This window comes from Polypterus senegalus, chromosome 8 (genome assembly GCF_016835505.1).
Source record: "Polypterus senegalus isolate Bchr_013 chromosome 8, ASM1683550v1, whole genome shotgun sequence".
NCBI classification, from domain to species: Eukaryota; Metazoa; Chordata; class Cladistia; order Polypteriformes; family Polypteridae; genus Polypterus; species Polypterus senegalus.
The window spans coordinates 169,093,906-169,226,419 of NC_053161.1; the positions used below are offsets into that span (position 1 = coordinate 169,093,906).

At 40.0% G+C, this 132,514-nt stretch overlaps 1 protein-coding gene and 1 pseudogene across 2 annotated transcripts; both read right to left on the minus strand.

The window, feature by feature from the left end:
* Positions 1–20,606: 20,606 nt before the first annotated feature.
* Positions 20,607–64,922, minus strand: LOC120534492 (NACHT, LRR and PYD domains-containing protein 3-like). 2 transcript variants are annotated; one of them, XM_039762094.1, is made up of 12 exons: positions 64,714–64,916; positions 59,498–59,680; positions 54,832–54,998; positions 53,822–53,996; positions 44,314–44,379; positions 42,508–44,233; positions 40,728–40,901; positions 40,480–40,653; positions 38,219–38,392; positions 37,951–38,124; positions 30,235–30,408; positions 20,607–21,506 (listed from the first exon to the last, which is right to left on the minus strand). In XM_039762094.1, the coding sequence occupies exons 2-12, from the start codon at positions 59,586–59,588 to the stop codon at positions 21,386–21,388; spliced, it is 3,216 nt and encodes a 1,071-aa protein (XP_039618028.1). In that variant the 5' UTR covers positions 59,589–59,680; positions 64,714–64,916; the 3' UTR covers positions 20,607–21,385. The 2 variants fall into 2 exon arrangements, with proteins under 2 accessions (XP_039618028.1, XP_039618029.1); XM_039762095.1 differs by lacking the exons at positions 20,607–21,506; positions 30,235–30,408; positions 37,951–38,124 and having other exon boundaries at positions 38,238–38,354; positions 64,714–64,922.
* Positions 64,923–96,452: 31,530 nt separating this feature from the next.
* On the minus strand, positions 96,453–119,130 carry LOC120534697 (annotated as a pseudogene).
* Between the last annotated feature and the right edge of the window lie 13,384 nt (positions 119,131–132,514).

The following is a 132,514-nucleotide window of genomic DNA, read 5'->3' on the forward strand; positions in this document are numbered from 1 at the left end:
AGTGACATGTGACTCAGCTCTGATGGTGTTGCAGTGTTAAGTGAAGCAGCTCCTCCAGTTTAGTGAGTATTTACTCGAGCCAGTTAAACTGTTAAGATGCTGGTTTTGATCATTTCACACCTTTCGAGTATCTTACTGTGGTTATTCGAGGAGAGTGCAGTCTCTTGTATTGACCATTTATAGACTTCCAAAATATAATGCATCTCTTATTGACAAAATCTCAGGCTTGGCATCAAAAACAATAACTATGACACATTCACAATTGTAGGCAATTTCACTTTTCATGTGAATATTCAGGGTGACCTGAAAGCAATTCATGAACTTACTGCACTCTTAATCTTAGTCAGGGGATCAGCCAGCCTACACATAAGAGAGGACACATGCTGGATTCAGAAGAGTTCAAAGTTGATATGAAGAAGGTCGTGGATGTCGGAATATCTGACCATTTCTGCATTTTATTTGATATAGAAATACTAGTAACTACAACTAATTAGAAGCATGCTGTTTAAAAGTATTATTTCGATTCATCTGCAACATCAAGGTTTGCTAATATTCTAAACAATCAGTAGCCCTAATACAGCCAGCAATGTAACCAATAAGGTGAAAAATGTGAATGCTAAGGTGAGAGCTGTACAGTGGTCCCTGAAAAAATTGTTAAGAAATCCTCCAGCACTTTTAAACCTTGGAAGACCCAAAGAGTGTCTGATCTGAAAAGAAAACGTTGGAGAGCTGAGCGTAAATGGAAAACTAAACTAATAGTCTACTACAAAACACTGAAGGAACAAATAACTGAACATAACGCAGTTTGCCTTGAGAGACAGTCCAATTTCTCTTAAATTAACAATGATAATTCTGGCAATCCATGAGTTTTATTCTTAACTATTGATTATTTTCTAAACTCAGCTCACTTAACAGAATGCCTCCTGAAAATACAGTTTAACAAATGATATTAGAAATAATATAATACATCCCCCATAGTTAATCCTGTTGAACCTCAGCATATACTTTCAAACAAGTTAAATTTTCTCACTGAAAAAGATCTACCTGAACTACGTAAAATAATTTCTCAGCTGAAACCCTCCACCTGTGTCCTTAACCCTGCAGTATCAAATGGCCTTTTTTAAAGAAGTCTCTGATGTACTAATTGATTTACTTGAGATTGTGATCTCATCATTAGGTATAGGGGTTGTAATAAATAACGAGTCCTCTCAAATAGAAAAAGTTTTGGGGTTTTATCCCCGTATATTGTCGTCCAGACAAAATGAAAAGAATGATCCAAATATGACTTTTTTCCAGTACACAAATGAATGAAATGCTGTACCAAAATGGCGTTTATATAGAGAATGGGATGATGGGAGGAAGTGGTTGGCAGGAAGTGACGATTGGAGGCGGGACCACGGAACCAACGTCACCAGGAGCAGACTGAATGTCGAGTGGGAACCGGAAGTGACGTCATCAGATGGAAGCCGGAAGTGACGTCATCGCGGCCATTTTGGATTTGTGATTTTGAGACTGTTTTACTTGTCTTCCGGTTTTCTGTAGATAGAAAGAGAGTCAGGTAAGCACCACGTGATAAACCCTTGTCTCGCGAGATTTCACTCACCTTTAGGCTCTTTGACTGCCTCCAACTCGCATGCGTGTGTGACAGGGTCTTTCCTGACTGTCTTAAGAGTGCAGTTGTTAAAACCTTGTTTAAAGAAAAATAATCTTGACATGTCTCTCTTTGACAACTTTAGACCAATTTCTTAAGTGAAATATTTTTCTTAAGTAAAATTCTTCAAAATGAAGTTTTTAAGCAGTGAAATAATTACTTGAAAAAAGATTCTATTTTTGATAGGTTTTTGTCAGTGTCACGCACGCGCGCATGGGAGGCAGCTACAGGGCTCGAGTGAAGGCAGTTCTGAAGCATGCTGGGATGTGGCAGAGTGCACTGACTCTTTTTCTCACTTCCCTGTAGACCAAACCCGGGAGGCTCCACCTGGCTCTCTTGACATCACTTCTGGGACCGAACCAATGGAAACAGACCTTACCAGCTCCGGCCCCCCTGATGTCACATCCGGGCCTGATCCGAGGAATAATGAATACATGCCCGATCCTTATGACCTCACTTCCTGTCTTCCCCTTTAAAAGCCTACCCTTTTCCCTTCTCCCGCTGTCTGGTTTTAGACTCTGTTGTATGCACTTCAGTGCCAGTGCTTTGAAAATGACTTTTGCAGCCAGGATACCAAATTATATGGGTGGCTGCCCCAAACCTTTATCTGTCTTTGTCTCATTTTGTGACATCAGGTTTTAGAGCAAATCATCGTACAGAAAATGCACTGCTTAAATAAGTAAATAAATTCCGGGTTAATGTGGACAGAGGCTGTAGATTTGTTATTCTCTTTGATTCAAGTGCAGCATTTGACACCATAGACGACAGTATTCCTATAAATTGCCTTAGACAATGGCAATGTCCTTAATTGCTTTTCAGTTCTGTTTAACAAGTGGAAAATTCTTCTTTGGAGGTACATGAAATTGAATATCATGTACCACAAGAATCTGCTCTGGGTCTGCTTAATCTTCATGCTCCCATTAGGTCAGATTATCTTCAAATACAAGGTGAGCTACCACAGCTATGCAGGGGGCACACAGCTGTATTTATTAATAGACCCTGATGATCCTGATCTTCTTGGCTCTCTGATCCAATGTCTTCCATCCATCCATTTTCTAACCCGCTGAATCCGAATACAGGGTCACGGGGGTCTGCTGGAGCCAATCCCAGCCAACACAGGGCACAAGGCAGGAACCAATCCTGGGCAGGGTGCCAACCAATGTCTTAGTGGTATTTCCAAATGGATGAGTAGAAATTTTTTCAAGCTAAAGAAGGAGAAAACAGAAATCTTAGTGGTTGGCAAAAACAGAAATAGTGAGGGTATCAGAAATAAACTTGATCCCTTAGGTTTAAATGTCAAGGCAGAGGTAAAGAATTTAGGGTTAATCATTGACTCTAAATCACCTTTTAACAAATTACTAGAACTGATTATTTTTTTTTCACTTATGGAATATAGCAAATGTTAGACTTCTCACATTATAAGATGGTGTAAAATTAGTTCAAGCTTTTTTTGAGTCGACTAGATTACTGTAATGAACTCCTAACAGGACTACCTAAGAAAGACATCAACTGGTTGCAATTAGTGAAAAAAAAAATTGAGCACATCACATCAGTTTTAACACCATTACACTGGTTACCCATGTCTTTAAAATACACAAACAGTGTAAAGCCTTAAACAGTCTGCTCCTTTATAAATCTTGGAATGTCTGTCTACCTGTACTCCAAGTCATAATCTTAGATCTTCTAATGGTAGTCTGCTTACAGTTCCAAGAGCCAAGCATAAAAGAAGTGACGAGATGGCCTTTTGCTGTTCTGCACCAAAAATCTAAAATATTTTACAATGGATTTTGTGCACCAATTCTTTTGGATAAAGATTTGGCCATCATAGGTAAGTCGTACAGTGGAGGCATCTGCATTTATACAAATACATAAGGGTTTAAACTAGTGATGGCTAGAGAAAAAGAAGTCCATGAAGGATATGAAACTTGTGTCTGTCTCGCTGCATGTCCATCTATTTGCCCAGAGAGTTTTTACAAATTTTAATTATAATTGTACATATTAACTTGAGGTGGCACGGTGGCGCAGTGCTGCTGTGCTGCCTGTCCTTGCAGTTAGGAGACCCAGGTTCGCTTCCTGGGTCCTCCTTGTGTGGAGTTTGCATGTTCTTCCCTTGTCTGCGTGGGTTTCCTCCAGGTGCTCCGGTTTCCACCCACAGTCCAAAGACATGCAGGTTAGGTGCATTGGTGATCCTAAATTGTCCCTAGTGTGTGCTTGGTGTGTGGGTGTGTGTGCCCTGTGGTGGGCTGGCACCCTGCCTGGGGTTTGTTTTCTACCTTGCACCCCGTGTTGGCTGGGATTGGCTCCAGCAGACCCCCGTGACCCTGTAGTTAGGATATAGCAGGTTGGATGGATGGATATTAACTTGAGGGCAAAGCTACTAATATAATTTCCAGATACAGATGCTTGAATTTCTTACTCCCAAGTACCCAAATGTTATTTTGTGTAAATTTAACCAGTATTTATTGAATAAAATAGTGAATCATTTTTACTAGGATGTCACTTGCCCAAATCATCACAACAGAGTTCTTGATTAGTGCTTTGGGACCATTAGAGGTGCTTATGAATCTAGCCAAACTCCCATTGGGTTCATCTGATCAAAACTGTCATACAACAATCCATTCTATAAAACAGTCTTTACAAGAAAGTAAAAAAGAGGTTAAAGAGATATATGTCTAGAACTAGCATTCCATTGAACTCCTGCATGGCTATTCTAAATGCACTGACAGGTTTTGTGTTTAAAGACATTGATAAACTAATGGACACTGTAAGCAGTGTGGTGTATGGCCGGCCGTTCATCCCACCCAATACCCCCAAGCCGCCAGGTGGAGCCCTCCCTGCAGTATGGAGGTGCCCTGAAGACCAGCATGGACATTGGAGTCTTTATGCACAGCCCTGCTGGATACCATGGGGGCCACTAGGGGATGCTGGAGGGAGGAACGATGTTTATTTGCCATACGCCCTGGAAGTACTTCCGAGTCACATGGACAAGGGGAATCACGTGCTTCTGGGGTGAAGAAAAGGACTTTTGATCTGACTTGGAAGTGATAGGAGATCACATGGACTGGGGATTGGAACACTTGCGGGTCAGGGATAATTAAAGGATTGTGGGAGCTCCCAGACGGCGAGCTCAGCTGGGTGGAAGGGTGGCAACGCATCTGGGAGTGGTGGAGAGTTTATTACAACAACAACAACAACATTTATTTATATAGCACATTTTTATACAAAAAAATGTAGCTCAAAGTGCTTTACAAAATGAAGAATAAAAAATAAAAGACGCAGTAAAAAATAAAATAAGTCAACATTAATTAACATAGAATAAGTACGGTCCGATGGCCAGGGTGGACAGAAAAAACAAAAAAAACTCCAGACGGCTGGAGAAAAAAAATAAAATCTGCAGGGATTCCAGACCATGAGACCACCCAGTCCCCTCTGGGCATTCTACCTAACATATGTCAAACAGTCCTCTTTGTATTTAGGGTTCTCATGGAAGGACTTGATGATGATGGTCACATAGACTTCTGGCTTTCACTCCATCATTGTTGGAGCATCATGATGCTTTGAGTAGGTGGTGGTGGCGCCACGAAGAAACTGGAAAAAGAAACAGAAGAGAGAGTTGGGGTCAGTACGGTTTTTAGAGCCACCATGAATAGTTATTATGATGAATTGAACATACAGAGTATCAGTATTAAGTTAAAGTGAAGTTATGAGAAGGCCATGTTAAAGTAATGTGTTTTCAGCAGTGTTTTAAAGTGCTCTACTGTATTTGCCTGGTGAATTCCTATTGGCAGGCTATTCCAGATTTTAGGTGCATAGCAGCAGAAGGCCGCCTAACCACTTCTTTTAAGTTTAGCTTTTGGAATTCTAAGGAAACACTCATTTGAAGATCTAAGGTTACGATTTGGAATATAAGGTGTCAGACATTCCGATATATAAGATGGGGCGAGATTATTTAAGGCTTTATAAACCATAAGCAGAATTTTAAAGTCAATCCTGAATGACACAGGTAACCAGTGTAGTGACATTAAAACTGGAGAAATGTGTTCGGATTTTCTTTTCCTAGTTAGGATTCTAGCAGCTGCATTCTGCACTCGTTGCAAATGATTTATGTCTTTTTTGGGTAGTCCTGAGAGGAGTGCGTTACAGTAATCTAGTCGACTGAAAACAAAACCGTGAATTAATTTCTCAGCATCTTTCAATGATATAAGAGGTCTAACTTTTGCTATGTTTCTTAAGTGAAAAAATGCTGTCCTAGTGGTCTGATGAATATGCGATTTAAAACTCAGGTTACAGTCAACAGTTACCCCTAAGTTTTTTACTTCCGTCTTAACTTTTAATCCTAATGCATCAAGTTTATTACTGATAACCTCATTGAATCCATTCTTACCAATCACTAAAATTTCACGTTTCTCTTTATTTAGTTTGAGAAAATTACTATTCATCCATTCAAATACCAGTAAGACATTGTGTTAGTGTATCGAAAGAGTCGGAGTCATCAGGTGCTATTGATAAGTACAGCTGTGTGTCATCAACATAGCTGTGGTAACTCTCGTTGTAACCTGAGATAATCTGACCTAACGGAAACATATACAGTGGTGTGAAAAACTATTTGCCCCCTTCCTGATTTCTTATTCTTTTGCATGTTTGTCACACAAAATGTTTCTGATCATCAAACACATTTAACCATTAGTCAAATATAACACAAGTAAGCACAAAATGCAGTTTTAAATGATGGTTTTATTATTTAGGGAGAAAAAATCCAAACCTACATGGCCCTGTGTGAAAAAGTAATTGCCCCCTGAACCTAATAACTTTTTCATCTTTGCAGAATTGTTGTAATTCAGCTTTATTTGAGGGTTTTCTAGCATGAACCGCCTTTTTAAGGTCATGCCATAGCATCTCAATTGGATTCAGGTCAGGACTTTGACTAGGCCACTCCAAAGTCTTCATTTTGTTTTTCTTCAGCCATTCAGAGGTGGATTTGCTGGTGTGTTTTGGGTCATTGTCCTGTTGCAGCACCCAAGATCGCTTCAGCTTGAGTTGACGAACAGATGGCCGGACATTCTCCTTCAGGATTTTTGGTAGACAGTAGAATTCATGGTTCCATCTATCACAGCAAGCCTTCCAGGTCCTGAAGCAGCAAAACAACCCCAGACCATCACACTACCACCACCATATTTTACTGTTGGTATGATGTTCTTTTTCTGAAATGCTGTGTTCCTTTTACGCCAGATGTAACGGGACATGTAGGTTTGGATTTTTTTTCTCCCTAAATAATAAAAACCATCATTTAAAACTGCATTTTGTGTTTACTTGTGTTATATTTGACTAATGGTTAAATGTGTTTGATGATCAGAAACATTTTGTGTGACAAACATGCAAAAGAATAAGAAATCAGGAAGGGGGCAAATAGTTTTTCACACCACTGTAGATTGACAAGAGCAGCGGACCCAGGATAGAGCCTTGTGGAACACCATATCGGATATCATGTGTCTTTGAGATTTGATTACCACAACTCACAAAGAATTTTCTCCCTGCCAGGTAGGATTCAAACCAATTTAAGACACTGCCAGAGAGGCCCACCCATTGACTAAGGCAATTTCTAAGAATATTATGATCAATGGTATCAAATGCGGCACTCAGATCTAAGAGGATGATAACAGATAAATGGCTTCTGTCTGCGTTCACTCGCAAGTCATTTACTACTTTAACGAGTGCAGTTTCTGTGCTGTGATTTGTTCTGAAGCCTGACTGAAATTTATGAAGAATTATTATAGAATCAGTATTAGTGATTACTGTGTATTGTTTGATGAGTATTGTGGAGAGGAAGGTGCTTTGTTCACTGTGGATTATTAATAAAGTCAACTTTTGGACTTTTATCTGGTGTCTGGCGTCTTGGACAAGGGTTCAAGGGAACGATAGCACCCCCTATCTGTCACAGCAGTTATACTGTAAAAAGCTATACTCTGCTGGGCCCTTGAGCAAGGCCCTTAACCTTCAATTGCTCCAGGGGTGCTGTACAATGGCTGACCCTGCGCTCTGACCCCAAGGGGTATTCGAAAATGAACAAATTCCTAATATGAGAAATTGTATAAGGTGAAATAAAGAACAAAAAAAAAAGTTGTCCTGATCCCCATCAATCAGTCAGAATATAACCTAACAACAAGCCAAGGCTTACCAGAGATCTAAAAAACTGATAACTAAAAGAAAACAGGGCATTTCAACATGGAACATTAACTGAACAGACAGAACTACAGGAGGTGAAACATGAAAAAAGAGGACAAAACTGAAGTATAAGGACAGAATAGAGAATGAACTACAGTATGGAAAGATAACTTGGGTTCATTGTGCAACGGCATGAAGATGATGGCTGGCATTCACACTAAATTAAATAAATATGTTGAATTGGCAGGGGTTAAAACTGACTTTCAGGTAACACAAAATTTCTTGAACTCTATTTAAGGTTTGAGATATAGGATTTTCCTTCAGAAATTATTCACCACCAGAACAGACTCAGGAGTGGGACCAGGGGCCTCATGTATAAACGGTGCGTACGCACAAAAATGTTGCGTACGCCCGTTTCCACGCTCACATCGCAATGTATAAAAACTAAACTGGGTGTAAAGCCATGCACATTTTCACACCAACTCAGTCCATGGTGTACACAAGTTTTCGGCTTGATTTTGCACCCAGCATTAAAGAAACGAAGTCGATTTTGATTTCCAGGCGCTATCTTCTTGGAGCTCTTGATATAATTTTAAGATGAAATGCAGTAAAGTATATATATTATATTATTCAGATACATTTTTAACTTCATTTAAATAATGTATGGTGTTGTTAATTAAACGTGTAGACACAGTGGACAGAGGTAGCAATGAGCTGGCGTGGTGTTCAGGGATTGTTTCTTCCTCGCACTGTATGCTTGCTGGGACTGGCCCAGGACAGGAAAGAGACAGTACTGCTGCAATAAATTATTTTATTGAGAGTCAAGCACAGCGCAGAAAGCATCTTGTGGGAGGCACGAACAATCTCCGGACACTGCACCAGCTCATTGCTATCACTGCACCACTGTGCCCCCCCTTGTATAATACATGCTTTAATTAATTTCATCACGAAAATGATATCAGGTATACATCTCAGTATTCATATTGTTCCGAGAACTGTAATATCATGTTGTGACGATGTGAGTTCTGGCTCCACGCTCCCATCTGATTTTGGGAACCTTTGAACCCAACACCGTCGATAATGAAACTGAGTGAGCTAGTCAGTGAAGGCAACAATTAAGCAAGGGGAAGGTTGAAAATGTGCAACAGTGCTTTTATTTAAAATCCAACAACATAAACAATGTTCATAAATAAAGTGCAGTGATTCCAAAGTTCTTCAATAAAAAAATATTACAAAAAAAGAAAACATGGAGGTTAAAATCAACAAATAGAAAAAACCAATCCGTTAAAATTCAGAGGTTAAAACATTTTTCAGGAGCAGTCATTAAAAATCCACAACAACAAGTTCGGTGCTTCTTTTCTGTTAGCGTCTCACCTGCTTATCCCGTTTGGGCTTAGCAGCAGGCAAGACACTCTCTGCAGCTGCCCTCTTCTCTCACACACACGAGACTGGAGACCTCCTGATCCCTGGCTCCGGTCTGGCTCTCATCCCAGTCCCCGAGACTTGGTTTCCACCAACGGCCAGGCGCACATTGGGGACTCCAACCACCAAGCCCCCTGACTTCCGCTGCCTTTCCGCGCCTTCTGTGGCTCGTCGCTTTCCCCTAGTCACTCCCGCTACCTGGTCGCTCAGCGGGAGCAACATCAACTCAAACGCCTGGGTGTCGGCCTAACACCCAGCTTCCCTGCAGCTGCCCACGAGCGCTCGATCGCGCGCTTAACACATGTTTCTCCTGCACCGCCTGCTTCCTCACTGCTTCCTCACTCGCTCCCTACAACCTCCGTCTTTTTTCTCTTCCTTTCTTTTTTCCTCATCTCGTTCTTTTTTCATCGTCCCCCAAAACCGACTCGCGCTTCTTTTTTTATAACGCGAGGGACCATCACAGCTGTAGCATTAGCCACGGGAGCAATCACGGACGTAGGCAGTTCCTCACCTGTGCACTCGGTGAGAAACGCCCACATCGCTGACTGCCCCGTGGCCCTCTACAACAACGCCCCCCTCACGAAGCCGCCTCGGGTGCGGTGATTACTTATTTAAAATGGCCTTTGCTCAATGGGTCAACGAGCTGTGGACCCATAACACCACACATGTATGTAATGGATTCTGTGTCCTTTTGGCGTAAGAGAAAGCCCATTTAAGAAGAACGTAGTAATTTACACACATAGAAGAACACATAGAATACGAAGCATTTAACATGCTACTTTAGTTATGATGGTATTTGAGAAACTAGTAAATTAAAAGATTTTAAGATGAAGTTTATGATGATCTACTTTAATGACAAAATAAACTACGTGATTAAAGTTGAAATTTCAAGATTAAAGTTGACATTTCGTGCTTTTTCCCCACCGTGTGCCTTTTTTCTCTGTACCCTAATAAGCTTTCATATGACACTCAGACAGTGGGCTTACAACTCGGCTTTTCACGGTGACTTTGATCTCTGACAACTTCTTTTTTATTTGGTCCAGAAAAAATAAGTGATTTACTCCCATGTGCGCAGCTCTCTACAATATTACAGTCCAGGTAGAAGATGTCTCTGGATTTTCAGCAGGTGCCGAGACTGGGAGCTAGCAAAAGTTATATTCCATTACAACAAAACTACACACCACAAAGCATTAAGGGACTTCATACCAGGGACATTAAATTTCCATTATCTTGAAATCCTTTGAGAAGTCAATTAAGGAACAACTGCCTAACAAAACCGAGGCCCATCAGGACTCACTTCAGTTAGCCTCCAATAGAGCAAAGAGGAGGGTGGAGGATACCAACTTCTTAATGTATGAAAACTTAGAAGTACCAAAAAATCATACAGTGTTAATGTTTATTGAGTCCCCATCTTCTTTAAATGCATTCCAACCTCACACATTTTAGTTGACAAACTAACTTGTAAATTATACAGTATCTGAACCGTAACTAGGTGGGGTGATTTCTACACTTCTTAACTAACAGGACAATGACAAGTCAAGCAAAATAACACCTTTTATTGGATATCTAGAAAGACTACAATATTAAAGTTTTCGGGGTAACTCATGCCCCCTCTTCAGGCAGATGTAATACAGAAAGTGGAGTTCTCTGTGTTTACATAGACACTAAGACAGATACAACATTGGAAAATCTTTAAGTGTATCTGTCCTGGTGTGAATATGAGCACAGGGAACTCCAGTTGCCGAAGAAGGGGCCTGAGTTGCCTTGAAAGCTTGAATATTGTAATCGTTCTAGTTAGCCAATAAAAGGTGTCATTTTACTTGACTTCTCAATACATCCATAATGGCTAACATGGTACAGCACCCTACTACAACTAACAGGACACAAACAGTAAGTGTTAATGGCCGTTTTCTGTTAGCTTCAATAAAAACCAATCAGCTACAACAGGGGTCTCCAAACTACGTCCAGCGGGCCAAATCCGGCCCGCCTGTGTCATTAATCCGGTCCGCGATAACTAATGGCTTATTGTTGTTATTGTTGCTGTGATAAGTTGGATAAAAAAACACAGAATGATAATAGCTCGGTTTTATTTACTTGCTAGGTAAAGCTTAATGACAAGTATAATACGCAGAAAATTTAACTTAAGCATAATAACTAACAAATAATTGAAATGAATCCCACTAACATTATAAACTAGTGAACATCCCACGGTTTCACCCTCGGTAGTTATGTTAGGGTAAAGAGTATCGTATATGTATGTATATCGATGTTTGGAATGTATATAACCTGAATCACACATATGATTTTTATCCTGAAAATCCTTTAGGAACAGAAAAGCTAAATTAACATGAATTAAACCACCGGGTGTCCACTTGTAAAAAATACTAATGAGATTTATGTAATTGTGATTTTCCACTGACAATAGTTTGTAGATGTGGACCAATTTTATTTGTACCAGTTATTAAAAGAGATTTAAGATGCTCATTGGTTAACTTAGATCTTTAAACATTCTTTGTGTACTTCATTTTGGAGAATATTTTCTCATACAAGTATGTAGTACCAAAAACAGAAAATTATCAAATTGTACCAGTGGAAGACTCTTATAAAATTCCAACAAAGATGAGTTTTGATATTTGTTCTTAATTATATCACTGCACTGTAAATCAATAATTTCCATTTGAAGTTCCGGGGCTAGGGTTTCAATGTCAGTATCAAAGGGATTTTGAAAAATCTTAATTACATTCGCAATGACATCAAAGTCTGAGAAACGAGTATCAAAATTTATCTTCAAAGCACTCAAAGCTTCGATTGCAAAATTGACGGGAAACTCAGTCTCAGTAGTGTTTTAAAATGTGTGAAACATTTTTTACATAATTGTGATTGAAACAGTAATATTTTTCTGCCGGAACGATTTGATATTAGTGTATAAATCAGGGAGAAGCTGGTTTTCTCCTTGCAATCTCAAATTCAGTTTGTTCATATGTTTTGTCAAATCGACATAGAATACTAACTTCCACAGCCATTCGCTATTTTGTAATTCGGTAAGAGGGCGATGCTTTTCATTCAAAAAAAATTTCGATCTCTGCTCGAAGTTCAAAAAAGCGCTGAAGGACTTTTCCGCAACTAAGCCAGCGTACGGCAGTATGATATGGTAAGTCATTTTCTCCAATCTCTTCAATAAACTCACGGAATTGTCGGTGATTCAGCCCAGTGGATCTGATGAAATTAACAACTGATATGACTGGTTTTAGAACTTCAGACATATCCAAACATTTTCCGCACAAGGACTGTTGATGAATAATACAATGTAAGACTAATGGTTTTGAACCACCATCATATTCTACAGCCTTTGACACAAGTGCAACCACTCCTTTATTTTTACCACACATGTTTTTGCCTCCATCAGTTGTAATAGATTTCAAGTTTTTTCATCGAAGGTTCTTTTTATTAATGGCATTTTCAACTCCCTTAAAAATATCTTCCCCAGTAATCGTGCCGTGAATACTATCAATATCAAGAAGTTCCTCATACACTTCATAGCTTTAATCTACTCTTCGAATAAAAATCAACACCTGAGCGGTATCTGACACATCCGTTGACTCATCCAAGGCCAGAGGAAACCACTCAAGATGTCCATTTTTGTCAGATAGTTGAGATGATATATTTTCTGCGATGTCTTGTACCCTCCGAGCCACGGTGTTTGCTGACAAACTGACAGTGTGAAATAAATTTACCTTTTCGGGGCACATTTCTTTGGCTACTGCAATTACGCATTCTTTGATAATTTCTCCATCGGTGAATGGCTTTCCACGTTTTGCGATTTCAAAAGCCACACGAAAGCTGGCACGAGTTGCAGCCTCTTGTTCATTATTGACTTTTGTAAACAAAAATTGCTGTGATTTCAATCCGCGCTTCAAAGCTTCAAATTTTTCTGTCCGCAAACTTCCTGTATATTTTGAGTAATTTTGAAAATGTTTCGTTTCATAATGATGTTTAATGTTATATTCTTTGAGAACGGCTATGGTTTCATTGTAAATCAAACCTAACACCTTATTACTGGACTCAATCACGAAATATTGAAAGTTCCATTAATCTTTGAATGTTCTGCATTCACTGTCTATTTTTCGCTTCTTTTCCATACTAGTAAATCACACCCAAAAATAACAAGTCAAATCAAAATACTGTTACGTATGGTCGTTGGTCGGTTCGAAGATGTCTTTTAAATGGGGTTACGCCCTACTTTATTTCACAACAGACAGTTTCGCTTCCTTCGCCTTCCCTAGGCAGACTGACTCGCGGTCGCGGTCGCGCCGCTAGCCTTTTTATACTCCAATTACTGCCATCTCGAAGTGAAAGGAATACACCAGACCTTTCTCGAACCAACGAGGTTATTCACGAATGTTTAATTGTTACTGCGCTTTTGAAAGTACTACTAGCACCATCTGTTAGCGATAGAGGGTACTACCACTATCCATTTCCACTTTTGACCACCAGATTTCGTCAAGTGTCACGGTCGTAACAATACACAATAGTAATTGAACTAGCGAATTTAGCAAGCGTATGCTCGCTCAGGGCACGTACTCGGCGACTAGTCTAGAAAATGTAGATAATGGCAGGAAAATTTAAACGGTTTTGGCCCTTGGAACTTATTGGAGTAAACAGTATGGCCCTAAGGCTGGAAAGTTTGGAGACCCCTGAGCTACAACAATAAAACCACCAACATAATATTGTTTAGGTTCCCCTCATGCTGGCTTAAACAGCTCTGACCCTTTGAAACATGGACTCCATAAGACCTCTGAAAGTGTCCTGTGGTCCCTGGCACCAAGACGTTAGCAGGAGATCCTTTAAGTCCTGTAAGTTACAAGGTGGAGCCTCAATCTGGGGAAGTTGAAGGCCAAGGCAATACCTTGAACTCTTGTCATGCCAGAGTGCAATTATCCCGCTGAAAGAGGCCACTGCTGTCATGGAACACTGTTGTCATGAAGGAGTGTACATGGTGTGCAGCAATCTTTAGGTAGGTGGTATGTATCATAACATCCTCATGAATACCAGGACTGTAGGACTCATTTTCATTTATGTTTACATTTATATGCTTAGCAAACTCATTTATCCAAATCGACTTCCAGCAGAACATTGCCCAGAGCATTACACCGATTCTGCTGGCTTACTTTGTTCCCATAGTGCATCCTGTTGGCATCTCTACTCCATGTAAATGATGCACACATACCATCCATAAGATCTAAAAGAAAATTTGGTTCATCAGATCATACTACCTTTTTTCATTGCTCCATGGTCCAGTTCTGATGCTCATGCGTCCATTGTAGGTGCCTGTAGTGGTCAGCATGTGCACTCTAATTAAGCTCCAGCTACACAGCCTCATACACAATAAGCTGAGATGTTCTTTGTTCTCTGATACTTTTCTCTAATGATTAACAACAACATTTATTTATATAGCACATTTTCATACAAAAAGTAGCTCAAAGTGCTTTACATAATGAAGAAAAGAAAAATAAAAGACACAGTAAGAAAAATAAAAATAAGTCAACATTAATTAACATAGAATAAGATTAAGGTCCGATGGCCAGGGGGGACAGAAAAAACAAAAAAAAAAACTCCAGACGGCTGAAGAAAAAATAAAATCTGTAGGGATTCCAGACCATGAGACCACCCAGTCCCCTCTGGGCATTCTACCTAACATAAATGAAACAGTCCTCTTTGGATTTAGGGTTCTCATGGAAGGACTTGATGATGATGGTCACGTAGACTTCTGGCTTTTAATCCATCCATCATTGTTGGAGCATCATGATGCTTTGAGTAGGTGGAGGTGGTGCAGGCCACCACCACAAAGAAACTGGAAAAGAAACAGAAAGAGAGTAGGGGTCAGTATGGATTTTAGAGCCACCATGAATAGTTATTATGATGAATTGAACATACAGAGTATCAGGATTAAGTTAAAGTGAAGTTATAAAAAGGCCATGTTAAAGTAATGTGTTTTCAGCAGTGTTTTAAAGTGCTCTACTGTATCAGCCTGGCGAATTCCTATTGGCAGGCTATTCCAGATTTTAGGTGCATAACAGCAGAAGGCCGCCTCACCACTTCTTTTAAGTTTTGTTCTTGGAATTCTAAGGAGACACTCATTTGAGGATCTAAGGTTACGATTTGGAATATAAGGTGTCAGACATTCCGATATATAAGATGGGGTGAGATTATTTAAGGCTTTATAAACCATAAGCAGAATTTTAAAGTCAATCCTGAATGACACAGGTAACCAGTGTAGTGACATCAAAACTGGAGAAATGTGTTCGGATTTTTTTTCCTAGTTAGGATTCTAGCAGCTGCATTCTGCACTAGTTGCAAACGATTTATGTCTTTTTTGGGTAGTCCTGAGAGGAGTGCATTACAGTAATCTAGTCGACTGAAAACAAACGCGTGAACTAATTTCTCAGCATCTTTCAGTGATATAAGAGGTCTAACTTTACTTATGTTTCTTAAGTGAAAAAATGCTGTCCTAGTGATCTGATTAATATGTGATTTAAAATTCAGATTACAGTCAACAATTACCCCTAAGCTTTTTACCTCCGTCTTGACTTTTAATCCTAATGTATCCAGTTTATTTCTGATAGCCTCATTGTATCCATTATTGCTAATCACTAAGATTTTAGTTTTCTCTTTATTTAGCTTGAGAAAGTTACTATTCATCCATTCTGAGATACAAGTCAGACATTGTGTTAGTGAATCAAGAGAATCAGGGTCATCAGGTGCTATTGATAAGTACAGCTGTGTGTCATCAGCATAGCTGTGGTAGCTCACGTTGTGCCCTGAGATAATCTGACCTAACGGAAGCATGTAGATTGAGAATAACAGCGGACCCAGGATAGAGCCTTGTGGAACACCATATCGGATATCATGTGTCTTCGAGTTGTAATTACCACAACTAACAAAGAATTTTCTCCCTGTCAGGTAGGATTCAAACCAATTTAAGACACTGCCAGAGAGGCCCACCCATTGACTAAGGCGATTTCTTAGAATATTGTGATCAATGGTGTCAAATGCAGCACTCAGATCTAAGAGGATGAGAACAGATAAATGGCCTCTGTCTGCATTCACCCGCAAATCATTTACTACTTTAACGAGTGCAGTTTCTGTGCTGTGATTTGTTCTAAAACCCGAGTGAAATTTATCAAGAAGATCAGTAACACATTCTTCAAATTTGCGCTACAGTAGCCCTTCTGTAGGTTTGGACCAGGCAGGGTGGCGTTCACTCCCCATACACATCAATAAGCCTTGGGTGCCCATAACCCTGTCACCAGCTCACTGGTTGTTCTTCCTTAGATTACATACTAAGGAACAACCCACAAGACCTCTCATTTTGGAGATGCTCTGACCCTGTTTGTCTAGCCATCATAATCTGGCCCTTGTCAAAGTCACTCAGATCCTTATGCTTGGCCTTTTTCCTGCTTCCAACATGTCACCTTCTAGAACTGACTGTTTACTTGCTGCCTATGATATCCTGCTCCTTGACAAGTCCCATTGCAACAAAATAAGCAATTCCATTCACTTTAACTATTAGTGGTGAGGAAACAGATGGGATGACGCATACTATTTTCTTTTTATAGAATGACATTTAAAAGCTTGTAATGGTCGCACCATCTGCAGTCCACCCGCTTTCTGTCCTGTTGCCTATCCTGACTATTAATAAATAAAACATCAGAGAGAAAGACTATAATCACAGAAAACTCAGACATGAATAAATGAGCTACGGGTATGAGAAATTCAAACTATGAGGACATAAAGATAACAGTCATGTGACCTTGTAACGTCCTACCATTCAGTCGATGAAGTGCTGTGCATTTCCAGTGCTTCCCAGAAGATAGCGATGTCAGCACCTCACCCATTAATTATTTGAACTAAATGAAAATTTCAAGAAGTCTGACAGGAGCTTGGAATGGACAGCAGTGGTAAGCAGTCATGGAGTCAGTCTACTCAGACAAAAAGATACTAAGACAACCTCTGTGCCCAATGGACAGGACTTTGGGATTCTGACCATTCATTTTAAACTCATCCCCATGCTTTATTACAAATAAGTAAAATGAATAGGAAGACTAAGCTCAAGGCCACTATGACCTTTAGTGGATGAGCTCAGGTGGTCAATGGCAACACTCAGGATGTAAGGTATGAATGGCTGAGAGCAAAAGTGTCACATGTCAGTCTTGACCTCCATGTCCTTTATGTCATTGATCTTGAAGTCAGGTCCAATTCTTTGTCTTTAGAGGTGTCGCAGTAAATACAAGGAGTGTCATCTTTGTCTAATTAGTCTGACATAAGGCAAGTCCATCATAATAGATAGCAGAGTATTAAGCTCTCTGATGACCAGCAGTGGCCATTATGTTTGAGGAGATTCTTGGGATAGCATCCTGCAAATCAAACATGCCTGAGACATCTGGAGTCCTGAATGACAGACAGAAATCACTTGATGGACAAGTCCATCTGGTCAGTCAAGTGGAGGGCGATGGTAACTTTTTCTAATCAGTCAGTTTTACATGAAAGACAGAAGGCACTGCCAGTTATATATAGTTTCGGGTTAAAACTGCAATTCATTTCAAATGCTAGTAGTCTGCTGGTCAGTGACACACCTGAGTGTCCAGCTCTTCTCATTCTCATCATGTCACTTATTATGAACCCAAGCTGTGTGTCTGTCTGTCCTTCCTCATGTCCTCACTTCCGTCTGTTAATCTCATTAGCCCATCTCATTGTCGTCTCACCCTTGCATGCTGCTTGGCTCTTTCCTCAGTTTTTAATTCTCCACACTCACAACTGATTTAACTGGACCTGAGCAGAAACAAAATATGAAGGACCCAGCTATGTGAGGGGCTGAGGAGTGAAAACTGTAAAGTATAGAAACTGAGGAAAGTGAACAACAAGCATGTGGGTGTGTTCAGTCTGCAATGGGCTGGCGTCCATTCCAGGTGTGGTTTCTGATTTGCGCCTAGTGCTTACTGGGCCAGGTTTCAGCTATCCCACAATGATACCCTGGATAAGCAGGCTAGGAAGATGAATGAATGGATGGATGGATAATATTTATGTGTTAATGTCACAAGTACATATCTGTAATCTAATATGTTCAGAATACATGAAGAAAATTAATTTAGAAAAAAGGATAACAACTGATACATTATATTGTTTTCTTTTAATTAGATATCCATTAGAAACAGACAATGGAAGTACTGGAGAAACTCATCTGATAACGCAAAACCTAAAGGCTTACAAATTGTTGAATAAATAAATATTTTTCATTTTGTTTTTGTGTAGATATGTTAATTAAAATTGTATTTCATTGAAACTAATGTTAATTGTATAATCATTTCAAAAGAAAAAAACATCACATGTACTTTACAAACAACAGTATCTATACTAATAAAAGGCAAAGCCCTCACTGACTCACTCACTCATCACTAATTCTCTAACTTCCCGTGTAGGTAGAAGACTGAAATTTGGCAGGCTTATTCCTTACAGCTTACTTACAAAAGTTAAGCAGGTTTCATTTCGAAATTCTACACGTAACGGTCATAACGGTCGACAACATTCGCCATGTTGAACTTTCTTATTTATGGCCCCATCATTACGAAATTTGGTAAGGCGGCTTCCATGCGCTAACCAAAACCGATGTACGTACTTATTTCGATGGTATGACGCCACTGTCGGCCGCCATATTGAACTTTCCAACGTCACTAATTCTCCAACTTCCCGTGTAGGTAGAAGGCTGAAATTTGGCAGGCTCATTCCTTACAGCTTACTTACAAAAGTTAAGCAGGTTTCATTTCGAAATTCTATGCGTAAGGGTCATAACGGTCAACAACGTCCGCCATGTTGAACTTTCTTATTCATGTCCCCATCTTCACGAAATTTGGTAGGCGGCTTCCCTGCGCTAACCGAAACCAATGTAAGTACTTATTTTGGTGGTATTACGCCACTGTCGGCCGCCATATTGAACTTTTCAATGGTCTTTGTTACTTATGGGTCCATCTTCAAGAAATTTTCGTACATGGGTTCCCAATGCTAACTGAATCCTACTTACATACATATATACGTCCATAGCCTGCAGCTCGGTCACCGTGTGAGGCAGCGTTGGGTCCCCCATCCCAACGCCTCCCACGTTGTTGGCTGCCTGCCTATATAAGGCCGTCCGTCGCTCTGGTCTCTACATTCCCTTCCTTGCTTCGCCACGGGATTCACGTCTCCCTGCTGATAACTACAGCCTTTTTATTTAATCCACGGCTTCTCTGCTGTTTAATTGTTCGTTTATTATGATTATAGTTATTGTGTAGGTATTTTACACTTACTTTACATTGTTCAGGTACCCATTTCCTTTATCATTCCAACCGTACCCCCATTAACATGTCTATCGAGGTGATCACCATCGATCAAAGAACTGTCACTTACCGAGTGGTTTCCATGCCCGGAGATGGCACCTGCCTTTTCCATTCTCTTTGTTACATATTGCACGGCCATATCAGGCTCACTCTTGATATCCGGAGGAACATTGTGTCTTATGTATTGAATGACTGGGACAGGTTCAAGGTGTGGACTGATGAAGGTACAGGAGATAATTATACTACACAGGAGCACTAGAAGAGTGAAATGCTTAAGTCCTTCACCTATGGTTCTGCATGTGAGTTGATGGCTGCCGCTGAATTGTTCAGTTGTCACTTTCAAGTGTACCGAAATGGCCAAATATTTTACACCTTTCGAAACTGCCAAGGCCTCTTAAACATCTTAGATTCACAGGTGACGATTTCAGTAGTGGACACTTTGATGTTTATGAATGTTTAAACTCTCAAAAGCTGGATGTAAAGTTATCGATGAAACTGATTGTATACTTACAGCACTTGACAGATGGCGAATGTCTCTTCAACACAAGTCCTACAAATACTGTCGTAATTGAAACAAACTATGAACCTCAAATCGATTATGACAGCAGCAATCCAAGCTGTGAGATTTGAAACAAGATTACTGTTCACATGGCCATCTGTACGTTGCATGCTCAAGAGTAAGCTCAGCGCACAGCTTGGTCATATTACAACCGGAGGGCCGAACTAACAATGTGGTATACAAAGAGATCCTTAACAAATAATTATTGGTGTATTTTCCCCTCAGTGTAAAAAGGTTTAATTTTCTTCTTAATAAAAATTTTAAGGCAGTACTTTGCCGCTGCGAAGCGCGGGTATTTTGCTAGTTATTACAATAAAGTGAAGAATTCAAAATAGAAAACCCATGCTTCTTTGTTTCTCTTGTACTTACAGTTCCTTTCCTGTATTTCAGGATTCTTCACCAGTTACATTGGTTCTGTCAAGGAAAGAATATGGATACTGAATCTGTTAAGTACTTTAATAAGCCCTGGTAAAACAAAGTATGCTGTGTGTCAATAACATGATCAGACTGACAAATGCTGATGTTCAAACAGATGTTCTATCACAATAAGAACTCTGATTCATGAACATGTACTGTATGAACATCAGACAGTCTCAAACAAAAATATTGTGTGGTGTTACTTACCGAAAAAAAAGTTTACCCTTAACTCTCAAAAGTATGAACTCTGAAAGTATAAATGCACAAATAAATACCACAGAAGATGGTTTAATTATTTAAGGTGGAAGTTTGACAGAATAATAATTAGGAAACATGCACAGAGTCCAGAAATACACCTGGCCCAGTGAACAAAGACACTATATAATGATGTTAGACTTGACAGGTAATACAATTTTTGTGCTTCTGTGTTCATAAGACAAAGGCAGGTACTTCCCTGTTAAGCCCCACCAATCACTAAGAGTGCATCTTATTCTCTTGTGCTGTTTCCACTCCATATTGCAACATTTGATTGTTCTTAGTTCATATCAATACTCTTCACACTTTGTTGAATATTGTAAAACTTCTGCCAGGAACCTAGTGGCATTGTGGGTTGCATTTTTTTTTATTGACCACCCCATCTTATCACCAAACTCTGAACCTTTAAGATGGAGGAAGGTGCGATGATTTGAGTGAAGATTTGACTTTGGTTGCAAGTCATTAAATGAAAATAAAGAGAAGAGGGCTATTTAATTGATTTTGTAAGGATGTGAGCTGAGAAGAGGCGCCGTAACTGGGAGGCCGATTTCATCGCCAAAGCCGGTCTTCTTCTGTAGTGATTTCCAGCTGCCGTCCAGATCTGTTCAACATTTCCTGTAATGATTTCATATTTCTCTCCTGATTCACACTGAAGTCATTACCATCCACTCTGCAAAGAAACCAAAAGAACAAGTTACAATCTCACTAACTGTCATTTCACTCTCAGTCAACACACTTTGTGACATCACATTCATCAACTTCAGAAAATGACAACATTTTTCATGAGACCAGGGGCCTCATGTATAACGCTTTGCGTAGAACTCGCACTATAACATGGTGTAAGCACAAAAGAGGAAATGTGCTTACGCACAGAAAAATCCAGATGCAGGAATCTGTGCGTACTCCAACTTCCACGTTCTTCCGCTACATAAATCCCGATCAGCGTGAAAACTAGCGCCGTGCACGCTTTATGTAACGCCCCAACTCCTCCCAGAATTACGCCTCTTTGAATATGCAAATCAATATAAATCGCCCTTAAGTGCAGCCTTCTGTGAAAAGACAATGGGAAAAGCACGGGGGAAAATATAAGAATTTCAGCGAATACCAAGTGGAGGCAAAGGAAAAACATACTATTTGTTCAAATAAACCGTGGTATAATCAACAAAAGGAAGTTGATCGAGTGAAACTTGAAAGCTCACATTCACAAAATCGCACAGTGCCGGAAATAAAAAAGAAGTCACATATCAAAGTCACCGTGAAAAGCCGAGTTGTAAGCCCACTGTCTGAGTGTCATATGAAAGCTTATTAGGGTACAGAGAAAAAAGGCACACGGTGGGGAAAAAGCACGAAATGTCAACTTCAATCTCGACATTTCCACTTTAATCACGTAGTTTATTTTGTCATTAAAGTAGAACATCATAAACTTCATCTTAAAATCGTTTAATTAACCAGTTTCTCAAATCACATCGTAATTAAAGTAGCACGTTAAATGCTTTGTTTTGTATTTGATCTTCTATGTGCTCTGTGTGTGTGAATCACTACTTGCTTCTTAAACCGGCTCTCTTCCTCCAACTGGACACAGAGTCCATTACACTTGTGATATTACAGCTCCCTGAATAACTAAAATACTGAGATGTATACGTGATATCATTTTCATGATGATAGGAGTTAAAGCACGTTATTAAACATGGTTTCACTTGATGAAATAATTTATTGCAGCAGTACTCAGGGGCGGCTCTAGGCTTGTGGTGGCACTGGGCAGAGGAAGAATCGGTGGCTCCTTAGCCGCCAATGTCATGCACGGTGGATGGCCACGTCCGTTGCAGACACTGCATAGCCGCCTCGTGCTCATGACACAAGCATTTAACTTTTGCGAAATTTGTTGCTGCGTTTTTAGCTGTGTTGTTATTTTCTCTTTCTGTTTTATATTCAATATATATTGGCGTAGCCGTCACTGCAGTCAGTGCTTTTCTTTCCCCAAGTAACCGATCGCCACACAATCAGCTCTGTAATAGAAGTTAAGCCATCTGTAAGCTTAGCGCCGATTCTTCAAAATGTTTAAGGAACACTGAAATATCTTCGTAGTACATGTTTAATTATTCTATCCTTAACGACACTCCCAGTGAAGAATATAGATTATTTAAATGAAGTTAAAGTTTTATCTGTATAATTTAACAAACATATTTTGCTGCATTTCACCTTAAAATGATATCGTCATCATATGTAAATAAGCGCTTTATAAAATGGCTCAGGTTGTGCGATATTATAACTATAGTGCAAGTTTACAGTGGGGTGATTGTACTTATAAGTACAAACAGTTCTACAAGGAGCAATTGATTGAGTGCATTTAAAGTTCTTGGGATTAAACTGTTTCTGAACCGCGAGGTCCGTACAGGAAAGGCTTTAAACATTTTGCAGTGGCTGAGACAGCGTGTCCTTGAAGCTGGATACCGATAATTTTCTTTCCGATCAGCTGCTGCTGTGATTCACACTCAGATACAGTGATATAAATACTCCGAGTGGTGCAGTGAGAGTAATATGGAAAAAGATGATCCGCTGTGGCAACTCCTAACGGGAGGAGCTGAAAGAAGAAGAAGAAGAAGAAGAAGAAGAAGAGGAAGGTGCAGTGAGAGCAACAACGCTAAAGCAGTTATGGTATTTGGAATACTATGGCTATTCCCTGGACCATTATATTGTTACAAGTTAATTACAATCAGATGCATTACACTAATAAACAATATGCAGTTAGTTTCGGTGTGTTTATAAAGCCGCGTCATGAAAATAAAGAGTAACCACACAGGAACAGTAGCACTGCTTTGACGCTGGGTGCCGCCAATCTGCAAAACCGAGCGGAGAACTTGCGTATGACAAGGCATGAGGTACCGTGGAAAAGTGCGTGGCTTTACGCCAAGTGTAGGTTTTATACATCGCGATTTGAACGTGGAAAAGTTCATACGCAACATTTCTGTGCGTACGCACCGTTTATACATGAGGCCCCAGGTGATTTACCCCAATGGCTCATTAATTCTATCCACCTAGTTCATACCAAAATTCTGCGTTAAGATGGGTAGGTCCCTAGTATCTTACTTTATACCATCTTCTTGTGGTGTTTTCTTTCTTTTTTTGTCAAGAAAATGTACTAATTTTCTTCATAATTTTTAAAGACATCAATCATGTCTCCTCTTAATCATCTTTTGATTAAATTGAAATGGTTTAACTCTTTTAATCTTTCTTCTTAATTCATCCCCTGTAGCCCTGGAATCAGTTGTCTTCTCTGGATATTTTCTAGCGCTGCTATGTCCTTGTAGCCTGGAGACCCAAACTACACACAGGACTCCAGATGAGGCCTCACCAGTGTGTTATAATGGTTGAGCAGAACCTCCTGTTTCTTGTACTTCACACCTCAAGGCGCTATATAACCTGACATTCTGTTAGCCTACTTAATGGTTTTAGTTCCCTGGGTTGGTGTAGATAGTGGTCAGTCTACTATGACTCCAAGGTTCTTTTCATGAGGTGTACTTTCAAGTTTCAGATCTCAAATTATGTATTCAAGCCTAACATTTCTACTTCCTACATGTAAGACACCCTTACAGTTTAAGTGGGTGAACAAAAATCTTAAAAACATTACCTTCTGCATTTCACTTATATGCAACATGGTTGTGTTTCATTTTTCATAGATTTGGAAATTGTATCTTGTTTAACATTTTTTCTATGACACAGTAAACAAAAACTCCTTTTACTTTATTTGACTCCTTTAGACAATGAAAACTTATTGCACCCTCTGCTCATCCATTTGCATGCTCAGCATTTGTCTAAATGTTAATTTAGCTGATAATGCAATGCTTGTTTCTATTTTTTTTTGTCTTCTACTTCTCCCTCTGTCACCCTTATATCTCCACTAGCTTCTTCATTTTTCTGTGGCTCCAGCTCAGTTTTGTGTGCCTTGTTTTCATCATCTTTCAGCCAGGTTCCCCTTACATCACTTTAATTTGTGAACTCCACTACTTACAGAGATTTCATTTAATGTTTTTCTCTGTCACTGCTCACCTCAGTTACACTTTACTTACTCATTTTGGAGACTATGCACCCTGACATGTCCCCTATTTCTGTTCATTTGTAAAATCCTACTTCTTTCTCTCTTAACTGACTCAGTGGCAGATCCTCATTTATGACCTCAGCTAAACTGTTTATTCCACCCCGGGCATCCTTTAACATTTATCTATTGTCACTCATTGGTTCTTCTCCTTGTCATTTGATGCTATTAATACTGTTGGAGAAAAAATAAGGTGACAAGGTGTCTGGAGAGTGTGAGGTAGGGAAGTCTAACTAGGAGGATAGACATATTGTTTTCTTTATTATAGAGGTTGTTATATGTGACTACAGTTTAGACTTTAGATAGATAGATAGACAGACAGACAGACAGACAGACACTTTATTAATCCCCAAGGGGAAATTGACATACTCCAGCAGCAGCATACTGATGAAAAACAATATTAATTAAAGAGAAATAAAAGCGCAGTGCAAGATAAAAAATGTAAGGTGGAGAGTGTGTGGCAGGTATAACAGTCTATAATCTTGTATAATGTTACTGTTTACCCCCTGGGTGAAACTGAAGATTTGCACAGTGTGGGGGAGGAACGATCTCCTCAGTCTGTCAATGGAGCAGGACAGAGACAGCAGTCTGTTGCTGAAGCTGCTTCTCTGTCTGGAGATGATCCTATTCAGTGGATGCAGTGGATTCTCCATGATTGACAGGAGCCTGCTCAGCACCCGTTGCTCTGCCACAGATGTCAAACTGTCCAGCACCGTGCCTACAATAGAGCCTGCCTTCCTCACCAGTTTGTCCAGGCATGAGGCATCCCTCTTCTTTATGCTACCTCCACAGCACACCACCACGTAGAAGAGGATGCTCACCACAACCGTCTGATAAAACATCTGCAGCATCTTATTGCAGAAGATGAAAGACACCAGCCTTCTAAGGAAGTATAGTTGGCTCTGTCCTCTCTTGCACAGAGCATCAGTATTGGCAGTCCAATCCAATTTATCATCCAGCTGCACTCCCAGGTATTTATAGGTCTGCACCCTCTGCACACAGTCACCTTTGATGATCACAGGGTCTATGAGGGGCCTGGGCCTCCTAAAATCAACCACCAGCTCCTTGGTTTTGCTAGTGTTCAGGTGTAAGTGGTTTGAGTCACACCATTTAACAAAGTCCTTGATTAGGTTCCTATACTCCCCCTCCTGCCCACTCCAGATGCAGCCCACGATAGCAGCGTCATCAGTGAACTTTTGCACGTGTCAGGACTCCGAGTTGTATTGGAAGTCCGATGTATATAGATTGAACAGGACCGGAGAAAGTACAGTTCCCTGCGGCGCTCCTGTGCTGCTGACCACAATGTCAGACCTGCAGTTTGCTTGACACACATACTGAGGTCTGTCTGTAAGACAGTCCACGATCCATGCCAACAGGTATATATCTACTCCCATCTCTATCAGCTTGTTACTAAGGAGCCGAGGTTGAATGGTGTTGAAGGCGCTGGAAAAGTCCAAAAACATAATTCTTACAGCACCACTGCCTCTGTCCAAGTGGAAGAGGGATTGATGTAGCATATACATTGCATCCCGAAAGTATTCACAGCGCATCACTTTTTCCACATTTTGTTATGTTACAGCCTTATTCCAAAATGGATTAAATTCATTTTTTTTCCTCAAAATTCTACACACAACACTCCATAATGACAACGTGAAAAAAGTTTACTTGAGATTTTTTCAAATTTATTAAAAATAAAAAAAATGAGAAAGCACATGTACATAAGTATTAACAGCCTTTGCCATGAAGCTCAAAATTGAGCTTAGGTGCATCCTGTTTCCTCTGAAAATCCTTGAGATGTTTCTGCAGCTTAATTGGAGTCCACCTGTGGTAAATTCAGTTGATTGGACATGATTTGGAAAGGCACAGTTTCAAGCACAAACCAAGCATGAAGTCAAAGGAATTGTCTGTAGACCTCCGAGACAGGATTGTCTCGAGGCACAAATCTGGGGAAGGTTACAGAAATATTTCTGCTGCTTTAAAGGTCCCAATGAGCAAAGTGGCCTCCATCATCCGTAAGTGGAAGAAGTTCAAAACCACCAGGACTCTTCCTAGAGCTGGCCGGCCATCTAAACTGAGTGATCGGGGGAGAAGGGCCTTAGTCAGGAAGGTGATCAAGAACCCGATGATCACTCTGTCAGAGCTCCAGAGGTCCTCTGTGGAGAGAGGAGAACCTTCCACAAGGACAACCATCTCTGCAGCAATCCACCAATCAGGCCTGTATAGTAGAGTGGCCAGACAGAAGCCACTCTTTAGTAAAAGGCACTTGGCAGCCCTGCCTGGAGTTTGCCAAAAGGCACGTGAAGGACTCTCAGACCATGAGAAACAAAATTCTCTGGTCTGATGAGACAAAGATTGAACTCTTTGGTGTGAATGCCAGGCGTCACGTTTGGAGGAAACCAGGCACCGCTCATCACCAGGCCAATACCATCATGTTGTGGGGATGTTTTTCAACAGCAGGAACTGGGAGACTAGTCAGGATAAAGGGAAAGATGACTGCAGCAATGTACAGACACATCCTGGATGAAAACCTGCTCCAGAGCGACGGTTCATCTTTCAGCAGGACAACGACCCTAAGGATATCAAAGGAGTGGCTTCAGGACAACTCTGTGAATGTCCTTGAGTGGCCCAGCCAGAGCCCAGACTTAAATCCAATTGAACATCTATGGAGAGATCTTAAAATGGCTGTGCACCGACGCTTCCCATCCAACCTGATGGAGCTTGAGAGGTGCTGCAAAGAGGAATGGATGAAACTGGCCAAGGATAGGTGTGCCAAGTTTGTGGCATCATATTCAAAAAGACTTGAGGCTGTAATTGCTGCCAAAGGTGCATCGACAAAGTATTGAGTAAAGGCTGTGAATACTTATGTACATGTGATTTCTCAGTTTTTTTATTTTTAATAAATTTGCAAAAACCTCAAGTAAACTTTTTTCACGTTGTCATTATGGGGTGTTGTGTGTAGAATTCTGAGGAAAAAAATGAATTTAATCCATTTTGGAATAAGGCTGTAACATAACAAAATGTGGAAAAAGTGATGCGCTGTGAATACTTTCTGGATGCACTGTAGATCCTCTGCTCCCACCTTTTCCTGGTATGCGAACTGCAGAGGGTCGAGGGCTTGGCAGACCTATGGTCTCAGGCGGTGAAGCAGCAGCCGCTCCATGGTCTTCATCACATGTGACATCAGAGCGACAGGCCGGAAGTCATTCAGCTCACCAGGACGTGATACCTTTGGCACTGGGGTGATGCAAGATGTTTCCCAAAGCCTTGAGACTCTCCCCTGTTCCAGGCTCAGGTTGAAGATATGCTGCAGAGGACTCCCCAGCTCCATCGCACAGGCCTTCAGCAGTCATGGCGATACTCAATCTGGACCCACTGTTTTGCTGGCACGAAGTCTCCTCAGCTCTCTGCTTACCTGGGCTTCTGTAATTGAGGGTGGGGGGAAACTCTCTCCTATGCTGGTATCAACAGAAGGATGGGTGGAGGATGCAGTACTCTGAGGTGAGAGTGGGTGAGGGTGGTCAGACCTGTTAAGGAAGTTGTTCATCAGGTTTACTCTCTCCATGTTTCTCTCGATGGTGGCACCCCACTTCGAGCTGGAGCCAGTGATGATCTTCATCCCATCCCACACTTCCTTCATGTTGTTATTCTGCAACTTCTGCTCCAGCTTTCTCCTGTACTGCTCCTTTGCCTCCCTGAGCTGGACTTGGAGTTCCTTCTGCACGCGCTTGAGCTCATGCCGATAACCGCCTTTAAAAGCCCTTTTCTTCTGGTTCAAAAGACCCTCGATGTCACTTGTAATTCATGGCTTGTTATTAGCATAGCAGCGTACTGTTCTTGCTGGAACTACAATGTCCATACAGAAGTTGATGTAGTCAGTAGTGCAGTCAACAACCTCCTTAATGTTCTCACTATGTGACCCCTGCAGGATTTCCCAGTCTGTATTTCCAAAGCAGTCTCTCAGAGCCTGCTCTGCCTCAGGGGACCACTCCCTGAATGAGCTTGTGGTTTTAGGTAGCTTCCTCACTCTTGGTTTGTATTGAGGCTGAAGGAGAAACAGGTTATGATCTGCTTTCCCAAGTGCAGGCAGCAGGGTGGCACTGTATGCGTCTTTAACGTTTACATACAGTAGGTCAATAGTCAAATTTCCCCAGGTGTTACAATCCTTACACTGGGAGAAGGCAGGTAATGTTTTGTCCAGTGTCACATGGTTAAAGTCTCCAGAGATTAGCACAAGCACCTCGGGGTGATGTGTTTGTAGTTTTGCAACAGTGGCATGGATGACATCACAGGCTATCTCCACATCCGCGCAAGGAGGGATGTAAACAATAACAACAATGATGTGTCCAAACTCTCTGGGCAAGTAATAGAGATGCAGACTTACGGCCAAAAGTACGATGTCCCTGCAGCAAGTGGAGATTTTGACATTTACATGTCCAGGGTTGCACCACCTTGTGTTCACATAGAGAGCGAGTCCTCCTCTTTTCCCCTTCCTGCAGGTATTTGCGTCTCTGTCCGCTCTAACTGTGCTAAACCCGGGTAGCTCCACGTTAGCATCTGGGATGTTAGTTATTAGCCACATTTCACAAAAACACGACAAAGTGCATTCTCTGTAGGTCCTGAAATTTTTCACCAGCGCAGCCAGTTCGATGATCTTATTTGGTAGTGAGTTCCCAGGATCACAGAAAGCACCGAAGGCTTGTATCACCACTTCCTCGCTAGCCACTTAGCCTTTAGCTTATATATATAAAAACATAGAAATGACACTTATGACAAGAGGGTGAGAATAATGTGTTTACAATCTACAAAATCTGACCCTGGTCTAGGATGGATCATAGTGTAAACACTGGTGGAGGTTGTCCTTTTCTAATGGTTTTATTTGACACATGCTGTATTTACATCATATTCCATGTCTTTTACATTAGGAAATTCTATGATATCAGTTAGGTGTAAAATATTTAATCTGGTCTGGGCTCAGCTTTAAAAATAAAGTGTTTTAGTGAACGTACAGTTGTGCACAGTAAAAATCATCAAGATTTACTTTTAAGAATTTATAAGATTAAAAGGTAAAACATCGCCGAGCAAGAAAGGAATGAATCTTATTCTATGTCATGCTTAATTAAAATTAAAATTAACTAGTCACATCTCCTTGTGTTAATCTGTTTTACTCTAATTTCGCTGATGATATTGTCTACACTGGACTTGCGTATAATTTTCACAGAGTGACTTACTGTGGTGTTTTACACAATAATGTCTATAAAAAACATCTGGAATAAACTCTTAAAACACACACACACAGTTTACTCACCCTAGTTTCTCTAATTTACAGTTTGTGCTCCTCAGCCCGTCACACAGCTCAGACACTCCTAAATCATCCAGCTGATTATCTCTCAGCTCCAACTCAGTCAGTCGTGAGTGTTCAGCAGAGAGAACCAAGGAGAGAGCTGAGCAGCATCCAGAAGTGAGACCACATTGAGATAACCTGTACAGATGAGGAGAGACGAGACAGACACTGTCATCTAATAGGAACAATCGTTGTCAGCATTTCAGATATCCATGTGGAAAATGGGAAATAAAAGTTCAGTTCAATATGTTAATTCTAAACAAATTACATGATGATGCATACAAAGATAGTCTCTTGGCTCCAATGCACTTTGCTCTCTGTTTGTCATTTCTGCCCCTCTGTTACTAAGCTCACTGTCATCCACCACTGTGGGCAAATCCAACATTGCTACTTCCAATACAAGTCCAACACCACAACTATTTGAGATCAAGTCAAGGTATTGTGTTCCCTTGAAGGCCAAGCCTTACCTAGAAATTAGCTGGTTTCAACCTAAGTTTGATAATACTCTGGTGGAGTCATTGAGACACAAAGTGGGATGCTAAGTGATCACAACAGATCACAAAATGTGGTAGTGGAAATTTATCTCTAATCCCAAACAGAGAAAAAAACTGATCAAACTTCAGTTTACAGAAACTAACAAATGCAAACTTTAACAGTTAATAATTTGCAATTGTTTTTGTAGAGCGATGTGTGAAACTAAAAATAGTTTTGTTCTTTTTACTTTCTCGTATATGCATTATCTGCATTCTTTTAATGATCAACATAGTTTATGACCAAAATGTCCTACAGCATAAGTAAGTATAATATTTAAATGCAGAGAAAAAAATGTGTATTCAAGTAAACAAAGCTGAATTTGCAGTCGCCATGGTCATTTGAAGCAAATGAAGCCAAAGCTGTTGTTTTGACAGAAGTGCAGATCAAGTTGTTGTTCTTTTAAGAAAAGATCAAGAAAGGGATGTCTTCTAATAAACAGGGTTCAGTATAGTTGAATTTGAGGACCAAGACAGTAACGGAGCTTATTTGATCAAAAGCATCTATTAAATATTACAGTAATTGTCACTGAAATTCTCATGAATACTCTTTTCTAAAACAAATCCAAGTGTTTCTTTTCTTTTCATAAAGATCAGGGACAAATTTCTGAGTGCATTCATATAGTCAAGTTCTTCTGGCTAACAATGGTGACCATGAAAGAAAAAGACAAGAAACAATTACTAACAGCTGAATAAATTAACTGAAATGAAAGTGCACAACGAAATTTGAATCCTGACGCTAAGACATTTAAACAGACAAAAGACTATACTTGGCAGGACCAGTGAGCAAACTAAAACATGTCAATATTGTGACTGGTTGTGCTAATCTTTTGCTGTCTAAGGCTGGTGTAGCCACAGAGAAAACACACTTTCAAACAGCAGAAAAAGGCAGAAAACAATACACACTTTCAAATAGCTTACTATTTACCCATGCAGGATCAACTGCAGATGGCAGCACATAACTTCTATATCTCACCTTGTTTTGAAGGTTTAAACTGCACTTATGCAGTCTTTTGTTCTGTTTCCTGTCCAGACTGTCTGTGGCTCAGCTCAGTGGCTTATAGAGATGTAATGTTTGGTGTTAAATGAGTTGTGTGTGTATTAATCTTTTGTACAAAACATGCTGAACTGATTATAACAGTCAAGCACAAGCTGCAAATGAATTACTGATTTGACTGTTTTCACTTATGCTCCGGCACCATTTCAGAACTGGTCACATTAAGTGACTATTTGATTTCACTGATTGCAATATTGTTTATCAATTCAACTTTCAATTGCTCTCCGTCTATTCCCATTGATCGAAGCCCTCAGCATTCATAAACCAGACACTCTAAAATAACCTTAGCCTACAATGTAGCATTCAGATCATTAATCCATTATCACAAATCTATTAGACACAAGCCACACTCTAGAATTTGTTATAATTCCCTGATTCAACAGCTGAAACTCTGACTTATGCAATTAAGTGCCCTTCTCCCCTCAAATGTCCACAAATACTAACAAACTGTGAGAAAAAGGAGACACTGAGAACTACAGAAAGACAAAAGATAGCTGAAATGTTAGGTTCAATTTCATGTTTTAAGTTTTATTTCATTTTGTCATATACCATTTTACTCTGAAAATTAATGAAGCACTGAATTGTTTTATTAATTTCTTATGACATGTATCTGAGGCCAGAATAATAAGGCTATAGAACTAGAAGTACAGTTAACATCACTTGAAAAAGTACATCTTCACTTTGTCAACTGGAGGTTTAAAGCTCAAACAGCTGCTTTGACAAGCGAACATTCAGGGCAGATTGACACCTAAGCATTTTTTTTTTTGCCATTTTAGCTCTGCTGTGAAGCATTGCACACATTATGAAGGGGCTGGGGGAATAACCTCAGGAGCCTCATCCACAGAAGAATCGAACCCATCAGAGAACCAGTGATGTCAGGACTGTTGCGGATCAGAACTGGTGTGGTGCCGAAACATCATCCCCCACATGGAAGCACTCTGGTCCCAATTTAAGGCAGCCCATCCAGGTAGACACATGGAACGTTTTGTCTCTCCAGCATGATGATCATCTTCATCTGCTGTCGAGGAGCTGCCTAAACTCCGCATTTCAGTGGCTGCTCTCTCAGAGGTGCGCAACCTGGGACTGGCCAGATCTCTGTAGGTGGATACACCTTTTATTAGTCTGGTCGCTATGATGGCTGTCATGCTCAGGGAGTAGCTGTTGCTATGGTGGATTGGCTCCTTCCCATGGTGTCCAATGTTACTCCTTTCAATGAGCATATTATGAGACTCAGATTACAGCACTCTCTGGGTGCATTATTTGTTGTCTCGGTGTATGCTCCAACTGTGGTGAGTGATGTCTCAGTGAGGGAGGCATTATTCACAACTTCGCTCGGTGGTTGATGGGTGCCCATGAGGTGACACTCCTTTGGTCATGAGTGACTTCAATTCAACCACCGGCACTGACAAGGCTGGCTATGGGACTTGTGTCGGTCCACATGGGCCTGGCGACCATGGAGAAAGTGGCTCCATGTTCCTTGACTTTGCAAAAGGTCAAGGGCTGCGGATCACTAGATCCTGGTTCCAGCACCCTGAGCCACATCATTGGACTTGGTACTCCAATACTGGTGGTGCGGTGAAGGAGATTGATCACATTCTCGTGTGCAGACGCTGGAGTGTTCAGTTTATGAATTCTGACCACAGACTTGTTGTTGCTACTCTGAAGATCCAGTAGGCTACTACCTACTAGGAAAATGAGGTTGGACCTGCACAGACTCCAAGATCAGGCTGTTTCTAATGAGTTTTCATGCAGTTTGTGTAGGAATTTTCAGACTTGGTTGCAACTATCGATGCTAATGTGATGTGAGATACCTTGCATGAATTGACCCTGAAGATTGCTGATGGTTGTGTTGGTGTTGCTGGTGTTCCCAGAAGTAGGCGTCTCATCTTGCTGGGTAACCTGGAGATTATCGAGAGGACTTGAAGTGCATGGCTTGATGGCAAATCCGGTCCATACTGGGAAACTGTGAAGGACAGCTGCGAGGGATTTGAGGGAAACATAAGGAGGTGGTCTAGTGATGTCCTGCTTACAGAGGAACTGATAATATTTACTCTTGAGTTCTTATGGAGGCTAGCAAGTGCATATTTAAACCTATGACTTATATTTTTAGTAAATCATTGTGCATTGGGGAAATTCTGAAGGACCGGAAAATGGAAATATTATCCCTTATATAAACAGCTTGATCGGGCAGATTCCAAGCAATTATAGGTCAGTAAATGTAATGTGCATCATAGGTTAATTAATGCTAAGAATTACTAAGGGTTAGATTGAGCAACACATGGCAAGTACAGGAGTTTTAATTTACAGTCAGCATGGATTCAGAAGAGGGAGGTCATATTTTACCAACATGCTGGAATTCTATGTGGAAGCAACAAAAAGGATATGATCAAAGAAGAGCATATGATATCATTTATCTTGATTTTCAGAAAGCATTTGATAAGGTGCCACATGACATGCTGGGCATTGGTCTAAAGAAGTGGGAATTCAGGGTGATTTTTTAGGTGGGTGCCAAATTGGTTCAGAAACAAGAAGCAGTGGGAAATAATGTGAGGAACTTTATCAGAATTGGGGGATTTAAGAGTGGTGTCCCACAGGGGTGTGTGCTAGGGCCGCTGCTATTTTTAATAAAAATGAATGATTTGGATAGGAATTTAAATAACAAGTTGGTTAAGTTCTGCGGTGGGCTGGCACCCTGCCCAGGGTTTGTTTCCTGTCTTGCACCCTGTGTTGGCTGGGATTGGCTCCCGCAGACCCCGTGACCTTGTAGTTAGGATGTAGCAGGTTGGATAATGGATGGATGGATGGAAGTTGGTTAAGTTTGCAGATGATACCAAGCTAGGTAGATTTCAGCTTTTGGCCTAACAGATTAAGAGAACACTTGACAATACCATTAGCGTCAGGAGAAAAGAGGAGATGAGGTTAAATGTGGAATTTTCAACAAATGTATAGGACAGTGTAGAGGAATGGTAATAGAGAGACCAATTTCACCTTTGTTAAATTTGAGCTGATCATGTTTACCTTACTACGCTCATGTTCTTTCCTTGGAGTTTATCCCAAACTCATTAAATGGATAATAACCCTTATGACAATCAGGACAAGGTGTATGGAACTGTGAGAGGAGGTTTGAGTGCCAGACTGTTCTACATTTTTTTCTTACAGTACCAGATATAATTTAACAATGTTAGTCTGGATGGGAGGAGGTGCACATTATAGGGTTAAAAACATTTTTTATCTTCTGTTTTGTGTAGTGTTATTTAATATATTTCAACAAAGACATTGATCACAAAAATCATAATTTTGTACAGACTTGACATGTGCAAATTAAGCACAGCCTTTCATTCTTTGTGTCTTTAGCACACTGTTATGGTGTATAAAATCTGTACATTTTGGTTTCCATTATATTTTGTTTGAGACAAGACAACAGATGAACTAAGACAAATTAAAGCAGGTTTTCTTCCCTTACACCTTACTTTTATAACACTTGTTCATAGCTTAATATTACTTTATGGATGGACATCTGGAACAACAGTTTGGTTTACAGCCTGGGAAAGAATGCTGAGCTGATACCTCAGGCTATTGATTACTTTTTGGATGGACATCTGGAATGACAGTTTGGTTTACAGCCTGGGACAGAAAGAACTACTGACACCTCAGAGTACATCAAAGGTTTTGTTGTTGGGAAAACGAACAGTGAATTAATTCATCAATCATTTTGACAGCCAGCCAATCAGGTGCATGTGTTGTGAAACCAAGGCATGAAATTTCATAATAAATATGCCTTGGTTTGAGAGAGAAGAGAGAGAGGAAAGAGAAGAAGCAAAAAAGAAGAAGGAGAAGAAGAAGCGGAATGGACGAAAACGGCCCTGGTCATCAGAAAGGCATCATGAACATCGATTGCTAAATCAAACGCCTCCCTGGGACATTCATCCTTGTCATCTGTAACTTTTTCGTAAGCTTTTTCTAAAGACTATATATTCAGACTTTCCTATCAGTACCTATTTTCTAGTATTCTTTGTTCCTGTGGTATTATTATTACTCTTGTAATAAATACCATGCTGCTTTTAACTTTCAATGCTTTGTCTTAATGTCTAGAGTGATTGAAGTAATAAGTTAGATTTCTTTGAGCACCTGGTGACAGCCGGAATTTTGTCATTATTTCCGTGCTGCAAGGTTTATAAGGCTGAGAGTGAGGGTGCTACTCAAAAGTTAGGGACAATACGATAAAGAAGGTCTTCTTGGCTGATAAATGGCCTATAGTCAAGAGTGCTGAGTCTTTGTATGTTTAAATGTATTCTTGTAGACCAAAAGTAATATTTAGGTCTGAGATATCACTAAAACATCGTATGTTGTTTGTGCCGAAAATAAGTAAGTCTCTTGAAGTGCTGAATGACAGGCTGTTATTCCTATAGCACTTGTGTGGTTTAAAGTGCTAAGGGTTAATCAGCGTGTGTGTGTCATTCATGGGGCACTATTGTGGTTAGGGTCTGTGTGTGTTTATCTATGTGTGTGTGTGTTCATCTTAAAGTGCAACAGTAGACCAACCTGATTACAAACTTGACAAGAACACTTACCCTTGAGGAAACAGGTAAAGGGTAAGTAGAGGGAAACACTACGATAATACACACACTCACAGAGTTCAAAATCCATAACACCTCCACACCCTCACGTCCTAATAATATAGGTTGGAGGCTCCAGAACAAGTGTATCGATTGGTTATAGCTAATTGTAGAGAAAGAGATCCTAGGACAGTGCAAGAGCAGCTGTGTTAAGCATGTCTTTGTTGTTTTTTTTTGGTATTTCTTGTTTAAAAAAATTGCAGGATAGTGCAAACCATGAAGTTAAGCTTCACAAGGTACAGAGAGACTGTTAGTCATTGCTGCATAAGTATGCTGCAAAGTGTGCCGCTGTTGGACTTAAATGCTATTTGTTGTGTGCCTCAGTCTTTCCATCTTCATTGCAGTCATTACAAATAATATTTTTAAGATTCCACTGTTATTTGCTTATTTTTGTTCAAATATTACATACTATTATACCTACCTGAATCTTTGGTTAGCAGTCACTCAGCACATTTTTATTAACAGACTAGTTATCTGCAATGGAAGACATGGACAAGAAGCTTGACACTCATTTCACTCGATGTGATCTGTCCGGTTTTGACACTGATAGCATTTCATCAGCTCTTTCTTCAACTGATGGCTTTAACAGAAGTGTTATTGTTCATAGAGTGGCAATAGCTTGTTGTGCAATTGCATGCTGATGTGCTTTTGACCACTGCTTAGATGTTTTCTTTTGCTTATTATGATATAACTTTTCTTGACTACTGGCTAACTTAGGCAGATTTCAAGAATTATCACATCATTCATCTGTTGCCTGTGACATCACGCAACACTACACACCAATTTATAATTTTTTTATTTAATTCTGTTTGCAAAAATTAAACATTGCTTAAGACTGACTTTGTTAAGGTCTGATCAGAAGGATCTTTGATATATCTTTTAATACTGTCATTTGGTGATTGTACTGTATGAAAAATTATATGTTAGTGATTTTCATTTGGCCTGATTTTTTTATGGCATTATTGATCTGACATTTTATCATTAATGGTGCTGATTGCCTAATACATTTCCAGATGCAGTGTCTCTCCTTTGCTCCCTCACTTCATCAATGTCCCACACCTAAAATGCTCTTTCTTCTGCCATAACCACTATCTGTACATTCACATTGCCAGCTTTGCTTCATAACTCTCTTGGAGTCTCAGACAACACCATCTGTGTTTACTTTTCCCCAACTCTATGAGGTGAGCCAATCCAGGCCAGGATACTTCCTAAGATTCCCACTGGGCATGATCCCTAACCAATAGATTTAGTAGAAGAGCTGTTTTTTCAGTGTTTGATTGTCTCCTTGCCCCTGTCTCTCAGACAGACACACACACTCACACACAAATACACACACACATATGCACACATGCACACTGCATGTTTTCTAGGGTTGGCTCTGCCCCTTCTGATAATATCTCTCTTACACGTCCATTTGGCCCTACCAGATGTTTCATATCAAAAACACCAATGCTGCAAACAGAAAGTGTTAGCTTACCTCAGTTTTTCCAATTTGCAGTTATCACTCTTAAGCCCCTCACTCAGCAAACCTACTCCTGAATCTCCCAGGTCATTGGAGCTTAGTAACAGATCAATTATTTGTGAGTGATCAGAAGAGAGAGCCAAGGAGATAGCTTCACAGCATTCAGAGGTGAGGCCACATGAACACAGACTGTAATGATGAGGAGAAAGAAAGAAAGAAAGTGAAGGCATGAAATAACCAATGGCACACACTTATTCACAAACTCTCTCACTTGTTTACTTACCTTAGTGTCACTAATTTACAGTTTTTGTTCTTCAGCCCCTCACAAAGTAGACACACTCCTGAATCCTTCAGTTTATTACCATCCAGATCCAGCTCAGTCAGTGGGGAGTGTTCAGAAGAGAGAGCTGAGGAGAGAGCTGAGCAACATCCAGAAGTGAGACCACAGGAGAATATACTGTGAAAATGAAGATGAAGTATAAGAAGACACAGAGAGTGAGAAGTTAATGAAATAAAAACCTGAACTTTACCATGAGTGACTCATTGCAAATGTGTTCCAGTGTTTGTACTACATCCCAGATTTGACACAATCGTATTCAGTATGTAGATTTGCTTCGTCAGAACCAAAATGTCTGTATTATGTTGGATAATAAAGTATTAAGGAAAATGTCACTATAGGAAATATAAATAGATTTTATCTTTTTGTCCTACTACCTTGATGACCTTGCTTAACCTGACCACAGCCTTGAAAACCTGAGTTAGAGGTTCTCACTAAGAATTTAGTTGACATATACACATTCCATCAGTTGACAAACCCTAAGTGAAATACAAAGTATTACATCCCGTAATTTTCTACACCTTGGGATAAAAAGAAAAAAATAGGAAAGATAACACAGGTGCTAACAGAGTCCCATCTCAGACATACATCTTCTATAACAGATGAGACCAAATTTCCATTTTTTTAATATATACACTATTAAAACAGTCCAATCACTATATTGTCTGGATTTTAACATGCACTGCAGTGTCAGTGTCTTTAATTCATCCTCAACTCTTGTTAGTGAGCATATGCAACTACTCAGGGCAGGATGAACTTATTTTTGTTTTCAAGCTTCACAAATACACTTGCCTAAATTTAGTTCATCACCCCAAGACCATTAAAAAAGAGAAAAACGTTTTAGCTGACCTACTTTATATTTTCCGCTTTAACTTTATTTTAATCTATTGCTGTTGCGGTAAGTTACACTTTTGTATATACAATGGGAAAACAGTAGTTTGCTCAATGATCCTCACTTGTACGTTAAAAACCCCATGTAAGCACAGAGCTTTCCTCGTGAATGTTCAGTAAATAATGTCTGTTGGATGCAGATGTGAGTGGTTTAGTATGGGCCCATATCTATCTGTTCTCCTGTAACATGTTATATAATGTGAGCTCAATAAATGAGTCTTCACTGATCATTTGACCTTTGTCCATATAATGTACATGTCTGTTGCGACTGGTGTATTTTATTCATTTATGTGGCTTTTCTGGTGAGTTCCTGGTCCTTCTTACTAGCTACTATAGGGTTTCTGAAGTCAAGGAGTCTGATTACATTTGTTTTGGGGTATCTTACATCCTGAAGAAGTTGTCATTTTTACCATCTTTTTCGCAATACCTTTTTGAATATTGCTGGGCATTGCAATATTGAGATATTTGCATTACCCATGCCAGAATTCAAATTCAAACAAAGCAGTATCCCAAAGTGCAGAACAAAGCTCTTCCATAAATAATAATTAAAGTAAAATAGTGTGCAAGTGGAGATTAAAATCCTTAAAAAATGAAGTCCATAAATATGTTATAATCAAAGATGGAACAGTCAGGATCAGTTCTCTCCAAAACATGAGCCCCAGTACATCCTTCCACTTTCCTGTTCCTGCTGCTCACCAACAAGGTCTACTCAGCTGCAGGGGACACCCTACGGCAAGCATGGTCAACCCTTTACTGGCTCATGGCCCCACCACCATACCTTGGCATCTATGGGGGACCCTCAAACCCTGCTCTGAGGAGTGCCACTGCTCCACTTGGGGCTTCTTCCCTGGCAACCATACCTCCTCTCTGCTCCACTGGTTCTGCCTTGGTTATGACTTTCACTTTCTTTTCTCTATTCTTTGATTTTACCTCCGGTGATCTTTTCTGCCTACTTGTTCACTTACCATTTTCAATATCTTTTCTTCTTCTTGATCTCTCTCTCTCTTCAACCCTACCCAGGCTCATTTTATATTATTTGAATATGCTTTTAGCCAATTTCCCCATTAAAAACTTCAGGGGTGCATGGCTACTCTACCATATGCTCCCACACCCACCGAGCCTAAGTGCAGTTTTCTTTTTAAAAACTTTCACTGCCAAGGACCCCTAATGAATCTCACCACAACATACAATCTCAAATAATTCTTAATTCTTCAATAAGTTTAAAAAATACATATTTAGTGAGTGACAGTTCATGTTCCCATGGATAAATCCTAACTTGATTCTGTGAATTGTAAGAAATGATGGTGTTTCCTTACCCTAGCTTCTTTAATTTGCATTTTGTGTTCTTCAGCCCCTCACACAGCAGTTGAACTCCTGAATCTTTCAGCTTATTGTTTCCAAGTTGAAGATCAGTCAGGCATGAGTGACCAGAATTAACAGCTGAGGAGAGTGTCTTACAACTTACAATGGTAAGACCACATGACGCCAAGCTATATAAGCAAGGAGAAAAGAAATTAACACACTCTGACTTGTGAAGACACAGACATACTTGGTGGATACTTACCGAAGTGTTTCTAATTTACAGTTTGAATTTTTCAGGCCCTCAGATAACATGCACACTCCAGAATCCCCCAGTTTAGTGCTTGACATATCCAGCTCAGTCAGGCAGGAGTGTTCAGTTGTAAGAACCGAGGAGATGGCCTCACATAAGTCAGAGTTGAGATCACATAATACAAGCCTGCGGAAATGAGGAGAAAAGACGTGAAAGCACCGTGAGTGACTGGAATACAAGCATATAGATAGATAGAGTAAAAAAAACTGTCTTCAGACAGTCTGGTGCGGGTTAAATTCTATGAGTAAATGTGAACTGAAAGGCATAAATCTGTAAGTCGGTCTCTTTGCCTGTCCTTAAAACATTTGACTGACACTCAATATATTCTGAAATGTTAAACCACATAAAGGCAGAATTAATGAACTCATTTTTGAATGAATTGTGTTTGTTCTCATTTCGTAATATTTTACTTTCTTCTACAGAGTTTTTTCTTTTCTTTGCATTTAGTTTTCTTTATTCTTATATAGGTAATTTTGCATTTATTTTTACATTTGTTTTTCTTAAGCCATCAATATGAATACCAATCCATTGGACACCCTTGAGTTTGTGATTCTCATGACTGATTCTAGTGGAAAGTTAATTAAAGATTTTTGGAGAGATACACATATTGGAGAGCAAGGTTAGAATATTGATGAATTAAGAGAAAACTAAAAATTAGACTGAATTATTTTGTTTAGATAATTCATACATTTCTAACTCAAACAAAGACCCTTCTAGCCATCCTTGTAACCAGTGACTGCCTCCCATAACATTAACATGAATTCAACTAAACTGTGAAGAAGTAATAAAATTACTTGATTGAATTATGAACAGTTATTCAGCATTCAAAACCATTTCTGTGAGTGCTGTAAAGTGTTCTTACATAGTAACTCTACAGTTCAGTGTTAACTATGAAAACCTAACAGTTCAAGTGAAATGCCAAGGTTTCTGACACTGAAAAAATAAACTTGCTAATGATAAAGTTGCAACCTTGCTTTTAGAGATCAGAATTAAAAAGGAGACGCTAGATCCATGTGCATCTAAAAGGATAGCCAACATACAGTAAATACTATAAATGAAAAATCTTTGGGGAAGATTTGGACTTTTTATCAAAAACTGTCTCCTACCTAACTGAAGAGGATACTTTCAATATCCCAAAATATAACAACAAATCTACTGAGACTATTATTCAGATCATCATTCAAATCCTAGCTCTGTAACTGTAAATTGTAAGATTTATTATTCTATATTCAGTTTTCTCTGAATTATACCCCTAGTCACCAGGAAAAGGCATCTCAGAAAATGCTTTCAAGTATATTTACAAAATCAATTACAAACAAAAAAGCATGACCACCTTTAACAAACCATAGCTCAATCTTGAATTAAGGTCTTTGAGTGTACATTATATATGTAAATAATGTGTCACATGTAAAGAATCCTTCACATCAAAGTATTTTACAATGCTGTAAGTAAAGCAGTTTTAGATAATGAAATTATTTTGAGCACAAGATCTGTATTATCATTTGTCTACAGCACAAAAGTGTCAGGAGGCAGAGAAGAACAAAAAAACAAGACCAAGAGATGGACAGTAATTAAATGGAACACAATGAGACATGTTCAGGTAAAAGGAAACTATGGGGGTAGGACAGATGTAAAAAGTCTAACATTTACAGATTACAGTGAATCTTTATAATTTATTGAATCTAATTCAACTTCTTTATTATGTTAACAGACAGATGGTTTGATTACTCACGAGACACGTCTACAACAGATGAGACCTGGTGTCAGTCTCCTGATGCCCTCTGACATAAGCCTTGACCTTATCAATGTCAGCTCCTGAAGTTCTCCACAGCAGCTGATGACATAGCCCAGCACAGCACAGTTCAGAGGAGATAAAGTCATCTCACTAAAGTCCATCTTTAAATCCTTCCCAATGGCATCTCTGATTAATTTTTCATTCTGAGTCTCATAGAGCCACTGACACACTTGCAGCGCTTCCCTTTTATCTTGTCCCCTTAGTGCCTGTTCAGCTTTCTTCTTGACCCAATCCAGTATCTGCTTTGCTGTCTTCCTTTCTAACTCCCCAAGGACTCTCCCTATCATTTTAAACACAGAAGGATTGGCCAGTCCCGCCATGAACTGTGTGAGAATCTCAAACCGTCCATCTTCATGGGAGTCCAGATTCACAAGCAGGTTCTCAATGCTCCTTGATGGATCGAGGTAGAAGGAACAGGCAGCTATGAACTCCTGCAGGGTGAGGTGGAAGAATGTGTATGTCATACAATTGCATGTATTTTCTCTCTGTAGGATTTCTTTTAGGAACCCAGAGAGGAAAGCAGAAGATAGGACTGGCCGAAGGCCAAAGGTGAACATCTCAAATTTGTCATAAAACACAAGAATCCTTTTGTCTACCCCATGATATGCCATTTTTCCCAGTTTGACCAAAATCCCTCGCTGGTCCTCAGCTTCTCGTCTGTGATTGGTGAGGATGTTGTGAAGAAACCTCGCAAAGAGCTCAGTGACAGTCCTGGGGGTGGTTTGTCGCTCTTCTTCAGGAGTCATGAAGTGGCTCTTTAGCACATCGCACATAATCCAGCAGTATGAGGGATTGAAGCACATGGTGTACAGGATGGCATTCTCCTCAACATACTGAAAAGCCTCAGTGCCCAGCTCAGCATCACCAAAGAACTTCTTAAAGTACATTAGCCTTTGTTCAGGGAAGAACCCCAGGATCTCCGCAAATCTATCAACTCTCTCCATGTCCAGGTCCTCCAGGGCTGTTGGTCTGCTTGTGATCAAAACTGTACAGCCCTTCAGTAATGTCCTTCTGACTAAGCTGGTGACCAGGATGTGGACAGAAAAGTAGTCATCTGGGTTTGAGCAGAGCCGCCCCTGTGTGAAATCCAGTTTGTGTTTGTACTCATCCAGCCCATCAAGTATAAAAAGGAGAGATTCAGGTTTCTTCAAGATGTCTTTCAGTTTGTCATCATAGAGGTATTTATAATGCCTTGCAATCAGCCTGGTCAGAGGCTGCTGTGGCTCTGTGTCTGTGTCAAGTAGGTTGAGCTCTCTGAATTTAAACAGGAATACAAAAGTAAACCTCTGGTACTGATAACCTCTGGCCCAGTCAAACATGATCTTCTGGACCATGGTGCTCTTTCCAATTCCAGCCACTCCACTGACCACTATTATTTGTGGGGGAGTCTCACTTCCAGGACTCTTCCTGAAAAGCTGCTCAGTCCAGATTCGCTCACATTTTACTTTTGTCCGCTCCTCCACCAGCTCTGCATGAGTTTTTCCAGTCTTCAGAAGCTCATGTTGAGTCTCAATATGATCTCTTCTGTACTGCTTAATGACCATCAGCTCTGTGTATCGAGTCTCAAAGCCCACAGCTCTTGTGTGCGGATCTCCAGAAGAAGGCTGATCTTCCAATGTTTTTGTGGATTCTGACACAGTTAGACAATGTGTCTTATGGAGGCCTGAAAGTCACAAAAAGAAAAGTGACAAAACAGAGGAGTGCAGGATCAGGGTCATGAGAGAAGAGGAAAATGTAGATTACCTTTAATATGAGCCTCAATAGGAGGAGATTGGAGAATAAACTGAATTTCTTCCAAAATGTCCAGTCCTAGAGAGATAAAAACATATAACAGATGGGTTTGTAATTTTAGAAGAAAGGTTACTGCCCCCCTTCCCAAAAACACACAAACAAACAAAAAGCACTTTCAAATATAAATATGCTTATTATATATGTAACCATAGACAAAAAAGGTTTGAAATATATTTCCCACATAAACATTGGGATTTATAAAAGAAAACTTGAAGAAGAAAGCTGTGTTTACATTTACAGCACCTCTGATCCATGTGTACACAACATTTTGGAAAAACCGGGAAATGACGACACCCTTGATCAAGCAGTGGAATGCAGGAAAATAGCTAAATTCACATTCGAAGTAAATCATACCACTAAGTCATCATTATAATGTGTGTTGACGTGACGAACATATTACACCTCAAAAGTGATAAATGTGAAGAACTGACTTGTTTACATTGCTAATGTAACAAAATTCATTTCTCATTTCACAATTAACAATATGACACATGTAAATCACAAAATTAATAGTCTGTTTAAAGTTAGGGCAGGCTGTATAATTTGTAAATACCCAACCTTCAAATATTGCAGGGCTTCCTAGGAAAAGACTTAAAAGTTGAGGTTGCAAATGTTATTACATTGTACCCATGGAAAATAGGTGGTTGGATTCCAACGACAACAAAAACTGCAATCTTTTGCTAGAGATTGCTCAAAATACACTTTTCTTCATTAATGTGTTTATAACAAAACTATTTTTGATAATTTGCACTTTTCATAACACAGTGACCATGAACTAACCCATAAAAGGCAATGCAAAGAAATACAATTGGTAACATACAAACATTTTTTCTAACTAGTCAGTCCCTAGAATTCTATGAACTTTTGTGCTAACATCTCAATTAAAAATTTTTTTTTTAAAAATACAAGAACATAGTCACTGCTGTCGTAAGACCTTGATACTTACAAGGTCTCAACATCATCTGTTCTGCACAGCTGGAGGATGGTGGTGGATCATGAAGAACACACCAGTTTGAAATAACCTGTCAGCAACAACTGCTTAATATTCTTCTTTAGGGATCAATGCAAGGTCCAAATGCCATTCTCTTAAAAACAAGTTATTAATATTCGTGAAGATCGCAAATATACAAGGTACCCAACGTGAAAGTAAAAAAAAAAAGGTTACAAAAACAAAAAGTCTGGTGTCACAAGAACGACAAAGAGTTGTGGAAGGTAGCCTCAAACACAAGCAGGCAGACACAGGAAGTCTCAAAACACACATGTTTATTAATAATAAAAGACCGCACATAACACAGTGCCTTGCACCAGACACCCTTGTGTCAGTCCCTTTCTCCTCCAGTCTCCGGACTGCTTTGGCCACCTTTCCACCTCTCCTCTCAAGCATTGCCTTTCTTCCTCCCAACTCCGGCTCCCTGAGTAGAGGCTGCAGGCTCCCTTTATACTCCACCCGGAAGTGCTTCAGGTGGTAATTAACCTCAATTAGACTGCACTTCCGGGTGTGGCTGCGTTACTGCCCACATGGGCTCAGGAAGCCTTGTAGCTGCCACAGAGCCCAACCAGGATGAGCTCCAGTGTTCCATGCTATGGGCCCCGATGCAACCCAGGGGAGCTGCCACCAAGTATTCCAGGGGACGTAGAGTGCATCCCATGGCTGCTCCCCTGGATCCAGTGTTGACCCGGCCGGGCATGGGTCCTGGCCATCCGCCACAGAGTCATTGGAAAGGTTTGGGGCAGCCAGCCATATAATATTTCCTGGCTGCAAAATTTATTAAATAGAACAGAAATGTTCACACGACTGAGTCCAAAACAGAACTGACTGCTGCCTTAAGATGGCAGCTTTTAAATGAAAGTTGAGGAAGTGATGTAATCAGGGCTGGAACCGGAAGTGACGTCCTTGGTTGCCCCAGAACCGGGTGGGACTTCCCGAGAATAGTCTAAAAGGAATTGAGAGAGAGAATCAGTGCACTTTGCCATCCCCCGGTCAGGCATGGAATTACGTTTATTCAAGCCCTTCAGTTTTCCCTAATCATGCGCATGTGACACTGGCAAATACTTAAAAACTTAATAAGGCACTAATGTTGAGGATTGACTGTATTATACATTACACCTATCTTCCAACTGCATGTGTCACGTGACTATTTGGTCCAATCATAATCAAGTGATCACACCTGCGGTAAAAGTTAGTCGTGACCATTTGTTAGAAATACTACAGGAAGCTATAGCAGAGCAAAACATTGACTGACCAAACACCACTATTCCCGTTGTCAAAAATTGGGAAAAAAGAGGCAAAAAAGGTTTGGGGTAGCCTCTCATATAATTGATCCTGGCTGCAAAATGATTGAGTTTATGTACAATTGTGTAAAGATTGGAGTCCAAAACAGAACTGACAGGTGACATTGAGATGATTGGTTTTAAAAGTGCAGCAAAGGAAGTGAGGTAATTATGACCAGAACTGGAAGTGATGTCAGCAGGCTCGTGACTAGAGGTGGCATTCTCTGTACCGTAAGTGACTTCATGGGGCTTGTGACCGGACATGGCATAGTCTGGACTGGAAGTGATGTAATCGGGCTCATGATCGGAAGGGACGTCAAGGAGAACAGGCGGAATTTTCTGTAATGGGTCTGCAGTGGAAAGACTGAAAGGATTAGTGCACCTCTCCACCCCTTGGTCTGGCGTGGAATTACCTTCCTTTGAGCCCTTTAGTTGCCTCCCATGTGCACGTGTGTGACACAGTGTTCAATGAGATCAAGACAGATAATAACCCAGATAACCCACCCAAAGGCACATTCAAGTCAGAATCATGGGAATATTTTATTTATCCAGTGGAGTATAGGGATGGCAGTCGTGTCATAGACAAAACACAACCATTTATTGTAATTTTGTCATAAAACTATCTCTAGCTGCAGGCAACACTTCAAATATGCAAGCACAGATCAGAAGACATCATCCCTACATTGATCTCAGTGGTGCACGAGGTAACTCTTCCCAGTGTTTTTAAAATGAAGATACAAGCTAAATCAGACTGTGCTCAAACAATTACCAAGAGAACTGGGGTTTTCATGGCACTGGATATGCACTGATAGAACTCAGATATGAAGTGCAGAGCCGACCATATTTCAGTCAAAATGCGTTGCTTAAACCTAATGCAGTAAAGGTTAAACTGCTGGAGGATTTGAGCAATGCAAAATTCATTGCTTTAACTACAGATGGGTGGACCTCCTGTGCAACAGAAAACTTCATTACAATCAAAGTGCCTGACCAACACCTGAGTAATTGCAAACCCCTTTCTCCAGGGACTTTCTATGAAAGTCACACAAGTGACCACTTCCCTGAAATACTATGGGAAACTGTAGTAAAGCAGAAAATCAACAGACCAAACGCCACCATTCCCATGAAAAGGGACAATGCCAAGAACATTGTGAAAGTAGTTGATTTTCATATTTGATGTTTTGCACATACAGTTAACCTCTCATCACAGAAAGAAATGGACATTAGCCAGGTATCCTGGCTTTTAGGCAGAGTGAGAAAAATGGTAATGGTTTTCCGTCCTAGCACTACTGCTGCAGCATTGCTAAAGGAATAAATCAAGAGATGCTTTAGCTTCCATCATGCAAGCTTATTAAGGATTTTCTCACTAGGTTGACCGCAATCTATGACATGCTTGAGTGCTACCTTAAAGAGTAGGTTGCTGCTTTCTTTGCACTTACAGACAGGAGTATTAAGAGGAACATTAAGGACATATGACTCTCTCTGATGAAGATGTAAAAATAGCCGAAGACATGGTTCAGGCTCTCAAACCACTGACAACAGTAACTACAGTTGTGCTTGAAAGTTTGTGAACCCTTTAGAATTTTCTATATTTCTGCATAAATATGACCTAAAATGTCATCAGATTTTCACTCAAGTCCTAAAAGTAGATAAAGAAAAACCAATTAAACAAATAAGACAAAAATATTATACTTGGACATTTATTTATTAAGGAAAATGATCAAATATTACAGATTTGTGAGTGGCAAAAGTATGTGAACCTTTGCTTTCAGTATCTGGTGTGACCCCCCCTTTGCAGCAATAATTGCAACTAAACGTTTCCAGTAACTTTTGATCATTCCTGCACACCGGCTTGGAGGAATTTTAGCCCATTCCTCCGTACAGAACAGCTTCAACTCTGGGATGTTGGTGGGTTTTCTCACATTAACTGCTCGCTTCAGGTCCTTCCACAACATTTCGATTGGATTAAGGTCAGGACTTTGACTTGGCCATTCCAAAACATTAACTTTATTCTTCTTTAACCATTCTTTGGTAAAACGACTCGTGTGCTTAGGGTCGTATTGCTGCGTGACCCACCTTCTCTTGAGATTAAGTTCATGGACAGATGTCCTGACATTTTCCTTTAGATTTCTCTGGATTGTTCCATCAATGAAGGCAAACTGTCCTGGCCCAGATGCAGCAAAACAGGCCCAAACCATGATACTACCACCACCGTGTTTCACAGATGGGACGAGGTTCTCATGCTGGAATGCAGTGTTTTCCTTTCTCCAAACATAACGCTTTTCATTTAAACCAAAAAGTTCTATTTTGGTCTCATCCGTCCACAAAACATTCTTCCAATAGCCTTCTGGTTTGTCCACGTGATCTTTAGCAAACTGCAGACGAGCAACAATGTTTTTTTGGAGAGCAGTGACTTTTTCCTTGCAACCCTGCCATGCACACCATTGTTATTCAGTGTTCTCCTGATGGTGGACTCATGAACATGAACATTAACCAACGTGAGAGAGGCCTTCAGTTGCTTAGAAGTTACCCTGGGGTCTTTTGTGACCTCGCCGGGTATTAAACACCTTGCTCTTGGAGTGATCTTTGTTGGTCGACCACTCTTGAGGAGGGTAACAATGGTCTTGAATCTCCTCCATTTGTACACAATCTGTCTGACTGTGGATTGGTGGAATCCAAACTCTTTGGAGATGATTCTGTAGCCTATTCCAGCCTGATGAGCATCAACAACTCTTTTTGTGAGGTCCTCAGAAATCTCCTTTGTTTGTTCCATGATACACTTCCACAGACATGTGTTGTGAAGAGCAGACTTTGATATATCCTGTTCTTTAAATAACACAGGGTGCCCACTCTCACCTGATTGTCATCCCTTTGATTGAAAACACCTGACTCTAATTTCACCTTCAAACTAACTACTAATCTGTGAGGTTCACATACTTTTGCAACTCACAAATATGTAATATTCAATCATTTTCCTCAATAAATAAATGATCAAGTATAATATTTTTGTCTCATTTGTTTAACTGGTTTCTCTTTATCTACTTTTAGGACTTGAGTGAAAACCTGATGATGTTTAAGTCATATTTATAAAGAAACTAGCAAAATACCCGCGCGTCGCAGTGGCGAAGTACTGCCTTAAAATTTTTATTAAGAAGAAAATTAAACCTTTTTAAACTGAGGGAAAATATGCCAATAATTATTTGTTAAGGATCTCTTTGTATACCACATTGTGAGTTCGGCCCTCCAGTTGTAATATGACCAAGCTGTGCACTGAGCTTACTCTTGAGCATGCAACGTACAGTTGGCCATGTGAACAGTAATCTTGTTTCAAATCTCACAGCTTGGATTGCTGCTGTCATAATCGGTTTGAGTTTCATGGTTTGTTTCAATTACGGCAGTATTTGTAGGACTTGTGTTGAAGAGACATTCGGCATCTGTCAAGCGTTGTAAGCATACAACCGGTTTCATCGATAACTTCGATCCAGCTTTTGAGAGTTTAAACATTCATAAACATCAAAGTGTCCACTACTGAAATTGTCACCTGTGAATCTAAGATGTTTAAGAGACATTGGTGGTTGTCAAAAGGTGTAAAATATTTGGCCATTTCGGTACACTTGAAAGCGACAACCAAACAATTCAGTGGCAGCCATTAACTCACATGCAGAACCATAGGTGAAGGACTTAAGCATTTCACTCTTCTAGTGCTCCTGTGTAGTATAATTAGCTCCTGTACCGTCATCAGTCCACACCTTGAACCTGTCCCAGTCATTCAATACATACGATACAATGTTCCTCTGGATATCAAGAGTGAGCCTGATATGGCCGTGCAATATGTAACAAAGAGAATGGAAAAGGTAGGTGCCATCTCCGGTCATGGAAACCACTCGGTAAGTGACGGTTCTTTGATCGATGGTGATCACCTCGATAGACATGTTAATGGTGGTACGGTTGGAATGATAAAGGAAATGTGTACCTGAACAATGTAAAGTAAGTCTAAAATATCTACACAATAACTATAATCATAATAAATGAACAATAAAACAGCGGAGAAGCCGTGGATTAAATAAAAAGGCTGTATTTATCAGCAGGGAGACGTGAATACCATGGTGAAGCAAGGAAGGGAATGTAGAGACTGGAGCGATGGACGGCTTTATATAGGCAGGCAGCCAACAACGTGGGAGGCGTTGGGATGGGGGACCCAACGCCGCCTCATACGGTGACCGAGCTGCAGGCTATGAACGTATATACGTACGTAAGTAGGATTCAGTTAGTGTTGGGAACCCGCATACCAAATTTCTTGAAGATGGGCCCATAAGTAACAAAGACCATTGAAAAGTTCAATATGGCGGTCGACAGTGGCATCATACCACCAAAATAAGTACGTACATTGGTTTCGGTTAGCGCAGGGAAGCCGCCTACAAAATTTCGTGAAGATGGGGCCATAAATAAGAAAGTTCAACATGGCGTACATTGTCGACCGTTATGACCTTTATGCATAGAATTTCGAAATGAAACCTGCTTAACCTTTGTAAGTATGCTCTAAGGAATGAGCCTACCATATTTCAGCCTTCTACCTACACGGAAAGTTGGAGAATTAGTGACATTGGAAACTTCAATATGGCGGTTGACAGTGGCGTCATACCACTGAAATAAGTATGTACATTGGTTTTGGTTAGCGCAGGGAATTCGCCTTCCAAATTTCGTGAGGATGGGGCCATAAATAAGAAAGTTCAACATGGCGGACGTTGTTGACCGTTACGTGTAGAATTTCGAAATGAAACCTGCTTAACTTTTGTAAGTAAGTTATAAGGAATGAGTCTGCTAAATTTCAGCCTTCTACCTACATGAGAATTTGGAGATTTAATGACGTTGGAAAGATTCAATATGGCGGCCGACAGTGGCATCATACCACCGAAATAAGTATGTACATCGGTTTTGGTTAGCGCAGGGAAGCCACATACCAAATTTCGTGAAGATGGGGCCATAAATAAGAAAGTTCAACATGGCGGATGTTGCCGACCGTTATGTGTAGAATTTCGAAATGAAACCTGCTTAACTTTTGTAAGTAAGCTATAAAGAATAATCCTGCCAAATTTTAGCCTTCCACCTACACGGGAAGTTGGAGAATTAGTGATGAGTGAGTGAGTGAGTCAGTCAGTCAGTCAGTGAGGGCTTTGCCTTTTATTAGTATAGATATAGAAAATTCTAAAGGTTTCACAAACTTTTAAGCACAACTGTATGTTGAGCAATGAAGAGCTGCCAACATAATGATGCTATTGAAGAAAAACTTAAATTTTCAACAGTGTCAATCTCCCTAAATGTAATCGGAGCAGTATACTGCACTCATATTGCAATAAGTGGGGACAGCAAGAATGAAGCTGCTTTGGTTAATTATAAGCTGTTGTAATCCAGGGGCCAGTCTGTGATTCATTTATTTTAAGGCAAAGTATCTTTGACTGACGTCATGGTATGTGGTATGTGATAACTACCTCATTGGTAAGGTAATTGTCTGAACTCTCAGTGTTTCATGCAGCCTGTAATATTCATAGTGATTGCAATCATGTCATTAAAATATACTAGATGATAGTGGCTACCCGCTCAGACGTTGACACTGTAATGCTGCACCAGAGCTGGCACCACCATTTAGGTGAATTAGGCACAGATCATAAATGGGGACACACAGGTTAGCTACCAAACAGTCAGTTGGCATTGAGTGCCACTTTTTGATAGGCAAATATTGTTTGCTTTCTGAAGTAGTCTGTATTTATATTTATTTATAAAGTGATAATCACAAAATAAGAAAATAAAATAAAATGAGACAGAGAAAGGTAAACGTTCCTGCTTCGTATTTCAGATGTCACAGCTAACTCTCACTGCATGCACAAAACATTTTAAGGGCTTTTTGTCTCTATCTTCTGTCTTTTCCGTGCAATCGGACTGCAGAGATGTCTCATCTGTCTGCCCTCAGTAGTTTTATTGTTGGTGTGGGAAGCACAGTTTTCTGATGCGCATGTCAGAGTATGTTAGCTTGAGTGATACATTTACAAGTTGAAACTTACAAATTGTTGCATATTGTGTCGAGTAAAGCGGTGAATCAATTTTGTTTAAGTCTCTGATTTTTTTAAACAGTATTTCTGTTTATTTATACAATTCATACATTAAAATTAAATAATTCTGTAGAGTTTACACAGCTTTAGAGGTAACATAAAACATTACATTTTGCCACCTTATTTAGAAAATGTATTTATTTAAATTAAAATTATTGTTTCCTTTCTCTATACTTTCAATCTTAAAAAAAGTAACTTATTTGTAAAACAAGGGGTGCACTAATAAGCTTGGCCTAGGGCGCAAAATAACCTAGCAAGGGCACTGGCACAAGTTATTGTGCTCTCAGTTGAGGAGCACAGCCTGATACTTTTGAATGCAAGGAGAGGGGTCTTGATGTGTCAGCTGAGAGGCAGCTCTACCAACCAATGAAGTTCTGTGGTATCATAATTGCATATGTATGAAGTTGATTGGCATGCCTCATATGTGGATGTTTCAGGGCAATGTTTCACATACATTCCCTTACGCATATTTCTAAGATGATTGTGATTTATAAAGGGTAAATTGCTTAGAAATATGAGTTGGCTTGGTTTGCTAAATCTGATTTGAGTCTAAATTTCCTAAATTTTTAGGAAGAAGGAAGGCCAATCACAACAGAAAGCATAAATCTCTGTAATTTCTGAGTGATTCATTTTTATAGTGTGACTACTGAGATGGATAAGGAGAAAGACAGTTGGTGTACTGCAGCCTCAGTATAGGGTGGTCCAGATCTAATTATGCAGATCCCGATCATCTGGATGATTTTGATTTATGCAGGGACGATTCTAGTTCGGCGCGAAGACGATTCTTTATGTCATCAGTTCGCACACTTCTCGATGACCCGGGATTTTTCACTTGATTTTCTATGTAATAAACTTAATAAGTTATAGCGTAATGAAAATTGCAGAATTAGATCTGGACCGTCCTATAAGTATTGTGTGACTGAATGGACTTGTCATCACTGTGCAGGCAGGTCTACACAGAATTACCCAGCAAATCTTTCATTTTTTTGTCTTGTATTATGCTCCGCTGATCCTCTTTCTTTCTTCCTCCATTCCGTGTCTGTCAATTCAAGGATTCCACGGGACATAGTTTTTCAAAAACTCACCTCCCTCTGTCACCTCCTCCAGTATTCTTGTCAGGTTTGGTGATGGAAATCTCACTATTTCCTCAGCTAATGCAACCCACAGGTTCACCAGCACCAGTTTATCCATCTTCATTACATCACTAATGAAGGACTCCACACCTGCTCGACCCTCAGACTCTTCTTTTTCTTTGACTATCTGAAGGTGAAGTGAGAATCAGAGGTGTAATTTAAATATACACAATGGAGGTCAGCGTGGTGTGATGACATTATGCTATAAATAGCTTTATTTAAAGATACTCAGCCTATCTTGTCCAGGAATGTGAGATATTTAGGATGTGCTGTGACAGTGTGGGTTGGCGCTATGCTACCAGGTTCTTCATACCCAAGGGGTGAGCCAGACAAATGAGGATACATACACATAGTAAGGGATAAGTGAAACAGTGCTCAGTACAAAAAGAGATTAATAAATAAAGAATCCAATAAAAAGAAGTGATAGTGGAGGTTAAAATCAAATAAATATTCCACTTAAACTGAGGTTAAAACTCCCAGGAAGGGAAACTATCCTCTAAAAACTCAGTGCCCAGTGCAACCCTTTTCCTGACTGGACCTTGCAGGAGGAGAAGATGCCAAACTGACAGGCACAACCATCCTTCCAACTGGCCCAACTGCAACTGCGGCCCGCAACACCTGTAACGTTGTCACGGAATGGCTCACCAGCAGGGCTCCCTGTCCGGGCCCAGGCTCAGGTCCTTGCTGTCCATGGCTTCACTCTGAGCCTATCCAACCTTCACTGACATGCCCATCTCCGCCAGTAATCTAATTAACCATAAAGTAAAACACGCTCATGCAAACCCACACCCAAATGGAGCCTGCTCCTTCTCAGGGCGTGATTGTTTATTTAAAATTGGCCACCTGTTGTTGAGCCGCAGAACCCAATCCCAAACCCCATCCATTCCATAAGAGCTCATTCTTTCTGTTCACTAACTTATATCTGCAGTGCTTACTTCTCTATAACACAAACACTCACTTACCTTGGCCTCATCGTTGGTGAGGATGTGCTTAGTAACCAGGTTCTGAAGGATACTTGTGACATCGTACTCAATCACGTAGGCCAGGTAGGGCCTGTAGTATTTAGTGATCTTGAGGAGATCTTCATGAGGGAATCTTTTCACAACTTTTGAAAATTTTTTTGTCAAACCTGAATGAAATACAGAAACAGAGTCATAAATGAGCTGTGGAGACTCAGGGGTTTAAATATCTGTATTCTAGTAAATATTCTGAGTGACTATAAATATGCACACATTAAGTATGACAGAAGATATTTTACCTATGGTACAATAAATGGTTTAAAAAAAAAAAAAAAATCTTATATTCCAGCACTTCACTTGACAATTACACAGTTTCTTTATTTGTCATTGTGAAATCAAATGCTCAAATGGAGCCTCTGCCAAAGCTTACTGGACAGCAGGTCAGTGACATTTAGATACACTCACACCACACCACAGTTCTGTTAAATTTTACTTTTTTTTAATTTTGTTAAAAAAGACCACTTTTGAAGGATAATAATCTTAATTTGTTTTATCAAAGCCAGTTTGATTGTGTTTATGACCCGACATTTGCGCGAGAGACATATGTGTGCCGACAAAATCACGAAAGTTTCATTAAATATGAATTACTAGTTTAAAGCATATATAATAATGTTTATTTTAGAAGTCAATATTATGAGACGCGGCATGCCATCAGCACGGCACGCAGAGAGTCCGTTAAGATCACGCCCTGCTTATTTACACTGTAAAAATACTGCGTTAAAATTACTTAAAAAAAATAAGGCAACAAATTACAAGCAATATTTTTGAGTAGATTTAATATACTGCACTATTGAGTAAACTTAATTTAATAATTAACTCAAATTTACCTAAAATAAATGAGTGTAGTGGCAAAAATGGTTTCATTTTACTCATTTGAATTAAAGTACTCAAAAAAAGTGACTATGCAACGCTGGACAGTAATGACTTAACAAATACATTCTAAAAATCCATATATCTTTATTTATTTGAACATACAGAGAGAGTCACAACAACGGAGTTATATTTTCAAAGTAAAATTAAATCAAATGTCTGAGGATAATTTTTACTGAATTACTGACATTCAAATGTCAAAAGTTTTTTTAAACTTTCTTCAAAAAGTATATCTCAATCAAATAATGTCCCAGGAATGAGTGGTAAACGGGAAGGAAACAGAGAGTGAAAGCGTGAAATCCTACGGCAGGTGCCGCTCTTCAAACACGCCCTGCATTTACGCTAACATGTCCTCTTAAATGAATGGCCGCCTTTTCACTACTTTTCAGTATGCGATAGCGAAAATCCTGAAATAAAATAGGAAATCAAACATCGCTAAATAAATCACAGTGTTAAAAATTAACCAGAAAATATATGGCCTATGTCGAACACTAATTAAATAAGATGTAAAATAATACCGTGACGGTTAGGCAAAAGTCATTACATGTTGTTTACAGGTCGTAGTTTGGGACAAACGCCATATCGTTCTCAAACTTATCTCAAATTGTCATTTTCTTTTTCTGTGTAAAATAAAAGTTTTAAACGATAAAAAAAACATTAACATACGTAACTATCCGGGAAATGTGCTTGCTTTTTAAAGCAAACCAACGAGGTAAGTTGTTAGAAAAACGCTACCTTGCCCGCCATGTTTCCCACATGAAGGGAAAGTTTTCGTGAAAACAACAAATGCTTACATCTGTAACTATATGAGATGAAATACTAGTTATTCATTACGGAATTAATATGCTTTATACTTACACATTCGTAGTAAAATAGCTCTTATGATGGATAAGCGTTACAGCTGAATGCGTTGTTGTAAAAACCAAGAAATCAATGTAATGACACGGCACTTCCTCTAACATTTCGATGTGAGAGGAAGTGCCCTGTCATTAAATTTAACTTAACTTAAATGTGTTCAATTCACAGTATATTTTTTACATAGAATAAGTTATAAAAAATTTTTACATTTGAAGAAAAATAATAAGTTAACATTATTCTTAATTTTTTTATTGAATTGAATAAGGGCGGCACGGTAGCGCTGCTGCCTCGCAGTTCACTTCCCGGGTCCTCCGTGCGTGGAGTTTGCATGTTCTCCCCGTGTCTGCGTGGGTTTCCTCCGGGTGCTCCGGTTTCCTCCCACAGTCCAAAGACATGCAGGTTAGGTGGATTGGCGATTCTAAATTGGCCCTAGTGTGTGTTTGTGTGTGTCCTGCGGTGGGTTGGCACCCTGCCCTGGATTGGTTCCTGTCTTGTGCCCTGTGTTGGCTGGGATTGGCTCCAGCAGACCCCCGTGACTCTGTATTCGGATTCAGCGGGTTAGAAAATGGATGGATGGATGAATTAAAATAATCAAGAAAAAGGGTAAAACCCATTTTTATTAATTAAGGTAATGATTATTTTGCGTATAGTTAGCTATTTTTTATTATTATTTTTCACACATGCAAGATTTATTTTTTACAGTGTAGGAAGAATTGCAGCAAGACTTGATAGTTGAGGGTATTTAGACTTGCTGGCTGCCTGACTGCTGGTAATTCTGCTTTGTATATTATGCCAACCCTCAACTGAGTTATTTGTTCGCGGCATGCCATCAGCAGTTCTAACAGTTATAACCTAGCACATAATGTGTACATAATGCGCAAGTACGCATCCCACTCTCTTGGCCTCTCTCGCGATTTTGTCGTGGCGATTTTGTCGCCTCGCATTTGTCGAAACTAGTTAGCGGGTTTGTCGGCACTCATTTGTCCGTCTCGGTTTTGTCGTGGTGCATATGTCTATCGCACTATTGTCGGTGAAACGATTGTGTTATGAAGGAAAACATTACTTTCTGATTTTCAGTATGTACTAAAACATTTGCCAAAATATCAACATCATTAGTAACATGTTTGTCTTGTAAGATGCACAATGATTAGGTTCTGTTTTCTTCTTTGGAATGACATTGACTGAAGTCTGTTAGAGTTTTTGGTAAAGTGTGATCTTCTCCAGGGCTCCTACAAAAAAGTTAGCATTCAAAGGGATAATTTAAAATAAAGCCTTAAAGGATTTTTGTAGGATAGTCAGTTTCTCTGTTTTGTAAAAAATTCAGAGCACCTTGAGTTTTGACGAGTCTCGTGTGGTTTGTCCAGCTCTACAATGGACAGCGTATCAATAACCTGCAGCAATGCTATTTCAGCTAGGAAGTGAGAGCTTCTGCTTTTTTACACTCCAGAGTGTGCAGGAGCTTAAATCATCTCTTAATTGTTAGTTAATTATTTGTGTTCACTAACTTTACTTTCATATATTTATTTTTGAGCAAAAATCTTAGCAGCTTTTTTGCATGCCTATAATAAATACAGTGAAACTTAAACATTAGTCATTGTATCACTTATGATCAAAACTTATATTGTGCTGTAATGTCAGTATGTTTTATCAGAGCATTGGTCTCAATGAAAATATGAAATTGTGTAGAAATGCATTTAATAACATTTCTTCTGCTAGTGTTAAGGGTGTTATTAGCAATGGTGACCTGTATTAAGGAAGTGTAGTGACTTCCATTTCAGATTAAGAGGTAGAGTATGTAGTCCAGGAGAACAATAGCATTGTATTTACAGGAGTTAAGAGGGTTAAGGGAAGACAAAAAATGTTATAAATGAAGAAATAGTCAGTTTTTGAGTAAATGTGAATAAATGAATATAGTCATAAAGCCTGCTTTCTCCATTTAAAGGTACAAACAAGACTCCAATTCTAAATGGAATTACAATCCATTGACCTACCCCTTTTCTATGTTTATATTTTTAAGTTCAATAAGTACAACAAAAACATTTAGGAAAACAGATTAAAGCCATAAAAGGCAACAACCAAGGGCCTGGTAAAACTATAAAGATTAAAAAGTATTGATGCCCATGCAGACCAGGGAGCCACAGAAGGGAAAAGAAATAAGTAAAAGGGGAAAATGAAGCATTAAGATTAGTGGCATAACACAGATCCCTTGCCAACCAGCTCTGAACCAAATGCAGAGCAGCTAGCTGCTTTTCTATACTGGAGCCAGATGATCCATTGATCATCACCACTGAATGTTCAGGTAGAGTTAGATTAAAGAAACAACATTTCCAAGATATACATATACATGAGGCACAAGTGGAATGTTAAAAGAAAAAAATATTAGACAGACAGTTGGAAACATTTGTCCAAGAAGCAGAATCTGGAAGGCAGTCCTTCAGCTGTATGGCGCTCAGACTCTGGAATGACCTACCAAAATTAATCAGGTCAGCTGACTCCATGAATTCTTTTAAAAAACAACTCAAAACTCATCTGTTCAGGAAGACTTTTAGCTCTACTTGACTTTATTACCCTTCTCTCAGTTTACCTCCCTGCCAAGATGCTCATGTAACCTGTACAGTATGTATGTGTGCTAGACATCAATTGTGTTGTCTGTTAAGCTTGTCTCTGAATTTGCTATCTTACTCTTCTTTATTTATTTATCTGGTTCAGTACAATGCTATATACTATATACCCTGCCGTTCTATCTTAAACTATGTGAAGTGCCTTGAGCATGGGAAAGGCGCTATATAAATAAAATGTATTATTATTATTATTATTATTATTATTATTATTATTATTATTATTATTATCATCATCATCATCATCTTTGAGTTTTTCTTACCACGCAGAGAGGCAGCTTCTTCATCGGTTCGTCTTTTCCAAGAGCATGCCAAATTGGTCTTCTTATTACTATTGGATTTGGGGTGTGCCATTTGAAAATATATTTAAGAGGAATAAAAAGTGCCAGCATTCCTTTCCAAGAGTGCTTTCAACAAAGCTCTTCTGACCTCTAGACATATGGGGGCTGTGAAAAGATGACAGAGATAGTAATGAACTGAACAGTTCAGGAAGAAGAATTGCAGGGTCTGAGTAGATGATCAGTAGTTAAGTACATTGATTGCCCACTTGCGCCTGGCAAGCTGAAGAGAGATGAGCTTCTTCTGAACATTCAGATACACTCATAACTTTATATATGTGCCATAATAATACACAATCAATATAGGGTCATACTGTAGATGTCATTTTAGAAAGGTAATGTGTCTGTTGTTGGGAACAAATGATTTGAAGAACTGTGGCTTGTTCCTGTAAAGGTATGCCTCCCACTACATTAATTAACCAGACATGTAAACATAACACAGATGCTGGGTGCTTTTAGATTGACCATACATTCTATGACAGCTCTCATGTTCTTGTTACAAGAGTCTGCAGAAACATTAAAGGGTAGAAGGATGAATCAAATAATCAGGTAGACTTTATATAGCACCCTACAAAGAGCACTGCATCAACTACAGTTTTGAAGATAAAGTAACTCTGTGGAGAGTCAAAGGTTATTCTGGGTAACTTAAAATACAAACAGACATAAAAAGGTTTCCGAGAGCAGAAACAAATTTACATGAATGTGCAGAGTGGAGTTGTACAAAAAATCATTAGAATAATTAGAAGGCCAGCATCAGAGGATCTTAGAAACCTGAAAGTTGTAATAAGGTAAATAACAATGACATTTAATCTGGGGGGAGCTGAAATTATTTATCATCTTTATAAAACTTATCAGTACTGTTTTAAGGATAATTCACTATCACAGAGAAATCCATTGTAGCCATGGCAATGACTCGTTGATGACTCAGGTGCCGCCGAGAGTGGCAGCCTTTCCAGCAGCTCCGTGTACGACTTTATTTTTCTACCTTTTTTCTCTATTTTTCTCTTTTTTATTGATCACTCCTATCTACTTTCTTTTATGTGAACTCGTTCCCTGGACACTTTTACTATTTGGACATGGATTTTTACACGCCGAGACTCGTCTATTCAAGTAATCAACTTCAAGTGCTGAGAACAAATGCCTGTGTTGGTGTGGTTCCCTATTTACCTGACGAGGTAAGAAGGCGGTATCGTGGCAGCAGAGCCGGTGCTAAGCTAAAAACGAAGTGCCTTGTGAGAAAGTGGCGCTACAAATCTTCGGTGCCTTCTGTGATCCTGGGAAATGGAACTATCCTACAGACAGACCTCAGTATGTGCATCTCGGGTACTGCAGGTCTGACATTGTGGTCAGCAACACAGGAGCGCCGCAGGGGACTGTACTTTCTCTGGTCCTGTTCATCCTATATACATCAGACTTCCAATACAACTCGGAGTCCTGTCACGTGGAAAAGTGCAGACCTATAAACACCTGGGAGTGCAGCTGGATGATAAATTGGACTGGACTGCCAAAACTGATGCTCTGTGCAAGAGAGGACAGAGCCGACTATACTTCCTTAGAAGGCTGGCGTCCTTCAACATCTGCAATAAGATGCTGCAGATGTTCTATCAGACTGTTGTGGTGAGCGCCCTCTTCTACGCAGTGGTGTGCTGGGGAGGCAGCATAAAGAAGAGGGACGCCTCATGCCTGGACAAACTGGTGAGGAAGGCAGGCTCTATTGTAGGAATGGAGCTGGACAGTTTGACATCCGTGGCAGAGCAACAGGCACTGAGCAGGCTCCTGTCAGTCATGGAGAATCCACTGCATCCACTGAACAGGATCATCTCCAGACAGACGAGCAGCTTCAGCAACAGACTATTGTCACTGTCCTGCTTAGACAGGACAGACTGAGGAGACCCCACACTATGCGATTCTTCAATTCCACCATTAAATGTTAACATTATTCAAAGTTGCATTGTTATCACTCTTTAATTTAATATTGTTCTTTATCAGTATGCTGCTGCTGGAGTATGTGAATTTCCCCTTGGGATGAATAAAGAGTGTCTTTTATTATCTATCTATCTAGTATCTATCTATCTATCTATCTATCTATCTATCTATCTATCTATCTATCTATCTATCTATCTATCTATCTATCTATCTATCTATCTATCTATCTATCTATCTATTTATAGACTTTTATAACCCATAGGTACTTGAGCAGGAAGACCATTAAAATGAAAGTGTATTATAAATGAAGTACTGAGTTTAACTGCATTACCTCAAAACAACCCTAGAAACATGTAAATTTTTTTGTAGTTTTGATTTTATGAATAATAATGTAGGGAAAGGTCAGAAAAATAGAATTAAAGCAAGAATAACCTGAAGATGTAATAAGCAAGTGAACTGTTAAATAAAAAAACTATCAGATGCCTGAATACCAAAAGACAAGACACTGTCCATTTAAACCGAAACTGGAATCTACAGTAAGTCATGAAACCTAAACCATGGCCTAATCCCCTTTCCACTGGAAAAATAAGTTTGAAGAAGTGTATTCTCTCTAAAGCTAGGATGAATCACAGCCTCATATCGCTGTTGTATATAGGTGGGTCGCAAAGACATTATATGTCACCACTGTGTCACCTGACGGACTTTGGTTATAGGGATCAAAAAGAATATGGCTACAGCCATGTAAAGACAATGAAAAAATATTGACCATCTGAAGAATGGTATTGCCAGACTAGCTATTAACAAAATAAAATACATACATACATACTTACTAACTAATAAAATAGTCACAAAAAGTACTTGAGAAATTATTGGATGCCAAAACTCATTGCCATTATATCTGGTTGCTTCTGCGCACTCAGAAAGGGAATCATGTCTCCATATCAACACTTTCCCTGAACCTGTTCCGGGGTAAATGGTAATCCTTAAGGCTCATTACTAGAAATAGCATGGGTTTGAAACTACGCTTGTAGCCAAGGGTGGGATATCCTAAGCAGAGACTTGCAATATGACTGTTAATATATTTTTAGGAGAAACAATATTTCCAGGGTTAGGGAGCTATTCAGCATTTACATATTGCTTAATGTGTTAACCTTGTCACCAGCTTCACAAGAAATTAAACAATGACACCTGCTAAAAACCAAATACAACTGATTAAGTCAATTTTAAATGCACAGGGTATGTGCAGTTTGTACACCACACAAGTGCAGGTGTTGTAGGAGCAGTACGCATCTAAGTACTGCTGTAAGGCATGAAATTCCAAAACCATCTGCTGTTACAAAGTTGTGATAGCATTAAGCTGTTCTCTTTTGTTCCCCTTTAAGCTTTTAATTACAGCAAACAATCTCTTCATCTATGGATGAACACAAAGCAATCATTGCTTTTGTTAAGGACATGTTAACGGAGGAAGAGAGTCTTGCGAATAATGAGAAAGATAATAACTGAGATATGAAAGTAATAAATAGGGGCAAGAAAATCATAACTGGGGATCAAGGTAAAGGTCGAAACACATTAAGAATAATAATAATAATAATAATAATAATAATAATAATAATAATAATGTCAAAAGCCAAATGCAGAAGGCAAAAAATTAAGGTTAAAAAAAAAAGTTGTGACACTAATCATTGTGGGAGGACTTTTAAGCTTTCTCTGTGTCATATACCACCACTATCCTATTCATCTTTGGAAAAATATTAATTGAAATTTTGATGTTTCTTCTGTTTTAGCTTTAATACACTCAACCATGTCTTTGAAAGTTCTCCTTGCAACTAAAGTAAATTCCAGTCACCACTACTACTCAAAATGTGGGACTTCCTAGTAAGGCTTAATAAGAACTGTGGACACTGGAGGGCCTGTCACTCCTCAACAACCAATACATGGACACTAAGGACACAAGTTAAAAGCACAACAAGCTTGTTTATTTAATTAACTCTTCACAGTGATTTTCCCAGCACTACAGTCACAGATAAATAAGCAGTACAGCCCACACAATTCTTTTCTCTCTCTCTTTCTTCCTCCTCCACGCCTCCCATTGTCTACCATCCACCCGCCAGGGTTTAAGGTGGTCCTTTTTATATTGGGCAACCCGGAAGTACTTCTGCCCTTCCATTCACGTGGCCTGCCAGCACTTCACGGTTAGGCAAAATCCTTCTTATATAAGTCCTCCACAGCACTCCCTGGTGACACCCACAGCACCCAACAGTGCTGAGATAAAGAACTCCAAGTCCCATATTGCCCTGCAGGAAACCAGGGCACTGCTATAATCCCAGGGAGTTGCCATCTAGCATCTCAGGGGAGGCAGTGCCTTAAAGAAGCTGCCTTCCCCTATCCTTCCATACCCAGCCGTCTTTTACAGAACATACGTATTAAACATAAGAAATGTGACAAATAAGAGGAATCTATTCAGTCCTTCAACCCCGTTTGTTTAGCTAATAGCTCAGCTGTTACAATATCTCGTCCAGATTCTTCATAAAGGTTGTCCAGGTTTCTGCTTCACCTCCATGTCTCATTAGTTTGCTACAGAGTCCCACAACTCTTTGCATAAAGAATGCTCTAATTTAGAAGTTGCTTCTGTGCACTCAGATTTAGGTCATTCACTTACATTACTAATGTTTATTTCCTTTATACCTGAAGCTCTGTTTCTACTGTCATCTTGGTCTATCTATGATTAAAAAAAATAAATAAATACAAATGTTCCTCTTATACATCAGATTTAATTTCTATTTTAAACGTACACTTGATTTATTAGGATTATATAGTGGGTAGTGCTGTTGCCTCCTGGCCTCTGGATCTGCTGTGACTCTGCGTGCTCTTACCATTCGTAAATAAAGCAGTGAGGATCAAAGATGATTCATATATAGGCATCTGCACTAATGGGAGCTGAGGAAATGTGAAAGGCTAAGCTGTACTTCAAGAATTAATAATAAAAACAGTAAGTAAATATAAAATCTTCCACGTGCATTGAAATCCTTTGGACACAAAACAGCTAGGTTAGTATTTGCACATTTACCTAAAAAGGACTTTTTTCATCTTCATAATAAAGCTAAGAAGTTATCTATCTGCTTCAAAGCAATTGCTCTGACTACTCACACCTACTGCATAATAGGCAGCATCACCATTCTCAGATGAATTAGCAAAATTGAAATTAAAGACTTTACCTGTGATATTGAAGCTGCAGCAGACATCGACGCCCAAAACAGATCTAACAGTTGTTTTTCAGTTCTGGAACAGCACCCAAAACCCCAGGAAGTAGGAGTGGCTTTTTAAACTCATCTGTATACTTTCCAGGCGCTCTTCTACATTCCATCAGACTGTGAAAAGCAGGTTTTCTACTCTTGAACATGATACAGTATGTTGAAATACTGCATGACAATCATTATGTGTCAGTAACTTGCACTACAACTGAGCAAGGCCAGAGCTCCTCCCAAGGAAATACAGGCAACAGTAAGACTTATACTGTAAGTTTCATTGGAGCTGCAGTGTTAAAGGTTAGTGAGATCAAATTTCACTATACCCAGAAACAAGCCCCAGCATTTCTTCCTTTGGAATTTTCAGGAGCTCACAGGTAGAGTATATGAGAAATATGTAATAAGCCCCATGCCCTTTGTCTCCCAATAAGGGTAGGTTTTTCTTTTGAAGTATTTGAGGTGTCCTCAATGTCCAAAGCACTTCAACTGTCAAATCTCCATTTGGAATTACAGTTGCTGAAGGGCATTATGGATACAGTTCACTTTAATACAGTTTATTGGTAAAAAGCACTGAATTAACTGAAGAGAGTTGCACATGTTTGCACAAATTTACAAATGCAACAGAGCAAAGCAAAATGTTAACAATTCACGTACATAGGGACACATCACTTTAATGAACAGTAACAGTGATATCAGCACTTGTGTCAGAATGTATTGCAAGTAAAGCTAATAGAGAACTGACTAATAAAAATAGGGCCATTTGAGAGCTGATAAAGGGAAATTAAAACTTCCAGTTAACTGTGATGATAATACTTTAGAAATAATTCTAAATTACAGATGATTGAGAATTAATTTGTGCCAGTTTTGGAAGAGATTGTGTGTTTTTGTTAACAATGTGCTTTCCACTTTGTTTATTAATTTAATCACTGAGGTGGAAAAGAGTTTGCCATTTAATGGAGTCTTTGGATGTATGCAGCATTACATTTTAAAGGCACAGCATCTGTTGCTAGCCATGTGATCAGCCATATTTATAACAATGCAATGCAAGACATGGTGGATGTTGGACTTTTTTGCCAATTGTATATGAGGACTACATCTGCAGGAGATGCCAGCTGATCCAGCACCTCAATTTCAGGGTCACTGAATTTGAAGAGGAGTTGGCTAGCCTGCATTGTAGTAGAGAATTGACAGGCCTGGCCCAGGTATCCTTTAGGTAGATAGTGTGCACCCCTAAGGTGGCGCGGGAGGAGATTCTAGACCAGGCAGGTAGAAATAGGTGGGTCCATGTCACAAAGCGTAAGGTAAAGGGTGCACACTGTCTGGGAGTGTCAACCCCAGAATTAGAAGTGTAAAACCATTTTCAGGTCCTTGCGGCGCTGGACGGTGTCTCTGAAGATTCTGAGGTGGTAAGCAGGGATGAGCAGCACCAACAGGCCACTCTAAAACCAGTTCCCAAAAAGAGAGGTAGTGATAGTTGGTGACTCAATCATTAGGGGGACTAAAGCGCAGGTGTGCTCCAGAGAGAGAGAGAGTCTCGCACAGTGTGTTGCCTTCCAGGTGCACAGGTGGGGGACCTCCCTGGAAGGGTGAACAGGCTCTTGGCCAGAGCGGTGGTGGATCCAGTTGTCATTGTCCATGTTGGAGCAAATGACATACATAAGGGGAGTCTGTCAGTTCTGTGATCCAAATTTAAAGAGTTAGGTCCCAAGCTGAGGAGCAGAACTGACAAGGTAGTCTTCTCCGAAGTTCTGCCTGTGCCACGCGCCTGTCCAGGTAAAATTAAGGAGACTAGAAGGCTTAACACGTGGCTCAAATCTTGGTGCAGGTTAGATGGATATAGGTTTATGGGGCATTGGGACTCCTTTTGGAACAGATGGGACCTGTTCCGCTATGACGGGTTACATCTGAACTGGAGGGGCACCAATGTATTGGGGAGGCATATGTGTAGGCTAGTCGAGGATTGTTTAAACTAGGGAATGGGGTGGCAGGGCGTTTAGGACAGGCCAGAATTAGATCTATACATAGAAGAACAAACAATGGTGTAGAAATAAAAATGCATAGTAATGTAAATTCTAAGCAAACATCTAAATGTTGAAGGAGTAACAAATTAAAAACAGTTTGCCTTAATGCTAGAAGTATTAAAAATAAGGTAAGTGAGTTGGAGTTGTATGTAGCAGAGCATAATTATGATATTAAAGCAATAACGGAAACCTGGCTAAATAATAAAGATGGGGATGAGTATAACATAGAGGGATACACATTTTTTAGGAAGGACAGACAGAACAGAAAAGGAGGTGGGGTTGCTGTTTATGCCAAAAAGAACTTAAATGTAGGTCCTCTTCAGTTGGATGATGAGCCCCATCTTAGTGAGGACATGTGACTTGGAAAATATTAGGGAAAGAGGTCTTGTTTTAGGAGTGTGTTATAGACCACCCAATGCAGACAGTAATTACAACACACATCTTTTAAGTAATATTTTAAAAAAGCAAGTTTAGAGGGAGATCTTATAGTCATGGGGGACTTTAATTATCTGAATACTAACTGGGAAAACCTTGCAAATGGCGGAACACAAGAGTTTTTAGAAGTAATCAGCGACTGCTTTTTAACACAGCATGTTAAAGCATCAACACGGGGTGAAACCTGTCGGGATTTAGTATTCTGCAATAATCAGGATAGAATTGAGGGTGTAAAAGTGATTGAATGACTAGGGTCGAGTGACCATAATATAATACAATTCTCAGTATTTTGTAAGAATGCAGATGCAAAAACTAAAATTGTTAAGTTGAACTTTGGTAGGGCTAATTTTGAGCAGATGCGACAAAGTCTAAGGAGGAGAGACTGGGATAAGCTTTTAAGTGTGGAGACAGTCGAGGAGCAGTGGAACAGGTTTAAAAATGTTTTACATGTAATGCAGAACAGATACATACCTAAATTTGGAATTAATAGGAAATTTTAAAAACTCCATAGTGGATTAATAAATATTTTAAAAAGAAGTTGCAAAGGAAATAAATGCTTTATATGGCATATAAGACTAATGACTGTAAAGTGAATCGTAGAGAGTATGAGAACATGAAGGCAACCATTAAGAAGGATATCAGGGAGGCTAAAAGACAGTTGGAGAGGAATATAGCAGATAAGGCGAAAGAAGACCCTAAGAGATTCAGTATTTTATTAGTAAAAGAACAGTTAAGGAGGAGGTCAAGTGCATCAGGAATAGTAAAGGGGAATTTAAAAGATACAGACAATGAAATAGCAGACGTTCTAAAGTTGCATTTTTCATAAGTAAGCAAGTGGACAACCTCCCAGAGGTAACAGGGACTACTAAGGAGGAACTGAGGGATTTGAAAATTGTCAAGGGAGATGTGCTGCCCAGATTAAATAAGCTGAAATCAAACAAATCATCAGGGGCCTCATGTATAAACGGTGCGTACGCACAGAAATGTTGCGTAAGAACTTTTCCACATTCAAATCGCGATCTATAAAACCTACACTTGGCATAAAGCTACGCACTTTTCCACGGTACCTCATACCTTGTCGTACGCAAGTTCTCCGCTCGGTTTTGCAGACTGGCGGCACCCAGCGTCAAAGCAATGCTACTGTTCCTGTGTGGTTACTCCTTATTTTCCTTTATAAATACACCGAAACTAACCGCATGTTGTTTATTAGTGTAATGCATCTGATTGTAATTAACTTGTAACAATATAATGGTCCAGGGAATAGCCATAGTATTCCAAATACCATAACTGCTTTAGCGTTGTTACTCTCACTGCACCTTCTTCTTCTTCTTTCAGCTGCTCCCGTTAGGAGTTGCCACAGCGGATCATCTTTTTCCATATTACTCTCACTGCACCACTCATAGTATTTATATCACTGTATCTGAGTGTGAATCACAGCAGCAGCTGATCGGAAAGAGAATTATCGGTATCCAGCTTCAAGGACACGCTGTCTCAGCCACGACAAAACGTTTTAAAGCCTTTCCTGTACGGACCTCGCAGTTCAGAAACAGTTTCATCCCAAGAACCCTAAATGCACTCAATCAATTGCTCCTTGTAGAACTGTTTGTACTTTTAAGTACAATCACCCCACTGTAAACTTGCACTACAGTTATAATATTACACAACCTGCATCACTTTATAAAGCGCGTATTTACATAAGATGACGATATCATTTTTAAGATAAAATGCAGCAAAATATGTCTATTATACTGTATTATACAGATAAAACTTTAACTTCATTTAAATAATCTATATTCTTCACTGGGACTGGCGTGAAGGATAGAATAATTGATTAACTGATTGTGTGGCTATCGGTTACTTGGGGAAAGAAAAACAAGGACTGCAGGGGCGGCTACGCCAATATATATTGAATATAAAACAGAAAGAGAAAATAACAACACAGCTAAAAACACAATGACAAATTTTGGCAAAAGTTAAATGCTTGTGTCATGAGCACGAGGCAGCTATGCAGTGTCCGCAACGGACGTGGCCATCCACCGTGCATAAGATACCATATTGACATCGGCGGGCAAAGTGGCCACCAATTCTTCCTCTGCCCAGGGACGCCACAAGCCTAGAGCCGCCCATGAGTACTGCTGCAATAAATTATTTCATCGAAGGTCACACACTAATCACTGCGCCGTGAAACCCATGTTTAATAACGTGATTTAACTCCTATCATCATGAAAATATCACGTATACATCTCAGTATTTTAGTTATTCACAGAGCTGTAATATCACGAATGTAATGGATTTTGTGTCCAGTTGGAGGAAGAGAGCCAGTTTAAGAAGCAAGTAGTGATTCACACACATAGGCACATAGAAGATCACATACAAAACAAAGCATTTAACGTGCTACTTTAATTACGATGTGATTTGAGAAACTGGTTAATTAAACGATTTTAAGATGAAGTTTATGATGTTCTACTTTAATGACAAAATAAACTACGTGATTAAAGTGGAAATGTCGAGATTGAAGTTGACATTTTGTGCTTTTTCCTCACTGTATGCCTTTTTTTCTCTGTACCCTAATAAGCTTTCATATGAAACTCAGACAGTGGGCTTACAACTCGCCTTTTCACGGCGACTTTGATATGTGACTACTTTTTTATTTTGGGCACTGTGCGATTTTGTGAACGTGAGCTTTCAAGTTTCTCCAACATGCTATGTCACTCGATCAACTTCCTTTGTTGATTATACCACGGTATATTTGAACAAATAGTATGTGTTTCCTTTGCCTCCACTTGGTATTCACTGAAATTCTTATGTTTCCCCTGTGCTTTTCCCATTGTCTTTTCACAAAAGGCTGAGCTTAAGGGTGATTTATATTGATTTGCATATTCAAAGAGGCGTAATTCTGGGAGGAGTTGGGGCGTTACATACAGCGCGTGCATGAGCGTTACTTTTCACGCTGATCGGGATTTATGTAGCGGAAGAACGTGGAAGTTGGAGTACGCACAGATTCTTGCATCTGGATTTTTCTGCACGGCGTTATACATGAGGCCCCAGGACCAGATAATATTTACCCTCGATTTCTTAAGGAGGTTAGCGAGTACAGATATAAACCCTTGACACATATTTTAAGGAGAGATTCCAAAAGACTGGAAAATGGCAAATATCATCCCATTATATAAAAAGGGTGACAGGGCACATCCAAGCAACTATAGGCCAGTAAGCTTAACATAAATCACAGAAAAATTAATGAAAGGAATTATAAAGGAAAAGATTGAGCAACGCCTGACAAGAACAGGAGTTTTTCTGAATAGTCAGCGTGGGTTCAGAAGAGGGCAGTCGTGTTTTACTAACATGCTGGAATTCTATGAGGAGGCAACAAAAGGATACTATCAAAGTGGAGCACATGATATTACAGTATTTATCTGGACTTCCAGAAAGCATTTAATAAGGTGCCACATGAGAGGTTGGGCATCAAACTAAAAGAAATGGGAGTTCAGGGTGATGTTTTTAGATGGGTGCAGAATTGGCTCAGACACAGGAAACAGAGGGTGATAGTGTAAGAAATCTTATCGGAATTGGCCGATGTTAAGAGTGGTGTTCAGCGGCTGGCAAAATCCCATCACCACCTCCTCGCGGTGCCGGCTGGAAACAACGACCCCATGGGAAGTTGGCCAACGGTGAGGGTCGTCGACGCCAGGCGGAGCGACGCTACCGATCGACGGACCCTCCTCAGTCGCATCATATGCAACAACGGCTCAACATTTGGACGATGATGCTAGGGCGTCCCCTGCGCGCCGCCCTCGCCTGAGCGACGTGAGAAGTGGACGAAGGCTACCTGCCCAAGGACGGGACAGGCTAAAGAAGCAAGTCCGACCACGACTACGATTACGGTGTGGGACCCTCAACATCGGCACCATGACCGGAAGAAGCCGCGAGTTGGCCGACGCACTCAAGACCCGTCGTGTCGACATCGCCTGTATTCAAGAGACGAAATGGAAAGGATCAAAAGCCAGAGACATCGCTAAGGCTTCAAATTGTATTACAACGGCACAAGCACAAAACGGCGTGGGAATCGTGATCTGCCAGAAGCTACAAGACAACGTCGTAGAAGTCAGCCGAGTCTCAGACCGCCTCATGTCACTCAAGATCGACACTGGCTCAGCCGTGCTCGAAGTTGTATCGTGCTACGCTTCCCAAACCAACTGCCCCGACGAGAAAGACCGATTCTGGGAAAGCCTCGACGCCCACCTACGATCATTTGCCCCCGAAGAACACGTAGCTGTCGGTGGCGACCTCAACGGCCACGTGGGTCAAGAGCGAACCGGATACGAACGGGGCCATGGGGCCAAGGACGAGGAGCCCGTAACGACGATGGCACACGGCTGGACTGCGCAGAGGCCCATGATTTCGCCATAGTCAACACTTTCTTCAAAAAGAAGCAAATGCATCAGATAACATACTCCAGCGGCGGCCGAGACACCCAGATCGACTACTGGCTCTTTCGGAGGTGTCACTTCAACTTGGTCCGTGACGTAAAAGTGATTCCATCAACAAACGTCGCCCCAACACCGGCTGCTAGTCATGGACCTACACCTAGACCTTGGCCAGCCGAATGGTACGAACAACAACCGCGAAAAGATCAAATGGTGGAGACTCGGCGAGTGGAAGCAAGAGCTTACAAAAGAGCTCGCCCGCATGGACGTGGACCCTGACCAGCCAGTAGCGGACACCTGGGATACCATCTCCAGCCAGATCTCGAAGCTGCGTCCGCAACCCTTGGACGGACGAAACCGGGAAGAAAATTCATCGATAAACAAACATGGTGGTGGAACGAAGAAGTGCAAGAACCCATCAAAGCGAAGAAGAAAGCCCTGAAGAAGTGGCTCCAGTCCAGAAACGATGAAGACTACCAACAATACAGAACATCCAAGTTGGTGGCGAAGAGTGCTGTCGCAAAAGCGAAAGCGGCTCACTATAGCAAGCTCTACGAGGAGTTGGACACGCCTGGAGGGGCGGAACAAGATCTATCGCCTTGCCAATATGCGCCATCGCTCGACCCAGGATATCGGCCAGGTCAAGCATATCAAGGACGACCAACACCAAGTCTTACGGGACCCGCCCGCCATCCTCCAGCGTTGGAGCGATTACTACTCCAGAGTGAGCAACGAAGAATTCCCACACCCGCCGATCAGCAGTGCCGACCCCGTCTCTGGCCCCGTCCCGCCAATTACCATCGCAGAAGTCACAACTGCTGTCAAGAAGATGAAGAACGGGAAGGCGACGGACCTGATGACATTCCTGCTGAAGTGTGGAAGCTGCTTGGGCAGCGTGGAGCCGCGACGCTATGCGACCTCTTCAACCAAATCGCCAGAGAAGGCGAAGTCCCCAAGGCCTGGACCACCAGCATAACAGTGCCCATTTGGAAAGGCAAAGGCGGCGGGCGAGTGCTCCAACTATCGCCCAATCCGCCTCCTATGCCACACAATGAAGATATTCGCGGATCTTGACGCCCCCCCGCCATATCGTCACCATCACGCCAAATCAATGCGGCTTTGTCAAAGGCTGTGGAACAACCGATGCAATCCATGCCGCCCGCCTTCTACTGGAGAAACATCGAGAAAAGAACAAAGGTGTCCATATGGCCTTCCTGGACCTGGAGAAAGCGTTTGATAGAGTGCCTCATGACCTCATCTGGCATGCGTTACGAGCGCACGGTGTACCAGAAGCATACGTCAACTGGGTCAAGCTCCTGTACCGCAACGCCACCAGCATGGTCAGGTGCCCAGTGGGAACATCACCGCCTTCGCCATCAATGTGGCGTGCACCAGGGATCAGCGCTATCGCCGCTCCTGTTCATTTTGTGTATGGACACAGCAACGGCGGACCTCCAGACCCCCCACCCATGGACGCTGCTGTATGCGGACGACGTCTTCCTCTCGGACGAGACACGCGAAGCCCTACAGCAACAGGCCCAACGGTGGAAGGACCGGTTAGACACCAACGGCATGAAGTTGAATATTAAAAAGACCGAATACATGGAATGTGGCCTGCAAACCGATGGTACCATCAAGATCGGGGAGGAAGACCTGAAGAAGACTACCGAATTCAAGTACCTTGGCGCTGTCATCAGCCACGACGGTGACCTGTCACCCGACGTCAGCGCAAGAATCAACGCCGCATGGGCCAAGTGGCGCCAAGTCACTGGCGTGCTCTGTGACCGCCGCATGCCGGACAGCCTGAAGTCAAAAATCTACAAATCAGTGGTCCGCCCAGTTGCCCTATATGGATCAGAGTGCTGGCCAGCCTCTGCGAAGCCGAACAAGCCCTAAGCACCATGGAGATGCGTATGCTTCGCTGGAGCCTCGAGGAAGACCAAAGAAGCGGTGGATGGACCGGATCAGCGAAGACATGAAAATCGCCAATGTCACCCCAGAAGACGCTTTAGACCGAGCCAAATGGAGACGATGTTGCAAGAGAGCGGACCCTGCGATCAAGCGGGACACAACGCCAGGATGAAGAAGAAGAAGAGTGGTGTTCAGCAGGGATCAGTGTTAGGGCTGCTGCTATTTTTAATATATATAAATGATTTAGATAGGAATATAAGTAACAAGCTGGTTAAGTTTTTAGATGATACCAAGTGTAAATACGTGGACGCTTGGTGGCACTATTGCCCCGTGAAACCCAACAGACAGATGCAGACACTGGTTTAAAAGCACCCAGAAATATTTTAATATTCTTCAATAAAGTGCCCAAAAGCACCTCCACTACTATAAACAATAAATCAATAATTAATTAATCACAAATAACCAATCCTCCACTCCCAGCAGCTCTGTCACACTCCCTCCCAACTCCAGCTCAGCCATTAAGAAGGCTTTCAGGTTATATAGCACCTTGATGTGTGGAGTACAAGTCACATGAAGTTCTGTTCAACCTTTATAATGCACTGGTGAGGCCTCATCTGGAGTCCTGTGTGCAGTTTTGGTCTCCAGGCTCCATAAAGGACATAGCAGCGCTAGAAAAGGTCCAGAGAAGAGCAAATAGGCTGAGTCCAGGGCTACAGGGGTTGACTTACAAGGAAAGATTAAAAGGGGTGAGACTTTATAGTTTAAACAAAATAAGATGAAGAGGTGACATGATTGAAGTGTTTAAAATTATGAAGGGAATTAGTCCAGTGGATCAAGACTTGTATTTTAAAATGAGTTCATCAAGAACACAGGGACACAGTTGGAAACTTGTTAAGGGTAAATTTCGTGCAAACATTAGGAAGTTTTTCTTTACACAAAGAGTGATAGACAATTGGAATAAGTTACTAAGTAGTGTGGAAGACATTAAGACTTTAGGGACTTTTAAAACTTGACTTGATGTTTTTTTAAGAAGAATTAAGTAGATAGGACTGGCGAGCTTTGTTGGGCTGAATGGCCTGTTCTCGTCTAGATTGTTCTAATGTTCAAAAACAAGAATACACAGCAATAGACAAGAACACATAACAATAAACAAAAACACTCAGGTGCAAAAAAAATGCAAACAGAAATGAAAGTGCACATGCAAATAAATAAATGATTCAGTACAAGCTCTGAAGGTCTATGGTCTCAAGATGGCCTTCCAACCCTCTGACACGAGTTAGGCTGCAGTGCCAAGGAGAGAGGCAGTGAATGGGTTTTACTTATCAGCCTGTTGGAATAAGAGAGAAAACTGTCTTTTACCCTTGATGTTGTAGCTGATATGCTCTTGCAGTGTCTCCCTGATGGTAGCACTGTGAACAATTCATGGGTGGATTGTGTCCTTAATAATATTATGGGCCTTCCAGAGAACTCTGGTGTTATGGATGTCCAGGGAGTGCTGTTCCAATCATATTTTGTGCAGATTTTACCACCAGCTCTAGAGCCTTGAGGTACCATGCAATACTGTTCCCAAACCAGACTGTGATGGAGTAGGGGATGATTCTCTAAATTGTACATCTGTAGAAGGTGCTAAGCTGAGCTGAGTGCTTGGCATGCCAAACTTCCTCAGCCTTCTCAGAAAATACAAATGCTGTTGGGCTTTCTCTGCTAAGTCTGTAACATGGTAGGTCCAAGTGAGACCCTCAGAGATGTTAATGCCAAGAAATTTAAATGTGGCCACTATCTCCACCTCAGTCTCTCCAGTGTACAGTGGGTATGTGCTGATCTCTCTTCCTCTTTGTTTCAATAACCATCTCCTTTGTTTTGATGAAAGAGAGATTACTGCCCTGACAACCCTTCACAAGGCCAGCCACCTCCATCCTGTACGCTGACTCATCACCCCCAGAAATCAGTCCAATGATGGTGATATCGTCCATAAATTTAATATTGCTGATGTTATGCCGGCAAGTGACATAGTCGTGAATGATGAGCGTGTACAACATGGGACTCAAAACATATTCATGTGAGGTTCCTGTATTTATGGTTATTATTTTGGAAATGTTCAACTGACTGATTGGGGTCTGCCTGTTAAATTATGAACTGTACAAAAAATTGCATATTATTATATATTATTAAAGTTGTACTCATTGATGGTGTGTTTTTTGTGTATTGCACTTGTATGATGAACTTAGAAGAATCAGACGAGAAGTGAATGAGAATCAGAAGAATTATACCATACCATACATACCATATTTATTTGTTGAGCACTTAAAAACACAGCATTACAACTGACCGAAGCGCTGTACAGTTACAACAAGCAGGACTAAAAGCAAAATATTAAAAACAAACATTAAAAGAGAATTAAAACAGAGATACTAAAAACAGGCCAGGGGACCAAATAAAATAGAGAAAATAGCAAAAGGCAAGTGGAAAATGAAACAGGTTAAGAATTAAAAGCCAATGTGAAGAAGTGCGTTTTTAGGCGTGATTTGAATGTGGTGACTGAAGCAGCATGCCTAACCACTAAGGGCAGGGAGTTCCAGAGCCTGGGTGCACAGACGGAGAAAGCCCTTTCACCATGAGCTTTAAAACGTGCCTTGGGAACGGTTAGGAGCAGCTGATCTGCGGATCTAAGAACACGAGGGGGATTGTGACAATGGAGCAAGACACTCAAATAGGCGGGGGCTAGACCGTTTAATGTCTTATAGGTGAGGAGGAGAATCTTAAAATCGATTCTGAATCTAACCGGCAGCCAGTGTAGGGTTTTTAAAATCGGTGAAATGTGTTGGATTCTGCTACTTCCAGTTAGAAGCCTTGCAGCCGCATTTTGAGCCAGTTGGAGTCTAGAAAGAGTGGCTTTACTGATACCAAAAAGGCAGGAATTAGAGGAGTCAAGCCGGGACATAATGAATGCATGGATTACTGATTCCAGGAGGTGGTTAGACAGAATAGGCCTGAGTTTGGCGATTCGCCTTAGGTGGAAAAAGCAGGATTTTACTGTGCTGTTGACTTGAGCATCCATTTTCAGGAACGTATCCATTTTGATTCCAAGATTGGAGACAGACGAAGTTACTGGAATGGGAAGAGAAACGAGGCCAAGGGGTGGAGCCTGTTTGCAGTCGGGACTAAAAACAATGACCTCGGTTTTTGATTCGTTCAGGTGAAGGAAGTTTACAGCATATAGGTGATATGAAGTTGCATGTTTTCTAAAAATTGTACCTAAAGGCAGGATGTAGATTGAAAAAAGTAGTGGCCCTAAAATGGAACCCTGGGGGACCCCACATGGGAGTGGGACTGATTCAGATGAAAAATCGTCTAGCATGACTCTGAGAGTCCTGTTGCAGAAATATGACCTGAACCAGTCGAGGGCTAAGCCAGATACACCAGCCCAGGATTCGAGTCGGAGATCATGATGTCGTGGTCGATTGTGTCGAAAGCAGCAGATAAGTCGAGAAGAACCATAACCACGTGGAGTCCTGAGTCCAATGCCAAAAGGATGTCATTTAGGACACGTAAATGCGCGGTTTCTGTGCTGTGTTGGGGCCTAAAGCCTGACTGAAAAAGATCCATTACCTGATGGCCCTGTAGGTGATGAGTTAATTGCTCATAAACTACTTTTTCTAGTATTTTTGACAAGAAAGGTAGTTTGAAGATTGGACGAAGATTGGAAAGAACAGCAGGGTCAAGATCAGGTTTTTTCACAATTGGATGTACAACTGCGTGTTTGAAAGCACGAGGAACTATAGCCGAGGATAGACTACTAGTTATGATCTTTAGGACATCATATCGAAACACAGGAAACACATCTTTCAGCAGTCTGGACGGCACCACATCGTCCGGAGAGCCCGAAGGCTTCATTGAGGCGATGATTTTTTCCAGATGGGGGAGCAAAATGGGTTCAAAGCTGGTGAGGGAACCTTGCGCAGGAGCGGCTAAATCAACAGAGCCAGAAGAAGAAATGGAAATCTGGGATCTAATGTTCGTGACCTTATCCAGAAAAAATGTGAGGATCTGATTACAAAGAGCAGTGGAGGCAGAAGAGAAAACAGTTACGGCTGGAGAGAGGACAGCATTTAGTGTTTTGTATAAGACACGTTGATTGGCAGAGTTTTTTGAGATGATGTCAGCGAAAAAACGGTTCCTTGCACCTCTGACTGCTCTCTGGTATTGGGACCACGTGTCTGAATCAGACTGGTGGTATGTGCACATTTGCTTTAAACATCTACCTGTGAAATGAAAAATGCTGAGAACATCACTAATGCATCATAGCACTGATAATGCACTCCACTGAATCAATTTGCTCATGCCAATCCCATCACTATTAGTTAACATGAGTTCATTGCAAAAAATGTGATGAAAAATAACAGAGCAGAGGAAATTGAAACATGGGTATGTTTGTTGTGTGATTCAATACATTTTTATTAACACAGTTTTCCACAGCTCAGAAAATACAAATTCATGAAAAATAATAAAGCAAGAAAACATACCTTCGGCCAAAGTGCTGGTTACTGAGACAAAAGAGGATTGAAAATCAGGGAGGAAGAATGCAGTGAGCTTAATGACAGACTTTACACTTACAGCATATGTTATTATTAATGTGCATCTATAAAACAAGCTACACCAATTAATCTAAAACGTTGGCGCCTATGGTAAACAAAGCCCTTCAAATGCAATGACATTGACATGGTGAAGCCCAAGTGCTGGCAGGCCACAGAGTGCAGCGGTAACACTGCTGTCAGGTTTATCATCATGTCAGGTACTGTCACATAATGTTCACTTAATCTGATTTTTCTAAGCCATGAATCAAAAATAAAAAAATTGGAAAGACTGATTTATAGAGGTTGGAAACAGATACAAAAAGAAGCAAACACGGCTGTTTTTATTTTAAGCAACCAGTTACAGAAGTGGCCAAACACAATGCCCCAGCTGTTAATTTGAGCTTCATTTAAAGTTCCTCACACATTCTAATTAATTTTTTGACACTACAGTCAATGTGACTACACTACACCGGTGTCTCCGGTGTTTTCCAGCTGTAATTAACTAATGCAAACTAACTAATGCTAATTATTAGGACTGTAAAGGGCACAGTGACTAAGTTACAGGAAATAAATACTGTTAAATTTTATATAGAAACTTTCTATAACACGAGACATCCCAAGACTGCCCATAGTGAAGTGAAACACGTATCTCACAATAAGTGCTGTCCAAAGTGCTGAACTGTTGGACTTGTGGTCACTTAATTGATTAGATCAATAGCCGTCTATATTTGTATAGTATCTTTCAAAGAAAACATGAGCTATTGTATACATTTTCTGGAAATCTTTCAAATTTGCACAAAGAGTACACAAGCAGGTGAAGTTCCTCACTCAAGAACAAAGGACACAGCAACAGTGAATGTAACCAACCTGCCACACACCCTGTTGAAATGCCTTTTTCAGGCCACTGCCCTCCTCCCTCCAGCGTGTCATGTTTGTTTCTTTGCTTCTTCAGCTGTCCTGAAGGACAAAGTGGGCATTGCCCATTCTGCTAGCATTTAGTGGAACACCAGGCCTGTTAAGACAGAAGATTTTACAGGGATATGAACATCCAGCTATGTCAAACCGCCACTTACATTCCAAACAAAGTGGCTGATCTCTAACATACTAAGTCCAGCCTGTACTACATCTGATAACAAAGGTGTAAATAGTTGAACTGACATCTTTGCAAAGGCCTCTCTGCAGATGCTTCTCAGGCCAGAAGACACCAAGAAAATAGACACCAAGAACAAACTCAACAAATGATAACTGTGATGGAAAAAATAATGTGCCTATGAGCAGGCCCTGATTTTCTAACTAGAAGTGACTTTAATCCAATCACAAGAGGTTACACATTCCTTAAAACCTAGCTGCACCCATATTTCTGTGGAGAGGGGCACACTCACTGAACTATTGGGGGCATACTACTGAGAACACTCTCCACAACAACAAAATGCCTGAAACCAGAAAACTGATGAGAGGTTCCCTGCTTTGTAGACCAGAAAGCAGGGATCCGGTCTGTCAAGCCAAGTACTTAGTCCAGCATGAAAGACTGAGAAGCAGCCATTACTTCAAGAAGGGAACTTTTCTTCTCATACCTGCAGTTCATAATAGAAGTTTGACTTTATACCAACCCAGTGCATATAGGTTAGTATGTTACAGCGCCACCTGGTGTACTCTAGTCAAAGCTACAAGGAAGACATTTACTTTCCCCCAGTACAAACAGAGCCTATATTTTCCATGAAATACTGGTATACTGCTGGATTACACTTAATTCACAGTAAATAATAAAAAATCTTCTGTTTTGCTTGCTTAAACTCAACCATAAGTAAACTTACATTTTAAAAGTCAATTTCTGATCCTCAGATTCTGTAGGATGTGACCTGAGACATCAGCCCCAAAGAAAACAAAAAGAAAAGTAAAATGTTAGCCTGCAACACTTATGACAAGCAAGACAGCTTTATCTACCACCTTGGGATCAGTCTGGTCAGTTGATAGCACACAACCCACCAGTCTCACTGGTCTTCGCAAACTCCCAGCCACTGATCTCCTGCAGATTCTTCTTCAGATCAGACTGACTCATTCTCAGCGTCTCAGAAACAAAATCTCCATTAACACTAACGTTTCTTGTGTCTTCATCTCCAAGTGGGAAATGGAGAGAAGGGAATGTCTAGATGAAGAGAGAAAAGAGAAGGAGAAATTGAAAAAATAGGACGTATGTGTTCCACAGGCCTTCTGGTAGTCCTTCACATCATCCATTTCACCTTTAGGAAGTGGATGTGATCATCTGTCTGTGAAAGCTCTGACAACTCAGCATTTCTCCTCTTCAACTCCGTGATCTCCTTCTCCAGTTGCTCCATTTTCTCTTCAGCCTTTCTCACCTCCCTTCTCTCATAACTTCTAATGACTTCAGCGACCTCTGACCTCAGCCTCTCTGTCAGAGAATGAGATTGATACGAAGAAGATCTCTTCACAAATGATTGAACTTTATGAAACCAGTGCAAATTACTTGGACCGCTGGTGCAATCAATTTCAAGGGATAGATATTTTTGATTGGGTGCTTTTGAGATCACAACTCTCATGGGAAGATGTTCAAAAGTGCATTGGTTTTGTGAATGACATATTTCCTGACAAGATAAATGACAATGAACTGTTTGATGAGATATCCAATATCCAAAGATATGTCACCGCAGAAAAAGTTAATGAATGGAGTACAGCAGAATTACCAATAGAGAAACGATGGATGGAAATCTTTCAGCACTTTGTCAACCATAATGTTCCATGTCATAATGTGAAACTCATGGCAGAATTTGCATTATGTCTTCCAATCAATCAATCAATCAATCAACATTTATTTATATAGCACATATTCATACAAAAAAAATGTAGCTCAAAGTGCTTTACAAAATGAATAGAGAAATAGAAGACACAATAAAAGATAAACATAAGTCAACATTAATTAACATAGAATAAGAGTAAGGTCCGATGGCCAGGGTGGACAGAAAAACAAAAAAACTCCAAAGGCTGGAGAAAAAAATAAAATCTGTAGGGGTTCCAGACCAAGAGACCGCCCAGTCTCCTCTGGGCAATCTACCTAACATAAGTCAAACAGTCCTCTTTGTATTTAGGGTTTTCATTGAAGGACTTGATGATGATGGTCACGTAGACTTCTGGCTTTCAGTCCATCAATGTTGGTGCCTCATGATGCTTTTGAGTTTGTTATTTGCTCTTCAGGAAAGCGTGTCTTTCAGTCAATTTTCACAAACTGTTTTTGGCAAGATCTAGCCTGTAATTTCACAAAAAATAGCATACAATGGTATAGAACCCTACTTTGAAAATGGGTATATGTTTGTGGTTTAATAATATGATTGTTTCAAATGGACGAAACTCATACAGAATAAGATACAGGAAACATGAAAATAGGCATTTCCATTATTAAAGTCTATCTGGCTTCTGGGGGGCTCCGCAGAAGGTTGATCCCAGAAAAATCTGGTCACTGTAGTTTCAGCATCCTTCACACTGAGAAGAGAATGTAGATGGGCAATGTTGCAAAGGTGAAAAAAGGCTGTCTGTACGATTGAGCTAATGTGTGGTTGGAAAGTAATGAGCTGATCAAAAAAGACCCAAATAATGGACTAATGCTGAGGGTTCAACCAGGATCACATCAATGTCAATTTTTAGCTCACAACGGGTAGGGAGGACAGATTTGGTACCAACCAATAGATTTCTGTTTTATCAGGATTAAGTCATATAAAATTATCTGTCATCCAATGATTGATTTCCCGAAAGCAGTCAGTCAGTGCAACAGGTGAAAATATTTCAGTTGCATCAACACTTACATAAAGTTGTGTGTCATCAGCATAGCAGTGGAAAACTCAGACCATATCGAGGAATAATCTCACCTAATGGGAGCATATAGATGTTAAAGAGGGTTGGACCTAGAACTGACCCTTGAGGAATACCTTGTATGAGTGAAGTAGTGGAAGATTTGTATTCCTTAATGAAGACGTAGTACTGGTGATCACTGAGGTATGATGTAAACCAACAAAGAGCAGCACCAGAGATACCAATAGCGGAAAGTCGGGACAGTAAAATGTCATGGTTAACTGTATCAAACGTCAAGGAGAACTAGAATAGCGGCCATCCCAAAATCTGTGGTTATAAGTAAGTCATTGCTTACCTTAAGTAATGTAGTTTCAGTGCTATGTAGGGCTCCGAGTCCAGATTGAAAAGGCTCAAGCAGGTTATGCATATTTAAATAATCATTGAGTTGAGCAGCAACAACCTTTTCTAAGATCTTAGCCATAAATGGAAGATTAGAGATTGGCAATAAAGTTTTTTTTTAAAACAGGAGTTATAGCAGCAGTTTTTAAGTCACTTGGAACAACACAGGTGCAGAAACTACAGTTGATAAAATGAGAAATGGGAGCAGAAAGTTTGTCAGTGCAAACCTTTAATCAGTAAAGTAGGGGCAGGATCTAGGTGGCTGGTAGATTGATTTAATTTAGATATTACCTCAGCAATGTAAGTTGATGTAGTCAGATTAAATTTAGCTAAATAAACTGGAGATTTAGCAGTAGAATCAGTCGACGGAGGTGAGAAATGGTTAGTAGAGAAACCTTGATATATGGTCATAATTTTTGACTGAAAATTGTCTAGAAATACATTACAGTGCTCAACAGAGAAATTAGGATTTTTAATAGCAGGTTGACAAAGTCAGTTAACTGTGTTAAACCGAGATCTTGAGTGACAGAGTCAATAAGGGTGGAATAGTACTTTGAACGTACAGCAGATAAGGCGTATCTGTATTCCTTCACGTGTTCAGTATAAGCCAGGACGTGAACAGCCAGACCAATCTTTCTTCCAGAGCCTTTTCAAGCGGTGACCAGTTTGTTTCATGGTACGCAGTTCTGCTGAAAAACCATGAAGAGGACTGGGTAGTAGGAACAATCAAGGATTTAATAGGTGCATAATGATCCAAATTTTGTAACATTGTGGAATTATATAGAGATAAAATCTGCATAGGACAAGATAACCCAAAAACATCATGGAGACAGAAAGCACCGACAGACATAAAAAAGGATAACTGATTAATATTCTTGATATTACATTAAGTTATTTTAGATTTTTGACTTATTTTAGGCAGGGGATAAGTGAAACTAAATTCAATAAGATTATGATCTGAGATATCGATGACAGAACTAGATGTAAAGACATTCTGCAGACCGGTGGAACATACAAGATCTATAGTATGGTCCTTATCATGGGTTGAGAAACTAACATGCTTCACAAAGTCAGGTTGTAATCCTTGGTTACTCCAGTAGAGGTTGCATTAAAATGACTCCGAGAGGAGAGGTGTATATACCACAGACGAGCAATGCCAAGCTCCATGCATAAGCCGTATGTCTCCACATCCAATCTGGAGTGCATACGATAAGCGCATAATTGTATTGAAGAGCAGGCAATCATGATCAGAAAAAGCAGTATCAGCCACCACCACGTTAGCCAGAACCCATAAACTAAATCCAACTGAGCAATAAAGGCAAAGAGATCACAGCTACATTCTCACCCCTGACAGCAGAACCAAAAATATTGTATATCAAGAGGCCCTTGGATTCAGAAGCTATCAATATAAATTCTTCTCAATACAAATTATTAGATATTTAAATTTTTTTTTATTGATTTTTCAAAGCTTGTCCTTTTTCACAACTACAAGGGAGGAGCCATGGGGGACAGCTACAGTATATATATATATATATATATATATATATATATATATATATATATATATATATATATATATATATATAGTGACAGAGGGCTGGGACCCTTGACCAGCTGGGGCACCTGCAAGCTGGAAGGACCAGAGGAGCCAACCTAACCAGAGTGTTACCTCCCCCGGACTGCTAGATGGCAGCCCCCCGGGTGCCTCGAACTCCTGTAGGGCATGGGAGTTGGAGTTGGATGCAGCCCTGCTAGGGTGCCACCAGGGGGTGCTGCAACAGCTGCTGAACCCTCTTGGGTAATTCTTCCCCCACACTCAGCAGTTCTGCCGGAAGTAGATTAATGAGCACCTGGAGCACTTCCAGGGGCATTATAAAAGGAGCCAGCAGTCATTATTCTGGGAGCCAGAGTCAGGAGGAGTGAGGCAAAGCTTGCTGGTGTGGAAAAATAAAAATCAGTTATTGATCAAATCTGGTGTGCGTGCCAAGGGCCACGAGAAGTCTGTCTTGCGACAAGTGCAGCTTCTGTTTTCTGTAACGAACAAGAAGTTACAAGTGCCCAACTGATGACCTTTAAAATTGTGTAACTACTGATCCAAACAAAACTATTGTAAAGATGTAATGTCTTGAAATTCTTGTGCAACTAAAGTCATAAGGTAAAATTTTGCGCTTAGCATTATAAAAGATTTAGGACACCGACACCTGGGCGCAGATGAAGGGCAGGTGTCCTAGGACTGTGCTTCTCTGTCATTCTTACCTTTGCCTGGTGTGTATTAATAAAATATTTTTTACTAACTTTAATTATATCTCTCTGTCTTCAGTCACAAGAAATGACACTAGAGAAAAAGTGTCCACAGTTTTCTGGCGCCCGTGGGGCAGGAGACGGCCGGCTGACTCCTCGAGCGGGAAGATCTCAGCGATCTGTCTTCTTGAAGCAGACTGCCGCTACAGTGTACACCGGCAGCAGAGTAAGCAGCTCCGATAAAAGTTAGGACTGCCCTGTCCTGAGACGACTCCTGCGTGAGGAGTCCCCGGTCTCCTTCTGGTACAACCACGGTGACTGAGAAGGATTTTCCTGACAGAGCTGACTAACACCCAGGCTGGGGTAAGTAACCCGGAGGTTTCCGTAAAAAGATAAGCTGGGGGCGGGCTTGCTGTAGAGTATAAAAAGTGACCGGGAATAGTAAATGGAAAAGAAATACCTTGTTTTAGGTCACTCCTGTTGGGAAAGATAGTATAGAACACTATCCTCTGGGAATTAAAAAAAGGGGGATTTAGGACGGGATCCGGTGCGTGGCACACCCATAAACCCGGACAAATCTATTGGACAGAGGATAGAGCATAGAATAGAAGAATAACAGGTTAAAAAACAAGGGGAGTAATAAAAAGTACGTACTAGAAATAAATATTTGCTTTCACCGTGCACTGTGACAGTAACGTAGGAAATAGTGTAGTATACTTCCCTGGGAATATTAAAGGAACGTTGGGGCGGGTGAGTGGCACACTCAGCATTCCAATAGTTCATCGGACAGGGGACGAGTAGGACAAGGATAGAAAGATAAATCTGGCACAGGGCTCGGGGGGGAAAAGCAAAGGAAAAAATGGGAATACATAACAGCAAGCCTGCCAACCGGCCCGGGTTCAAGTCTTTTATGCTGGAAGGATTGTTTTCGGAGGATCAGCAGACGCGCACAAAAAGGGTCACCTAGAAAGTTAATAGAGAAAAACACAGGATTGGATTTTAAAAGGGCATGTAAAAAATGGAATAAGCAGAGCGGTGGACATTAGAAGGGACAGAAGATGCAAGTGAAATTCAGGAAATTAGAAAAATATTATGTAGAAATGCACAAGGGTGTTGTATGTAGAAGTGTATGAGGATGTTGTAATAGAGGTATGTGTTATGTATGACAGATGGGAGTTGGTTATTAAAGATTGTAATTTAAAGGCAGTACAGAAATGAATTATTGGCTGCAGAAAGTTAGAACTAGAAAAAAAAAAGTTATATAGCACTTGAAAGTGCAAGCAGATTCGGAACCGCACCAGAATTAAAAGATGATCCCTTGGGGTCTGGTTTCTTTGAAGAATATCATTATGATCCCTCATTACACACTGATCCGGGGAATGACAAAAGTAACGTAATGGGTTCGGCAGGTGGGTTTCACGATCCTAGAACCTCCATTTCACAACGCACTAGAAGTCAAACCCTATTCCTTCAGCCCCCTAATCAAAACACCACCTTTCAATCCCCCTTAAAGTCCCCAAACCCACAGGCCCCTTATTGGAATGCCCCTGATTGAGATCCCAGAACCCCCCCGACATGATTCAATGCAACCTGCAGGAGCTAATAACCCCACTACTGTAATGATACATCGTAACTGAGACATTCAAGAGCTGAAGGACGTTGTGTCCGAATTGCCTGATCCCAAAGTCATCGGTGTGTTTAAAAAATTCATAGAACAATTACAGCAGCTGTATGATATGTATAAGCCTAATGCCGCAGAATGGACTCAGGTGCTGTGGAGAAAGCTTGGCACCACATGGGAGACTGTCAATCATGGACAGCATAACGGAAACCCGTGGCAGTGGAACGAGGCGTTGCCTCGGGGCCGGGATGAAGGTCCCTTTATTACGCAATGGGAACATGTTAAAATAATATTAAGGACAAGTATAAGAAAGGCAGAGACTGGTCTCTTATCTCGGCTGCCAAACAGAAAAAAAAAGAGACAGTAGATGAATGGGCACACTGAATTTAAGAGTTAATGGCAACACACTCCGGCCTTGAAAATCCAGACAACCGAACTAAAACTGCAGTTCCTCTTTTTGTTTCCGGACTTAGAAGCGACATTCAAAACAAGGTATCCTGTATTAGATGAGAGGCTGCCGCGTTTGAGGAAGTAAACGTCACGCAGCGCATGCTGAACAACAGAGCAAGCAGAAAGAGTCAGACACCCAGACAAAGCTGATTGCAGCACAAATGAACTATTACACTGGTGGGGCCACTCCCGGCAGAAGTCGTGGACGTGGAGGATTTTTCCGGGGACAAGGGTGTGGACGGGGACAAGGTAGCGGATATATGTTACCTAATCCAAGTGGATCATCCACTCAGCTGCCTCCCCCTCCAGATCCAAACGCTACACCATATGCTTGTTACGGGTGTGGTGAAATGGGACACTTCTGCCGCAATTGCCCTCACAAGTGCCCACCCCCTCCTCCACCACCTGAACAATTTGATGTTTCATGGACATAGGAATCCGCAGGGATCCCCAGCCCTTCTCTTCAACTACCTTTGCTCACCCATAATTCAGAGACTGATCCATTATTGACTTTGCTGGCTGGTGAATGGCACTGAAACTGTTTTCCTCGTGGACACAGGAGCCACGCGCTCAGCCCTTTCGCTGAAGGAGGTCCCTGCCTCAAGAGATTCTTCGAGTTCAGCTGCATTCCAGTGATTCCACTTTAACACACTGATTTCTTTTAAATCAGCTCTGTCCAGTTAACCTCTTAGGAAGGGATCTCATGACAAAACTTTCTCTCTCCATTTCAATGAAATGTTTCCCCACACACCATCCTTCTTAAAGCCCTTCACTCATTTCCCTCCTGCTTGTTTCCCAATCTCCAAGCCCCTGACACCCTATTGCACTGCCCAATATTTCCCTATAGAAGTAGACACCCCCTGGCTAGTATCTTTTCTTTCATCAGGTACCTGCCCTGAAACCCTTCACATCCCCTGCATTTTCATTTCCCCCACAAAAGCTGCTGCATTTGTACATCTTACATATTCACAGAATATTTTTTTATCCTCATATTTCTTTAGCTAAATCAAGCACTGTCCATTGGGTGGAAATCGGACCATGGGTAGAACAATGTCTTAATAGAACAGACTGGGTACATGTTGCTTCAGGTGTTTTTGATACCTCAGACCATTTAATAACTAAAGTTGTGCTTCAAACTGATTTTTTAGTACATCGTACATTATGCTGCACTTCCCTTTCTGCGTTGTCATTGCAAACTACTTCCCTTCTTGGCTCTCAGCCTTCCTGACTCTTTGTGGTCTCAGGGTAAAAATGATTATGGAAGGATAGCCCATTGTGAGCCTCTGGTGATCTACCCTAAATCTTCTTTCCGTCCGCACCGTGCCCAGTATCCTCTGTCTCCTGAAGCAGAGGCTGGCATCTCCGCCGTACATTCCGATCTTGTGAAGCGTGCGATTATTCCAATTAAATATTCTCCAGTTAATTCTCCCATTTTACCTGTAAAAAAGGCTGACGGTTCATGGCGTTTTGTTCAAGACTTACGACAAGTGAATGCTGCAATCTTTCCTAGAGCTCCTATTGTACCTAATCCTTCCACTATTCTTTCTGCAATCCCTCCCTCTGCTCGTTATTTTTCAGTAATTGATTTAGCCAATGCTTTTTTCTCTATCCCCGTACACCCTGACTCGCAATTCTGGTTTGCTTTTACTTTCCAAAGCCGCCGTTGGACATGGACTGTCATGCCTCAGGGATATACTGAAGCCCCTTGTGTGTATGGACAAGCTTGCTCAAAATTTAGAAGGGTTCTGGCCAGACCGAGGTAGTACATTAATACAGTATGTAGATGATATTATGTTATGCAGTGCTACTGAAGAAGATTGTGCAAGACACTAAAAACTACTGCAGTTTCTGGGGGACAATGGACATAAAGTTTCAAAGGCTAAATTGCAATTAATTCAAACAACTGTAAAATATTTAGGTCATGACATCACAAATGGAACAAGAGCTCTCTCTAGCGATCGCATTAACACCATTCAAAATCTTCCCAGACCTGTCACAAAACAACAGGTTATGTCTGTATTGGGCATTCTGGGTTACTGCCGGCAATGGATTTTGAATTTCACTGAAAGAGCACAGCCGTTACAAAATTTAGCAAACACCCCTGGCCTTCCTCTTTCTGGTCAGGTGCAATGGACCGAGCAGGCTGAGAAGGCTCTCTGTGACTTAAAAAATGCACTTTCGGTGGCACCAGCCTTGGGCCTTCGGACTTTTCTCGTCCCTTTACTCTGTTCGTGGACGAAAAGGGGGGATATATGAATGCAGTTTTAACACAATTACATGGGGATAAACAAAGGCCAATAGCTTATTTTTCGAAAAAATTGGATCCTGTGGCCGCAGCACTTCCGCCTTGCCTTAGGGCTGTGGCTGCCACAACAGAAGCTGTGCTAGCCAGTACAGATATAGTGCTCATGAGCCCCTAACAGTAAAGGTGCCTCACGCTGTACATTCCATTTTAGTACAGGCTAAGACCTCCCATCTCACTACTGCTAGGGCAATACACTATCAGAATGTACTCTGTACTTTGTCAAACGTCACAATTGAAAGATGCTCCACTTTAAATCCAGCCACCCTGTTGCCAACAAATAACGACGGCGAACCGCATAATTGCCATACAGAAATAGCAAAGGTTGTAAAGCCTCGAGTAGATCTACAGGAAACACCTTTAGAAATTGGAGAAAATATTTTTGTAGACGGATGTTCTTTGCGATTGGAAAACGGAGCACCCTCAACTAGTTACGCAGTGGTCCAAGGGGACCGCCTGCTGGAAGCAAATCGAATTTCATCAAGTTTAAGTGCACAAGCAGCTGAATTAATAGCGCTCACCCGAGCATGTCAGCTGTCGAAGGAAAAATCATAACAATTTATACAGATTCCAGATATGCCTTTGGAGTCTGCCATGATCATGGGGCATTATGGAAATTGAGGGGATTTAAGACCAGTACTGGCAAGCCCATCCAACATCAAAAGTTAATCGAATCCCTCTTGGAAGCCATAACTAAACCATCAAAACTAGCGATTGTTAAATGTCAAGCTCACACAGGAAAACAGGACCTGTCAGCAAAGGAAATGAATTGGCAGATTACTTTGCTAAAAGGCTGCATACAGTAACACACCAATCTCTTTATTCCAACAGAGAAATGACAAGGACCCTGATAATCAAATTATTTCTTTACAGAGTGCAGCCACGGACATTGAAAAGAAAAAGTGGTCCAAAGAAGGATCCCTCTCTGATGGAGTCTGGACTCATCAGCAAACTAACAAACCTTTTCTCCCAAAAGCTTCTTTTCCAGGTATGGCAAAATAGCCCATGGCCTCGACCATGCTGGGAAAGATGCCATGGTTCAAGATGTTGAAAAACATTGGGAAGCTGTAGGCTTCTCTACATATGCAGAGCAATTCTGTAGGCGCTGTGCATTATGTCAAAGGTTTAATGTAGGAAAAGGCACTCAGGTAAGTCCCGCCGTTACTCCTAACCCAATGGGTCCGTTTGAACACCTCCAAATGGATTTTATTGAACTAACACCGTCTAAAGGTTACCGATATTGCCTTGTGATTGTCGATGTGTTCTCCCGATGGGTAGAAGCTTTCCCTTCAAAACGCAATGATGCCAAAACGGTTGCTAAAGCACTAATTAAAGAAATTATTCCAAGATGGGGCATCCCGCAAAAGCTACAGACAGATAATGGTACTCACTTTGTGAATTCCATTATAAATGAATTGACTACCTGGCTACAGATCAATGTACATCATTACTGCAAATACCATCCACAAAGTGGGGTATTGTGGAACGATGCAATGGCACCCTAAAAGCTAAGCTTGCAAAAATTTGTGAACAAACCAATTTATCCTGGCCAGATGCTTTACCCCTGGCTTTAATGGGATTGAGGGACGGACACACCGGCAATTGGGGCTATCGCCGTTTGAAATCCTGACCGGACGACCCATGCCCGTTGGCATGGTTATAGGAAATGTGAACCTGCATACCGTGGACAATGATCTTCTCTCTAGTCTTACAGGCCTCCGAGCGTCCCTGAAGGAAGTCCACGAGCAGGTTAATCAGGCTTGGAGAACCAGCCCTCCATCTAAGGACTCGCCGATTCCCTTGGGCACCTGGATCCTGGTTCGAGACACCCGGAGGAAACATTGGCATCAGCCTAGGTGGAGAGGACCGTTCCAAGTTCTTTTGTCCACACCACACGCTGTAAAGGTTGAAGGATTGCCCGCCTGGATTCACGCTTCGCACTGCAAAAGATGGCACCCATAATATACATACTCTTGTTGTTTTTTCTTCCATTATCCACTTCACGGGTGACACTGACTTTCCAGGTTGAGGAAACTGCCTCATTCCAGGTTGACTTTTGTGCAATTGTTCCCTGTACTGGCAGACAGGAGCAATGGGAATGGCCTGACAAATATGTCTGTGTGAGCTACCCGGTTTATGACTCTGACTCAAGTTTTGCTTCATCTGACTCTGAATGTGGCTTCTGGAGTGATGTGTTTGCAAACACAGGACCAAATGACTGGGGTTATGAACCCTGGCAGGCTACTCAGTATGGCCTAAAGACTCGATTCTCTATTTTAAAGGGACATGCCTCTCATGAGTGTGCTAAGAATCAGTGTAACCCATTAATCATTACTCTAAAGAATCCTTCTTTGCATGATTCAGGAACTTATGTCTTAGCTGCATATGCAAGTGGTCATGATCCCGAGGACTTTTTCAAATTAAGGTCAAGGCACCTGCTCCCTCTCCTCTGTCCCCCTTTCCTACTCAGTTTTTCACTACTGCATCCGCGAGTGAGGAAAAACCCTAGTTCAGGCTTTGAATCTAACCACCTTAACAAGCACGTTTTCTCTAGCAACAGTCCCTTTCCCACTATCTAACATTTCTGACCCTACTGGTCTGCCTTGTCTTCTCTACTTATTTACTACGTCCAAAACTTCTATTGATTCCAATTGCCGCTTTATCTGTTCTTTTTCCCCATTAGTCATATGACTACCCCCATGTTTCAGTCCCACGAAGGAAATTTCACATGTTTTAAATCAAATGGAACTGCTTGGGTAGGAGAATTACCTTCTTCCTTCCGCCCAAACCTTCCATGTCAATTCCACCTCTTTTAATTCCACTCTTTCAAAATTTTTGCTTTCCCAAACTACCCCTAGATCTGATATTTGGTGGATGTGCCGAGGTCAAAACTGTTTGATATCTTGCCTTTCGATTGGTCTGGCACTTGTGCCCTGTACAGCTAGTTATGCCCTTTCGATTATTATCCCTACCCTCTTCACACTCTCTGTATCACCCCAATTCCCAGCTCTCCACTTCCTTCCGAACCCGTTCCCTCCCAGACTCTTCCTCCAGCTTCTCCCTGCACGGCCCAGGAGTATATATTGATTCTATAGGAGTTCCCAGAGGAGTCCCAGATAAGTTTAAAGCAAGGGATCAGGTAGCAGCTGGATTTGAATCTATCATACCTCAGATTGCCATTAATAAAAACGTTGACTGGATTAATTACTTATATTATAACCAGCAGCGTTTCCTTAATTTTACTAGAAATGCTATAGAAGGTATTCATGAACAATTAGATCGTACCTCCCTAATGACTTGGCAAAATCGTTTGGCCCTAGATATGTTACTTGCTGAGAAAGGTGGAGTATGTGCTATGTTTGGTGATGCTTGTTGTACATATATCCCTAATAATACTGCACCTGATGGGTCCATTACTCGAGCACTAGCCAGCCTAACATCTCTTTCCAATGAACTTGCCACTAACTCAGGCATTTCTGACCCTTGGGATCGATGGTTCATATCCACCTTTGGGTCATGGGGCCAAAGGCTAAAATCAGTATTTATTTCTTTGGCAGTAGTATTCATTGTCCTTTTACTTATCGGATGTTGCATTGTTCCTCTTATTCGCTATATAATATCCAAATATTTCACTGCTTCTATAGCCAAGGCCTATATGCTACACGAGGAACATATGCTCCAAATTGCCTCTTCAGTTTCCTCATCCCTTTCCCCCTCTCCTCCTCCTTCCCCATCCCTTACCTCCGCCTTCTGAATTTTCTTCACTATTTTATCATGCCCAGATTGATAAAAAGGGGGGAATGTGGAAAAATAAAAATCAGTTATTGATCAAATCTGGTGTGCGTGCCAAGGGCCACGAGAAGTCTGTCTTGCGACAAGTGCAGCTTCTGTTTTCTGTAACGAACAAGAAGTTACAAGTGCCCAACTGATGACCTTTAAAATTGTGTAATTGCTGATCCAAACAAAACTATTGTAAAGATGTAATGTCTTGAAATTCTTGTGCAACTAAAGTCATAAGGTAAAATTTTGCGCTTAGCATTATAAAAGATTTAGGACACCGACACCTGGGCAGATGAAGGGCAGGTGTCCTAGGACTGTGCTTCTCTGTCATTCTTACCTTTGCCTGGTGTGTATTAATAAAATATTTTTTACTAATTTTAATTATATCTCTCTGTCTTCAGTCACGAGAAACGACAATAGAGAAAAAGCGTCCACACTGGGAGGAGTGGAGGAGAAAAGGAAAAGGAGGAACAACAACAACATTTATTTATATAGCACATTTTTATACAATTGATGTAGCTCAAAGTGCTTTACATAATGAAGAAAGAGAAAAAAGAGAAAATAAATAAGAAAATAGTAATAGGAACACTAATTAACATAGAATAAAATTATGGTTCAATGGCCAGGGAGGACAGAAATAACAAAAAAAAAAAACTCCAGATGGCTGGAGAAAAAATAAAATCTGCAGGGGTTCAAAATCTGCAGGGGTTCTGAGGCCACAAGACCGCCCAGCCCCCTCTAGGTATTCTACCTAACATAAATTACCTCAATCAGTCCTCATTGTATTCAGGGTTCACATAGAAGAACTAGACGAAGATGATGTTCATGTGGACTTTTGGCCTTCAATCCATAAATGTAGGGACAGCACGGTGCTTTGATTAGGTGGTTGTGGTGCAGATCGTCACCAAAGAAAACCAGAAAAAGAGTAGGGGTTAGTACGGATTTCGGAGCCACCATGAATGATAATGATAATTAATTGAATATACAGAATATCAAGATTAGACTAATATGAAGCTATTAGAAAGGCATGTTGAAATAATTTGTTTTTAGCAGTTTTTTAAAGTGCTCCACCGTATCAGCCAGGCAAATTTCTATCGGTAAGCTATTCCAGATTTTTGGTGCATAACAGCTGAAGGCCGCCTCACCACTTCTTGTAAATTTAGCTCTTGGAATTCTAAGGAAACACTGAAGAGCAAAGGTTAGGATTTGGAGTATAAGGGGAAAGGAATTCTGGAATATAGGATGGAGCGAGATTATTTAAGACTTTGTAAACCATTAGCACTATTTTAAAGTCAATTCTAAATGGCACAGGTAACCAATGTAGTGACATCAAAACTGGAGAAATCTGCTTGGATTTTCTTTTCTTAGTTAAGATTCTAGGAAAGAGTATTGTGTTGTGCTTGGGTCTGTGTTGAGCTTGTGGGAATGGGGAAGGCATTACCCACAAGGAAAAAAAGAAAATAAAAACTCACGTGTGTTTGAAGTTGTGTCCTATGCCTGTCTGTGTCAGGGTTGGCCTTTCCATCTGGCGTAGTCGGCAGGATTCCTGGCCGTCTATAAGGCAGGAACCTGCACTTTATTTTGTGGCAGTCAGACAGCAGCAGTGCGAGGCACGCACACACATGCGGTGACCCAAGACAAGCATGCACCCGCGGCTGGGAAGCTGTGAATATAAGGAAGGCTCTCTGAAACACCATGCCAGCCGATGGAGAGAAGAAAGGCTGGATGTTAGCTGTGTAAACCCGTGTTGTAAAAAGCTCCTAGAAAATATTGAAATCGTCTGAAAAAAAATTGAGTCAGCGGTTTCATTTTGCCGACGTGCTCGCCCCCCCTTTCTATCAGAGGCTAAGCAAGTTTCTCTCTTGTTTGTCTTTCCTCAGCGGTTTCACTTTGGTAACAGATTTCACTTTCTTTCAGCTTCCTGCTGTAGCCTCACACTTCTTTCTTCTTCCGACTTGTTAATTTGGGGTCACCTTGCCGGCTCTTTGAGCTTCATGCTGTAGCTTCACACTTCCGGGCTGCCTCGCACTTCAGGGCCAGACAGACAGACATACATGTGTATATATAAGATATATATATAGTCACACACATGCACTTAGGGGGGCAGCCAAAAGGTCCAATACATGGTAAAAACAAAAGAGATGAAGGGTGGGAGACAAGCACTAATGCTTTTTTTCCCCTTTCTCTATAGACCTGCTGAAGAATAAGGCATATTTTCTCACTTCTGTCTATTTCCCGATGACTTCACTTCCAGTTCCTCTTGACATCTTCACCTTCCTTCCTTCATTCTTTTGTTACTTACAGATTCTAAAGACCAGTATCAATCTTGTTAGACTACTCAGTATTTCCAGACATTATACAAGGGCAAATTTTATGTCTGCCTAATTATTTCTTAAAAAAAAAAAAAAAAAAAAAAAAAATAAATAAAAAATATATATATATATATATATATATATATATATATATATATATATATATATATATATATATATATATATATATATATATATATATATATATATATATATATATATAAAGTCTGAATTACTAGAAATGACAAGTGTATATGCTGCTTTGGCCGGCCACTGTGAGAAGTCGAGCAAAATGACACCTATTATTGGCTAACTATAAAGATTACAAAATACAAGCTTTAGAGTCAACTCAGGCCCCTTCTTCAGTCGAGATGTTATCCAGAGACTGGAATTCCTTTTGTTTATATAAACACTAGGACAAGTAACAGCATTGGAAAACCTTTAGGTGAGACACCTTAGATATGAAAAATTAATAGACCTCTTCAGGCTAAGATTAATTAAGCAAGAGAGGAGAACAACATATAGTCAAGATCTTTGGATAAGATAACTGTCCAACAAAGTCTTTGCAAGTTTCTGATGAGTTTTTCAATACAATGTAGGTCTGTAGTCAGGTTGTCTGAGAGATGCAAACAATCCTCATATCTGTTTGCATCTGATGACTGATGATTTAATCACTTCTTATGCCAATTGCTTGCTTTAAACATCACTTAGATATTTGCTTCTTCTTATTGTGATGCATGATTGTTTACTCGCTAACTTTTTACAGCTCTCAAGTATTACTGCACCCACCCATCTTTGCCTGTAACATCATGTGACATAACAGCGTGTTACTGGTTTGTTTAACCTAAAAATACACTTTTTTCTGATTTCAAAAATTAAGTGTACATGTTTGTGGCTAGCTTTGTGGAAGTGTGATGAGGAGGCCCTTTTGGCCTGGAGGACTGTGAGAGCATCAACTCTGCCAGTGCTTACACCATGTGCTGAGAAGCATGAGGTAGAAAGGGAAGGACATGCAATGCACAATAAACACACAGTCACTCCTTATTGCTTAATAAAATTAAACAAATGTGTTTTTCAGGAATTTAGAAAACAGTTGCTGTCTTGTGTGTGATTCTATCGGGACAGGCTGCACCTCATCCCATACCATGCTTCCTTGAGTTAGGCGAAGATAAATTGGACAAAGTGATTTTCCGAATGGAAATTAAAGGGAGACAATTGAATATGAGCATTTCTTTTTTCTCTTGGAACCTCTGTAAAATAGCGATGAACAGATTATTACATTATGAGGGAAATGATGCGTGAGTTAAGCAACACAACAACTCAGTGGCAGTTTGAGTCACATACTTGTGCATACATAAGACGCTGCTGTGAAGGAATTCACACAAATTCATAACATCCACAATTTTTTCAGTTAATACTTTTATTGGCAATACTTAGGAAGTTAAGTAAATGTATGTTTATCACAAGTCTGTTACAGTCAACTCAATAAATATTCACTATTAGAAGTATCAGCTTTTAGATTAATTCTTTTATTTTTCCAGTCCTCCACATTTCTGAACAGCCTCTAGTTCTAAAGTGAAATTTCATTAAAATTTTCTTTAGATCTTTGAGAAAAAATAAATAAATAAATAAATAAGTGCCTGAGCAATACTATGCAGTTCATGCATGCTCTCTGCCCTCTCATATTACATTTACAGAATTGTGTTCTTTGTGGGCAGGCATTGTCCTCTTCACAACGCCTCTTCACCTTTTCTATTCTCCTTGTCCTCCTGTTTTACTTTTTCATATTCCTTTCATTCGTTGACCTATTAAATTGATTGCTTTTCTTGTTACAGTGAAAGGCACTATATGACATGAAGAGCGATTCAATTTCATTTGTGCCATTTGATGCCTTCTCTAAGACACCATCTATTACCATTATAAACACTTCAAACTCAAAGGTATATTTTATTTTATATTTTTATAGACAAAGTAAAGTATTTTGGTATTGGATCACCTCTATCGAGATTGTGCTGGGGATTCTCTGCATCCACCATGGTCAGGTGATTAAGTAGACCCTTGCACTTGGCAGGTAAATTTATATTGTGATTTTGGCAAACACCTTCATGATGTCAATTATTAAATGAAGAATAACAAATGGACTGGACTGTGGTAGGGACTGGAGGACTTAGGGGTGGCTGATCAGGATTGGTTGTGGAAGCAGGAGGGCTACTCCATACCACAACACCCAATTGGTCCATAATGTGTGACAGGAACAGATATAACATTTGGTCTCTCTGCTTCTCTGTCTTTCGCTTGCCATTTATCCATCTTGAAGAAGACCAACTCTGTCTCAGTAGCCATATTGAGAAAGGGCAGGCTGCTTGGCCCTGGGCAGATGATGGTAAGAAGAAGCATTGAGTGTAACTACAGGTTTAAATGCCACCTGAAGCTGCACATCTAACACAATTGGAGTGTATTATTGTAAAAGCAGCATACACATTTGTACTTTTGGTTATTATTTTTGGATATATTATTTATAATATATGATTAAATCTGTAACTTGTTGTGCCTGTTGTTTTACTGTCACTAAATGACTGGAGTTACAGATTTAATTGAAAAGAGAAATGGGAAGAAGTGCTGAGCTGCAGTAACTGGCAGTGTGGTTCAAGTATGGGATTTATAACATTTTCTTAAGGTCTTCATAAAAAGTACAAAAGATGAGAATCGGTTCACCTGGGCTCCTACATGACAAAACACTTGCTATTCAATTTAAGGTTGAGTGTAAATTTTAAACAATTCAAAAGCGCCACTGTGTGGCTATTGACAGGATTGTACATCAACTGGGGCTGTTTATGTTCAGTTCATGTGCAGAATTTTCCCTTCTTTCTAAAAAAGATGACAGCCATTCTGAAAGAAGAAATGAAGTAAACTGCATATAACACTGGCAACGAGTCTGACAAGTTCAGAGAGAGCAGATAGTCACACTGGAGTCAAAGTCAAACCCAAACCCAGGGCAGAGTGGTTCAGTAAAGTCAGTGTTGAACCTCTGCAGGAGGGTCATTGTGTCTGAGATGCTATAAAATGACAGAGAGCCAACAGAATAGTCCAAAAACACACCTATTCTGTGGCTACAGGGGGCACTGATTTCAATCTCTTCGTTATTGTGCCGTGCACAGTAATTGGAGTCAGAGCAGAACAAAACCCAGGACTTGTCATTGCATCCAAGAGAAATCCCATCTCCCCCTCCTTTCCTACCAATTCCTTTATACGTCACTCCAATCTTAGCTGCATTTCCACTCCACTCAAGCTCCCAGTAACAGCGAGTCCCACTCAGAGCCTCTCTGCACAGAACCTGGAGCCAAGTGTCAAATCTGTCAGGATGATCAGGGTATGAGGTCTCTGCCTCCTCACTCGCCACCTTCTTGTCTTCCTCTGACAAATGGAGACAATTGTGTGCTGTGTTGGGGTCCAAGGTGAGTGGACAGAAGTCTGAAAGGAAAGAAAAGAAAAGGAATGAAGAAATCTGCTGACACTGTGATGATGCCTGAGACTTGAACGGACACCTTCATGAACCTCCTAGTGCTACATTACTTCTGTGATGTCACCAACTTAATTTGAAATCCTGTGCAGCACCTCAGTCTTTACAGCCCAATGTTAGTTGGTCAGTCCTTCTGTCCTATGAGGTCACTTTGGGGAACAGAAGGAATGGAATGTGGTGACTGTAAGCTGAGTGAAAAACTGTCATGGGGAAAGAGTAAAGAAAACAAAAACAGTGAGTAGGAGATAAAAAGAAGAAAATGGTGATCAGAAGAGGTTCAGAGGAGCAGGAGGAGTGAAGGAGCAGAAAGAATAAAGAGAAGTTGGAAGAGTTGGAGAAGACATGAGGCCAAAGAGGAAAAGAAAATGGAATTGGTGTGTGGGAACAAAAAATACAAAGGAAAGAAATAGCAAGAAATAAAATGATAAAAACAACTCAGGATAATGACAGATAACTATGGAGAAAGAGAGGAAAAGGAGAACGAGGATGAGAATTAATAAAGTAGTAAGAAGGAAGAACCAGACAATGAGATATGTGAAGTATGACGGAGAAGGAAAAGACAATGACAAGAACATGGAAAAAGATAGAATATGAAAGAATTAAGGGGAGGAAGAATGGAAGAAATGACATGAAGTAGAGAACAACAAACAGTATAATCTCTTTAAAACATCAGAAAACATTTGATGAGAACAGGCCAATCAGGACAACAAAGCTCACCAGTCCTATTCACTTAATTCCTCCAAAATGTCATCAAGTTGAGCTATGAAGGTTTCTAAAGTCCTACTGTCTACCTCTCTACTCAGTAACCAATTCCGTGTGTCTATAATTCTGTTTGTGAAAAAACTTCCTAATGTTTGTATGAAATTTACCCTTAACAAGTTTCCAACTGTATCCCAATTTTCTTCTTGAACTCACCGTAACAAAACAGGCCTGGCCCACTGATCAATTCTTTTCAAAATCTGTAAAACTCTTTATCTCCTTTTTGCTTAAACTGAAAAGTCTCAGCTGTTTTAATATTTCTTCATAACTCATCCTCTGTAGCCCTGGGCTCAGCCTAGTTGCTCTTCTCTGGACCTTTTCTAGCACTGCTATGTTCTTTTTTTGTAGCCTGGAGACCAAAACTGCACACAGTACACCAGATGAGGCCTCACCAGTGTGTTATAAAGCTTGAGCAGAACCTCCTATGACTTGTACTCCACACATCAAAGTGCTATATAACCTGACATTCTGTTAGCCTTCTTAATGGCTTCTGAACACTGTCTGGAAGTTGACAGGAATAAGTTCACCATGACTAATAAATCCTTCTCAGACCTTCCATTGTGTATTCAAACAATGATTTTACTTCCTATGTGTAATACTTTACATCTACTTTCTGCCACAATCTGCCCAAGCCAGTATGCTGTCCATGTCCCTTTGTAATGATTCAATGGATTCCAGATTGTCTGCCAATCCACCTATTTTGGTATAATCTGCAGATTTAACAAGTTTGTTTATATTCCAATCCAAATCATTAATAAATATTATTAATTGCAGCAGCCCCAGCACTGACCCCTTCTGGACACCACTCTTGACATCACCCAGTTCTGATAGGGTTCCTCATACCCTCTCCTTGTTGTGTTTTAGCTAAATCTGCCCTGAACTCCCACTTCTTTTAGTCTGATTCCCTAACCTTTCATGTTTGACCTTATCAAATACTTTCTGAAAGTCGAGATAAATAATATCATATGTTCTACTCTGATCATATTCTTTTGTTGCTTCCTCATAGAATTCCTGCATGCTGGTAAAACATGACTTTCCTCATCCGAGTCCATGCAGACTGTACAGTAAAACTCCCGTTCTTGCCATGTGTTGCTCCATCTTTTCCTTAATAATTCCATTCCTTAATTTCGATGTGATACAAGTTAAGCTTACTGGCCTATAGTTGCTTGAATATTCTTCAGTCCTTAAGAATTTCCCCAGTGTGAAGTGACTTTCTAAAAACATGCGTCAAGTGTTTATATATGTACTCACTAACCTCCTTAAGAACTCGAGGGTAAATATCATCTGCTCCTGGGTCTCATATATAAACAAGTCGTACACACAAAAAATATTGCGTACACCCGTTCCCACACTCACATCGAGATGTATAAAAACTAAACTTGGCATAAAGCTACAGTAGGCACATTTTAATAGCAGCCTCACACAATGCATATGCACATTTCTGCTTGGTTTTGTAAATGGGTGGTTTCTGTGTGGTTTCAATTTCTTCACACCAATAATGCAGGCATTATCAAATACAATGAAATTAATTGTATATCATTTACAAATTTAAGGTACTTGATTGTAAACATTCGGTTACAATATAATGGTGCATGGAACATTTATAACTATTTCAACTACCATGGCTGCTTTAGCATTATTAGAAGACACTGAACATGGAAAAATTATAAGAGAGCAAATATTTACAGATGATGATGTTTGGCTTTGAAGTCAATTTAAATTTCCAAGAGCTTTCCTTTTGGTGTTGTGTGCTTTTAGAATACTACAGTAGGATGCATGATTGATATCATTTTTATGATGAAATGTATTACTGTAGAGTATGTATATTTTACACTTTACAGATAAATCCATCCATTTTCCAACCCGCTGAATCCGAACACAGGGTCACGGGGTCTGCTGGAGCCAATCCCAGCCAACACAGGGCACAAGGCAGGAACCAATCCCAAGCAGGGTGCCAACCCACCGCAGGACACACACAAACACACCCACACACCAAGCACACACTAAGGCCAATTTAGAATTGCCAATCCACCTAACCTGCATGTCTTTGGACTGTGGGAGGAAACCGGAGTGCCCGGAGGAAACCCACACAGACATGGGGAGAACATGCAAACTCCATGCAGAGAGGACCTGGGAAGCGAACTCTGGTCTCCTAACTGCGAGGTAGTTTCTGCTCAAGTCCTTCTCTGATAATCCCCTTTATCTCAATAGCATTTCTACAGTGAACTGCCAGTGGCTCAATGGCGATTGCAAAAAGCAGTGGTGACAAGGGGCATCCTTGTCTCTTACCATGTCCTAGTTTAAAGTAGTCTGACTACGCCACCGTGCTGCCCTACAGATAAATTGTTAACTTAATTTAAATAATGTACATTATTTGCATTTGAAATGATTGAATGGAACTATCTTTTTACTACATTGGAGAAATTTGGGAGTGGCCCGAACATTTGTGCATGGATCAAAGTACTGTATACCAATCCAGACGCTTCAGTTTGAATTAACAACATTAATTCAGACTACTTTAAACTAGGACATGGTAAGAGACAAGGATGCCCCTTGTCACCACTGCTTTTTGCAATTGCCATTGAGCCACTGGCTGTTCACTGTCATAATACTATTGAGATAAAGGGGATTATCAGAGAAGGACTTGAGCAGAAAATTTCTTTATATGCAGATGATATGTTACTGTATATATCAGACCCACAAAATACTGTGCCTGCAGTCCTAACAACACTTACAGAATTTCAAAAGATTTCTGGACACCTTCCCTTTTATCATCTCAGATCAGTTTAAATACCAAGGGGTAAACATTACAAGTAAACACAAAGCTCTTTATCAACAACATTTTGCCATCTGTATGGAAAAAATTAAGCAAGACTTGCATAGATGGTCAACCCTTCATCTTATTTTAGCTGGAAGAATTAACATTATTAAGATGAATATCCTTCCTAAGCTTCTCTTTTTATTTCAAAACATCCCAATATAGAGCAATACATCATTTTTTTAAGAAATTAGATTCAACCATAACCTCCTTTGTTTGTAATTCAAAACATTCACATTTCCAAAGAGTGACCCTAGAAAAACCTAAAGCGGAAGGCGGCATGGCTCTACCTAACTTTCAGTTTTATTACTGGGCAGCAAATATACAAACTATAAAAACCTGGACACTGACACAAATAGATGAGCAGACACAGGATTGGACCACAATAGAAATATAATCCTGCGGTACTTCATTATATTCATTACTTTGCACCCCAATAAATGCAAGTTATCGCCAATATACTAACAACCCAATTGTGCTTCACTCACTCAGAATATGGAACCAATGTAGGAAGTATTTTAAAATAAAGAAGCTTTTATCTGTGGCACCTCTGCACGAGAATCACCTTTTTCCACCCTCTCAAAAGTATGCAGTTTTTAATGTCTGGAAAACATTTGGGATTAAATCACTCACAGATCTGTACATAAGCAACATATTTGCATCCTACGAACAATTACATTCAAAATGCAACTTTCCAGCAACACATTTCTTTCACTACCTTCAAATCAGAAACTTTGTTAAATAGAACCTGCCCAATTTTACTCACCTCCCACCTAACTCTTTGCCAAAAAAAATATTACGAATACAAACAATTCACTCGAGCTCCATATGTGCAAAGCATACAATTATTCAACTCAAAATTATATATCGAGCACATTTATCTCGCTTAAAATTGTCCAAAATGTTTCCAGGGCAAGATCCAACCTGTGAACGTAGCAATCAAGTTCCAGCCTCACTAGGCCACATGTTCTGGACCTGCACCAAATTAACATCATTCTGGACCAAAATCTTTAAATGCCTTTCAGACAGCCTTGGTCTTACAATCCCCCCTAACCCACTAACAGCTGTGTTTGGTGGACTCCCAGATGGGCTTAAAGTGGAGAAGGACAAACAAACTGTAATCACCTTTACTACACTATTGGCACGCAGACTTATCTTGCTAAACTGGAAGAATCCTAACTCTCCTATTCTAAGTCAGTGGATAACTTATGTTTTATACTATTTGAAACTGGAAAAAATCAAATTCTCACTTAGAGGATCTGTGCAGAACTTTTTCTAAACCTGGCAGGATCTAAAGTACTGTGGAAGCAGATTCTCTCCCTTTTTTTCATTTTTTCCACTTATCATTATTCATTTATTAATTCATCTATTTAGTTATTTTTACTAGCTTTAAGCTTTAGTTTGCTGGCTTAGCTCTCTTTCTCAGGGGTGGGTGTTGATTTGTTTTTCGATCTTATGTTTGTAGAAATTGATTTATTTGTATGGAATGTTGAGTGATTTTAATCAAATCAATAAAATAAAACAGAAATTAAATAATGTATACTGTTGATAATTAAACATGTGAGGGCACAGTAGCCCAGAGAAAGCACTGCTGCCTCGCAGCAAGGGGGTCATATCTCTAATTCCCTGCCTGGAATTTAAATGCTTTCCTGGTGGGTTTTCTTAGCGTGCTTTGGTTTCCTTCAAAAGGAATGCAGGTTAGGGGATTTGGTGATGCTAAAATGATATTACTAGTGTATGCATGTGATCATATTCCCCGTGTGATGAGCTGGCGCCCTGTCTAGGGATTGTTCCTTCCTCACACTCAGTGTTGTTGAGACTGGTGCAACCATGGATGGATGGATGAAATAATTAAACATATATAACAAACTTTTTCAATGTTCCTTAAAAGTTTTGACGAATCTGCATTCTAAGCTTACAGCTGGTTTTTCATTTATTACAGACACTTATTATGTGGTGATTGGTTATGGTTACTTTTCAGCATGCTGAACGCCATTCTTCGACATTGCTCCTTCTGTTTAGACATTTAGGAATTCTTCTCTGGCCAAGGTACTGTCACAGAAGCTTGTGTTGGATATTTTGACTGTTATCATTCTAAGAATAAGATTGACTTGATCTAGACATCATTTTATTTATGCCACTGTTCTGCTATCTCTACTGGACTGTCTCCTGTTGTGAATTTTGAGAACTGGCAGTGTATTTCATTAAAGTGTCAAATACCAGAATCCTCTAGCAATATGCAAAATGCCATGTACAGCATTCGCTCTCTAAATAGCAAATCAGCCTTAATTGTAAACTTCATTGTAGGGCATAAAATTGATGTCTTGTTATTAACAAAAACCTGGCAACAACCTGATGACTACTTTGGACTAAATATGGCTGTCCCAAGTTTTAGAATCAAGCCACTTTCTGCTCACAATGAAGGCCAGAAGTTGAAGAGTGCAGAGAGTGGGCCATTACATAACCTAAGATCTTTAAAATAAGTGGAAGCAGATCATGAAGTGCTTTCTAAGTTAGGACAAGAATCCTAAAGTCAATATGTTGCAGAACTGGAAGCCAACAAAGTTTACATATATTAGATGCAATGTGATTATGAGCCTTAGTTTGACTCAATAAACCAGAATTTCGAACTAACTGTGGCTTGTTTATAAGTTTAACTGGGATACCAGATGAAAAAGCATTACAACTATTGAGCCTTGATGTGAAGAATGCATGAATTAGTGTTTAAGCCAAAGAGTAGGACAGTGAAGGACAAAGTCTTACTATATTACCAAGGTGATAAAAAGGCAGCATTGATGTGAGATTGAAAACAGAGAGAGCGGTCAAAAACACCACCAAGGCACTTGTAAAGGGTGTAAAGGAATAGGGGTGCTGTTGATACCGATGCAAAATTTTCCAAATTTTGAAAAGGTACCTTTAGAAAAAACAAGGAGAATTTCAGTACTATTAAGCTTGAGCAGATGATGTGCCATCCAAATTTTAATATCTTGGAGAAAACTGACAGAAGAGGATAGAGAATATGCCTGATATGGTTTAGCAGAATTATAAAGCTGGATGTCATAACATAACAATGACTTTAAATGCATGGTGATACATAATTGAAGCAAAAGGGAGGTGGTAAGTAATAAACAACAAGGGGTCACTGTTAATCAAGACTGAAACCATGAATAAGCAGTACCAGTTATATCAAGTGAAGACAGGCATTTTGATAATAATGTGTAGGAGATGCCAAAATAGGATCCCGAAGGGTAAGGATACTTAGTAATCCAGAACCCTGAAGCAGATTATCCGTTACTCTAACCAAGGCTGTTTCTGTGCTATCTTTATGAAGAGGCTCAAAATATTTACTAAATTTCAAATGGCCCTGCAGCTGGAAAGGAACAACACGCTCTAAAGTTTTGACCAAAAAGGGAAAATTAGCAAAGGACGATAATTGCTAAAATTGTTATGAATTTTATCAACGTTCTTGATAACAGAGGTGAGAGCAGAAATATTAAGACAAACGGGGACTTCACCAAGAAAATGGGAAGAATTAATAACAGCAGTCAGAAGAGGAACAAGGGGAAGTAATGAGCTCAGACTAAGGCACTGGGAATGGAGTCCAATGTACATCTAGATGAATTAGATTGATGGATCAGCTCCGATACCTAAATGAGAGAATCTGAAAAATAATGAGAGGGGATGCTATCTAGGATGGAAGTAAAGGCAGTTGTGTAATGTTGTGTTGGTGATGAATGGAATCAATTTTAGACTGGAAATTTTTTAAAACATTAGCAAATTACTGAAGAAGCATTAAAAGATGAATTACAGTGAGAATGTAGAAGCTTATTAAGTGATGTAAAAAGAATTTTGGGATTACCTTGACCAGTACTCATGATGATAGTATAGCAGGCAGACCTGGCAGCTGATATTGCATTTTTATATTTCATAAGATGATCTGCATATGCTTGAGCATGTATAGTCAGGCCAGTTGTTTTGGACATGCTCTCCAAATGACACCCATCTGTTTTCATAAGATGCAGATCAGAGGTACTGTATACCAAGGTGTACTATGTTTAGATGAAACGGTATGTGTTTTAACAGGAGCTAGAGTAAAGGGCACAATGACTAAGTTACAAAAAATAAATACTATTAAACTTTATATAGAAACCTTTTATAACACGAGACATCCCAAGACTGCCCATAGTGAAGTGAAACACGTATCTCACAATAAGTGCTGTCCAAAGTGCTGAACTGTTGGACTTGTGGTCACTTAATTGATTAGATCAGTAGCCATCTATATTTGTATAGTGTCTTTCAAAGAAAATCATGAGTTATTGTATAGATTTTCTGGAAATCTATCAAATTTGCATGCTTACACAAGCAGGTGAAGTGCCTCACTCAAGAACACGTGGCACATCAACAGTAAATGTAACCAACCTGCCACACACCCTGTTGATATGCCTTTCTCAGGCCACTGCCCTCCAACCTCCAGTGAGTCATGTTTTGTTTCTTTACTTCTTCAGCTGTCCTGAAGGACAAAGTGGGCATTGCCCATTCTGCTAGCATTTAGTAAAACACCAGGCCTGTCAAGACAGAAGATTTTACAAGGATGCAAACATCTAGCTATGTCAAACTACCACTTAAATTCCAAAGTGGCTGATCTGTAACATACCAGGAACAGCCTATACTACATCTGATAACAAAGGTGTAAATAGTCGAACTGACATCTTTGCAAAGGCCTCTCTGCAGATGCTTCACAGGCCAGAAGACATGAAAATAGACACGAAGAACAAAGAACAGACATCGAGAACAAACTCAACAAATGATAACTGTGATGGACAAAAGAATGTGCCTATCAGCAGGCCCTGATTTTGTAACTGGAAGTGACTTTAATCCAATCACAAGAGATTCCTTAAAACCTAGCTGCACCCATATTTCTGTGGAGAGGGACACACTCACTGAACTCTCATGGACATACTACTGAGCACACTCCTCATAACGACAAAGTGTCTGAAACCAGAAAACTGATGTGTCGTTCCCTGCTTAGGGAACTGAAAACTGACAATCTCTTTGTAGACCAGAAAGCTGGGATCCAGTCTGTCAAGCCAAGCACTGAGCCCAGCCTGAAAGACTGATAAGTAGGCATTACTTCAAGAAGGGAACTTATCTTCTCATACCTGCAGTCTATAATAGAAGTTTGACTTTAAACCAACCCAGTACATATAGGTTAGTATGTTACAGCGCCACCTGGTGCACTCTAGACAAAGCTACAAGGAAGACATTTACTTTCCCCCAGTCCAACAGAGCCTATATTTTCCATGAAGTACCGGTATACTGCTGGATTCCATTTAATTCACAGTAAATCTTCTGTTTTACTTCTTTAAACTCAACATAAACAGAAGTAGACTTACATTTTAAAACTCCATTTCTGGTCTGCAGATTCTGTAGGATGTGACCTGAAACATCAGCCCCTAAGAAAACAAAAAGAAAAGCAAAATGTTAGCCTGCAGCACTTATGACAAGCAAGACAGCTTCACCTCCCACCTTGGGATCAGTGTGGTCACTTTATAGCACGCAACCCACCAGCCTCACTGGTCTTCACAAACTCCCAGCCACTGATCTCCTGCAGATTCTTCTTCAGAGCAGACAGACTCATTCTCAGAGTCTCAGAAAGAAAATCTCCATTAACACTGACGTTTCTTGTGTCTTCATCTCCAAGTGGGAAATGGAGAGAAGGGAATGTCTACATGAAGAGAGAAAAGAGAAGGAGAACTTGAAAAAATAGGACGTATGTGTTCCACAGGCCTGCTGGTAGTCCTTCAGATCATCCATCTCACCTTTAGGAAGTGAATGTGGTCATCTGTCTGTGAAAGCTCTGACAGCTCAGTGTTTCTCCTCTTCAACTCCTTGATCTCCTTCTCCAGTTGCTCCATGAGCTCTTCAGCCTTTGTCACCTCCCTCCTCTCATAACTTCTAATGACTTCAGTGACCTCTGACCTCAGCCTTTCTGTGGACTGAAGTAAAGACTTGAAGGTCTCCTCAAATTCCTCCACTTCTCTCTCTGCTGACCTCTGATCATAAAAAGATAGAAACATGAAATCTCAAACTAAAAAATACAAGGGTGAGACAAAAATTATCCACACTCTGGTTATATTAAAACTTCTGTTGGCAGTACTGTCTGATCAGTGCTTTCTGTACGAGGTCCCTGTCTCCTCAGTCACTGCTGTGCAGCAGTGAATATTTTATATCAGATCATTTGTAACTGTGGTACAAGCAACAATGGCTGCCCCACTTCAGGGATTCTCAAGGGGCAATATTGGATTTATTATCAGGAAAAAGCTTCAATAATCAACAGTGCTCATTACAGTGAAATGCTCACTGAAGAGCTAAAGCCTAAACTTCAGACAAAACGCAAAGGACTGTTATCCAAGGTCATCGTGTTCTTGCATGACAATTAACATCCACACTCTGCTGCCACAAAACTTTTAACACTCTGCAAAAACTTTGTTTTGAGGTGTTAAAGAATCCTCCTCACAGTCCCGATGTTGCCCCATCTGACCATCCCTGCTTGGTTCCGTGAAAGAAGTCCTACGAGGACAAAGATTCACATCGGATGAAGAAATGAAGACAGCAGTGCATTTGTGGCTCACAGCTCGGCCAGAAAAAATTTTTTAATGACGGAATACAAAAGCATGTTGACAGATAGATAAGGTGTACTGAAAAACAGATTATGCTGAAAAATTCTGTATTTGTCTTTTCTGAAAGTTAATTAAAATAAATTCTATAGCTGGAGTGCGGATCATTTTTGACTCACCCTTGTATCAAAAGCAAATCTACAGTCAATCCATTCAAGTGTAATTAGCATATTGGAAACTTAATCTAAGGACATGGGGAGACCAACTATCAGGACTGTATACTCCCCCAATGGCAGCATCCCTTTGTTGGATGTGTATGTTCATCTATTTCTATCAATGTCCAGGTTTTTACAGCCTTTTATTGCCTTTACTTCACTATTGGCATGTAGACTTATCTTGCTCACCTGGAAAAATTCTAATCCGCGTCTTTTAAGTCAGTGGATAACTGATGTTATACATTATTTGAAATTGGAAAAAATCTAATTCTCACTTACAGGATCTGTGCCAAACTTTTTTTAAAGCCTGGCAAGATCTAATTAATAACATGTTAGAATAAGCATTTAAATTGAGGAAGAGGATTCTCTTCCCTTCTTTATTTAATTTATTTATTTTATTCTGTTGGCTTCCCTCTCTTTCTCATGGGTGGGGGTTGATTTGAACTTAGTTTTGTCAAGTTTGAACTGTTACTTCCTTTTAATAGATTCATTAAAATCTTTCAAATATATATTTATATATAGAATCTGCCCTCAATCTAGGTGTTATCTTTGATCTCTATCTTATCATTTCATCTCTAGCACATCATTTAAAGCGCACATCATAAAATTGTCCAAAACATATTTCTTCCATCTTAAATTTGTTGGGAAAGTAAAGTGGTTTGTAAATATGCTGGATACTGAGAAATTCATTCATGAATTTATTTCTAGTAGGATTGACTACTGCAATGCTTAGGGCTGCCAACCTTCCACATTTTCCCGGACTTGTCCTTATTTTTAACGCACCATGCACTGTCCGGAAGGAATTTATAAAATTTTGAAAATGTCTGGAAGTTTGGCTGCTAAAATCTGAAAATCTCCTTATCCTTTTCACTGGTCAAATTAGAAAGCCATACACCAATCAGCATTTGCGGAAGTAGTGTGCACACTTTTTTCCCCAGAATCTTCACTTCCGGTAGTAAATAACACAGATATTGATGGGCATAGAAACAACCTTTCGAGTTCTTGGCTTTTTCACTTCAGCTTTATCTTCTTGATGAGTAGACAGATCATTATAAATGATGTTCCTTTCCGTAATTATTTGTATTCGTAATTCACCAAGTGAATTTATTTAAAAATCGAAATTACAATTTCATGTTTTGTATACGAGATCTTATTTTTGATTCTTGTTTCAACAGCTTGGTTAAACAAGAAATTTCACACATCCAGGTACAGTCCATTGTATTTAAGTGCGAGTATGTACTACTTTTTAATATTTTAATGTAAAATGGTTATTACCACCTGTTGCTCCAAAATGGATTTATAATAATAATCAATGACTCAACAATTAAGGTTTCGGTTAATTTAAAAAAAAAACATCAAACATTAATTCTGTCATATAAATCTTTTTAGTTATCAGTTCATCAAGTAATTAGTCACTTCTTCAAGTACTTTAATAATATTTTCATAATTTCAGGAATACCCATTATATACAAAAGAAAATGCCAGTCGCAGAACACTTGAAGAACACATATTCTTGTTTTCGAAAGGGCAGAACAAATAAGGAGGCAGAATGCAATGTTTGCGGTCCTGGAAGCTCCATCTCGGTTTCCAATAGGAGTACAGGTGATTTGGACATTCACATGAGTTCAGAGAAGCATCAGAAGAACAGTAGATGTCAAAACTCTTCCAACAAGATGACTGACTTTTTAGTAAATGCCACTAACAGGGTTGATGTAAGTTTTTCTGCTGCTGAAGGAACCCTTGCTTTTCATACAGTGATACATCACCTAACTATAACTCAATTTCCTGTTCAGCAGAAACATTAAGATTGATATGCCCGGATTCAGAAACTGCAAAAAGGTTATCCTGTGCAAAAACAAAGACTGAAGCCATAGTTAATTCTGTCTTAGTGGTCCATTCTGTTGAGGAAGTTTTAAAGTCCCTGCAGAATGTATAGTTTTTTGGAGTTTCTACTGATGTCCGTAATAATGGTCCTCTAAAAATTGTTCCCGTTCTTGTTTATTATGTCGACAGGAGAAATGGTGACTCAAAGGTTAAACTAATACAGTTAAATAGCAAGTCAAATGAAACAGCAGCCACTATTTCTGAGTATGCTTTTGAAAACATTATAAAAAAAAAATGTTTTGCATTTGGTGAAGATAATTGTAACACCAAGATTGGAGGAATGTGGAGAAATAATGTATTTTCTAATTTGCAAAGATTATTTGGATGATCGTTAATAGGATTTGGCTGTCCTGCTCACATTTTGCATAATTGTATAAGGCAAGGAACAGATGTAATGGATGTGGATAGTGACTCTAGTGTTCTTAAGATTAATTATTTCAGTTTATATACTGTTTGTGTTGAAAACTTTAAAAAGTTGTGTGAATTTACAGAGGTTACTTATAGAAAGCTTCTGTATCATAGCAGAACAAGGTGGCTTTCATTACTGCTGCCATTGAAAGGATTGTAAGCATTTTTCCAGCTCTAAAATTCTTCTTTTTGTCTCAAGAACCCCCAAGGTTTAAAAATTTTTCTTTGATGATCTTAGTGAGATTTATCTCACTCATTGTCATACAGTACTGTCACTCTTTAACTCCCATATAAAGGAATGACAATTCATGAATACAGGTTGTTGAAACTCTTGCTTCTGTAAGGAATATTTTGGCAGAAAGAAGAAGATATAAATTTATTTCCCTTAGAGTTAAGGAAATGTTAGAGAAGAGGAAGGAATAGGGATATGCTGATAAATGTGGAGTTTTCAAAACAAACATCCAGAATTTGTATACCTCCTGTAATTGAATACTTGGCTGAAACCACTGGAAGAAGTTTCTTCATTCAGGTGTACCTTCATAACAAGGGAGTGCGTGTAGATGATGTGAAATGTTTCGACCATTTTTGTAATTTTAAAAAAATTGTAGCAGAAAGGAAGGACACTGATGTTTCTGTTCCTTGTAATGTAAGATGGGCTAATTATTTTAGCCAGTATAAGAATGAAGAGTTGTTTTCCAAATTGTTAAAAATTTCTCAATTTTTCTTCTCCGTACCACAACATAATGTTTTTGTAAAAAGACTTTTTTAATGATGGAGATGCAGTGGTCTAAACATATAAATGCTCTCAGTATTGATTAAATTAAGGAGATAATGCTCCCAAGATTCAATTTCAGTATGCTATGTAAAGATTCCGATTCATATTTATCCAAGAGCTCAGATTTACTGAGAAAAATAGGTTCAGTGGAAAAATATAAAAGAATGTAAATAAATGCAAATAAACTACATTGAAAAGAGTAAAATTGTTTTTATTTTACAAGAAGTGAATTTATCATGTGTGTAATTTTTTACAGGTTTATGACAATTAAGCTATCAAAATAAGAATGGAAGGAATGAAGTTTGTTAATTTAAGAGGCTTGACATATTAAAAATATTTAATGGGTTATTAGTTTGCCAGTGACCATGATTGTAGCCATCATATCATAATTATAGTGATAAACTGTTCATAAAGGTTTATATCATTAAAAAAAAAAAAACACAGGACAGTATAAAGGCATATTATGGCATCAAAGGAAGGCATCCTCAAAAGTCATCATTTTTTGACCCAAATGTAAAAAAAAAAACTCATTTCCAGAGAAAGACTGTTGTCAGCCCTAGCAATGCTGTGTTCACTGGATGTTCAAATTGTTCTTTATGCAGCTTCCAGTTAATCCGAAATGCTGCTGCAAGAATTATTACAAAAAATACGAACACATAACTCCAGTTTTTAAATCCTTACACTGGCTCCCAGTTAAGTTTAGGACAGATTTTAAAATCCTACTTTTAACGTATAAAGCCTTAAATGGTCCAAGTCCAGCTTACTTAACATGACTTACAAACAAGAGCACACATTTTGATCTAAAGACGCTGTTCTGCTTATGGTTCCAAGAATTAATAAAATAACAGTGGGAGGTTGCGCTTTTAGCTATAGGACCCCAAAGCTGTGGAATGGTCTGCCTGCTACTATAAGAGATGCCCATTCGGTCTCAGCTTTCAAGTCCCCGCTGAAGACTCGCTACTTCAGTTTAGCATACCCTGCCTAGAGCTGCTGATTAACTGTACAGATTGCATTTCTGTTGTTGGCCATTAGCACAAAAACATTAAAATATGATAGCTAGAATTTGTTACTAATCCTCACCTATTCTGTTTCTCTTCTTGGTATTTAAATGTGGCACTTGGTGCCACTGCCCACCTTTCAAGTTGTCTGCCTGCCTAAGGTAAAGTCATCACTGATAGAGGATCACAGGAATCGTCAGTTAGAAGGGTCCTTTCATCATATTGGTCGGCCCACCACTGACTCAGCTGTGGAATATCCATTAGAGGGGAAGTAGCTTGATGTGGCCGAGGTCTCCAAGATTTCTTCCATTGTTTTTCCCTACAATGTTTTTTTTTGAGTGTTTTCTCTTGTCTTCTGAGGGAGTTAAGGCTGGGGGCCGTCAAAAAACAGGGCCTGTTAAAGCCCATTGCGACACTCCTTGTGTGATTTTGGGCTATACAAAAATAAATTGTATTGTATTATGTCTAGGGTTGGAAGCTGTGATATGCCCCCTACTGACCACAATGTATAACCCCCATTTCACAGCACACTTAATCCTAATTCAGTTTCTCTGCTTTTCACTGTGAAATACTAATAGGACACACAAGACTCGCCTGAATCTTCTCTATCGCCTCCTTTATCTCCTCCAGTTTTTTCTCTTTCTCTTCAATTTTCTTCTTCGTTTCTTCCTTTCCTTCTTCCACCTGAGTCTGTGTGGAGAATGAGAAGATACTTGTGAGGAATGGACAGAGTCTGAAAAACTGAGTCCAGTATGGAAAGAAAGGGACAAAAGTAAGTAAATAAGTAAGGAGCAAGGGGACCTCAGCTGAGTATCTTGGAGCTGATTGTGTCAGGAAATTGAGGGAAAGAGAGGATTGAGGGTGACAGGAAAAGTAGAGTGAAAAGAAAAAGAAGACACTGATCATCAGAGTGAGGACCTCACTAAATGACTGAGCATTTAGAGTTAAAAACAAGATGAAGGAGTTAAAGTTAGAGGGGGGAAATGAGAAACTAAGTGAAGCAATGACAAGTGTAAAACAACAGACAAAGGGAAAATATAAAAAAAAAAAAAACTGAGGTGAGCGTTGAGAAAGCCAAGTGGATGAATGTTAAGTGTCATCAATGATGTCAACATTTGAAGACATAGGAATCGAGTGGAGAGTGATGTTGGCTTCAGTCCACTGTAATTTGGGTTTGTGATAAAGGTGACTACAAGAGAGGAACTGGATGTCATCTGAGATATCAGACTGAATCGAAGTTACATGGAACTGAAGAAGACGAAGAGCTCCAATTTACCAAAACTTAACAATGACCTCCCTAAATAAATGAGATCAATTGATCCATTCTCTTAAAACAACCATTTCAGGAAGCCATTTTATGGGCATGACATTCTGATCCTTCTTTCAGTTTACTTTGTCTATCCAGGTGCACAGAATGATTTGTGTTTGTATCACAAATAATGTTGTTTGTTCAGGGTTTTACTGGGTTAGGAATAAAGAAAGCAGAGGAGAGAGTTTCTTAGGGAAGCAGACAAGAAATAAAATACATTCAGCAGGCAACTTAATGTGAGCTGGTGGCAGAGGGGAGAAAGTGTGTGGCAGTGAGAGCACCTTAGACAGTTAATACAGGGGCTTGGAGAGGAATAGTAACTATTAAATGGGTCCTGTAATTTGTTAAAGTCATAATTAAATTATATTTAACTTTGAATGGACTTAACTGTCATCCAATCAAATTTCGACCATAAGACCAATACAATGCAAATCCTGTATGACGTTGGACTTTTTTCAGATTGTTTTCAACTAAGTCTATTTTCAGGACTCTGTGGAAGATGCCAGATGATCCAGAACTTTGAGCTGAAGGTCACTAAACTCAATCAGAAGGAGTACTGCAATAGTATAAAACAGGTGAATCTTACCCCCAGATGTTCTTTAGGGAGATAGTGTGCACCCATGAAGTAGCACTGAAGGACAATGCAGATCAGAGACACATAAAAATGGTTCACAATTGGATGTAAGTGTAAGGCAAGAGCTGTACACTGTCCAGGGGCATTAACTTCAAAGTTTGTGGTTTGTAACTATTTTTAGGACCTTGTGGAGCTAGATGGTAGTTCTGATATCTCTGAGGTGATTGGTTGGGAAAAGGAGTCCCAAGAAGTCAAATCAAAAACAGTCCCCAGAAGACAGCAGCCATGATAGTGGAGGACTCAGTCATTAGTGGGGTTGAGATTCAGATTTGTTCCAAAGGCAGAGAATTTTGCATGATGTTGCCTTCTGGGTACAACGGTAGGTGACCTGCCTAGAAGAATAGTTAGGCTTATTGGGCAAATCGGGGTGGTGTTGGAACAAATAACATACATAATGCCAAGAAGTCAGTTCTTCAATTCACATTTAAAGTGATAGGTGCCCAGCTGTGGAGCAGAACTGACAAGGTGGTCTTTTCTGAAGTTCAGCCAGTGCGTGCCAGTCCAGGTAAGACTGAGGGAGGTTAGAAGGCTTAACACCCGGCTCAAATCTTGGTGCAGGATAAAGGGGCATAGGTGTATCAGACATTAGGTGTCTCTTTAAAACAGAATGGAGCTGAACTGTTGTGATGGGATACATTTGAAGAGAAGGGGAATCATTGTATTGGAGAACTAAAAGACGGGGAGTTTAGGACAGGTCAGTTTTAGGACTTCATATAAAGAAACAGGCAGGAGTATCAATACAAATATTCATGATAACTTTGAAATATCTAGTCCATGGTTAAGCCAAAGGAAACTAAATAACACATTAAAATTGTTTACCTTAATGCTAGGATAATTAATAATAAAATAAATGAGCTGGAATTGTATGTAGCTGAATGTAACTTTAATATAATAGAAAAAAAAGAAACCTGAGTAAATAATGGAGATGGACAGGAGTAGAATATAGACAGGTACAGTGGAGGAAATAATTATTTGACCCCTCACTGATTTTGTAAGTTTGTCCAATGACAAAGAAATGAAAAGTCTCAGAACAGTATCATTTCAATGGTAGGTTTATTTCAACAGTGGCAGATTGCACATCAAAAGGAAAATCGAAAAAATAACTTTAAATAAAAGATAGAAATTGATTTGCATTTCATTGAGGGAAATAAGTTTTTGAACCCTCTAACAAAAAAAGACTTAATACTTAGTGGAAAAACCCTTGTTTGCAAGCACAGAGGTCAAACGTTTCTTGTAATTGATGACCAAGTTTGCGCACATTTTAGGAGGCGCACACTGCACACACCATGTTTGGAGAAGAAATGGCACTGAACATCACCCCATAAACACCATATCAGCAGTGAAGTTTGCAGGTGGGAACATCATGGTGTGGGACTGTTTTTCAGCATACGGTACTGGCAGACTTCATATATTTGAAAGAAGGTTGAGTGGAGAAATGTGTCAGGACATTCTTGATAAGAACCTGCTGCCATCTCCCATTTCAGCAAGACAATGATCTCAAACACACAGCCAAAGATACTCTCAATTGGTTTCAGAGAAAGAAAATAAAGCTGCTAGAAAGGCCCAGTCGATCACCCGATTTGAATCCAATTGAAAATCGATGGAAAGAACTGAAGATCAGAATTCATAGAAGAGGCCCTTGGAACCTTCAAGATTTGAAGACAGTTTGTTTAGAAGAATGGGCCAAAATCACACCTGAGCAATGCATGCGACTCGTTTCTCCATGCAGGAGGCGTATTGAAACTGTCATTACCAATAAAGGCTTTTCTATAAATGTCAGCAAACGTGTTCAATACTTATTCCCTGTGTCATTCCACGTTATTACACATACTTATATATGGACTCATTTCTTTTGATTTCTTTGTTTATATGGATTACTTGTGTTGTTACAGACATCTGCTGAAAATTTCATGTCAATAGCCCCATTAGAAATATATTTTCTGAGAAAAATGTTGATGCGTTCAATACTTATTTTCCATGCTGTATTGTTTAAAAAAAAAAAAAAGACAGGCAAAACTGAAAGCATGTGTATGAAGTAAGATCGCTGTCAAGAATAACTTGTAATAAGTCAAATTTACATTTCACACATGTTCCAAGTATGCTTGTGCTTGTGAAAGTTACGCTTGCTTCTAAAAAATTTGCTTGCGCTTCTGAAAGTTACGTCTGAGTCTGAAAAATCACGAGTGCAATTCTAGGGCATAAACAAAATGTCAAAAATATGTCATTGGACGCACAAGACATTCACTATCGAAGAAGAAACAATTGATTTTTGTTACTATGCATGTGCCACAAAGGTGGAACGATTGAGTTATTTCTCACAGCGATCATACTTCATACTTAGCCTACTTACAGTGCCTCTAAAGGGCAAAACGTTAAAAACAAAATAAAACCATCACAATGCAATTAATTAAACAATAACAAATGCTATTAACAATAAAAAGTGAGAGTGTGAAATTAACAAATTAACAGTGGTGCATTTTAAACTTTACAAAACGTCTTTGCAGAGTGTCCAAATGTTTGATGTTGCGGAATGTTCCCAACCTTTGCTTTTCGACACTCGTCATATATTTGAGACTGGGGTGGGAGGCACGGATTTATGACCCCCGAGGCAATCAATATACAAAACAGACATAAAGATCAGGGACTATAGGAAGGGTATAATTAATTCATATAACACATTAGTAAGACCTTGCCAGGAGTACTCCATTCAATTTTGGATTAGAAAAAAGTCCATAGAAGAGCAGCTAGGCTGATTCTTGGAGTAGGAGATATGAGCTATGAGGAAAGATGGAAGGAGCTGAACACTTTTGGTTGGTTTAAGCAAACAGAGATTAAGAGGAGACATGATTGAAGTGTTTAAAATTATGAAAGGAATTATTAGTACAGTAGTGTAACAATTATACAACAGATCTCAGCTGTTATTTCAAAACAAAAACACAGGGATATGGTTGGAAACTTTTTAAAGGCAGATTTCACACAAATGTTGAAACGTTTCACTTGATGCAAAGAACCACAGGCACAAGGAATAAAATACCAAGTAGTGTGGTAGACAGCAGGATTTTAGGGGCTTTCAAATTTCAGCTTGATGTTATTTTGGCCAATCTAAGTTTATAGGATTGGTGAACTTGTTGGTCTGAATGGCCTATTCTTGTCATCATTTTTGTAATATTCTAGCTTGTTTATTCCAGAACAGGATCTTGGGGAGTTGGAGGCTATCCCAGCAGCACTGGGCACAATTCAGGAATCAGCTCTGGTCAGGATGGTATTCTGTCACAGGGTATCTCTGTCTTTAATGGCCGGAATATAGAGTGTGGAGTAAAGCCAGAATGCCTGAAGAAAAGTCATAGAGACTAGGTGACTACATAAAGAACTGAAACTGTCACAGCTGTGAGGCAGCAACACTGACTGCTGTATTACTATGTGGCTCAGCTTTCTTAAGTTTTCAGACAATTGCAAAGTTGAACACTGAGATGTATTCGGTGACCGGGAGACAAGATTTCATTACTCTCAAATATGGTAGACAATAATGACATCTCTGTACCCACAGCCCAGTTACGTTATTCATATACCATTCTTATTCGTCTCCTCACCTGACTCTCAGCTCTTGCTTCTTCAGGTGTCACTGTGTCATGATTTTTATGTTCAGTCACTGCGCACAGTAAACAGACACAGGTGTCATCCATCCTACAGAAGAGTTCCAGAACTTTCTGATGCTTCTCACAGACTTTCTCTTTGAGGTTTCCAGTCGGCTCCTCCAGCTTGTGTCTTTTCAGAACTTCAGACCGGAGGCTGCAGGTGAGTCTCACAATAGGAGGCCATGCAGGTCAGGCAGATCTTTTCAGCTCTCAGTTTTCTCTCCGTACAAACATCACAGGGCACATCGTCAGGTCCAGCGTAACTCACAGATGATCCTCCATCAACTGTCATCTCTTTCAATTTCTCGATCAGTTCTGTTAATAAGGTGCTTCTGTTCAGCTCCGGCCTCTCGTTAAATGTCCGTCTGCACTGAGGACACTTGTAGCCCCCCTCTGTGTCAGGCTGGTCCCAGTAGCCATTAATGCATTCCATGCAGTAGCTGTGTCCGCATACGAGAGTGACCGGCTCCTTCAGGACCTCCACACACACCGGGCAGGAGTACCAATCGGCGGACACCGATGGTCTATTAGCTGCTGTCATTGTGAGCGGATATCTATCAGTACTGCAGCCCGGCGTTAAAATGAACTGAAGAAATGAGAGTGAAAATCTCGCGGTGCATTTCCAGATACGTGACCACGCTTAAATAACGTTTAAATAACCACGGATCGTGGTAACGTTTTATTTATTTATTTTTATTTTTATTTTTGAGAAATTAAAACCACGTGCCGCTCTTAACAGTGGCGTTTAATTAAAAGACAAAGAAGCTGTGACGAGAGATCCGAAGAGAGGAAGAAGGGCAGAAACATAATTGACAAGAAGAATAAAACAGGATCGATCATCTGATTCTGGGCCTTTTTAATAAGGGTGGTCGCTCTTTTAATTCCGTACATAGTCTTGTCATTTCTTCTTTCTCTGCTTCATTGCAATATTTTTCTTATCCACAAGATGGCAATGTGAATTTAAAAGTTTTGCCGTCGTGCTTTAACTTTTTATTTATTTATTTTAAAAAAGGTACATCTAAAGGGTTAGTATAAGGCGATGATGTAACCATTGGGTTTTCCAACAGTTTTTGTGGCATGATGGGTATCAGATCTAATCTGTCCATCCAGATCTCTCTTATTTACAGGTAATCCACACAGTAGCATGAAGGAGGAAAAGAAATGTAGTGTTGTTATCTTCCCTTCTAAGGTAAATGGCATTTCAAATTTAAGGAGTGCTAGTGATCTATAGTTGTTTGATGTTTCAACTTTTTTATGTAAAACTTAAACACCGTTATTAGTCCGAGCTACACAAGAACCTTATTTTAATAGGCCATAGTATTTTCATTTGTCAAAAAAATATATATAAGTATAATATTGAATTAAGACATCTATGTTTACTGTACATCTTTGGCCAGCATGCCACTTTCTTGGCAGAAATTTCATATCTGTATAGTACTGATAATTAATTAAGTGGGTATTGACCAGGACGGCTGTTCCTATGTTTTGAAGGGTGGGATTAGATAATTCATTGCCCAGAATGACTTGCACTTACACCTTTGGTGTAAACTTTCTGATTGGTTCTTTACTTCTTCTCGTTCTTTTCAAACTGTTACTAGGTATTAGATGAGGTGCTGATACACTAGCTTACAAAGATTAACTGCAATAGGTTAAGAATGGTTTACCGGACAAACCTTCAAGTCAGGCTGATAACTAAATATTCTCCAAACTCTTCACGCCTTTTTGGTGCTCTTATTGTGTATCTGACATTGATTGTATAAACCTGCTCTTTGAGATAGACTAATAAATCGTCCTTCTGTCCATTCGTTTCTTCTAACTAACTCATTAACTTTTTGGCTCCCAAGGAGAAATTAGGCTTTTTACAGAGGCACAATAAATAAATAAATATTATGACAAACACCAAACCCCCTCTTAAGTACACACCTTGATAACTAAAAAAGAAAGGTGGCTCCAGCAGACTCCTGTGACCCTGTAGTTAGGATATAGCAGGTTGGATAATGGATGGATGGATGGATTTCTTCTGCCAGCTTTGTCCAGGTGAGAACAAGACTTGTAGAGTAGATAGGTATTTGTATCCTCCACTCCAGTCTTTTTTCGATAGGCAAACTGCAGTGGGTCCAGGTGGTCTACCACAAGAGGACTCATGCAGTTCAGGACCAGCCTCTCAGAGGTCATCAGGATATGAGACATAAGTGCCAGTGGTCTGTAGTGATTAGGTAAAGAGGCGCCAGCCCGCCTGTCTTCTTTGAAACAGAAACAATGCAGGATGTTTTCCACAGCAGTGACACTTTCTGAAGCACAATACTAAGGAACTTATGTGAACATATAATACCTCATCACTAATCAAGAAAGCCCAGCAGAGACTACACTTCCTGAGGCGGCTGAAGCGAGCAAGTCTTCCCCCTTCCATCCTCACCATGTTCTACAGAGGCACCATTGAGAGTGTTCTGACCAGCTGCATCACTGTCTGGTATGGCAACTGCAACTGCAACTGCGACCGCAAGAGCCTGCAAAGGATAGTGAAGACAGCAGAGAACATTATTGGGGTGCCTCTCCCTTCACTACAGGACATATTTTACAAACACAGTGTCCGCAAGGCCTGCAGCATTGTGCAGGACCCCTTACACCCCTCACATGGACTTTTCACACTGCCATCCAAGAGAAGATACTGTAGCATCAAAGCCAAATCTGCGAGGCTGCAGGAGAGTTTTTATCCCCAAGCTGTTAGACTCCTTAACACCAGGCTGCCCCCTGGGACCTTCCATATGGCCTCAACCACCACTAAAAACAGAACTTTTATACATGAAAACCACTTTCCTGTAAAGACGAGTGTGCAGGTAGAAAAGAACTGAAAATCTCATACTGACCTTTAAGGATTTGCACACTGCACTTTGACATTCTTTGATATCCTTCTGCTGTGAAACATTCGGACCTGTCATTGTTTACACGTCTTAAACTATTATCATACACTGAGTCATGCTGCCATTTCTGTACTACCTCACACTGTGCTGTATTATCTATATTTATTATTTATTTATTTATTTATTTATTATATTACATATTTATTGACTATATTTATGTATCTAGATTGCATAATACCATACATTGCATCAATTCTCATATTGCTTACTACACGTCATGTTGCTGCTACTTCTTTGTCTTGTCTTTGCACAATGTCTTGTCTTGTTTGTGTTTTAATTTTAATTTTAAATTTTCATTTTCATTTTTTATTTACACTTCATGTTGTTACACTGTGGACCCTGAGCTTCGCAATTTTGTCTATCTGTATGCTTGTATATAGTTGAGATGACAATAAAGTTCGCTTTGACATTTGACTTTGAAGCCTCAGGGACACCCCAAAGTTGGTCATCACAGGCCTTAGGAAATATATGCTTTTCCTGTGTGCAGCCTCACCTCTTCAGCTGTCCCCTCACTTGATCATCAGTTATGGACATCACATACTGATGGTCAGAGATGGACTCATTACTGACCATACCTGTTGAAGTGGTAGGAGTTGTTGATGTAGTTGGGACAGTCAATGAAAGAAAGTGGTGATGGAAGAAGGGAAAATCTAATTTTTAAAAAAATAGTTTAAGTTAGCTATGTTCACATTCCCTTACACCACTCTGGCCCTGGATGAGGGCTGGCTGGGGAATTGGGGGTTGTGGGAGGTCTGGGGTGTTAAAATCTTGGGAGACAGAACTACTAAGATAGATAGAACTTTTTTTTGACCCCCGGGGAAAAGTTACATTTTTAGAGACGCTCATTAGATAGATAGATAGATAGATAGATAGATAGATAGATAGATAGATAGATAGATAGATAGATAGATAATAAAAGGCACTATATCAGATAGATAGATAGATAGATAGATAGATAGATAGATAATAAAAGGCACTATATCAGATAGATAGATAGATAGATAGATAGATAGATAGATAGATAGATAGATAGATAGATAGATAGTGCATATCTATCTATCTATCTATCTAAGGTCCAAATGCACAGAATGACTAAAAAGAAAGAAAATTTAAAGGAAAAAAAAAGATTGACTACCAAGAGTTAATTTGTCTTGCTAAGTGGCCTCACTTCATATTTTATTTTAGCTCATATTTGCATTAATTTTATCTACAGTATTTCATTAAGCTTACATATTGACTTAGGACAATATCCTCCACAGTTGCTTGAGTCCAGTAATTATGTTCAGTCTGTTCTAAGCATGCTTCATGTATTCTGAGTGAGTTTGTTTTCTAATTTGGCTCTGTAAGCTACCAACCTTTTGTGATATACGTTCTTAAATACATAATACTGCTTTTTGAGGTCCAACCACACACGTCTTTTATAATATGGACAATATGGTATGTGATCTTTTTTCCTGACTTTGATTAATTAATCCATGCGTTCATTTTAAGATAAAGTAATAAGACTCATCCATCCATCTTCTGTCCCACTTCATCCTGAGCCTATTCCAACAAGCATAGGGTGCAATGTCCCTGAACGGGGCACCAGTCTATCACAGAGTGAACACACTCACCATGGCTAATTTAGCCTCACCAGTCCACCTAACCTGCTTGTCTTTGGTAGAAAACGGTAGCAGAAAGAGGAAACCTGCAAAGGGAAAACATGCAAATTGCACACTGATAGCACTCAGGATGTCTACTTACTGCGAGCCAGCAGTGCTACCACTGCACCACCTAAAATAATACCAGTAAATCAGTCAAAGTTTGGTGTGTAGTTTGCAGTTTTGCAAACAAGCTGGCTGACAGATGTGTGATCAAGAACAGTGAGCACCAAAAACAAAGAAGGTGATGCGTGAGTGTGACAGCCGTTATCAGCAAGAGCATCTTACCCCATAAGGAAGACCACAAGATTTTATTAAAGCTCTGTACATTACCACAGTGAAGCACAACAATCAAATCAGTGCACACACACACACACAATAGCTGCTGATGTGCAAACACTTTTGATTGTATCAGCTGTCATTAATGTTGTAAGCACAATCTACGCTACATTTATTACAACAAGACCAAAAACAAGAATAAATTCAATATCCTAAGTTTTATTTTTAATTTGATTTACAAATGATACTACAAATATTCACTTCAGTGCAATAGAAGAGCTTATTCTTGTGCATGTTACTCATATGTGCTCTTTGTGTTTATCATTATTTCACTCTGGATGGAGTCTGTTTGAAGGCACAGAATCATAGATTGCAAGTTTAGCTGTTAAAATGGAATCACCTACTAAGAGGTGCAATGTATGACAGGCTGTCACTGTGTCTGTGTCCCTGTCCCAAGGATGTACTAAAGCTCAATAAATCCATTACAGACACGTTAGCCCAATGTGAAATATGTTTGCTCTGCTACTGGTAGTGATTTCACAGAAGAAATCTTCTTTAAGAAACAACTCTTGCATGGTGGCTTGGGTAGTTTTCTAAAATCATCGTATTACTTTATTTTATGTTATTCCAGCCGAACATCTTCTAAACCATCTTATTCAGGGCATGCACAGAAGAAAACTGAAGCCTATGCCAGCAAACATCAGAAGCAAGTCTGGAAGAAAATTTGTGGATAGGGAAGCAGTCCATCACAGGGTGAACACACAAACAAACACATTGAAGTAAATTTAGCATCACTCATCCACCTAAACTGCATGTCTTTGTACTGCAGGACGTAACTGGAACTCCCAGAGGAAACAGATACAGACACAGGGAAAACACACAAATGTTTGTTATTTTTACAGATATTTGATTTCATTGAAACTCTCATCTCTCCATACATTTTCTTTATACTTTACAAAATAAACTTCAAATTGATGCTTTTTTTAAGAATCAATCACTTTTATCAGTAAACACCTAGGTTGGGAGCATACGCTGTTACAGGTGACACCTCAGCACCACATTGGACAGTGTGAGGTTTTTTACTGTGGCTGGAGTGCCAATACTGCCACCAACCCCCAAGTTTTCCCTGTAAATTAGAGGAGCTGCTTGCAGGACTGGATGCAGATTAACGTCATACTCAGGACTGCACAATAAGGGCCTTGCTCAGGGTCCCAACAGAGTAGAGTCACTTCTGGCATTTTTGGGATTCGAACTGGCAACCTAAAAGCACATAATTTGTCAGACATATTTATCAGCAAATAATTCATGGAAATATTGGTGTTGACTCTCCAACCCTATAGTAATGTCAGGTGAGTAATAAAAAATTTCAAAACGTTAGTTCTACAACTATTAAACACCATAGGGTGTCATTACATTCACTAAATACAATCCTGAGATCTTGTAATAAGCCCCAGCCACAGTCTACAGGAAGTAGAAATAACCGGCAGTGAGAAATTAAAGTCGATTGCTCAGCGGGTGGTGGAAACTTAAAGCCGACGGTCTCTTAGTGATTCAGCTGAACACGGAAAGCGTCGAAGCACCTATAAAAACGGCAAAGATGACTTCAACACTTAACGTAAGTTCTATCTGCTCTCTGCCCGTCGAGGGCACGTTTATATGTTGTGTGTCCTGCAGTATGTACAGTTCAGGTTTTCCGGCCGACAGTGCAGATAGCTTCACCTGCCAAAATGTTTAGTTAATTTAGAGTTGGTCGGGAAAATACGCGAATTGGAGGTCCGTGTTAGGAATCTGATAGCGATTAGGCAAACCGAAAATTGAATCGACTCGGTTTGTTTAGACAATTCGGCTACTTCTGATTCGGCTTCAGTCTCTCCAGGTCCCGCTGTAGTCAGTGCGCGGCCGAAATCAGCAGCACCAATTCAGCCACAGGGCGAGTGGGTAACAATAAGACGGGGTCTAAGAATCCAAAATTTAGTCCCCCAGCACCCAGGTCACCAATTCGGACCCAGAACAGGTTCTCAGCTCTCCGCAGCGCGCCTGTGGAAACTGAGAATAATAAAGTGCTCATAATTGGCGATTCCATAGTGCGGAATGTTAGAATTCCAAACTATGTTAAACCAGCAGTTAATGTTAAGTGCCTCGCAGGGGCCAAGATTTCTGGCATAGAGGCTGCCTTGGACCGTGTCGCCGACGATGAAGTATCTACCTTATTGCTGCATGTCGGCACTAATGATATTTATTTACAGCAATCTGAGGTATTAAAGCGGAACTTCATCTCTCTATGCACCAAAGCTAAAACAAAATGTCGGAATTTAATTGTATCTGGTCCCTTACCAAGATTATATAGAGGGATGTGATTTATAGCAGATTGCATTCCTTTCACTGCTGGCTAGAAACCTGGTGTGCAAATAAAAGCATAGCATTTGTGAACAATTGGGATGATTTTTGGGAAAGGCCTGGATTTTTCAGAAGAGATGGTCTTCATCCTAACTGGAGGGATCTTATGTATTATCCCAAAATATGGCAGCAAAACTGCCTGGTTGACTGATTAGAGCACCATCCAGGCCGCAGTCATGTGATCTTAAATCACAGGCTGTTGTTTATCCCACCTGTTATTTTCCTGAAGCTGTTACCCATAATCCCTGTTGTGGGGCATCCAGTAAATTTAGTCTTGATACAAACCATAAATTAATTGATAACCAAAAATAAGGTGTATAATTAGACCAAGGGATAAAACCAGACACTCCACCAGGGGCATCTGTAATAGAAATTTAATTCAAATTAAAACAAAAATATATCAGCAGTTCAGAAAGAACCATGCAGTTTTAAATGCTGTTTATTGAACATTCGCTCTCTTGGCACTAAAGCTGTTTTGGTAAATGATATATATTAAGTACAAAATCTGATCTGTGTCTTCTTACTGAAACCTGGCTTAGTAAATGTGACACTGTTCCCTAGCTGAGGCGTCACCAGATGGATACTCGTTCCTTCATAAGTCTAGAGATTCTGGTCGAGGAGGAGGCCTTGGAATAATTCATTGTAACAAAATGCAAATCACTCCTAAAAATTTAGGCAACTTTACATCCTTTGAGGCATTCATTTTAAATATTAAAACAGATTCCAACACAATTATAGTGCTAGTCTACAGACCACCAGGGCCATATTCATTGTTCATGACTGAATTTAGCAACCTTCTGTCTGATTTGGCTATAAATTATGATCACGTAGTTCTGATGGGGATTTTAATGTACACATTGATGTGGAAACTGACACTTTTAGCAAATGTTTTACTTATTTGTTAAATTCAGTAGGATTTTGTCAGATTGTCAAAGGTCCAACTCATAATCATAACCCCACATTAGATTTAATTATAACTTACAAAGTTGAAATTCAAAATTTAAATATTACTCCATTAAATGTAGTTATTTCCGATCACTTCTTAATTACATTTGATTTAGTTCTGCCCATGCCAGCACTCGCAGATTAAAACAAAGACAGTGCGACATCTAGATTGTAATTCTGCTTCAAAATTTATAGATACCTTGAGTAAGTCGAGTGTAATTGTGGAAAACCATTTAGATCAGTTAACATCAAATGTAAACGTGGAAAACAATTTAGATCAGCTAATATCACATTATAATGTGACCTTGAGAGATGCTCTGGACACAGTGGCTCCCTAAAACAAAAGTGATCAAAGCACATAGAAACTCTCCCTGGTTTAATGAAAACACTCGAGCTCTTAAATTAGAGTGTCGAAAACTGGAGCGCAGATGGAGAACAACAAAGCTACATGTCTTTCAAATTGCATGGACAGAGAGTGTTAATAAATATAAAAAGCCCTCTTTAAAGCTCGCTCAGAATACTATTCTACATTAATAGATAGCAATAATAAAAATCCTAGGGTACTTTTAGAGCAGTGGCTAAATTAACAAATGGGAATTCAGATCAACAGTGCAAAATACCAACAGATATTAGCAGTACAGACTTTATGAACTTCTTCAATGAGAAAATTAAAAATATAAGATCCCAGATCTCAGCATCACAGTACAAACCAAATACTAGCTTAGCAGACCCTGCCACATTGCATTCAGCACTTTAATAATTTTAATCCTGTAACTGAGCAGGAAGTCTTAACTTTAATTACTAAAATGAAGCCCACTACTTGTTCCCTAGATCCAGTGCCAACAAAACTCGTAAAAGTGCAATGGATGTTCTTGCAGCCTATTCTAACATTATCAATAGTTCATTACTGCATGGCACGTACCTGATGCACTAAAAGTGTCAGTCATTAAACCTTTACTTAAAAAGTCAGACCTAGACCCACACATACTAAATAACTATAGGCCTATTTCAAATTTACCATTTCTCTCTAAAATACTAGAAAAGTAGTCGCCAGTCAGCTTCAGTCACACCTTAGCATTACAATTTATTTGAGAAATTCCAGTCTGGCTTTCGCACTGGTCATAGTACAGAAACGGCACTAACACGGGTTGTAAATGACATTCTGATATCCTCTGATGAAGGAAATTCCACTGTAATTATGTTGTTGGACTTAAGTGCAGCATTTGACACCATTGACCATTCTATTTTACTGCACAGGCTAGAAAACGATGTTGGGCTTACAGGCCCGTGCTCGCTTGGTTCAGTTCTTATTTATCAAATCGATTCCAATATGTACAGAAATGTGCTGACAGTACTCCATCATTATACACAGAAGTTCAATATGGTCCGCAGGGCTCAGTACTGGGACCTTTACTGTTTTCACTTTACATGCTTCCACTGGGATCTCTCATTAGGAAACATAATGTTAATTTTCACTCGTATGCAGATGACACCCAGTTATACCTTTCATTTAAATCAAATGAAGTTTCTCCGATGTTGTCTTTAATTAGTTGTGTTAGTGAATTAAAGGAATGGATGAATGAGAACTACTTGTCTTTAAATACAGATAAAACAGAGATGTTAATTGTTGGAGGGAATGACGCTGATCACAGCAATATTTTGTCATCATTTAACTCAGTTGGAATCCCAATTAATTTTACTGAATCAGACCGCAATCTAGGAGTTATCTTTGACTCTAGCATGTCATTTAAAGCACATATTACAAAGTCGTCCAAAACATGTTTTTTTCCATCTTAAAAATGTTAGGAAATTAAGGCGCTTTCTAAATAAACAGGATTGTGAGAAATTAATTCATGCATTTATCTCTAGTAGGATTGACTACTGCAATGCGGTGTTCACTGGCTGTTCAAACTGTTCTCTATACAGCCTCCAGTTAATCCAAAATGCGCTGCAAGAATTATTACAAGAACAAGAAAATATGAACACATAACCCAGTTCTTAAATCTTACACTGGCTCCCAGTTAAGTTTAGGGCAGATTTCAAAATCCTCCTTTTAACATATAAAGCATTAAATGGCCAAGGTCCGGCTTAATTGTCTGAACTTATCATGACTTACAAACCTGAGAGCACATTAAGATCTCAAGATGCCGGTCTGCTTAGGATTCCAAGGATTAATAAAATAACAGTGGGAGGTCGAGCTTTTAGTTACAGGGCCCCTAAACTGTGGAATGGTCTTCCTGCTTCCATAAGAGATGCCCCTTCGGTCTCAGCCTTTAAATCCCGGCTGAAGACTCACTACTTCAGTTTAGCATATCCTGACTAGAGCTGCTGATTAACTGTACAGACTGCATCTCTGTTGTTAGTCATTAGCACTAAACATAAGTAACATGATAATTATATTTGAATACTAACCCTCACCTATTCTGTTTCTTTCTCGGTACCCAAATGTGGCATTGGTGCCACGGCCCACCTGCCAAGTTGTTTGCCTGCCTATGGTAAAGTCATCCCTGATGGAGGATCACAGGAATCATGGGAAAGAGGGGTCCTTTCATCGAGCAGCACTGTTTCAGCCGTGGCATGGCCAAATGGGGAGGCAGCTAGATGGATGAGGTCTGCAGGACTCTAAAAATATCCAAATCTTATTATGTGATATCATCTACTGTTAAATTCTGCTTCTAAAATTTTTATTTTTATGCTGTATTAAGGATTTGTTCTGGAAAGGGGTCTCTCTTTGAACTGCCTTTCCCAAGGTTTCTTCCATTTTTCCCTACAAGGTTTTTTTTTGGGAGTTTTTCCTTGTCTTCTCAGAGAGTCCAGGCTGGGGGACTGTCAAGAGGCAGGGCCTTTTAAAGCCCAGTGCGGCACTTCCTGTGTGATTTTGGGCTATACAAAAATAAATTGTATTGTATTGTATTGTAGACAAATTTCAGGTTTTCTTCTGTAAATGTCCACCAGTTCATCATCTGTATCTGCTCTGCTTCATCTTATGTAAGGGTGTCAGAAAGCCGAAACCCTTCCTGAGATCAGGGCAGAAAATAACCTTGGATGAGGCGTCAGTTATTGTACAAGTATATAAATCAGATCCTTACACCCCTGACTGGTATACCACTGAGGTACTCCTCCACACTGGAAGGACGAGTGAAGTGTGTTAAGGGACTCCATTAGTTAAGTGGCCGATAAGTCATTGCTTTACTTAGTAGACTCCCATACTGATCAGGCTCAGACTACACCAGCTGGGACACTCTGATAAATGAAATTCCTGCTGGAAAGTCAGAGTCTTCAGGCCAACCATGAATTTGGGATCTTGGGTAAATTTCTTGTCTACTGCAGAGTCCTTTCTTTTTGTCTCTTCCACAACATCCAAATGACAGGACAGAAAATGATTTTTGTTCATTTTCTATTTATGTACATTCTTCTAACCATAACATCTTTTAATTTTTGTTATCCATTTTGTGGCAGTCTTGAGTTTGGTGGCCATATTATGTTTAGATATTTTTACATTGTCATGAGTTTAGGCAGATGTTAAGTTTAAACTCTCCCTGTTCCACTACAGCCTCATGTCTCATAACAAATTATGCAATAATACAGTGAACCATTGATCTGACTCCAAATTACTGCTTTTAGTCTAAAATACCAGTTTTACCTTTAAGATATAAATTAGTTATAAATTACTCTAATATTTGAGTTAGCTGTACTTACTATTGTCTGCAAAGCTTTAGCTTACTGTATATACCCCGAGAAAGTAATATGTCAATGGCTAACAATTGTTTTCTTTTTTTTCATACATAACCTCAAGCGTTGTTTAAATTGCATGTGCTTTATAGAAAAACCTCAGGGACTAAATAGCTTTCTTAGAGCACCATTTTTTAGCAAATGTTTTAGAATAAAACCTTAGGGGCTAGGGAGCCTAACTAGTTCAGCCTAACTTAACATGTGTTACATTTAATTTAAATGAATGAATATGAATATTCAGACTGTGAACCTCACATATTGCATTCCAGTGCATGTGCTTAGTTAAAGGGATTAAACCAGTATAGTAATTGACAATTTATTAATAGCAAACTCAAAATTATATCTTCTTCTTCTTTCAGGTGCTCCCGTTAGGGGTTGCCACAGTGGATCATCTACTTCCATATCTTTCTGTCCTCTGCATCTTGTTCTGTTACACCCATCACCTGCAAGTCCTCTCTCACCACATCCATAAACCTTCTCTTAGGCCTTTCTCTTTTCCTCTTCTCTGGCAGCTCTATCCTTAGCATCCTTCTCCCAATATACTCAGCTTCTCTCCTCTGCACTTGTCCAAACCAACACAATCTCACCTCTCTGACTTTGTCTCCCAACCGTCCAACTTGAGCTGATCCTCTAATGTACTCATTTGTAATCCTGTCCACCCTTGTCAAACCCAATGCAAATCTTAGCATCTTTAACTTTGCCACCTCCAGCTCTGTCTCCTGCTTTCTGGTCAGTGCCACCTTCTCCAGCCCATATAACATAGCTGGTCTCACTACTGTCCTGTAGACCTTCCCTGTCACTCTTGCTGATACCCATCTGTCACAAATTACTCCTGACACTCTTCTCCACCCTGCCTGTACTCTCTTTTTCACCTCTCTTCCACAATCCCCATTACTCTGTACTGTTGATCCCAAGTATTTAAACTCATCCAACTTTGCCAACTCTACTCCCTGCATCCTCACCATTCCACTGACCTTCCTCTCATTTACACACATGTATTCTGTCTTGTTCCTACTGACCTTCATTCCCCTCCTTCTACAGCATATCTCCACCTCTCCAGGCTCTCCTCAACCTGCTCCCTACTATCGCACAGATCACAACGTCATCAGCAAACATCATAGTCCATGGGAACTCCTGTCTAATCTCGTCTGTCAACCTGTTCATCACCATTGCAAATAAGAACTTCCTCATACAATATCACAGCTCCTCCCGAGGCACCCTGTGATATGCTTTCTTCAGGTCCACAAAGACTCAATGCAACTCCTTCTGGCATCTCTATACTTCTCCATCAACACCCTCACAGCAAACATCATATGTGAGGGGCTCTTTCCTGGCATGAAACCAGAGAGAGAGAGAGAGAGAGAGAGAGAGAGAGACTTTATTAATCCCAAGGGGAAATTCACATAATCCAGCAGCAGTATACTGATACAAAAAACAATATTAAATTAAAGAGTAATAAAAATGCATGTAAAAACAGACAATAACTTTGAATAATGTTAGTGTTTACCCCCCGGGTGGAATTGAAGAGTCACATAGTGTCGGGGAGGAACGATCTCCTCAGCTTGTCAGTGGAACAGGATGGTGACAGCAGTCTGTCACTGAAGCTACTCTTGACACTTCAGTGAATGCAGTGGATTCTCCATGGTTGACAGGAGCTTGCTTAACGCCCGTCGCTCTGCCACAGTTGTTAAACTGTCCAGCTTCATTCCTACAATAGAGCCTTTCTTCCTAACAAGTTTGTCCAGGTGTGAGGCGTCCTTCATCTTTATGCTGCCTCCCCAGCGCACCACCGCGTAGAAGAGGGCACTTGTCACATCCGTCTGGTAGAACATCTGCAGCATCTTATTGCAGATGTTGAAGGACGCCAACCTTCTAAGGAAGCATAGTCAGCTCTGACCTTTTTTACACAGAGCATCAGTATTAGCATTCCAGTCCAATTTATCATCCAGCTGCACTCCCAAGTATTTATAGGTCTGCACCCTCTGCACACAGTCTCCTCTGATGATCACGG

Coding starts and splice junctions, on each gene's coding strand:
- LOC120534492 (XM_039762094.1), bottom strand. CDS start 59,588: ATGGCACACCCCAAATCCAATAGTAATAAGAAGACCAATTTGGCATGC. Junction 40,654..40,727: donor TGTAAATTAGAAACACTTCG/GTAAGTATCCAC, acceptor TTGCTTATATAG/CTTGGCGTCATGTGGTCTTA. Junction 38,393..40,479: donor TGCAAATTAAAGAAGCTAGG/GTAAGGAAACAC, acceptor TCATTTTCACAG/TATATTCTCCTGTGGTCTCA.